Here is a 144,179-nt window from a genome sequence, read left to right as displayed (position 1 = left end):
GTGTCTGCCGCTCCTGGGTTTTCTCCTGTTTTGTTTTCTTGAGCTTCAATCTTCAGGCTCTCATTAAGTAGTTGTTGTTAATATAACACTGCAGTTGGCCTACTAGTGTGGTTGGGGCCTACTAACGGTGTCTGGCCCTCAAAGGTGTTCTCCAGGTTTACTTGCCTGAGCTTCAATCTTCAGGCTCTCATTAAGTAGTTGTTGTTAATATGTGTGGTTGGGGCCTACTAACGGTGTCTGCCGCTCCCTGGTGTTGTCCTCCACTGTACAAAGCTGAGCTTCAATCTTCAGGCTCTCATTAAGTAGTTGTTGTTAATATGTGTGGCTGGGGCCTACTAACGGTGTCTGGCCCTCAAAGGTGTTCTCCAGGTTTACTTGCCTGAGCTTCAATCTTCAGGCTCTCATTAAGTAATTTTTGAAATTATGTGTGGTTGGGGCCTAATAACGGTGTCTGCCGCTCCCTGGTGTTGTCCTCCACTGTACAAAGCTGAGCTTCAATCTTCAGGCTCTCATTAAGTAGTTGTTGTTAATATGTGTGGTTGGGGCCTACTAAAGGTGTCTGGCCCTCAAAGGTGTTCTCCAGGTTTACTTGCCTGAGCTTCAATCTTCAGGCTGTCATTAAGTAGTTGTTGTTAATATGTGTGGTTGGGGCCTACTAACGGTGCCTGCCGCTCCCTGGTGTTGTCCTCCACTGTACAAAGCTGAGCTTCAATCTTCAGGCTCTCATTAAGTAGTTGTTGTTAATATGTGTGGTTGGGGCCTACTGACGGTGTCTGGCGCTCAAAGGTGTTCTCCAGGTTTATCTGCCTGAGCTTCAATCTTCAGGCTCTCATTAAGTAGTTGTTGTTAATATGTGTGGTTGGGGCCTACTAACGGTGTCTGCCGCTCCCTGGTGTTGTCCTTCACTGTACAAAGCTGAGCTTCAGTCTTCAGGCTTTTGGCCTATAGTATCAGATATTTAACTGCATTTGGCCTACTTGTCTGGTTGGGCCCTACTAACGGTGTCTGCCACTCCTGGGTTTTCTCCTGTTTTGTTTTCTTGAGCTTCAATCTTCAGGCTCTCATTAAGTAGTTGTTGTTAATATAACACTGTAGTTGGCCTACTAGTGTGGTTGGGGCCTACTAACGGTGTCTGGCCCTCAAAGGTGTTCTCCAGGTTTACTTGCCTGAGCTTCAATCTTCAGGCTCTCATTAAGTAGTTGTTGGTAGTATGTGTGGTTGGGGCCTACTAACGGTGTATGCCGCTCCTTGGTGTTGTCCTTCACTGTACAAAGCTGAGCTTCAGTCTTCAAGCTTTCGGCCTACAGTATCAGATATTTAACTGCATTTGGCCTACTTGTCTGGTTGGGCCCTACTAACGGTGTCTGCCGCTCCTGGGTTTTCTCCTGTTTTGTTTTCTTGAGCTTCAATCTTCAGGCTCTCATTAAGTAGTTGTTGTTAATATAACACTGCAGTTGGCCTACTAGTGTGGTTGGGGCCTACTAACGGTGTCTGGCCCTCAAAGGTGTTCTCCAGGTTTACTTGCCTGAGCTTCAATCTTCAGGCTCTCATTAAGTAGTTGTTGTTAATATGTGTGGTTGGGGCCTACTAACGGTGTCTGCCGCTCCCTGGTGTTGTCCTCCACTGTACAAAGCTGAGCTTCAATCTTCAGGCTCTCATTAAGTAGTTGTTGTTAATATGTGTGGCTGGGGCCTACTAACGGTGTCTGGCCCTCAAAGGTGTTCTCCAGGTTTACTTGCCTGAGCTTCAATCTTCAGGCTCTCATTAAGTAATTTTTGAAATTATGTGTGGTTGGGGCCTAATAACGGTGTCTGCCGCTCCCTGGTGTTGTCCTCCACTGTACAAAGCTGAGCTTCAATCTTCAGGCTCTCATTAAGTAGTTGTTGTTAATATGTGTGGTTGGGGCCTACTAAAGGTGTCTGGCCCTCAAAGGTGTTCTCCAGGTTTACTTGCCTGAGCTTCAATCTTCAGGCTGTCATTAAGTAGTTGTTGTTAATATGTGTGGTTGGGGCCTACTAACGGTGCCTGCCGCTCCCTGGTGTTGTCCTCCACTGTACAAAGCTGAGCTTCAATCTTCAGGCTCTCATTAAGTAGTTGTTGTTAATATGTGTGGTTGGGGCCTACTGACGGTGTCTGGCGCTCAAAGGTGTTCTCCAGGTTTATCTGCCTGAGCTTCAATCTTCAGGCTCTCATTAAGTAGTTGTTGTTAATATGTGTGGTTGGGGCCTACTAACGGTGTCTGCCGCTCCCTGGTGTTGTCCTTCACTGTACAAAGCTGAGCTTCAGTCTTCAGGCTTTTGGCCTATAGTATCAGATATTTAACTGCATTTGGCCTACTTGTCTGGTTGGGCCCTACTAACGGTGTCTGCCACTCCTGGGTTTTCTCCTGTTTTGTTTTCTTGAGCTTCAATCTTCAGGCTCTCATTAAGTAGTTGTTGTTAATATAACACTGTAGTTGGCCTACTAGTGTGGTTGGGGCCTTCTAACGGTGTCTGGCCCTCAAAGGTGTTCTCCAGGTTTACTTGCCTGAGCTTCAATCTTCAGGCTCTCATTAAGTAGTTGTTGTTAATATGTGTGGTTGGGGCCTACTAACGGTGTCTGCTGCTCCCTGGTGTTGTCCTTCACTGTACAAAGGTGAGCTTCAGTCTTCAGGCTGTCATTAAGTAGTTGTTGTTAATATGTGTGGTTGGGGCCTACTAACGGTGTCTGCCGCTCCCTGGTGTTGTCCTCCACTGTACAAAGCTGAGCTTCAATCCAATCTTCAGGCTCTCATTAAGTTGTTGTTGTTAATATGTGTGGTTGGGGCCTACTAATGGTGTCTGGCCCTCAAAGGTGTTCTCCAGGTTTAATTGCCTGAACTTTAATCTTCAGGCTCTCATTAAGTAGTTGTTGTTAATATGTGTGGTTGGGGCCTACTAACGGTGTCTGCCACTCCCTGGTGTTGTCCTCCACTGTACAAAGCTGAGCTTCAATCTTCAGGCTCTCGCTTAAGTAGTTGTTGTTAATATGTGTGGTTGGGGCCTACTAACGGTGTCTGGCCCTCAAAGGTGTTCTCCAGGTCTATCTGCCTGAGCTTCAATCTTCAGGCTCTCATTAAGTAGTTGTTGGTAATATGTGTGGTTGGGGCCTACTAACGGTGTCTGCCGCTCCATGGTGTTGTCCTTCACTGTACAAAGCTGAGCTTCAGTCTTCAGGCTTTCGGCCTATAGTGTCAGATATTTAACTACATTTGGCCTACTTGTCTGGTTGGGCCCTACTAACGGTGTCTGCCGCTCCTGGGTTTTCTCCTGTTTTGTTTTCTTGAGCTTCAATCTTCAGGCTCTCATTAAGTAGTTGTTGTTAATATAACACTGCAGTTGGCCTACTAGTGTGGTTGGGGCCTACTAACGGTGTCTGGCCCTCAAAGGTGTTCTCCATGTTTACTTGCCTGAGCTTCAATCTTCAGGCTCTCATTAAGTAGTTGTTGGTAATATGTGTGGTTGGGGCCTACTAACGGTGTATGCCGCTCCTTGATGTTGTCCTTCACTGTACAAAGCTGAGCTTCAGTCTTCAAGCTTTTGGCCTATAGTATCAGATATTTAACTGCATTTGGCCTACTTGTCTGGTTGGGCCCTACTAACGGTGTCTGCCGCTCCTGGGTTTTCTCCTGTTTTGTTTTCTTGAGCTTCAATCTTCAGGCTCTCATTAAGTAGTTGTTGTTAATATAAAACTGCAGTTGGCCTACTAGTGTGGTTGGGGCCTACTAACGGTGTCTGGCCCTCAAAGGTGTTCTCCAGGTTTACTTGCCTGAGCTTCAATCTTCAGGCTCTCATTAAGTAGTTGTTGTTAATATGTGTGGCTGGGGCCTACTAACGGTGTCTGCCGCTCCCTGTTGTTGTCCTCCACTGTACAAAGCTGAGCTTCAATCTTCAGGCTCTCATTAAGTAGTTGTTGTTAATATGTGTGGTTGGGGCCTACTAACGGTTTCTGCCGCTCCCTGGTGTTGTCCTCCACTGTACAAAGCTGAGCTTCAATCTTCAGGCTCTCATTAAGTAGTTGTTGTTAATATGTGTGGTTGGGGCCTACTAACGGTGTCTGCCGCTCCCTGTTGTTGTCCTCCACTGCACAAAGCTGAGCTTCAATCTTCAGGCTCTCATTAAGTAGTTGTTGTTAATATGTGTGGTTGGGGTCTACTAACGGTTTCTGCCGCTCCCTGGTGTTGTCCTCCACTGTACAAAGCTGAGCTTCAATCTTCAGGCTCTCATTAAGTAGTTGTTAATATGTGTGGCTGGGGCCTACTAACGGTGTCTGGCCCTCAAAGGTGTTCTCCAGGTTTACTTGCCTGAGCTTCAATCTTCAGGCTCTCATTAAGTAATTGTTGAAATTATGTGTGGTTGGGGCCTACTAACGGTGTCTGCCGCTCCCTGGTGTTGTCCTCCACTGTACAAAGCTGAGCTTCAATCTTCAGGCTCTCATTAAGTAGTTGTTGTTAATATGTGTGGTTGGGGCCTACTGACGGTGTCTGGCCCTCAAAGGTGTTCTCCAGGTTTATCTGCCTGAGCTTCAATCTTCAGGCTCTCATTAAGTAGTTGTTGGTAATATGTGTGGTTGGGGCCTACTAACGGTGTCTGCCGCTCCCTGGTGTTGTCCTTCACTGTACAAAGCTGAGCTTCAGTCTTCAGGCTTTCGGCCTATAGTGTCAGATATTTAACTACATTTGGTCTACTTGTCTGGTTGGGCCCTACTAACGGTGTCTGCCACTCCTGGGTTTTCTCCTGTTTTGTTTTCTTGAGCTTCAATCTTCAGGCTCTCATTAAGTAGTTGTTGTTAATGTAACACTGCAGTTGGCCTACTAGTGTGGTTGGGGCCTACTAACGGTGTCTGGCCCTCAAAGGTGTTCTCCAGGTTTACTTGCCTGAGCTTCAATCTTCAGGCTCTCATTAAGTAGTTGTTGGTAATATGTGTGGTTGGGGCCTACTAACGGTGTATGCCGCTCCTTGGTGTTGTCCTTCACTGTACAAAGCTGAGCTTCAGTCTTCAAGCTTTCGGCCTATAGTATCAGATATTTAACTGCATTTGGCCTACTTGTCTGGTTGGGCCCTACTAACGGTGTCTGCCGCTCCTGGGTTTTCTCCTGTTTTGTTTTCTTGAGCTTCAATCTTCAGGCTCTCATTAAGTAGTTGTTGTTAATATAACACTGCAGTTGGCCTACTAGTGTGGTTGGGGCCTACTAACGGTGTCTGGCCCTCAAAGGTGTTCTCCAGGTTTACTTGCCTGAGCTTCAATCTTCAGGCTCTCATTAAGTAGTTTTTGTTAATATGTGTGGTTGGGGCCTACTAACGGTGTCTGCCGCTCCCTGGTGTTGTCCTCCACTGTACAAAGCTGAGCTTCAATCTTCAGGCTCTCATTAAGTAGTTGTTGTTAATATGTGTGGTTGGGGCCTACTAACGGTGTCTGCCGCTCCCTGGTGTTGTCCTCCACTGTACAAAGCTGAGCTTCAATCTTCAGGCTCTCATTAAGTAGTTGTTGTTAATATGTGTAATTGGGGCCTACTAACGGTTTCTGCCGCTCCCTGGTGTTGTCCTCCACTGTACAAAGCTGAGCTTCAATCTTCAGGCTCTCATTAAGTAGTTGTTGTTAATATGTGTAATTGGGGCCTACTAACGGTTTCTGCCGCTCCCTGGTGTTGTCCTCCACTGTACAAAGCTGAGCTTCAATCTTCAGGCTCTCATTAAGTAGTTGTTGTTAATATAACACTGTAGTTGGCCTACTAGTGTGGTTGGGGCCTTCTAACGGTGTCTGGCCCTCAAAGGTGTTCTCCAGGTTTACTTGCCTGAGCTTCAATCTTCAGGCTCTCATTAAGTAGTTGCTGTTAATATGTGTGGTTGGGGCCTACTAAGGGTGTCTGCCGCTCCCTGGTGTTGTCCTTCACTGTACAAAGGTGAGCTTCAGTCTTCAGGCTTTCGGCCTATAGTATCAGATATTTAACTGCATTTGGCCTACTTGTCTGGTTGGGCCCTACTAACGGTGTCTGCCGCTCCTGGGTTTTCTCCTGTTTTGTTTTCTTGAGCTTCAATCTTCAGGCTCTCATTAAGTAGTTGTTGTTAATATGTGTGGTTGGGGCCTACTAAAGGTGTCTGGTCCTCAAAGGTGTTCTCCAGGTTTACTTGCCTGAGCTTCAATCTTCAGGCTGTCATTAAGTAGTTGTTGTTAAAATGAGTGGTTGGGGCCTACTGACGGTGTCTGCCGCTCCCTGGTGTTGTCCTCCACTGTACAAAGCTGAGCTTCAATCTTCAGGCTGTCATTAAGTAGTTGTTGTTAATATGTGTGGCTGGGGCCTACTGACGGTGTCTGGCCCTCAAAGGTGTTCTCCAGGTTTATCTGCCTGTGCTTCAATCTTCAGGCTCTCATTAAGTAGTTGTTGTTAATATGTGTGGTTGGGGCCTACTAACGGTGTCTGCCGCTCCCTGGTGTTGTCCTCCACTGTACAAAGCTGAGCTTCAATCTTCAGGCTCTCATTAAGTAGTTGTTGTTAATATGTGTGGTTGGGGCCTACTAACGGTGTCTGGCCCTCAAAGGTGTTCTCCAGGTTTACTTGCCTGAGCTTCAATCTTCAGGCTGTCATTAAGTAGTTGTTGTTAATATGTGTGGTTGGGGCCTACTAACGGTGTCTGCCACTCCCTGGTGTTGTCCTCCACTGTACAAAGCTGAGCTTCAATCTTCAGGCTCTCGCTTAAGTAGTTGTTGTTAATATGTGTGGTTGGGGCCTACTAACGGTGTCTGCCACTCCCTGGTGTTGTCCTCCACTGTACAAAGCTGAGCTTCAGTCTTCAGGCTTTTGGCCTATAGTATCAGATATTTAACTGCATTTGGCCTACTTGTCTAGTTGGGCCCTACTAACGGTGTCTGCCGCTCCTGGGTTTTCTCCTGTTTTGTTTTCTTGAGCTTCAATCTTCAGGCTCTCATTAAGTAGTTGTTGTTAATATAACACTGCAGTTGGCCTACTAGTGTGGTTGGGGCCTACTAACGGTGTCTGGCCCTCAAAGGTGTTCTCCAGGTTTACTTGCCTGAGCTTCAATCTTCAGGCTCTCATTAAGTAGTTGTTGGTAGTATGTGTGGTTGGGGCCTACTAACGGTGTATGCCGCTCCTTGGTGTTGTCCTTCACTGTACAAAGCTGAGCTTCAGTCTTCAAGCTTTCGGCCTACAGTATCAGATATTTAACTGCATTTGGCCTACTTGTCTGGTTGGGCCCTACTAACGGTGTCTGCCGCTCCTGGGTTTTCTCCTGTTTTGTTTTCTTGAGCTTCAATCTTCAGGCTCTCATTAAGTAGTTGTTGTTAATATAACACTGCAGTTGGCCTACTAGTGTGGTTGGGGCCTACTAACGGTGTCTGGCCCTCAAAGGTGTTCTCCAGGTTTACTTGCCTGAGCTTCAATCTTCAGGCTCTCATTAAGTAGTTGTTGTTAATATGTGTGGTTGGGGCCTACTAACGGTGTCTGCCGCTCCCTGGTGTTGTCCTCCACTGTACAAAGCTGAGCTTCAATCTTCAGGCTCTCATTAAGTAGTTGTTGTTAATATGTGTGGCTGGGGCCTACTAACGGTGTCTGGCCCTCAAAGGTGTTCTCCAGGTTTACTTGCCTGAGCTTCAATCTTCAGGCTCTCATTAAGTAATTTTTGAAATTATGTGTGGTTGGGGCCTAATAACGGTGTCTGCCGCTCCCTGGTGTTGTCCTCCACTGTACAAAGCTGAGCTTCAATCTTCAGGCTCTCATTAAGTAGTTGTTGTTAATATGTGTGGTTGGGGCCTACTAAAGGTGTCTGGCCCTCAAAGGTGTTCTCCAGGTTTACTTGCCTGAGCTTCAATCTTCAGGCTGTCATTAAGTAGTTGTTGTTAATATGTGTGGTTGGGGCCTACTAACGGTGCCTGCCGCTCCCTGGTGTTGTCCTCCACTGTACAAAGCTGAGCTTCAATCTTCAGGCTCTCATTAAGTAGTTGTTGTTAATATGTGTGGTTGGGGCCTACTGACGGTGTCTGGCGCTCAAAGGTGTTCTCCAGGTTTATCTGCCTGAGCTTCAATCTTCAGGCTCTCATTAAGTAGTTGTTGTTAATATGTGTGGTTGGGGCCTACTAACGGTGTCTGCCGCTCCCTGGTGTTGTCCTTCACTGTACAAAGCTGAGCTTCAGTCTTCAGGCTTTTGGCCTATAGTATCAGATATTTAACTGCATTTGGCCTACTTGTCTGGTTGGGCCCTACTAACGGTGTCTGCCACTCCTGGGTTTTCTCCTGTTTTGTTTTCTTGAGCTTCAATCTTCAGGCTCTCATTAAGTAGTTGTTGTTAATATAACACTGTAGTTGGCCTACTAGTGTGGTTGGGGCCTTCTAACGGTGTCTGGCCCTCAAAGGTGTTCTCCAGGTTTACTTGCCTGAGCTTCAATCTTCAGGCTCTCATTAAGTAGTTGTTGTTAATATGTGTGGTTGGGGCCTACTAACGGTGTCTGCTGCTCCCTGGTGTTGTCCTTCACTGTACAAAGGTGAGCTTCAGTCTTCAGGCTGTCATTAAGTAGTTGTTGTTAATATGTGTGGTTGGGGCCTACTAACGGTGTCTGCCGCTCCCTGGTGTTGTCCTCCACTGTACAAAGCTGAGCTTCAATCCAATCTTCAGGCTCTCATTAAGTTGTTGTTGTTAATATGTGTGGTTGGGGCCTACTAATGGTGTCTGGCCCTCAAAGGTGTTCTCCAGGTTTAATTGCCTGAACTTTAATCTTCAGGCTCTCATTAAGTAGTTGTTGTTAATATGTGTGGTTGGGGCCTACTAACGGTGTCTGCCACTCCCTGGTGTTGTCCTCCACTGTACAAAGCTGAGCTTCAATCTTCAGGCTCTCGCTTAAGTAGTTGTTGTTAATATGTGTGGTTGGGGCCTACTAACGGTGTCTGGCCCTCAAAGGTGTTCTCCAGGTCTATCTGCCTGAGCTTCAATCTTCAGGCTCTCATTAAGTAGTTGTTGGTAATATGTGTGGTTGGGGCCTACTAACGGTGTCTGCCGCTCCATGGTGTTGTCCTTCACTGTACAAAGCTGAGCTTCAGTCTTCAGGCTTTCGGCCTATAGTGTCAGATATTTAACTACATTTGGCCTACTTGTCTGGTTGGGCCCTACTAACGGTGTCTGCCGCTCCTGGGTTTTCTCCTGTTTTGTTTTCTTGAGCTTCAATCTTCAGGCTCTCATTAAGTAGTTGTTGTTAATATAACACTGCAGTTGGCCTACTAGTGTGGTTGGGGCCTACTAACGGTGTCTGGCCCTCAAAGGTGTTCTCCATGTTTACTTGCCTGAGCTTCAATCTTCAGGCTCTCATTAAGTAGTTGTTGGTAATATGTGTGGTTGGGGCCTACTAACGGTGTATGCCGCTCCTTGATGTTGTCCTTCACTGTACAAAGCTGAGCTTCAGTCTTCAAGCTTTTGGCCTATAGTATCAGATATTTAACTGCATTTGGCCTACTTGTCTGGTTGGGCCCTACTAACGGTGTCTGCCGCTCCTGGGTTTTCTCCTGTTTTGTTTTCTTGAGCTTCAATCTTCAGGCTCTCATTAAGTAGTTGTTGTTAATATAAAACTGCAGTTGGCCTACTAGTGTGGTTGGGGCCTACTAACGGTGTCTGGCCCTCAAAGGTGTTCTCCAGGTTTACTTGCCTGAGCTTCAATCTTCAGGCTCTCATTAAGTAGTTGTTGTTAATATGTGTGGCTGGGGCCTACTAACGGTGTCTGCCGCTCCCTGTTGTTGTCCTCCACTGTACAAAGCTGAGCTTCAATCTTCAGGCTCTCATTAAGTAGTTGTTGTTAATATGTGTGGTTGGGGCCTACTAACGGTTTCTGCCGCTCCCTGGTGTTGTCCTCCACTGTACAAAGCTGAGCTTCAATCTTCAGGCTCTCATTAAGTAGTTGTTGTTAATATGTGTGGTTGGGGCCTACTAACGGTGTCTGCCGCTCCCTGTTGTTGTCCTCCACTGCACAAAGCTGAGCTTCAATCTTCAGGCTCTCATTAAGTAGTTGTTGTTAATATGTGTGGTTGGGGTCTACTAACGGTTTCTGCCGCTCCCTGGTGTTGTCCTCCACTGTACAAAGCTGAGCTTCAATCTTCAGGCTCTCATTAAGTAGTTGTTAATATGTGTGGCTGGGGCCTACTAACGGTGTCTGGCCCTCAAAGGTGTTCTCCAGGTTTACTTGCCTGAGCTTCAATCTTCAGGCTCTCATTAAGTAATTGTTGAAATTATGTGTGGTTGGGGCCTACTAACGGTGTCTGCCGCTCCCTGGTGTTGTCCTCCACTGTACAAAGCTGAGCTTCAATCTTCAGGCTCTCATTAAGTAGTTGTTGTTAATATGTGTGGTTGGGGCCTACTGACGGTGTCTGGCCCTCAAAGGTGTTCTCCAGGTTTATCTGCCTGAGCTTCAATCTTCAGGCTCTCATTAAGTAGTTGTTGGTAATATGTGTGGTTGGGGCCTACTAACGGTGTCTGCCGCTCCCTGGTGTTGTCCTTCACTGTACAAAGCTGAGCTTCAGTCTTCAGGCTTTCGGCCTATAGTGTCAGATATTTAACTACATTTGGTCTACTTGTCTGGTTGGGCCCTACTAACGGTGTCTGCCACTCCTGGGTTTTCTCCTGTTTTGTTTTCTTGAGCTTCAATCTTCAGGCTCTCATTAAGTAGTTGTTGTTAATGTAACACTGCAGTTGGCCTACTAGTGTGGTTGGGGCCTACTAACGGTGTCTGGCCCTCAAAGGTGTTCTCCAGGTTTACTTGCCTGAGCTTCAATCTTCAGGCTCTCATTAAGTAGTTGTTGGTAATATGTGTGGTTGGGGCCTACTAACGGTGTATGCCGCTCCTTGGTGTTGTCCTTCACTGTACAAAGCTGAGCTTCAGTCTTCAAGCTTTCGGCCTATAGTATCAGATATTTAACTGCATTTGGCCTACTTGTCTGGTTGGGCCCTACTAACGGTGTCTGCCGCTCCTGGGTTTTCTCCTGTTTTGTTTTCTTGAGCTTCAATCTTCAGGCTCTCATTAAGTAGTTGTTGTTAATATAACACTGCAGTTGGCCTACTAGTGTGGTTGGGGCCTACTAACGGTGTCTGGCCCTCAAAGGTGTTCTCCAGGTTTACTTGCCTGAGCTTCAATCTTCAGGCTCTCATTAAGTAGTTTTTGTTAATATGTGTGGTTGGGGCCTACTAACGGTGTCTGCCGCTCCCTGGTGTTGTCCTCCACTGTACAAAGCTGAGCTTCAATCTTCAGGCTCTCATTAAGTAGTTGTTGTTAATATGTGTGGTTGGGGCCTACTAACGGTGTCTGCCGCTCCCTGGTGTTGTCCTCCACTGTACAAAGCTGAGCTTCAATCTTCAGGCTCTCATTAAGTAGTTGTTGTTAATATGTGTAATTGGGGCCTACTAACGGTTTCTGCCGCTCCCTGGTGTTGTCCTCCACTGTACAAAGCTGAGCTTCAATCTTCAGGCTCTCATTAAGTAGTTGTTGTTAATATGTGTAATTGGGGCCTACTAACGGTTTCTGCCGCTCCCTGGTGTTGTCCTCCACTGTACAAAGCTGAGCTTCAATCTTCAGGCTCTCATTAAGTAGTTGTTGTTAATATAACACTGTAGTTGGCCTACTAGTGTGGTTGGGGCCTTCTAACGGTGTCTGGCCCTCAAAGGTGTTCTCCAGGTTTACTTGCCTGAGCTTCAATCTTCAGGCTCTCATTAAGTAGTTGCTGTTAATATGTGTGGTTGGGGCCTACTAAGGGTGTCTGCCGCTCCCTGGTGTTGTCCTTCACTGTACAAAGGTGAGCTTCAGTCTTCAGGCTTTCGGCCTATAGTATCAGATATTTAACTGCATTTGGCCTACTTGTCTGGTTGGGCCCTACTAACGGTGTCTGCCGCTCCTGGGTTTTCTCCTGTTTTGTTTTCTTGAGCTTCAATCTTCAGGCTCTCATTAAGTAGTTGTTGTTAATATGTGTGGTTGGGGCCTACTAAAGGTGTCTGGTCCTCAAAGGTGTTCTCCAGGTTTACTTGCCTGAGCTTCAATCTTCAGGCTGTCATTAAGTAGTTGTTGTTAAAATGAGTGGTTGGGGCCTACTGACGGTGTCTGCCGCTCCCTGGTGTTGTCCTCCACTGTACAAAGCTGAGCTTCAATCTTCAGGCTGTCATTAAGTAGTTGTTGTTAATATGTGTGGCTGGGGCCTACTGACGGTGTCTGGCCCTCAAAGGTGTTCTCCAGGTTTATCTGCCTGTGCTTCAATCTTCAGGCTCTCATTAAGTAGTTGTTGTTAATATGTGTGGTTGGGGCCTACTAACGGTGTCTGCCGCTCCCTGGTGTTGTCCTCCACTGTACAAAGCTGAGCTTCAATCTTCAGGCTCTCATTAAGTAGTTGTTGTTAATATGTGTGGTTGGGGCCTACTAACGGTGTCTGGCCCTCAAAGGTGTTCTCCAGGTTTACTTGCCTGAGCTTCAATCTTCAGGCTGTCATTAAGTAGTTGTTGTTAATATGTGTGGTTGGGGCCTACTAACGGTGTCTGCCACTCCCTGGTGTTGTCCTCCACTGTACAAAGCTGAGCTTCAATCTTCAGGCTCTCGCTTAAGTAGTTGTTGTTAATATGTGTGGTTGGGGCCTACTAACGGTGTCTGCCACTCCCTGGTGTTGTCCTCCACTGTACAAAGCTGAGCTTCAGTCTTCAGGCTTTTGGCCTATAGTATCAGATATTTAACTGCATTTGGCCTACTTGTCTAGTTGGGCCCTACTAACGGTGTCTGCCGCTCCTGGGTTTTCTCCTGTTTTGTTTTCTTGAGCTTCAATCTTCAGGCTCTCATTAAGTAGTTGTTGTTAATATAACACTGCAGTTGGCCTACTAGTGTGGTTGGGGCCTACTAACGGTGTCTGGCCCTCAAAGGTGTTCTCCAGGTTTACTTGCCTGAGCTTCAATCTTCAGGCTCTCATTAAGTAGTTGTTGGTAGTATGTGTGGTTGGGGCCTACTAACGGTGTATGCCGCTCCTTGGTGTTGTCCTTCACTGTACAAAGCTGAGCTTCAGTCTTCAAGCTTTCGGCCTACAGTATCAGATATTTAACTGCATTTGGCCTACTTGTCTGGTTGGGCCCTACTAACGGTGTCTGCCGCTCCTGAGTTTTCTCCTGTTTTGTTTTCTTGAGCTTCAATCTTCAGGCTCTCATTAAGTAGTTGTTGTTAATATAACACTGCAGTTGGCCTACTAGTGTGGTTGGGGCCTACTAACGGTGTCTGGCCCTCAAAGGTGTTCTCCAGGTTTACTTGCCTGAGCTTCAATCTTCAGGCTCTCATTAAGTAGTTGTTGTTAATATGTGTGGTTGGGGCCTACTAACGGTGTCTGCCGCTCCCTGGTGTTGTCCTCCACTGTACAAAGCTGAGCTTCAATCTTCAGGCTCTCATTAAGTAGTTGTTGTTAATATGTGTGGCTGGGGCCTACTAACGGTGTCTGGCCCTCAAAGGTGTTCTCCAGGTTTACTTGCCTGAGCTTCAATCTTCAGGCTCTCATTAAGTAATTTTTGAAATTATGTGTGGTTGGGGCCTAATAACGGTGTCTGCCGCTCCCTGGTGTTGTCCTCCACTGTACAAAGCTGAGCTTCAATCTTCAGGCTCTCATTAAGTAGTTGTTGTTAATATGTGTGGTTGGGGCCTACTAAAGGTGTCTGGCCCTCAAAGGTGTTCTCCAGGTTTACTTGCCTGAGCTTCAATCTTCAGGCTGTCATTAAGTAGTTGTTGTTAATATGTGTGGTTGGGGCCTACTAACGGTGCCTGCCGCTCCCTGGTGTTGTCCTCCACTGTACAAAGCTGAGCTTCAATCTTCAGGCTCTCATTAAGTAGTTGTTGTTAATATGTGTGGTTGGGGCCTACTGACGGTGTCTGGCGCTCAAAGGTGTTCTCCAGGTTTATCTGCCTGAGCTTCAATCTTCAGGCTCTCATTAAGTAGTTGTTGTTAATATGTGTGGTTGGGGCCTACTAACGGTGTCTGCCGCTCCCTGGTGTTGTCCTTCACTGTACAAAGCTGAGCTTCAGTCTTCAGGCTTTTGGCCTATAGTATCAGATATTTAACTGCATTTGGCCTACTTGTCTGGTTGGGCCCTACTAACGGTGTCTGCCACTCCTGGGTTTTCTCCTGTTTTGTTTTCTTGAGCTTCAATCTTCAGGCTCTCATTAAGTAGTTGTTGTTAATATAACACTGTAGTTGGCCTACTAGTGTGGTTGGGGCCTTCTAACGGTGTCTGGCCCTCAAAGGTGTTCTCCAGGTTTACTTGCCTGAGCTTCAATCTTCAGGCTCTCATTAAGTAGTTGTTGTTAATATGTGTGGTTGGGGCCTACTAACGGTGTCTGCTGCTCCCTGGTGTTGTCCTTCACTGTACAAAGGTGAGCTTCAGTCTTCAGGCTGTCATTAAGTAGTTGTTGTTAATATGTGTGGTTGGGGCCTACTAACGGTGTCTGCCGCTCCCTGGTGTTGTCCTCCACTGTACAAAGCTGAGCTTCAATCCAATCTTCAGGCTCTCATTAAGTAGTTGTTGTTAATATGTGTGGTTGGGGCCTACTAATGGTGTCTGGCCCTCAAAGGTGTTCTCCAGGTTTAATTGCCTGAACTTTAATCTTCAGGCTCTCATTAAGTAGTTGTTGTTAATATGTGTGGTTGGGGCCTACTAACGGTGTCTGCCACTCCCTGGTGTTGTCCTCCACTGTACAAAGCTGAGCTTCAATCTTCAGGCTCTCGCTTAAGTAGTTGTTGTTAATATGTGTGGTTGGGGCCTACTAACGGTGTCTGGCCCTCAAAGGTGTTCTCCAGGTCTATCTGCCTGAGCTTCAATCTTCAGGCTCTCATTAAGTAGTTGTTGGTAATATGTGTGGTTGGGGCCTACTAACGGTGTCTGCCGCTCCATGGTGTTGTCCTTCACTGTACAAAGCTGAGCTTCAGTCTTCAGGCTTTCGGCCTATAGTGTCAGATATTTAACTACATTTGGCCTACTTGTCTGGTTGGGCCCTACTAACGGTGTCTGCCGCTCCTGGGTTTTCTCCTGTTTTGTTTTCTTGAGCTTCAATCTTCAGGCTCTCATTAAGTAGTTGTTGTTAATATAACACTGCAGTTGGCCTACTAGTGTGGTTGGGGCCTACTAACGGTGTCTGGCCCTCAAAGGTGTTCTCCATGTTTACTTGCCTGAGCTTCAATCTTCAGGCTCTCATTAAGTAGTTGTTGGTAATATGTGTGGTTGGGGCCTACTAACGGTGTATGCCGCTCCTTGATGTTGTCCTTCACTGTACAAAGCTGAGCTTCAGTCTTCAAGCTTTTGGCCTATAGTATCAGATATTTAACTGCATTTGGCCTACTTGTCTGGTTGGGCCCTACTAACGGTGTCTGCCGCTCCTGGGTTTTCTCCTGTTTTGTTTTCTTGAGCTTCAATCTTCAGGCTCTCATTAAGTAGTTGTTGTTAATATAAAACTGCAGTTGGCCTACTAGTGTGGTTGGGGCCTACTAACGGTGTCTGGCCCTCAAAGGTGTTCTCCAGGTTTACTTGCCTGAGCTTCAATCTTCAGGCTCTCATTAAGTAGTTGTTGTTAATATGTGTGGCTGGGGCCTACTAACGGTGTCTGCCGCTCCCTGTTGTTGTCCTCCACTGTACAAAGCTGAGCTTCAATCTTCAGGCTCTCATTAAGTAGTTGTTGTTAATATGTGTGGTTGGGGCCTACTAACGGTTTCTGCCGCTCCCTGGTGTTGTCCTCCACTGTACAAAGCTGAGCTTCAATCTTCAGGCTCTCATTAAGTAGTTGTTGTTAATATGTGTGGTTGGGGCCTACTAACGGTGTCTGCCGCTCCCTGTTGTTGTCCTCCACTGCACAAAGCTGAGCTTCAATCTTCAGGCTCTCATTAAGTAGTTGTTGTTAATATGTGTGGTTGGGGTCTACTAACGGTTTCTGCCGCTCCCTGGTGTTGTCCTCCACTGTACAAAGCTGAGCTTCAATCTTCAGGCTCTCATTAAGTAGTTGTTAATATGTGTGGCTGGGGCCTACTAACGGTGTCTGGCCCTCAAAGGTGTTCTCCAGGTTTACTTGCCTGAGCTTCAATCTTCAGGCTCTCATTAAGTAATTGTTGAAATTATGTGTGGTTGGGGCCTACTAACGGTGTCTGCCGCTCCCTGGTGTTGTCCTCCACTGTACAAAGCTGAGCTTCAATCTTCAGGCTCTCATTAAGTAGTTGTTGTTAATATGTGTGGTTGGGGCCTACTGACGGTGTCTGGCCCTCAAAGGTGTTCTCCAGGTTTATCTGCCTGAGCTTCAATCTTCAGGCTCTCATTAAGTAGTTGTTGGTAATATGTGTGGTTGGGGCCTACTAACGGTGTCTGCCGCTCCCTGGTGTTGTCCTTCACTGTACAAAGCTGAGCTTCAGTCTTCAGGCTTTCGGCCTATAGTGTCAGATATTTAACTACATTTGGTCTACTTGTCTGGTTGGGCCCTACTAACGGTGTCTGCCACTCCTGGGTTTTCTCCTGTTTTGTTTTCTTGAGCTTCAATCTTCAGGCTCTCATTAAGTAGTTGTTGTTAATGTAACACTGCAGTTGGCCTACTAGTGTGGTTGGGGCCTACTAACGGTGTCTGGCCCTCAAAGGTGTTCTCCAGGTTTACTTGCCTGAGCTTCAATCTTCAGGCTCTCATTAAGTAGTTGTTGGTAATATGTGTGATTGGGGCCTACTAACGGTGTATGCCGCTCCTTGGTGTTGTCCTTCACTGTACAAAGCTGAGCTTCAGTCTTCAAGCTTTCGGCCTATAGTATCAGATATTTAACTGCATTTGGCCTACTTGTCTGGTTGGGCCCTACTAACGGTGTCTGCCGCTCCTGGGTTTTCTCCTGTTTTGTTTTCTTGAGCTTCAATCTTCAGGCTCTCATTAAGTAGTTGTTGTTAATATAACACTGCAGTTGGCCTACTAGTGTGGTTGGGGCCTACTAACGGTGTCTGGCCCTCAAAGGTGTTCTCCAGGTTTACTTGCCTGAGCTTCAATCTTCAGGCTCTCATTAAGTAGTTTTTGTTAATATGTGTGGTTGGGGCCTACTAACGGTGTCTGCCGCTCCCTGGTGTTGTCCTCCACTGTACAAAGCTGAGCTTCAATCTTCAGGCTCTCATTAAGTAGTTGTTGTTAATATGTGTGGTTGGGGCCTACTAACGGTGTCTGCCGCTCCCTGGTGTTGTCCTCCACTGTACAAAGCTGAGCTTCAATCTTCAGGCTCTCATTAAGTAGTTGTTGTTAATATGTGTAATTGGGGCCTACTAACGGTTTCTGCCGCTCCCTGGTGTTGTCCTCCACTGTACAAAGCTGAGCTTCAATCTTCAGGCTCTCATTAAGTAGTTGTTGTTAATATGTGTAATTGGGGCCTACTAACGGTTTCTGCCGCTCCCTGGTGTTGTCCTCCACTGTACAAAGCTGAGCTTCAATCTTCAGGCTCTCATTAAGTAGTTGTTGTTAATATAACACTGTAGTTGGCCTACTAGTGTGGTTGGGGCCTTCTAACGGTGTCTGGCCCTCAAAGGTGTTCTCCAGGTTTACTTGCCTGAGCTTCAATCTTCAGGCTCTCATTAAGTAGTTGCTGTTAATATGTGTGGTTGGGGCCTACTAAGGGTGTCTGCCGCTCCCTGGTGTTGTCCTTCACTGTACAAAGGTGAGCTTCAGTCTTCAGGCTTTCGGCCTATAGTATCAGATATTGAACTGCATTTGGCCTACTTGTCTGGTTGGGCCCTACTAACGGTGTCTGCCGCTCCTGGGTTTTCTCCTGTTTTGTTTTCTTGAGCTTCAATCTTCAGGCTCTCATTAAGTAGTTGTTGTTAATATGTGTGGTTGGGGCCTACTAAAGGTGTCTGGTCCTCAAAGGTGTTCTCCAGGTTTACTTGCCTGAGCTTCAATCTTCAGGCTGTCATTAAGTAGTTGTTGTTAAAATGAGTGGTTGGGGCCTACTGACGGTGTCTGCCGCTCCCTGGTGTTGTCCTCCACTGTACAAAGCTGAGCTTCAATCTTCAGGCTGTCATTAAGTAGTTGTTGTTAATATGTGTGGCTGGGGCCTACTGACGGTGTCTGGCCCTCAAAGGTGTTCTCCAGGTTTATCTGCCTGTGCTTCAATCTTCAGGCTCTCATTAAGTAGTTGTTGTTAATATGTGTGGTTGGGGCCTACTAACGGTGTCTGCCGCTCCCTGGTGTTGTCCTCCACTGTACAAAGCTGAGCTTCAATCTTCAGGCTCTCATTAAGTAGTTGTTGTTAATATGTGTGGTTGGGGCCTACTAACGGTGTCTGGCCCTCAAAGGTGTTCTCCAGGTTTACTTGCCTGAGCTTCAATCTTCAGGCTGTCATTAAGTAGTTGTTGTTAATATGTGTGGTTGGGGCCTACTAACGGTGTCTGCCACTCCCTGGTGTTGTCCTCCACTGTACAAAGCTGAGCTTCAATCTTCAGGCTCTCGCTTAAGTAGTTGTTGTTAATATGTGTGGTTGGGGCCTACTAACGGTGTCTGCCACTCCCTGGTGTTGTCCTCCACTGTACAAAGCTGAGCTTCAATCTTCAGGCTCTCGCTTAAGTAGTTGTTGTTAATATGTGTGCTTGGGGCCTACTAACGGTTTCTGCCGCTCCCTGGTGTTGTCCTCCACTGTACAAAGCTGAGCTTCAATCTTCAGGCTCTCATTAAGTAGTTGTTGTTAATATGTGTGGCTGGGGCCTACTAACGGTGTCTGGCCCTCAAAGGTGTTCTCCAGGTTTACTTGCCTGAGCTTCAATCTTCAGGCTCTCATTAAGTAATTGTTGAAATTATGTGTGGTTGGGGCCTAATAACGGTGTCTGCCGCCCCCTGGTGTTGTCCTCCACTGTACAAAGCTGAGCTTCAATCTTCAGGCTCTCATTAAGTAGTTGTTGTTAATATGTGTGGTTGGGGCCTACTGACGGTGTCTGACCCTCAAAGGTGTTCTCCAGGTTTATCTGCCTGAGCTTCAATCTTCAGGCTCTCATTAAGTAGTTGTTGTTAATATGTGTGGTTGGGGCCTACTAACGGTGTCTGCCACTCCCTGGTGTTGTCCTCCACTGTACAAAGCTGAGCTTCAATCTTCAGGCTCTCGCTTAAGTAGTTGTTGTTAATATGTGTGGTTGGGGCCTACTAACGGTGTCTGGCCCTCAAAGGTGTTCTCCAGGTCTATCTGCCTGAGCTTCAATCTTCAGGCTCTCATTAAGTAGTTGTTGTTAATATGTGTGGTTGGGGCCTACTAACGGTGTCTGCCGCTCCATGGTGTTGTCCTTCACTGTACAAAGCTGAGCTTCAGTCTTCAGGCTTTCGGCCTATAGTGTCAGATATTTAACTACATTTGGCCTACTTGTCTGGTTGGGCCCTACTAACGGTGTCTGCCGCTCCTGGGTTTTCTCCTGTTTTGTTTTCTTGAGCTTCAATCTTCAGGCTCTCATTAAGTAGTTGTTGTTAATATAACACTGCAGTTGGCCTACTAGTGTGGTTGGGGCCTACTAACGGTGTCTGGCCCTCAAAGGTGTTCTCCATGTTTACTTGCCTGAGCTTCAATCTTCAGGCTCTCATTAAGTAGTTGTTGGTAATATGTGTGGTTGGGGCCTACTAACGGTGTATGCCGCTCCTTGATGTTGTCCTTCACTGTACAAAGCTGAGCTTCAGTCTTCAAGCTTTTGGCCTATAGTATCAGATATTTAACTGCATTTGGCCTACTTGTCTGGTTGGGCCCTACTAACGGTGTCTGCCGCTCCTGGGTTTTCTCCTGTTTTGTTTTCTTGAGCTTCAATCTTCAGGCTCTCATTAAGTAGTTGTTGTTAATATAACACTGCAGTTGGCCTACTAGTGTGGTTGGGGCCTACTAACGGTGTCTGGCCCTCAAAGGTGTTCTCCAGGTTTACTTGCCTGAGCTTCAATCTTCAGGCTCTCATTAAGTAGTTGTTGGTAGTATGTGTGGTTGGGGCCTACTAACGGTGTATGCCGCTCCTTGGTGTTGTCCTTCACTGTACAAAGCTGAGCTTCAGTCTTCAAGCTTTCGGCCTACAGTATCAGATATTTAACTGCATTTGGCCTACTTGTCTGGTTGGGCCCTACTAACGGTGTCTGCCGCTCCTGGGTTTTCTCCTGTTTTGTTTTCTTGAGCTTCAATCTTCAGGCTCTCATTAAGTAGTTGTTGTTAATATAACACTGCAGTTGGCCTACTAGTGTGGTTGGGGCCTACTAACGGTGTCTGGCCCTCAAAGGTGTTCTCCAGGTTTACTTGCCTGAGCTTCAATCTTCAGGCTCTCATTAAGTAGTTGTTGTTAATATGTGTGGTTGGGGCCTACTAACGGTGTCTGCCGCTCCCTGGTGTTGTCCTCCACTGTACAAAGCTGAGCTTCAATCTTCAGGCTCTCATTAAGTAGTTGTTGTTAATATGTGTGGCTGGGGCCTACTAACGGTGTCTGGCCCTCAAAGGTGTTCTCCAGGTTTACTTGCCTGAGCTTCAATCTTCAGGCTCTCATTAAGTAATTTTTGAAATTATGTGTGGTTGGGGCCTAATAACGGTGTCTGCCGCTCCCTGGTGTTGTCCTCCACTGTACAAAGCTGAGCTTCAATCTTCAGGCTCTCATTAAGTAGTTGTTGTTAATATGTGTGGTTGGGGCCTACTAAAGGTGTCTGGCCCTCAAAGGTGTTCTCCAGGTTTACTTGCCTGAGCTTCAATCTTCAGGCTGTCATTAAGTAGTTGTTGTTAATATGTGTGGTTGGGGCCTACTAACGGTGCCTGCCGCTCCCTGGTGTTGTCCTCCACTGTACAAAGCTGAGCTTCAATCTTCAGGCTCTCATTAAGTAGTTGTTGTTAATATGTGTGGTTGGGGCCTACTGACGGTGTCTGGCGCTCAAAGGTGTTCTCCAGGTTTATCTGCCTGAGCTTCAATCTTCAGGCTCTCATTAAGTAGTTGTTGTTAATATGTGTGGTTGGGGCCTACTAACGGTGTCTGCCGCTCCCTGGTGTTGTCCTTCACTGTACAAAGCTGAGCTTCAGTCTTCAGGCTTTTGGCCTATAGTATCAGATATTTAACTGCATTTGGCCTACTTGTCTGGTTGGGCCCTACTAACGGTGTCTGCCACTCCTGGGTTTTCTCCTGTTTTGTTTTCTTGAGCTTCAATCTTCAGGCTCTCATTAAGTAGTTGTTGTTAATATAACACTGTAGTTGGCCTACTAGTGTGGTTGGGGCCTTCTAACGGTGTCTGGCCCTCAAAGGTGTTCTCCAGGTTTACTTGCCTGAGCTTCAATCTTCAGGCTCTCATTAAGTAGTTGTTGTTAATATGTGTGGTTGGGGCCTACTAACGGTGTCTGCCGCTCCCTGGTGTTGTCCTTCACTGTACAAAGGTGAGCTTCAGTCTTCAGGCTGTCATTAAGTAGTTGTTGTTAATATGTGTGGTTGGGGCCTACTGACAGTGTCTGGCCCTCAATGGTGTTCTCCAGGTTTATCTGCCTGTGCTTCAATCTTCAGGCTCTCATTAAGTAGTTGTTGTTAATATGTGTGGTTGGGGCCTACTAACGGTGTCTGCCGCTCCCTGGTGTTGTCCTCCACTGTACAAAGCTGAGCTTCAATCTTCAGGCTCTCATTAAGTAGTTGTTGTTAATATAACACTGTAGTTGGCCTACTAGTGTGGTTGGGGCCTTCTAACGGTGTCTGGCCCTCAAAGGTGTTCTCCAGGTTTACTTGCCTGAGCTTCAATCTTCAGGCTGTCATTAAGTAGTTGTTGTTAAAATGTGTGGTTGGGGCCTACTAACGGTGTCTGCCGCTCCCTGGTGTTGTCCTCCACTGTACAAAGCTGAGCTTCAATCTTCAGGCTGTCATTAAGTAGTTGTTGTTAATATGTGTGGTTGGGGCCTACTGACGGTGTCTGGCCCTCAAAGGTGTTCTCCAGGTTTACTTGCCTGAGCTTCAATCTTCAGGCTGTCATTAAGTAGTTGTTGTTAATATGTGTGGTTGGGGCCTACTAACGGTGCCTGCCGCTCCCTGGTGTTGTCCTCCACTGTACAAAGCTGAGCTTCAATCTTCAGGCTCTCATTAAGTAGCTGTTGTTAATATGTGTGGTTGGGGCCTACTGACGGTGTCTGGCGCTCAAAGGTGTTCTCCAGGTTTATCTGCCTGAGCTTCAATCTTCAGGCTCTCATTAAGTAGTTGTTAATATGTGTGGTTGGGGCCTACTAACGGTGTCTGCCGCTCCCTGGTGTTGTCCTTCACTGTACAAAGCTGAGCTTCAGTCTTCAGGCTTTTGGCCTATAGTATCAGATATTTAACTGCATTTGGCCTACTTGTCTGGTTGGGCCCTACTAACGGTGTCTGCCGCTCCTGGGTTTTCTCCTGTTTTGTTTTCTTGAGCTTCAATCTTCAGGCTCTCATTAAGTAGTTGTTGTTAATATAACACTGTAGTTGGCCTACTAGTGTGGTTGGGGCCTTCTAACGGTGTCTGGCCCTCAAAGGTGTTCTCCAGGTTTACTTGCCTGAGCTTCAATCTTCAGGCTCTCATTAAGTAGTTGTTGTTAATATGTGTGGTTGGGGCCTACTAACGGTGTCTGCCGCTCCCTGGTGTTGTCCTTCACTGTACAAAGGTGAGCTTCAGTCTTCAGGCTGTCATTAAGTAGTTGTTGTTAATATGTGTGGTTGGGGCCTACTGACGGTGTCTGGCCCTCAAAGGTGTTCTCCAGGTTTATCTGCCTGTGCTTCAATCTTCAGGCTCTCATTAAGTAGTTGTTGTTAATATGTGTGGTTGGGGCCTACTAACGGTGTCTGCCGCTCCCTGGTGTTGTCCTCCACTGTACAAAGCTGAGCTTCAATCTTCAGGCTCTCATTAAGTAGTTGTTGTTAATATGTGTGGTTGGGGCCTACTAAAGGTGTCTGGCCCTCAAAGGTGTTCTCCAGGTTTACTTGCCTGAGCTTCAATCTTCAGGCTGTCATTAAGTAGTTGTTGTTAAAATGTGTGGTTGGGGCCTACTAACGGTGTCTGCCGGTCCCTGGTGTTGTCCTCCACTGTACAAAGCTGAGCTTCAATCTTCAGGCTGTCATTAGGTAGTTGTTGTTAATATGTGTGGTTGGGGCCTACTGACGGTGTCTGGCCCTCAAAGGTGTTCTCCAGGTTTATCTGCCTGAGCTTCAATCTTCAGGCTCTCATTAAGTAGTTGTTGTTAATATGTGTGGTTGGGGCCTACTAACGGTGTCTGCCGCTCCCTGGTGTTGTCCTCCACTGTACAAAGCTGAGCTTCAATCTTCAGGCTCTCATTAAGTAATTGTTGTTATTATGTGTGGTTGGGGCCTAATAACGGTGTCTGCCGCTCCCTGGTGTTGTCCTCCAGTGTTCAAAGCTGAGCTTTAATCTTCAGGCTCTCATTATGTAGTTGTTGTTAATATGTGTGGTTGGGGCCTACTAAAGGTGTCTGGCCCTCAAAGGTGTTCTCCAGGTTTACTTGCCTGAGCTTCAATCTTCAGGCTGTCATTAAGTAGTTGTTGTTAATATGTGTGGTTGGGGCCTACTAACGGTGCCTGCCGCTCCCTGGTGTTGTCCTCCACTGTACAAAGCTGAGCTTCAATCTTCAGGCTCTCATTAAGTAGTTGTTGTTAATATGTGTGGTTGGGGCCTACTGACGGTGTCTGGCGCTCAAATGTGTTCTCCAGGTTTATCTGCCTGAGCTTCAATCTTCAGGCTCTCATTAAGTAGTTGTTGTTAATATGTGTGGTTGGGGCCTACTAACGGTGTCTGCCGCTCCCTGGTGTTGTCCTCCACTGTACAAAGCTGAGCTTCAATCTTCAGGCTGTCATTAAGTAGTTGTTGTTAAAATGTGTGGTTGGGGCCTACTAACGGTGTCTGCCGCTCCCTGGTGTTGTCCTCCACTGTTCAAAGCTGAGCTTTAATCTTCAGGCTCTCATTAAGTAGTTGTTGTTAGTATGTGTGGTTGGGGCCTACTAAAGGTGTCTGGCCCTCAAAGGTGTTCTCCAGGTTTGCTTGCCTGAGCTTCAATCTTCAGGCTGTCATTAAGTAGTTGTTGTTAATATGTGTGGTTGGGGCCTACTAACGGTGTCTGCCGCTCCCTGGTGTTGTCCTCCACTGTACAAAGCTGAGCTTCAATCTTCAGGCTCTCATTATGTAGTTGTTGTTAATATGTGTTGTTGGGGCCTACTAATGGTGTCTGCCGCTCCCTGGTGTTGTCCTCCACTGTACAAAGCTGAGCTTCAATCTTCAGGCTCTCATTAAGTAGTTTTTGTTAATATGTGTGGTTGGGGCCTACTAACGGTGTCTGGCCCTCAAAGGTGTTCTCCAGGTTTACTTGCCTGAGCTTCAATCTTCAGGCTCTCATTAAGTAGTTGTTGTTAATATGTGTGGTTGGGGCCTAATAACGGTGTCTGCCGCTCCCTGGTGTTGTCCTCCACTGTACAAAGCTGAGCTTCAATCTTCAGGCTCTCATTAAGTAGTTGTTGTTAATATGTGTGGTTGGGGCCTACTAATGGTGTCTGGCCCTCAAAGGTGTTCTCCAGGTTTACTTGCCTGAGCTTCAATCTTCAGGCTTTCATTAAGTAGTTGTTGTTAATATGTGTGGTTGGGGCCTACTAACGGTGTCTGCCGCTCCCTGGTGTTGTCCTTCACTGTACAAAGCTGAGCTTCAGTCTTCAGGCTTTCGGCCTATAGTATCAGATATTTAACTGCATTTGGCCTACTTGTCTGGTTGGGCCCTACTAACAGTGTCTGCCGCTCCTGGGTTTTCTCCTGTTTTGTTTTCTTGAGCTTCAAACTTCCGGCTCTCATTAAGTAGTTGTTGTTAATATAACACTGCAGTTGGCCTACTAGTGTGGTTGGGGCCTACTAACGGTGTCTGGCCCTCAAAGGTGTTCTCCAGGTTTACTTGCCTGAGTGTTGTGAATTAGACTTTTTGGCTCCCTCTTGTGGTTACTAGTGATATGACTCTGGGATTGTCTTTCCTCAGTTTGGCACCCACCTGGGTCGTTAGTCCAGGGGAGTTGCTATATAAGCTTCCTGGATCCTTAGTCCAGTGCCTGGCATCGTTGTAATCAGATCCTTTCTGTTTGCTCCTGTCTGCTGGTCCGGGTTCGTGCAAAATTAAGCTAAGTCCTGCTTCTTTGTTTTTTGGTTATTTGCTTGCTCTCATTTTTGTCCAGCTTGTACTAAATGTGATTCCTGACCTTGCTGGAAGCTCTAGGGGGCTGGTGTTCTCCCCCCGGGCCGTTAGACGGTTCGGGGGTTCTTGAATAACCAGCGTGGATTTTTTGATAGGGTTTTTGCTGACCATATAAGTCATCTTACTATATTCTGCTATTAGCTAGTGGGCCTCTCTTTGCTAAATACCTAGCTCATTCTTACGTTTGTCTTTTCCTCTTACCTCACCGTTATTATTTGTTGGGGGCTTGTATCCAACTTTTGGGGTCTTTTCTCTGGAGGCAAGAAAGGTCTTTCTTTTCCCTTCTAGGGTTAGTTAGTTCTCCGGCTGGCGCGAGACGTCTAGAACCAACGTAGGCACGTTCCCCGGCTGCTGCTATTTGTGGTGCTAGGATTAGATATATGGTCAGCTCAGTTACCACTGCCCTATGAGCTGGTTTTTTGTGTTTGCAGACTTAGTAATTATTTCTGAGACCCTCTGCCATTGGGGTCATAACAGTATGCCAGGCCCACATTGAATGTTTAATGCATTGCTGAAGTGGGATTATAAGAAAGGAAATTCTGAGTTTTTTTTTTTTTTTTTTTCCCTCTCTTCCTCCCCTTGACCTCTGAGTGGCTTGTGCTTGCTGCAGACATGAATGTCCAGACCTTGATTACAAGTGTAGACCAGCTTGCTGCTCGTGTGCAGGGCATACAAGATTTTGTTACCAGTAGTCCAATGTCTGAACCTAAAATACCTATTCCTGAACTGTTTTCTGGAGACCGATTTAAGTTTAGGAATTTCAGGAATAATTGTAAATTGTTTCTATCGCTGAGACCCCGTTCATCTGGAGATTCAGCTCAGCAAGTTAAAATTGTTATCTCTTTTTTACGGGGCGACCCTCAGGATTGGGCTTTCTTGCTAGCGCCAGGAGATCCGGCATTGGCAAATATTGATGCGTTTTTTCTGGCGCTCGGATTGCTTTACGAGGAACCCAATCTTGAAGTTCAGGCAGAAAAAGCCTTGCTGGCTATTTCTCAGGGCCAGGATGAAGCTGAAGTGTATTGCCAAAAATTTCGGAAATGGTCCGTGCTTACTCAGTGGAATGAGTGTGCTCTGGCCGCAAATTTCAGAAATGGCCTTTCTGAAGCCATTAAGAATGTGATGGTGGGTTTCCCCATTCCTACAAGTCTGAATGATTCCATGACGCTGGCTATTCAAATTGACCGGCGTTTGCGGGAGCGCAAAACCGCTAATCCTCTGGTGGTGTTGTCTGAACAAACACCTGATTTAATGCAATGTGATAGTATTCAGACTAGAAATGAGCGGAAAAATCATAGACGTCAGAATGGGTTGTGTTTTTACTGTGGTGATTCTACACATGTTATATCAGCATGCTCTAAACGCCTTACAAGGGTTGTTAGTCCTGTCGCCATTGGTAATTTGCAACCTAAATTTATTTTGTCTGTGACTTTAATTTGCTCATTGTCTTCTTACCCTGTTATGGCGTTTGTGGATTCAGGTGCTGCCCTGAGTCTTATGGATCTGTCATTTGCCAAGCGCTGTGGTTTTGTTCTTGAACCGTTGGTAAATCCTATTCCTCTTAGAGGTATTGATGCTACGCCATTGGCGAAAAATAAACCGCAGTTTTGGACACAGGTAACCATGTGCATGACTCCTGAACATCGGGAGGTGATTCGTTTTCTTGTTCTGCATAAAATGCATGATTTGGTCGTTTTGGGTCTGCCATGGTTACAGACCCACAATCCAGTCTTGGATTGGAAGGCAATGTCTGTGTCAAGTTGGGGCTGTCAGGGAATTCATGCTGATTCCCCGCCGGTGTCTATTGCTTCCTCTACTCCTTCGGAAGTTCCTGAGTATTTGTCTGATTATCAGGATGTATTCAGCGAGTCCAGGTCCAGTGCTCTGCCTCCTCATAGGGACTGTGACTGCACCATAAATTTGATTCCAGGTAGTAAATTTCCTAAGGGAAGACTATTTAATCTGTCTGTACCTGAGCATGCCGCAATGCGTTCGTATATCAAGGAGTCTCTGGAGAAGGGGCATATCCGTCCATCCTCTTCCCCTCTTGGTGCGGGATTCTTTTTTGTGGCCAAGAAGGATGGATCTTTGAGACCTTGTATTGACTATCGGCTTCTGAATAAAATCACTGTTAAATTTCAGCATCCTTTGCCTCTGTTGTCGGACTTGTTTGCCCGGATTAAAGGTGCCAAGTGGTTCACCAAGATAGATCTTCGTGGTGCGTACAACCTTGTGCGCATTAAGCAAGGAGATGAATGGAAGACAGCATTTAATACGCCCGAAGGTTATTTTGAGTACTTGGTGATGCCTTTTGGGCTCTCTAATGCTCCCTCAGTGTTTCAGTCCTTTATGCATGATATTTTCCGGAAGTATCTGGATAAATTTATGATTGTTTATCTGGATGATATTCTGGTTTTCTCTGAAGATTGGGACTCACATGTGGAGCAGGTCAGGATGGTGTTTCAGGTTTTGCGTGAGAATGCTTTGTTTGTTAAGGGCTCAAAGGGTCTCTTTGGAGTACAGAAGGTTCCCTTTTTGGGGTTTATTTTTTCCCCTTCTGCTGTGGAGATGGACCCAGTCAAGGTCCGAGCTATTCATGATTGGATTCAACCCACGTCAGTTAAGAGTCTTCAGAAGTTCTTGGGTTTTGCTAACTTCTACCGTCGTTTTATCGCAAATTTTTCTAGCGTTGTTAAACCTTTGACGGATATGACCAAGAAAGGTTCTGATGTTGCTAACTGGGCTCCTGCAGCCGTGGAAGCGTTCCAAGAGTTGAAGCGCCGGTTTACTTCGGCGCCTGTTTTGTGCCAGCCTGATGTCTCACTTCCCTTTCAGGTCGAAGTGGATGCTTCTGAGATTGGGGCAGGGGCCGTTTTGTCGCAGAGAGGCCCTGGTTGCTCGGTAATGAGACCATGTGCTTTCTTCTCTAGGAAGTTTTCGCCTGCTGAGCGGAATTATGATGTTGGCAATCGGGAGTTGCTGGCCATGAAGTGGGCATTTGAGGAGTGGCGTCATTGGCTCGAGGGTGCTAAGCATCGTGTGGTGGTCTTGACTGATCACAAAAATTTGATGTATCTCGAGTCTGCTAAATGCCTGAATCCTAGACAGGCCCGCTGGTCATTGTTTTTCTCCCGTTTTGACTTTGTGGTCTCGCATTTACCAGGTTCAAAGAATGTGAAGGCTGATGCTCTTTCAAGGAGCTTTGTGCCTGACTCTCCTGGAGTCGCAGAACCAGTTGGTATTCTTAAAGAGGGAGTTATCTTGTCGGCCATTTCTCCCGATTTGCGACGTGTTGCAGAGATTTCAGGCTGGTAGACCTGACTCTTGTCCACCTGACAGACTGTTTGTTCCTGATAAGTGGACCAGCAGAGTCATTTCCGAGGTTCATTCCTCGGTGTTGGCAGGGCATCCGGGAATTTTTGGCACCAGAGATCTGGTGGCTAGGTCATTTTGGTGGCCTTCCTTGTCACGGGATGTGCGGTCATTTGTGCAGTCCTGTGGGACTTGTGCTCGAGCTAAGCCTTGCTGTTCTCGTGCCAGCGGGTTGCTCTTGCCCTTGCCTGTCCCGAAGAGGCCTTGGACACACATTTCCATGGATTTCATTTCAGATCTCCCGGTGTCTCAGGGCATGTCTGTCATCTGGGTGGTGTGTGATCGCTTTTCTAAAATGGTCCATTTGGTGCCTTTGCCTAAGCTGCCTTCCTCTTCCGATCTGGTTCCTGTGTTCTTTCAGAATGTGTTTCGTTTACATGGCATTCCTGAGAATATTGTGTCTGACAGAGGATCCCAGTTTGTTTCCAGGTTCTGGCGATCCTTTTGTGCTAGGATGGGCATTGATTTGTCGTTTTCGTCTGCTTTTCATCCTCAGACTAATGGACAAACGGAGCGAACTAATCAGACTCTGGAGGCTTATTTGAGGTGTTTTGTTTTGGCAGATCAGGATGATTGGGTGACCTTTTTGCCGTTGGCTGAATTGCCCTTAATAATCGGGCCAGTTCCGCTACTTTGGTTTCGCCATTTTTCTGCAACTCTGGTTTCCACCCTCGTTTTTCCTCGGGACATGTGGAGCCTTCTGACTGTCCTGGGGTAGATTCTGTGGTGGATAGGTTGCAGCAGATCTGGAATCATGTGGTGGACAACTTAAAGTTGTCACAGGAGAAGGCTCAGCGTTTTGCCAACCGCCGCCGCGGTGTGGGTCCCCGACTTCGTGTTGGGGATTTGGTATGGCTGTCTTCTCGATTTGTTCCGATGAAGGTCTCCTCTCCTAAATTTAAGCCTCGCTTCATCGGTCCTTACAAGATATTGGAAATCCTTAATCCTGTGTCCTTTCGCTTGGATCTTCCGGTGTCGTTTGCCATTCACAACGTGTTCCATAGGTCTTTGTTGCGGCGGTACGTTGTACCTGTGGTTCCTTCTGTTGAGCCTCCTGCTCCGGTGTTGGTTGAGGGCGAGTTGGAGTACGTGGTGGAGAAGATCTTGGATTCTCGTCTCTCCAGACGGAGGCTTCAGTATCTGGTCAAGTGGAAGGGCTATGGTCAGGAGGATAATTCCTGGGTGGTTGCCTCTGATGTGCATGCGGCCGATTTAGTTCGTGCCTTTCACGCTGCTCATCCTGATCGCCCTGGTGGTCTTGGTGAGGGTTCGGTGACCCCTCCTTAAGGGGGGGGTACTGTTGTGAATTAGACTTTTTGGCTCCCTCTTGTGGTCACTAGTGATATGACTCTGGGATTGTCTTTCCTCAGTTTGGCACCCACCTGGGTCGTTAGTCCAGGGGAGTTGCTATATAAGCTTCCTGGATCCTTAGTCCAGTGCCTGGCATCGTTGTAATCAGATCCTTTCTGTTTGCTCCTTTCTGCTGGTCCAGGTTCGTGCAAAATTAAGCTAAGTCCTGCTTCTTTGTTTTTTGGTTATTTGCTTGCTCTCATTTTTCTCCAGCTTGTACTAAATGTGATTCCTGACCTTGCTGGAAGCTCTAGGGGGCTGGTGTTCTCCCCCCGGGCCGTTAGACGGTTCGGGGGTTCTTGAATAACCAGCGTGGATTTTTTGATAGGGTTTTTGCTGACCATATAAGTCATCTTACTATATTCTGCTATTAGCTAGTGGGCCTCTCTTTGCTAAATACCTAGCTCATTCTTACGTTTGTCTTTTCCTCTTACCTCACTGTTATTATTTGTTGGGGGCTTGTATCCAACTTTTGGGGTCTTTTCTCTGGAGGCAAGAAAGGTCTTTCTTTTCCCTTCTAGGGTTAGTTAGTTCTCCGGCTGGCGCGAGACGTCTAGAACCAACGTAGGCACGTTCCCCGGCTGCTGCTATTTGTGGTGCTAGGATTAGATATATGGTCAGCTCAGTTACCACTGCCCTATGAGCTGGTTTTTTGTGTTTGCAGACTTAGTAATTATTTCTGAGACCCTCTGCCATTGGGGTCATAACACCTGAGCTTCAATCTTCAGGCTCTCATTAAGTAGTTGTTGTTAATATAACACTGCTGATGGCCTACTAGTGTGGTTGGGGCCTACTAACGGTGTCTGCCGCTGCTTTCTGTTCTCCACTGTACAGAGCTGAGCTTCAGTCTTCAGGCTCTCATTAAGTTGTTGTTTATATAACACTGCAGTTGGCCTAGTATTTTGGTTGGGCCTAGTAACGGTGTCTGCCGCACCTTGGTGTTGTCCTGTGTTATTTTCCAGAGCTTCAATCTTCAGGCTTTCGGGATAGATTATTAATATTAAACTGCATTGGGCCTACTAGTGTGGTTGGGCCCTTAAAATGGTGTGTGCCGCTCCTGGGTTTTCTCCTGTTTTGTTTTCCCGAGCTTCCATCTTCAGGCTTTTGGCCTTTATTTGTAATATTAAACTGCATTGGGCCTACTACTGTGGTTGGGCCCTTAAAACGGTGTCTGCCGCTTCTGGGTTTTCTACTAAACTGAACAAAGCAATGCCGCCTGGTTAGTCCTGTTACCAATTTTGAACTGCATTTAGCCCACTTTATTATTTGGGCCTATATCTGTGTTTCCTCCTCATCCTGCCCATTGCCCAGCCAGTGCTAGATGAGTCTTGTGGTACATTGACCCAGACTACTATATTCCCCTTGCACGCTACACAGCCACAATCTGACCCTGCTGAAAGTCAGGTTCCCCTTCCCGCATACTATACCACCTTACACAGGGACAAAGAGGAAGGTGCAGATGAAAGTGCAGGTTCCTTCATCAGGTGGGGGGCATACTCGTTGGCAACGTCACAGGCACAGGGCCCCTCAGAGTACGCAGAAGTGTCGCTGCCGGTGGGAGGCGCCCCCGCCGTGCAAACACACCGCCGTACTTTTAGGGGCCCTGTGCCAGTGCCAATGCTCAGGATCACAGCACTTGCAAAGTTGAAATACTTACCTCTCACTGCTCCACCGCCGTGACGTAGTCAACGTTTCCTGGGCCCACTAAAAACTTGAACCAGCCCTACCCCCCACAACTTTAGCCACATGACCTCCAATTTCCAATGCACAACTATTATTATAAAGTTAATTAAGATTGACAAGCTTCAGAAACAAGAATGGATGTTTTTGCCATTAAAATGGGCACTGTAGGTGTTTTCCTGGCCCCCACTCACGACCGACTATGCTTCCCCATTGACTTGCATTGGGTTTCGTGTTTCGGTCGATCCCTGACTTTTCACGATAATCGGCCGATTGCACTCTACTCGACTTTTGAGATAGTCGGGTTTCGCAAAACCCGACTCAACCCCCAAAAAGTAAAAGTCGCTCAACCCTACTCACCAGGCATTCTATCCATCACCTGGGAATTTAGCAGAGCCACGTCATCATTCTTGGGACAGAGAATTGCATGAGAAGAGGCCCTCTCAACACGGCTTTGGTCGTTCACATCAATTTCAATGCATTGTCCAAAAACATCAGTTACGATGCAGTCAGTGCACAACATGTCTTCTGGTATTTCAATATCTTCTCCAAGGTTGTATTCATTGCTAAGTTCACCGTTGCCAAGTTTAAGAAGCCAGTTGCTATACTCTGGGTCCGAAGATCGCATATTGTTAATTAGTTGGAGTTTATTGAACTGTTTCCAAAGGTCAGCCATTTTTAAGCTGGACTCGATAACATCTGTTCTTGTTCCATTTGGTATGACTGGAAGGCATTGCCTAAAATCTCCGCCAATGACAAAAACTTTACCTCCAAACGGAATTTTATTTGTTCCTGTCGTACAACAGTTTGTTGTGGTGTCTCCGGTTGGCGACGGTGTCTGTGAGATTCCGCATCCTGGGCTTGTCAAGCAGCAGTTTGTTGTGGTGTCTCCTGTTGGCGACATTGTCTGTGAGATTCCACATCCTGGGCTTGTCTGGCGGCAGTTTGTTGTGGTGTCTCCTGTTCCCAATGTTGTCGTTTTCTTGCTGCTGCTGCTTTTCTGTCATCCTCATTGGTGCATTTTCATTTACGACCCATTCTAAGATGGCGGCACTTGACAGCAGTGGAGGACAATGATGATTCCAGAATTCGCGGCAGACTGTGCCCGTCGCTGATTGGTCGAGGCCGGCTGGCCTCGACCAATCAGCAAGGCGGGATTTCCGAGACAGACAGACAATTAGACCCTTAGACAACACAATGGCAGCACTTGACAGCAGTGGAGGACAATGCCTGTCGCTGATTGGTCGAGGCCGGCTGGCCTCGACCAATCAGAGACTGTGCCCGTTGCTGATTGGTCAAGGCCTGGTGGCCTCGACCAATCAAAGATGTGGGATTTCCAGGACAGACAGACAATTAAACCCTTAGAAAATTATATATATAGATGTGAGGTCATGAATTAATGCACATATATTATTATCTGGTCCCTGATGTACCATTATTCAATATTAATTACAATTGTTGATTTTTGCTCATGAGTGAGGGCACTCTTTTAACACGTAGTGCCATTTTTTACCTTGTTTGTCCAATTAAAACATTTTTACCTTTCAAAGCTAGGTTCATGTACATTCTTGGACCATCTTTTCGATGTTGTTCCCCTTTTGCTCCAGTTGGAGCCCGCAGCATCATCCCACTCCTGCAGCGGCCAGCTTCCTGCAGCAGCGAAACTGCCTCCTTGGATCCCGTTCCACCGCAGCCGACTACCCCCGGTAAGCTAAATTGGGTTATAAGACTCAACCCCATTTTAACACCCTCCCAAAAAAGAGCCTTTATAATCCTAAAAGTATGGTACTTTTTTGTTTTTAGCTCTCTGCAAAATTTAAAAGTTAAAAAAATAAACTACAAATTGCCTTTTCATCACTGATATTTACACCATAGTGGTGCTTTTAAACATACAACACTTCTGTAGAAAAATCAAACCTTCATCTGGCTATATTGATAAACAAATGTAAAATTCATGGCACCAAGAACACATTGATTTAAAAACTGGAAAAAATATATGCATCTTAAATGTCCAAAATACACTGCTCAAAAAAATAAACGGAACACTAAAATCCCACATCCTAAATATCACTGAATGAAATATTCCAGTTGTATATCTTTATTCATCACATAGTGGAATGTGTTGAGAACAATAAAACCTAAAATTTATCAACGTAAATCACAACTAATATCTCACGGAGGTCTGGAGTTGGAATGATGCTCAAAATCTAAGTGGAAAATGAAGTTAAAGGCTGATCCAACTTCAGTGGAAATGCCTCAAGACAAGGAAATGATGCTCAGTAGTGAATGTGTCCTCCACGTGCCTGTATGTTCTCCCTACAATGCCTGGGCATGCTCCTGATGAGGCGGTGGAGGGTCTCCTGAGGGATCTCCCCCAGACCTGGACTAAATCATCCACCAACTGCTGGACAGTCTGTAGTGCAACGTGATGTTAGTGGATGGTACGAGATATGATGTCCCAGATGTGCTCAATCAGATTCTGGTCTGGGGAACAGGCGGGCCAGTCGAGAGCTTCAATGCCTTCATCTTGCAGGAACTGCTGACACACTCCAGCCACATGAGGTCTGGCATTGTCCTGCATTTGGAGGAACCCAGGGCCAACTGCACCAGCATATGGTCTCACAAGTAGTGTTGAGCGATACCGTCCGATACTTGAAAGTATCGGTATCGGAAAGTATCGGCCGATACCGGCAAAGTATCGGATCCAATCCGATACCGATACCCGATACCAATACAAGTCAATGGGACTCAGGTATCGGACGGTATTCCTGATGGTTCCCAGGGTCTGAAGGAGAGGAAACTCTCCTTCAGGCCCTGGGAACCATATTAATGTGTAAAAGAAAGAATTAAAATAAAAAATATTGCTATACTCACCTGTCCGACGCAGCCGGGACCTCAGCGAGGGAACCGGCAGCGTTGTTTGTTTAAAATTCGCGCTTTTACTTGGTTACGTGAGGTCCCGGCTTGTGATTGGTCAGGGCGGCCATGTTGCCGGGACGCGGACCAATCACAGCAAGCCGTGACGAAATTACGTCACGGCTTGCTGTGATTGGTCCGAGTCCCGGCAACATGGCCGCCATTAACCAATCACAAGCCGTGACGTCACGGGAGGCTGGACATGCGCGTATTTTGAAAAGCGCGCGTGTCCAGCCTCCAGTGACGTCCCGGCTTATGATTGGTCACGGCGCCATGTTGCCGGGACGCGGACCAATCACAGCAAGCCGTGACGAAATTACGTCACGGCTTGCTGTGATTGGTCCGCGTCCCGGCAACATGGCCGCCATTAACCAATCACAAGCCGTGACGTCACGGGAGGCTGGACACGCGCGCTTTTCAAAATACGCGCATGTCCAGCCTCCCGTGACGTCCCGGCTTGTGATTGGTTAATGGCGGCCATGTTGCCGGGACGTCACTGGAGGCTGGACACGCGCGCTTTTCAAAATACGCGCATGTCCAGCCTCCCGTGACGTCCCGGCTTGTGATTGGTTAATGGCGGCCATGTTGCTGGGACGTCACTGGAGGCTGGACACGCGCGCTTTTCAAAATACGCGCATGTCCAGCCTCCCGTGACGTCCCGGCTTGTGATTGGTTAATGGCGGCCATGTTGCTGGGACGTCACTGGAGGCTGGACACGCGCGCTTTTCAAAATACGCGCATGTCCAGCCTCCCGTGACGTCACGGCTTGTGATTGGTTAATGGCGGCCATGTTGCCGGGACGCGGACCAATCACAGCAAGCCGTGACGTAATTTCGTCACAGCTTGCTGTGATTGGTCCACGTCCCGGCAACATGGCCGCCCTGACCAATCACAAGCCGGGACTTCACGTAACCAAGTAAAAGCGCGAAATTTAAACAAACAACGCTGCCGGTTCCCTCGCTGAGGTCCCGGCTGCGTCGGACAGGTGAGTATAGCGATATTTTTTATTTTAATTCTCTTTTTTACACATTATTACATTAATGTTGTTGCAATACCCGATACCCGATATCACAAAAATATCGGATCTCGGTAACGGAAATTCCGATACAGCAAGTATCGGCCGATACCCGATACTTGCAGTATCGGAATGCTCAACACTACTCACAAGGGGTCTGAGGATCTCATCTCGGTACCTAATGGCAGTCAGGCTACCTCTGGCAAGCACATGGAGGGCTGTTTGGCCCTCCAAAGAAATGTCACCCCACATCATTAATGACCCACTGCCAAACCGGTCATGCTGAAGGATGTTGCAGGCAGAAGATCGCTCTCCACGTCGTCTCCAGACTCTGTCACATCTGTCACATGTTCTCAGTATGAACTTGCTTTCATCTGTGAAGAGCACAGGGTGCCAGTGGTGAATTTGCCAATCCTGGTGTTCTGTGGCAAATGCCAAGCATCCTGCATGGTGTTGGGCTGTGAGCACTACCTCCATCTGCGGACGTCAGGCACTCAGACCATCCTCATGGAGTAAGTTTCTAACTGTTTGTGCAGACACATGCACATGTGTGGCCTGCTGGAGTTCATTTTGCAGGGCTCTGGCAGTGCTCCTCCTGTTTCTCCTTGCATAAAGGCTGAGGTAGCGGTCCTGCTGCTGGGTTGTTGCCCTCCTACGGCCCCCTCCACATCACCTGGTGTGCTGTCCTGACTCCTGGTAGTGCCTCCAGCCTCTGGACACTACGCTGACAGACACAGCAAACATTCTTGCCACACCTCACATTGATGTGCCATCGTGGATGAGCTGCACTTCCTGAGCCACTTGTGTGGGTTGTTGAGTCCGTCTCATGCTAACACGAGTGTGAAAGCACAACCAACATTCAAAAGTGACCAAAACATCAGCCTGAAAACATTGGTACTGTGGTCCCCACCTGCAGAACCACTCCTTTATTGCGTGTGTCTTGATAATTGCCAATAATTTCCATCGGTTGTCTATTCCATTTGCACAACAACATGTGAAATTGATTGTCAAACAGTGTTGCTTCCTAAGTGGACAGTTTGATTTCACAGAAATTTGATTTACTTGGAGTTATATTCTTTTGTTTAAGTGTTCCCTTTATTTTTTTGAGCAGTGTATATCCATTCAAAGTAATGAATCGGCACAGATGTTAGACCATGATAAAAATAAACGGTGAGAAAGAGTGGATAAACACATTAAAACACAAAATTAACATTTACGATTTCTACTTATTTAATCTCAGATATGACTGTTTTACATGACTGAGCTTCTTCATTATTTCTACATTATTTTAATTGTTTCAAAGCATCATTTGCCATGTAAGAATTCATTTTCGCTTAGATTCTGTGCTATCTGTGAATTAATAAGTATATATTGTAGGGGTTAATCACAGTCTATCCAGAACAAAAATGCACCTTTTTTAAAGCATAGTACCACAAAAAGTGATGATTAAGTCATGAGGATTAAAGTGTTTAGTTCATTAGAAGCCAAGACACAAAGCTGTTAATAATATACAGTACTATATGATAAGGATTAGTATTCAGACATCTTGAAATGTGATTGCAGTTTGAATCAATTTAAAATCATATGTGCTGTCAATTTTTTTTACTGATCTCATTAAAAATTATTTTAAATGATAAATATACTGAAGTTTTTATCTATTGTTGTCTATTTAAAAAAAGAGTTGCGAATCAAAACCAGATCATGGTTTTGACATCAATTAAAATGTGTCCTTTGCTGGCTGAAGACCATCAGCAAGATTAGCTGCAGACAAAGGAGGATCCTATTATTGTCTGTATTTTGTTGCCTGAGTGAAAAAAGGGTTATGCTACTGAATAGTCTATGGTTCGAATTCACCTACTTAGGCTAAGTTCTCACATGTGTATGACACACACATCCTAGTACTGTCCATTTTTTTCTCTACGCTGAACTATAGAGTTTCATTGAGCCATACATACAATGCCTTGAAATAGTATTTATACCCTGTAAACTTTTCCAAATTTTTTCATGTTATATAAACATATTTAAATGTATTTTATTTGGATTTTATCTGATATACCAACACAAAGTAGCAAGTACAGTATTTGTGAAGTGGAAAGGAAGTGACATACAGTTTTCTAATCATTAAAAAAAAAAAAATCTGAAAATTGTAATTTGGATTTGTATTCAGCCCACTGTAGTCTGATTACCCTAAATAAAACTCCCTGACGAAGCAAAACGTGCGTTGGAGTGGTATGTGCGGGGGCAGAGGTGTGTCAGCACTAGTGTTGAGTGATACCGTCCGATACTTGAAAGTATCGGTATCGGATAGTATCGGCCGATACCCGAAAAGTATCGGATATCGCCGATACCGATACCCGATACCAATACAAGTCAATGGGACACCAAGTATCGGAAGGTATCCTGATGGTTCCCAGGGTCTGAAGGAGAGGAAACTCTCCTTCAGGCCCTGGGATCCATATTAATGTGTAAAATAAAGAATTAAAATAAAAAATATTGATATACTCACCTCTCCGGAGGCCCCTGCACCTCACCGCTGTTAACCGACAGCCTGCTTTGCTTAAAATGAGCGCGTTCAGCACCTTCCATGACGTCACGGCTTCTGATTGGTCGCGTGCCGCTCATGTGACCGCCAGGCGACCAATCACAAGCCGTGACGTCATTCTCAGGTCCTAAATTCCTAGAATGTAATTTATTCTCAATATAATTGCAGTTGTTATGTGAAGACCTCTCAGGTTTGTTTGAGAACATTAAAGGTCAAACAGCAGAATGTAAACTAAGGAACATGCAGACAAAACCACTGTTGAAATCAAGTCATAAGAAGTCCCAATTGCAAAAGCCATGTAACGGATACAGATATCATATGGAAGAAGGTGATTTAGTCAGATGAGACAAAAGTAGAACTTTTTGTTATTTTAGCTGTGTGCTTAGGGTCATTGTTTTGTTGGAAAGTAAACCTTCGGCCAAATTTGAGGTCCAGTGCACTCTGGAAGAGGTTTTCATCCAGGATATCTCTGTACTTGGCCGCATTCATGTTTCTTTCAATGACAACCAGTCGTCCTGTCAATGCAGTTGAAAATAAACATAGCATGATGCTGCCACCACTATGCTTCACTGTTGGGATTGTATTGGGCAGGTGATGAGCAGTGCCTGGTGTTCTCAACACATATTGCGTAGAATTATGACCAAATAGGTCTATCTTCTTCTTATCAGACAAGAGAATGTTATTTCTCATAGTCTGGGAGTTCTTCATGTGTTTTTTAGCAAACTCTATGTGTGCTTTCATATGTCTAGCACTGAGCAGAGGCTTCCGTCGGGCCACTCTGCCATAAAGCCAGCTGTGCCCGCCTGCTTGCCAGAGAGCCAGCCATGCCTGCTTGCCTGCCAGAGAGTCACCCGTGCCCGCCTGCCTGCCAGAGTGCCAGCCATGCCCGCCTGCCTGCCAGAGTGCCAGCTGTGCCCGCCAGAGTACCAGTCATGCTCGTTTGTACTTGAACGCACCTGTTATCAGTGTTCTGTCCCTCAGTGGGATGAGCTGCCACAGCCAGACACCGCCCTAGAGTGGTACCTGGTACCTGCCTGCCACACAAGCCTGACCACACCATCAGAGGCTTCAGTGAACACCAAGGTAGCTGCTTAGTCATGCCCCTTTCAGGGTTGTCTGGTTTGTGGCACAGTGGGGTCACAATCTTCTCGCTCGTGCCACCCAGTCAGGGCACAAGTGTAACACACTGTGAGATGTGAGGTCTTATATAGACAGGTGTGTGCCTTTCCAAATCAAGTCCTAGCAGTTTAATTAAACACAACTGGACTCCAATGAAGGAGTAGAACCATCTCAAGGAGGATCACATGGAAATGGACAGCATGCGACTTAAATATGAGTGTCTGAGCAAATGGCTGCAATAAAACAAAAAGTAAAAAATTTAAAGGGGTCTGAATACTTTCTGTACCCACTGTATATTAATTAGCCAGACTTCAATTTTCAGCAAACCAGGAAGAAAGACCGTTTTCTATATGTTGCCTTTTGAAATTAGTTGGTCAAGAAAACAGACTGTTGTTATTTTAAGCCTGTAATATTGACTTGTAAGTTGACAATGTGCTGTGATACAGGGTCATGGAGCAATGATGTTTGCTGATATGTTGATTACACATTGTCCAGGCCATCCAATTTGTTGACTTACAAAATAAAGGAGGAAAAACTATGCATATACACTGCATAATAAATCAATGTGAATTGGTCTTATCTCCATTCTTCCATTTACCTGTGAATACTGGATGAAAGATGGTTGTTAACTATAAAAAGTGGTTATATGCTTATATGCCTCTGTAACATGAGACAGAGATTCTGCCCAGACATCCAGACATCCAAACATCCAAAGAACTAGAGACTCTCTACAGGTCAGCAGCCAAGACATCAAGGTTCCATCATGAGGTACACAGATTTGTGATTCTACAGGATGTCAGATTAGGGTATCATGGCCCGACTGAAATAATACAGATAATACAGATCTGCTCCACTGACCATCGCAAATTCATGGATAAGTTTTGGGTAGTCAGGCTGGTTGCCTGAGCCCCATGGATATGTTTTTGGGGACCAGGAATGGCTCCATGGAGATGTTTGGAGAAGCAAGGTTGTGACCCTCTGGTTACCTGACCTTGTACCTCAATGGACTGTCATGTTCCTAAACTTGTCATTACCTCCTCTCTGTGGGCATGCCACAAGTGGGGTAGTTGGCCCTAGATTGTTGTGGATTCTGTTTGTGGGCTCCCTCTGGTGGTTACTGCTGGTACTGGTTGACTTTGGTGGGTTGCGGCCTTTGGTTTCCACCTGTCCATCAGAGGCTTGGGTGTTTCCTATTTTACCTGGCCTTTCTGTCATTCCCTTGCCGGCTATCAATGTATTCAGATGTGCTCTGTTTTGTTCCTGCCTACCTGCTCCCAGATCTTTCAGGATAAGCTAAGTGCTGATTTTCAGTTGTTTGGTTTTTTGTCCAGCTTGCTTATTATGTCTCTATGCTAGCTGGTAGCTCTAGTGGACTGAGGTTCTCCCCATGTGCCATGAGTTGGCACATGGGTTCTTGTAATCTCAGGATGGTTTTTTGATTAGGGTTTTTTGCTGACCGCTCAGACCCCTTTTGTATCGTTCTGCTTTCTAGTTTACAGCGGGCCTCTATTTGCTAAACCTATATACAGTGGGGCAAAAAAGTATTTAGTCAGTCAGCAATAGTGGAAGTTCCACCACTTAAAAAGATGAGAGGCGTCTGTAATTTACATCATAGGTAGACCTCAACTATGGGAGACAAACTGAGAAAAAAAAATCCAGAAAATCACATTGTCTGTTTTTTTATCATTTTATTTGCATATTATGCTGGAAAATAAGTATTTGGTCAGAAACAAAATTTCATCTCAATACTTTGTAATATATCCTTTGTTGGCAATGACAGAGGTCAAACGTTTTCTGTAAGTCTTCACAAGGTTGCCACACACTGTTGTTGGTATGTTGGCCCATTCCTCCATGCAGATCTCCTCTAGAACAGTGATGTTTTTGGCTTTTCGCTTGGCAACACGGACTTTCAACTCCCTCCAAAGGTTTTCTATAGGGTTGAGATCTGGAGACTGGCTAGGCCACTCCAGGACCTTGAAATGCTTCTTACGAAGCCACTCCTTCGTTGCCCTGGCGGTGTGCTTTGGATCATTGTCATGTTGAAAGACCCAGCCACGTTTCATCTTCAATGCCCTTGCTGATGGAAGGAGGTTTGCACTCAAAATCTCACGATACATGGCCCCATTCATTCTTTCATGTACCCGGATCAGTCGTCCTGGCCCCTTTGCAGAGAAACAGCCCCAAAGCATGATGTTTCCACCACCATGCTTTACAGTAGGTATGGTGTTTGATGGATGCAACTCAGTATTCTTTTTCCTCCAAACACGACAAGTTGTGTTTCTACCAAACAGTTCCAGTTTGGTTTCATCAGACCATAGGACATTCTCCCAAAACTCCTCTGGATCATCCAAATGCTCTCTAGCAAACTTCAGACGGGCCCGGACATGTACTGGCTTAAGCAGTGGGACACGTCTGGCACTGCAGGATCTGAGTCCATGGTGGCGTAGTGTGTTACTGATGGTAGGCCTTGTTACATTGTTCCCAGCTCTCTGCAGTTCATTCACTAGATCCCCCCGCGTGGTTCTGGGATTTTTGCTCACCGTTCTTGTGATCATTCTGACCCCACGGGGTGGGATTTTACGTGGAGCCCCAGATCGAGGGAGATTATCAGTGGTCTTGAATGTCTTCCATTTTCTAATTATTGCTCCCACTGTTGATTTCTTCACTCCAAGCTGGTTGCCTATTGCAGATTCAGTCTTCCCAGCCTGGTGCAGGGCTACAATTTTGTTTCTGGTGTCCTTTGACAGCTCTTTGGTCTTCACCATAGTGGAGTTTGGAGTCAGACTGTTTGAGGGTGTGCACAGGTGTCTTTTTATACTGATAAGAAGTTTAAACAGGTGCCATTACTACAGGTAATGAGGGGAGGAAAGAGGAGACTCTTAAAGAAGAAGTTACAGGTCTGTGAGAGCCAGAAATCTTGATTGTTTGTTTCTGACCAAATACTTATTTTCCACCATAATATGCAAATAAAATGATAAAAAAACAGACAATGTGACTTTCTGGATTTTTTTTTCTCAGTTTGTCTCCCATAGTTGAGGTCTACCTATGATGTAAATTACAGACGCCTCTCATCTTTTTAAGTGGTGGAACTTGCACTATTGCTGACTGACTAAATACTTTTTTGCCCCACTGTATATCATCTCTATGTGTGTGCCTTCCTCTCATTTCACCGTCAATACATGTGGGGGGCAACTAAACCTTTTGGGGTTCATTCCTCTGGAGGCAAGTGAGGTCTTTATTTCTCTGCAGTTCTAGTTAGCTCTTAGGCTGGTGCGTGGCGTCTAGAACCAACGTAGGCACGCTCCCTGGCTATCTCTAGTTGCGTTTGTCAGGCGTAGGGCAGCGGTCAGCCCAGGTTCCATCACCCTAGAGCTCGTCCGTTATATATTTGTACCTTGCTTGTCCTGTGCTATCCCTAGCCATTGGGATTCATGACAGTATAGCCGGCCCACAAAGTGTTAATTGTTGGGGCTGAAGCAGGAGAAAAAGAAGTGTTTAAGGGAAATATTTTTTTTTTTTTCCTTCAGAGTTTTGCTGCCTAGCCCTTAATTGCTGTCTAGCTGCTTCTTACTTCCTCTTAACCCTTGAATGGCTCTGATCTTAGCTGTTTAACATGGATGTCCAGAGTTTGGCTTCCAGCCTGAGTAATCTCGCGGCAAAAGTTCAAAACATACAGGATTTTGTTGTTCACACTCCCATGTCTGAACCTAGAATTCCTATTCCAGAGTTCTTCTCTGGAGATAGATCTACCTTCCTGAATTTCAGGAACAATTGTAAATTGTTTCTTTCTTTAAAATCACGCTCCTCTGGAGACCCTGCTCAACAGGTCAGGATTGTAATATCTTTCCTGCGGGGCGACCCTCAGAATTGGGCATTTGCATTGGCACCAGGGGATCCTGCATTGCTCAGTGTGGATGCGTTTTTTCTGGCATTGGGATTGCTCTATGAGGAACCCAACCTGGAGATTCAGGCTGAAAAGGCTTTGTTAGCCCTCTCTCAGGGGCATGATGAAGCGGAAATATATTGTCAAAAATTTCGGAAATGGTCGGTGCTTACTCAGTGGAATGAGTGCGCCCTGGCTGCAAACTTCAGAAATGGTCTTTCTGAGGCCATTAAGGATATTATGGTGGGGTTCCTGTTGTGAATTTGGATTCTGGGCTCCCCCGGTGGCTACTGGTGGAATTGAACTTGTGACATCATCTTCCCTGTTCACCTGTTCTGATTAGATCTGGGTGTCGCTATATAACCTGGCTTCTCTGTTAGATGCTTGCCGGTCAACAATGTTATCAGAAGCCTCTCTGTGCTTGTTCCTGCTCCCAGACATCTACTAGATAAGTTGGACATTCGTCCATGTTTTGTTTTTGTATTTTGGTTCCAGTTCACAGCTGCAGTTTCGTTACTGTGTCTGGAAAGCTCTTGTTGATCAGGAATTGCCACTCTGGTATTATGAGTTAATGCCAGAGTCTTAAAGTAATTTCTGGATGTGTTTTGTTAGGGTTTTCTACTGACCATGAAAGTATGCTTTCTGTCTTCTGCTATCTAGAAAGCGGACCTCAAATTTGCTAAAACTATTTTCCTGCTGCGTTTGTTATTTCTTCTAAAATCACCGCCAATATATGTGGGGGGCCTCTGTCTCCTTTTTTTGGGCATTTCTCTAGAGGTGAGTCAGGTCTTATATTTCCCTCTGCTAGCATTATTTAGTTCTCCGGCCGGCGCTGGGCATATAGGGAAAAAAAGTAGGACATGCTACCTGGCTACTTCTAGATGATGCGGTAGGTTTAGTTCATGGTCAGTATAGTTACATCTTCCAAGAGCTTGTTCCTGTAGAGGCTTATGCTAGTTCTCTGGCCATGGAGATCATGACAGTTTGACCGGCCCACTAAAGGGTTAAAATCCTTGGCTGAGAAAGGAGAGAAATAAGAAGTCTGCTGAGAGTTTTTTTTTTTTTTTTTTCTCTGTGCTCTTAATTGGATCTCTTGCCAGTCTGTCTATGCTGCAGTCTTTCTTTTTTTTTTTCTCTCCTTATAATCTTTGAATGGCTTTGTGTTCACCTGTTAATAATGGATCTTCAGAGTGTAACTGCAGGTTTGAATAATCTCACCACGAAAGTACAAAATTTGCAAGATTTTATTATTCATGCTCCGGTATCTGAGCCGAGAATTCCTTTGCCGGAATTCTTCTCAGGGAATAGATCTAGCTTTCAGAATTTTAGAAATAATTGTAAGCTATTTTTGTCCCTGAAATCTCGTTCTGCTGGAGACCCTGCACAGCAGGTTGGGATTGTGATTTCCTTGCTCCGGGGCGACCCTCAAGACTGGGCTTTTGCATTGGCACCAGGGGATCCTGCGTTGCGCAATGTGGATGCGTTTTTTTTGGCCTTGGGCTTGCTGTATGAGGAACCTCATTTGGAACTTCAGGCAGAAAAAACTTTGATGTCCCTATCGCAGGGGCAAGATGAAGCTGAAATTTACTGCCAAAGATTCCGTAAATGGTCTGTGCTTACTCAGTGGAATGAGTGTGCCTTGGCGGCTACTTTCAGAGAGGGTCTCTCTGATGCCATTAAGGATGTTATGGTGGGGTTCCCTGTGCCTGCGGGTCTGAATGAGTCCATGACAATGGCCATTCAGATCGATAGGCGTCTGCGGGAGCGCAAACCAGTGCACCATCTGGCGGTGTCCACTGAGAAGACGCCAGAAAGCATGCAGTGTGATAGAATTCTGTCCAGAAGCGAGCGGCAGAATTTTAGACGGAAAAATGGGTTGTGTTTCTATTGTGGGGATTCTACTCATGTTATATCAGCATGCTCTAAGCGTACTAAAAAGCTTGATAAATCCGTTTCCATTGGCACTTTACAGTCTAAATTTATTTTGTCTGTGACCCTGATTTGCTCTTTGTCATCTATTACTACTGACGCCTATATCGACTCTGGCGCCGCTTTGAGTCTTATGGATTGGTCCTTTGCCAATCGTTGTGGGTATGATTTAGAGCCTTTGGAAACTCTTATTCCTCTGAAGGGGATTGACTCCACCCCATTGGCTAATAATAAACCACAATACTGGACACAAGTGACTATGTGTATTAATCCGGATCACCAGGAGACTATTCGTTTTCTGGTGCTGTATAATCTACATGATGATTTGGTGCTGGGATTGCCATGGCTGCAGTCTCACAACCCAGTCCTTGACTGGAGAGCTATGTCTGTGTTGAGCTGGGGATGTAAGGGGACTCATGGGGACGTACCTTTGGTTTCCATTTCATCATCTATTCCCTCTGAAATTCCTGAGTTCCTGTCTGATTATCGTGACGTCTTTGAAGAACCCAAGCTGGGTTCACTACCTCCGCACCGTGAGTGCGATTGTGCTATAGATTTAATTCCGGGTAGTAAATACCCAAAGGGTCGTTTATTTAATCTGTCTGTGCCTGAACATACTGCTATGCGAGAATATATAAAGGAGTCCTTGGAAAAGGGACATATTCGTCCATCGTCATCTCCCTTAGGAGCCGGTTTTTTCTTTGTGTCAAAAAAAGACGGCTCTTTGAGACCATGTATTGATTATCGGCTTTTGAATAAAATCACGGTTAAATATCAATACCCATTGCCGTTGCTGACTGATTTGTTTGCTCGCATAAAGGGGGCCAAGTGGTTCTCTAAGATTGATCTCCGTGGGGCGTATAATTTGGTGCGGATCAGGCAGGGGGATGAGTGGAAAACCGCATTTAATACGCCCGAGGGCCACTTTGAGTATTTGGTGATGCCTTTTGGTCTTTCTAATGCCCCTTCAGTCTTCCAGTCCTTTATGCATGATATTTTCCGCGATTTTTTGGATAAATTTATGATAGTGTATCTGGATGATATTCTGATTTTTTCGGATGACTGGGACTCTCATGTCCGGCAAGTTAAGAGGGTTTTTCAGGTTTTGCGGTCTAATTCTCTGTGTGTCAAGGGTTCTAAGTGCGTTTTTGGGGTTCAGAGAATTTCCTTTTTGGGATATATTTTTTCTCCCTCTTCCATTGAGATGGATCCTGTCAAGGTTCAAGCTATTTGTGATTGGACGCAGCCCTCTTCTCTTAAAAGTCTTCAGAAATTTTTGGGCTTTGCCAACTTTTATCGTCGATTTATTGCTGGTTTTTCGGATGTCGTTAAGCCATTGACCGATTTGACTAGACAGGGTGCTGATGTTGCTAATTGGTCCCCTGATGCTGTGGAGGCCTTTCAGGAGCTTAAGCGCCGTTTTTCTTCTGCCCCTGTGTTGCGTCAGCCTGATGTGGCTCTTCCTTTTCAGGTTGAGGTCGACGCTTCTGAGATCGGAGCTGGGGCAGTGTTGTCGCAGAAAAGTTCTGACTGCGCCGTGATGAGGCCTTGTGCCTTCTTTTCCCGTAAATTTTCGCCCGCTGAGCGGAATTATGATGTTGGGAATCGGGAGCTTTTGGCCATGAAGTGGGCGTTTGAGGAGTGGCGCCATTGGCTCGAGGGGGCCAGACATCAGGTGGTGGTATTGACTGACCACAAAAATTTGATTTATCTTGAGACCGCCAGGCGCCTGAATCCTAGACAGGCGCGCTGGTCATTATTTTTTTCTCGGTTTAATTTTGTGGTATCGTACCTACCAGGTTCTAAGAATGTTAAGGCGGATGCCCTTTCTAGGAGTTTTGAGCCTGATTCACCTGGCAACTCTGACCCCACAGGTATTCTTAAGGAGGGAGTTATCTTGTCAGCCGTTTCTCCAGACCTGCGGCGGGCCTTGCAGGAGTTTCAGGCGGATAGACCGGATCGTTGTCCGCCTGATAGGCTGTTTGTTCCTGATGATTGGACCAGTAAAGTCATCTCTGAGGTGCATTCTTCTGCGTTGGCAGGTCATCCTGGAATTTTTGGTACCAGGGATTTGGTGGCAAGATCCTTCTGGTGGCCTTCCCTGTCACGAGATGTGCGAGGCTTTGTGCAGTCTTGTGACGTTTGTGCTCGGGCCAAGCCTTGTTGTTCTCGGGCTAGTGGATTATTGTTGCCCTTGCCTATTCCTAAGAGGCCTTGGACACACATCTCGATGGATTTTATTTCAGATCTGCCTGTTTCTCAGAAGATGTCTGTCATCTGGGTGGTGTGTGACCGTTTTTCTAAGATGGTTCATTTGGTTCCCCTGCCCAAATTGCCTTCTTCTTCCGAGTTGGTGCCCCTGTTTTTTCAAAATGTTGTTCGTTTGCATGGTATTCCTGAGAATATCGTTTCTGACAGAGGAACCCAATTTGTGTCTAGATTTTGGCGGGCATTTTGTGCTAGGATGGGCATAGATTTGTCTTTTTCGTCTGCTTTTCACCCTCAGACTAATGGCCAGACCGAGCGGACTAATCAGACCCTGGAGACATATCTGAGGTGTTTTGTGTCTGCTGACCAGGATGATTGGGTTGCTTTTTTGCCATTGGCGGAGTTCGCCCTCAATAATCGGGCCAGCTCTGCCACCTTGGTTTCCCCGTTTTTCTGTAATTCGGGGTTCCATCCTCGATTTTCCTCCGGTCAGATGGAATCCTCGGATTGTCCTGGAGTGGATGCGGTGGTGGAGAGATTGCATCATATCTGGGGGCAGGTGATGGACAATTTAAAGTTGTCCCAGGAGAAGACTCAGCTTTTTGCCAACCGTCACCGTCGTGTTGGTCCTCGGCTTTGTGTTGGAGATTTGGTGTGGTTGTCTTCTCGTTTTGTCCCTATGAGGGTCTCATCTCCTAAGTTTAAGCCTCGGTTCATCGGTCCGTATAAAATATTGGAGATTCTTAACCCTGTTTCCTTCCGTTTGGACCTCCCTGCATCCTTTTCTATTCATAACGTTTTTCATCGGTCGTTATTGCGCAGGTATGAGGCACCGGTTGTGCCTTCCGTTGAGCCTCCTGCTCCGGTGTTGGTTGAGGGTGAGTTGGAGTACGTTGTGGAAAAAATCCTAGACTCCCGTGTTTCCAGACGGAGACTCCAGTATCTGGTCAAGTGGAAGGGATATGGCCAGGAGGATAATTCTTGGGTCACTGCATCTGATGTTCATGCCTCTGATCTGGTTCGTGCCTTTCATAGGGCCCATCCTGATCGCCCTGGTGGTTCTGGTGAGGGTTCGGTGCCCCCTCCTTGAGGGGGGGGTACTGTTGTGAATTTGGATTCTGGGCTCCCCCGGTGGCTACTGGTGGAATTGAACTTGTGACATCATCTTCCCTGTTCACCTGTTCTGATTAGATCTGGGTGTCGCTATATAACCTGGCTTCTCTGTTAGATGCTTGCCGGTCAACAATGTTATCAGAAGCCTCTCTGTGCTTGTTCCTGCTCCCAGACATCTACTAGATAAGTTGGACATTCGTCCATGTTTTGTTTTTGTATTTTGGTTCCAGTTCACAGCTGCAGTTTCGTTACTGTGTCTGGAAAGCTCTTGTTGATCAGGAATTGCCACTCTGGTATTATGAGTTAATGCCAGAGTCTTAAAGTAATTTCTGGATGTGTTTTGTTAGGGTTTTCTACTGACCATGAAAGTATGCTTTCTGTCTTCTGCTATCTAGAAAGCGGACCTCAAATTTGCTAAAACTATTTTCCTGCTGCGTTTGTTATTTCTTCTAAAATCACCGCCAATATATGTGGGGGGCCTCTGTCTCCTTTTTTTGGGCATTTCTCTAGAGGTGAGTCAGGTCTTATATTTCCCTCTGCTAGCATTATTTAGTTCTCCGGCCGGCGCTGGGCATATAGGGAAAAAAAGTAGGACATGCTACCTGGCTACTTCTAGATGATGCGGTAGGTTTAGTTCATGGTCAGTATAGTTACATCTTCCAAGAGCTTGTTCCTGTAGAGGCTTATGCTAGTTCTCTGGCCATGGAGATCATGACAGGTTCCCTACGCCTACAGGTCTGAATGAGTCTATGGCTATGGCCATTCAGATTGATCGGCGTTTACGGGAGCGCAAACCCGTGCACCAGTTGGCGGTGTCTTCTGAACAGGCACCTGAGACTATGCAATGTGATAGAATTCAGTCCAGAAGTGAACGACAAAATTATAGGCGGAAAAATGGATTGTGTTTTTATTGTGGTGATTCAGCTCATGTTATATCAGCATGCTCTAAACGCACAAAAAAGCTTGATAAATCTTTTGCCATTGGTACTCTGCAGCCTAAGTTCATTTTGTCTGTGACTCTGATTTTTTCACTGTCTTCCATTTCCGTTGATGCCTATGTGGATTCGGGCACTGCCCTGAGTCTTATGGATTGGTCATTTGCTAAACGCTGCGGTTTTAGTCTGGAGCCTCTGGAAGTTCCTATTCCTCTGAAGGGAATTGACTCTACACCATTGGCTATGAATAAACCGCAGTATTGGACACAAGTGACCATGCGCATGACTCCCGTTCATCAGGAGGTGATTCGCTTCCTTGTACTGTATAATTTACATGATGTACTAGTGCTGGGTCTGCCATGGTTACAAACTCATAATCCTGTCCTGGACTGGAAAACAATGTCTGTGTTAAGCTGGGGATGTCAGGGGGTTCATGATGATGCACCTCCGATTTCAACCGCTTCATCTACTCCTTCTGAGATCCCTGAGTTTTTGTCTGACTATAGGGATGTTTTTGAGGAGCCTAAGCTCAATTCGCTCCCTCCTCATAGAGATTGTGACTGTGCTATAGAATTGATTCCTGGCAGTAAGTTCCCTAAGGGTCGTTTATTTAATCTGTCACTGCCAGAGCATACTGCTATGCGGAATTATATTAAGGAGTCCTTGGAAAAGGGACATATTCGTCCATCTTCGTCCCCTCTGGGAGCAGGTTTTTTTTTCGTGGCAAAAAAAGATGGTTCCCTGAGGGCTTGTATAGATTATCGCCTTCTGAATAAGATTACAGTCAAATATCAGTATCCATTGCCATTATTGACTGATTTGTTTGCTCGCATTAAGGGGGCTAGGTGGTTCACTAAGATAGATCTTCGCGGTGCGTATAATTTGGTGCGGATAAAACAGGGTGATGAGTGGAAAACCGCATTTAATACGCCTGAGGGCCATTTTGAGTATTTGGTAATGCCTTTTGGACTCTCCAATGCTCCGTCAGTCTTTCAGTCCTTATGCACAATATTTTCCGTGAATATCTGGATAAGTTTATGATTGTGTATTTGGATGATATTTTGGTGTTTTCTGATGACTGGGAGTCTCATGTTCTACAGGTCAGGAAGGTGTTTAAGGTTCTGCGGGCCAATTCTCTGTTTGTGAAGGGCTCAAAGTGTCTCTTCGGAGTCCAGAAGATTTCTTTTTTGGGGTACATTTTTTCTCCTTCTACTATTGAGATGGATCCCGTCAAGGTTCAGGCAATTTGTGACTGGACACAACCTACATCTGTTAAGAGCCTACAGAAGTTCTTGGGGTTTGCTAATTTTTATCGTCGGTTCATTGCTAATTTTTCCAGTATTGTTAAACCTTTGACTGATTTGACTAAAAAGGGTGCTGATGTTGCTGATTGGTCTCCTGCGGCCGTGGGGGCCTTTCAGGAACTTAAGCGCCGGTTTTCTTCTGCTCCTGTGTTGTGTCAACCAGATGTTTCACTTCCTTTTCAGGTTGAGGTTGATGCTTCCGAGATTGGAGCGGGGGCGGTTTTGTCACAGAGAAGTTCTAATGGCTCGGTGATGAAGCCATGTGCATTCTTCTCTAGAAAATTCTCGCCCGCCGAGCGCAATTATGATGTGGGTAATCGGGAGCTTTTGGCCATGAAGTGGGCATTTGAGGAGTGGCGTCATTGGCTTGAGGGTGCTAAACATCGTGTGGTGGTCTTGACTGATCACAAGAATCTCATTTACCTTGAGTCTGCCAGGCGTTTGAATCCTAGACAGGCTCGTTGGTCGTTGTTTTTTTCTCGTTTCAATTTCGTGGTTTCATACCTGCCAGGTTCAAAGAATGTGAAGGCAGATGCTCTTTCCAGGAGTTTTGTGCCTGACTCTCCTGGAGACGCTGGGCCTACTGGTATCCTTAGGGATGGGGTAATATTGTCCGCCGTATCCCCAGACTTGCGACGTGCATTGCAGGAGTTTCAGGTGGATAAACCGGATCGTTGTCCACCAGAAAGACTGTTTGTTCCGGATGATTGGACCAGTAGAGTCATCTCCGAGGTCCATTCTTCTGTGTTGGCTGGTCATCCTGGAATATTTGGTACTAGAGACTTGGTGGCCAGGTCTTTTTGGTGGCCTTCCTTGTCTAGGGATGTGCGTACCTTTGTGCAGTCTTGTGAAGTGTGTGCTCGAGCTAAGCCTTGCTGTTCTCGGGCCAGTGGGTTGTTGTTATCCTTGCCCATCCCGAAGAGGCCTTGGACGCACATTTCCATGGATTTTATTTCTGATCTCCCGGTTTCACAGAAAATGTCCGTTATCTGGGTTGTGTGTGACCGCTTTTCTAAGATGGTCCATTTGGTGCCCTTGCCTAAGTTGCCTTCCTCCTTTGGTTGGTCCCTTTATTTTTTCAGAACGTGGTTCATTTGCATGGGATTCCGGAGAATATCGTTTCTGACAGGGGATCCCAGTTTGTGTCTAGATTTTGGCGGACGTTTTGTGCCAAGATGGGCATTGATTTGTCTTTCTCGTCTGCATTCCATCCTCAGACGAATGGCCAGACGGAGCGAACTAATCAGACCTTGGAAACTTATTTGAGGTGTTTTGTTTCTGCTGATCAAGATGACTGGGTTGCTTTTTTGCCACTGGCCGAATTTGCTCTTAATAATCGGGCTAGTTCTGCCACGTTGGTCTCTCCTTTTTTTTGTAATTCGGGGTTTCATCCTCGTTTTTCCTCTGGTCAGTTGGAGTCTTCGGATTGTCCTGGAGTGGACGTGGTGGTGGACAGGCTACATCAGATTTGGAATCAGGTGGTGGACAATTTGAAGTTATCTCAGGAGAAGACTCAGCAGTTTGCTAATCGCCGTCGCCGCGTGGGTCCCCGACTTCTTGTTGGGGATTTGGTGTGGTTGTCTTCTCGTTTTGTCCCTATGAAGGTCTCTTCTCCTAAGTTCAAGCCTCGGTTCATCGGTCCTTATAGGATCTCGGAGATTCTTAACCCTGTATCTTTTCGTTTGGATCTCCCAGCATCGTTTGCTATTCATAATGTGTTCCATCGGTCGTTGTTGCGGAGGTATGAGGTGCCCGTTGTTCCTTCGGTTGAGCCTCCTGCTCCGGTGCTGGTGGAGGGACAATTGGAGTATGTTGTTGAGAAGATCTTGGATTCTCGTGTTTCCAGACGCAAACTCCAGTATTTGGTTAAGTGGAAGGGTTATGGTCAGGAGGATAATTCCTGGGTGGTCGCCTCCGATGTTCATGCGACTGATTTGGTCCGCGCCTTCCATAGAGCTCACCCTGATCGCCCTGGGGGTTCTCGTGAGGGTTCGGTGACCCCTCCTCAAGGGGGGGGTACTGTTGTGGATTCTGTTTGTGGGCTCCCTCTGGTGGTTACTGCTGGTACTGGTTGACTTTGGTGGGTTGCGGCCTTTGGTTTCCACCTGTCCATCAGAGGCTGGGTGTTTCCTATTTTACCTGGCCTTTCTGTCATTCCCTTGCCGGCTATCAATGTATTCAGATGTGCTCTGTTTTGTTCCTGCCTACCTGCTCCCAGATCTTTCAGGATAAGCTAAGTGCTGATTTTCAGTTGTTTGTTTTTTTGTCCAGCTTGCTTATTATGTCTCTATGCTAGCTGGTAGCTCTAGTGGACTGAGGTTCTCCCCATGTGCCATGAGTTGGCACATGGGTTCTTGTAATCTCAGGATGGTTTTTTGATTAGGGTTTTTTGCTGACCGCTCAGACCCCTTTTGTATCGTTCTGCTTTCTAGTTTACAGCGGGCCTCTATTTGCTAAACCTATATATATCATCTCTATGTGTGTGCCTTCCTCTCATTTCACCGTCAATACATGTGGGGGGCAACTAAACCTTTTGGGGTTCATTCCTCTGGAGGCAAGTGAGGTCTTTATTTCTCTGCAGTTCTAGTTAGCTCTCAGGCTGGTGCGTGGCGTCTAGAACCAACGTAGGCACGCTCCCTGGCTATCTCTAGTTGCGTTTGTCAGGCGTAGGGCAGCGGTCAGCCCAGGTTCCATCACCCTAGAGCTCGTCCGTTATATATTTGTACCTTGCTTGTCCTGTGCTATCCCTAGCCATTGGGATTCATGACATAGATGCTCTGAAGTAACAGCTGCTCTTATCCCGGTAACTCAGCGGACGGGTGAGACTGTAATGTGCACCATCTTGCTGGGACTGTTCTACATGTTGTCTGCCTGTTTTTTGGTTCAATAAAATATTGCCACACTTTTTTAACCCTGTGTTGTCTGAGTAGAGTTATGCCCATGGTTAAAGAAGAGTGGGCATTCGATGAGATAATCCCTGGTCAATGCGGTTTTCGCTACTGGACTAGGGCACCTGCTGACCCCCCAGTGTCTCCACAGCTTGTATTTCTGGGGAATTCATGCGAATAAGGAGTAATCAAGTTGAAAGAGTATAAAATATTTAAAGTATTAATATATATAGCTATTGCAAAGTAAAATGATTAAGGTGCATACAGACAGACAAATATACAGGGTCAGACAAAGTCACTGAATAAACACATCAGGGGTAATTTGTAATACATAGTGAGAACAGTTAAGTATACCCCAGTTAAGCATGTCCCTGCATAAACCATAAGATATAATAGTGATAAATCAGACCAAATGGTAACACATGGAAAGCACATACAGATACAGGGGCAAAGCTTAATGAGGAAAAGACTGTGGATGACCCTGAGCCATATGGCGAGACCCTAATGTGCACTTCATGTGTCACAATGCTTTCTCAAGGGGATGTGGTTATGGTAGCAACAAGTACCTTTTTGTAGCCCTAACAAACGGTCATGTGGTTGGTGACATTGTCCATGTGGACCCAGGAACAGTGCTCACATAAACGTGCGCATCGTATTCGGCGACTTCCGGTTACCACAGCATAAGACGTCAAGCATCACCACACACCTATGGGAGGAGGACATAGGTCATAATCCCCGGGTGTGCGCAGGATGTATATCGCATAAATTAAAACAATGTATATGAAATGCTTTTAAAGCTGCTACAAACATGATCCAAAACAGGGGCATACATGTAATATAGAAAAGGTTTGTGATACACAGGGATATGGCAAAATTGTTTCAATAAATGAATCACGAAAGCTCTAAAAATTGTCTATCCACAAAAATATAGAAAACATTTACAATAAGCAAAAAAATTGCTATTTATCCAGAATGTGGTAGGACTATAAATGCTGTGATGAATGTACAGTGGGTACGGAAAGTATTCAGACTACTTTACATTTTTCACTCTTTGCTTCATTTCAGCCATTTGGTAAATTCAAAAAAGTTCATTTTTTAGCCCAATAATGTACACTCTGTCACATGCTGTCCATTTAGTTGAGATAATTATTGAGAAGGTTCTACTCCTTCATTGGAGTCCAGCTGTGTTTAATTAAACTGCTAGGAGTTCATTTGGAAAGGCGCACAGCTGCCTATATAAGCATGGTGCCAGCAGAGGACAGAACTCACAGCATGGCCCCGAGTGGTGAGTAAGAGGGGAGATGGGAAGCCATGGAGCGATGCCAGCAGGGATGTTACACAGTGCATGTTTGGCTAAATGAGAATCATGAGGTCAAAGGAACTGGCCAAGGAGCTCAGAGACAGAGTTGTGGCAAGGCACAGATCTGGCCAAGGTTGCAACAGAATTTCTGCAGTACTCAAGGTTCCTAAGAGCACAGTGGCCTCCATAATCCTTAAATGGAAGAAGTTTGGGACCACCAGAGGTCTTCCTAGACCTGGCCGTCCAGCCAAACTGAGCAATCATGGGAGAAGAGCCTTGGTGAGAGAGGTAAAGAAGAACCCCAAGATCACTGTGGCTGAGCTCCAGAGATGCAGTAGGGAGATGGGAGAAAGTTCCACAAAGTCAACTATCACTGCAGCCCTCCATCAATCGGGCATTTATGGCAGAGTGGCCCGACGAAAGCCTCTCCTCAGTGCAAGATATATGAAAGCCCACATAGAGTTTGCTAAAAAACACATGAAGGACTCCCAGATTATGAGAAATAAGATTCTCTGGTCTGATGAGATGAAGATATACCTTTTTGGTGATAATTCTAAGTGGTATGTATGGAGAAAACCAGGCACTGCTCATCACCTGCCTAATACAATCCCAACAGTGAAACGTGGTGGTAGCATCATGCTATGTTTTTTTTCAGCTGCATTGACAGGACGACTGGTTGTCATTGAAGAGAACATGAATGCGGCCAAGTACAGAGATATCATGGATGAAAACCTCTTCCAGAGTGCTCTGGACCTCAGACTTGGCCGAAAATTCATCTTCCAACAAGACAATAACCCTAAGAACAAAGCTAAAATAACAAAGGAGTGGCTTCAAAACAATGCTGTGACCATTTTTGACTGGCCCAGCATGAGCCCTGACCTAAACCCAATTGAGCATCTTTGGAGAGACCTGAAAATGGCTGTCCTCCAACCACATTCACCATCCAACCTGATGGACCTGGAGAGGATCTGCAAGGTAGAATGGCAGAGTATCCTGAAATCCAGGTGTTAGAAACTTGTTGCATTATTCCCAAGAAGACTCATGGCTGTACTAGATCAAAAGGTTGCTTCTACTTAAAACTGAGCAAATGGTCTGAATACTTATGACCATGTGATATTTCAGTTTTTCTTTTCTAATAAATTTGCAAAAATTGCTACATTTCTGTTTTTTTCAGTCAAGATGGGGTGCAGAGTGTACATTAATGAGAAAAAAATAAACTTTTTTGAATTTACCAAATGGCTGCAATGAAACAGAGTCGGAAATTTAACCCCTTCATGACCGTGGGATTTTTCGTTTTTCCATTTTCGTTTTTCACTCCCCTCCTTCCCAGAGCCATAACTTTTTTATTTTTCCGTCAATTTGGCCATGTGAGGGCTTATTTTTTGCGGGACGAGTTGTACTTTTGAATGACACCATTGGTTTTACCATGGCGTGTACTAGAAAATGGTAAAAAAATTCCAAGTGCGGTGAAATTGCAAAAAAAGTGCTATCCCACACTGGTTTTTTGTTTGTTTTTTTTGCTAGGTTCACTAAATGATAAAACTGACCTGCCATTATGATTCTCCAGGTCAGTACGAGTTCATAGACACCTCACATGTCTAGGTTATGTTTTACCTAAGTGGTGAAAAAAAAATCCAAACTTTGCAAAAAAATAAATAAATAAAATTGCGCCATTTTCCGATACCCGTAGCGTCTCCATTTTTCGTGATCTGGGGTCGGTTGAGGGCTTATTTTTTGCGTGCCGAGCTGGCGTTTTTAATAATAGCATTTCGGTGCAGATACGTTCTTTTGATCGCCCGTTATTGCATTTTAATGCAATGTCGCAGCGACCAAAAAAACGTAATTCTGGCGTTTTGATTTTTTTTCTCGTTACGCCGTTTTGTGATCAGGTTAATGCTTTTTTTTATTGATAGATCGGGCGATTCTGAACACGGCGATACCAAATATGTGTAGATTTGATATTTTTTTATTGATTTATTTTGATTGGGGCGAAAGGGGGGTGATTTAAACTTTTATATATTTTTTATTTTTTTCACATTTTTTTTTACTTTTTTTTTTACTTTTGCCATGCTTCTATAGCCTCCATGGGAGGCTAGAAGCAGGCACAGCCCGATCGGCTCTGCTACATAACAGCGATCATCAGATCGCTGCTATGCAGGAGAAAATCAGGTGTGCTGTGAGCGCCGACCACAGGGGGGCGCTCACAGCCACCGGCGATCAGTAACCATAGAGGTCTCAAGGACCTCTATGGTTACCTTCCTGACTCCTCGCCGACCCCCGATCATGTGACGGGGGTCGGCGATGCGCTCATTTCCGGCCGCCCGGCCGGATGCGGTAGTTAAATGCCGCTGTCTGCGTTTGACAGCGGCATTTAACTAGTTAATAGCGGCGGGTGATCGCGATTTCACCCACCGCTATTGCGCGCACATGTCAGCTGTAAAAAACAGCTGACATGTCGCGACTTTGATGTGCGCTCACCGCCGGAGCGCACATCAAAGCAGGGGACCCGACATCGGACGGTATAGTACGTCCGATGTCGGGAAGGGGTTAAAGGGGTATGAATACTTTCCGTACCCACTGTATATACAGGTGCTTCTCACAAAATTAGAATATCATCTAAAATATAATTTATTTCAGTTATTCCATAGAAATAGTGAAACTCGTATATTATATTCAGTCGTTACAAACAGAGTGATCTATTTCAAGTGTTTATTTCTGTTAATATTGATGATTATGGCTTAAAGCCAATGAAAACCCTAAAGTCATTATCTCAGTAATTTAGAATAATTTACAAAAACACCTGCAAAGGTTTCCTATGTGTTTTAAAAGATCCTTTAGTCTGTTTCAGTAGGCTCCACAATCATGGGGAAGACTGCTGACTTGACAGACATCCAGAAGGCAGTCATGGACACACTCCACAAGGAGGATAAACCACAAAAGGTCATTGCTAAAGAAGCTGACTGTTCACAGAGTGCTGTATCCAAGCATATTAATGGAAAGTTGAGTGTAAAGAAAAAAGTGATTTAGAAAATGGTACACAAGCAACCGGGATAACCGCAGCTTTGAAAGGATTGTTAAGAAAATGCCATTCAAAAATTTGGGGGAGATTTACAAGGATTGGACTGCTGCTGGAGTAATTGCTTCAAGAGCCACCAAACATAGACGTATCTAGGACATGGGCTACAATTAAGTGTCGCATTTCTTGGGTCAAGCCACTCATGACTAATAACAACACCAGAAGCATTTTACCTGGGCCAAGGAGAAAAAGAACTGGACTGTTGCTCAGTGGACCAAGGTGTTGGTTTCAAATGAAAGTAAATTTTGCATTTCATTTGGAAATCAAGGTCCCAGCATCTGGAGGAGGAATGGAGAGGCACATAATCCAAGCTGCTTGAGGTCTAGTGTGAAGTTTCCACAATTAGTGACGGTTTGGTGAGCCATGTCATCTGCTGGTGTAGGTCCACTATGTTTTATCAAGACCAAAGTCAGCCAGCCGTACTCCATTTGATGAAATCTCTATTCTTATATTCCAGATAATTGCTCACATTCCCAAACTGATGCTCTTATCAATGAAATCATGGGACTACATAATCCATATCTAAAGGTCCCAACTATTTGTTTTTTACATCCGTGTACCATTTTCTCCAACAAGCAGTTTATTGCCTTTGGTCTATTGTGGCTGAAATTGTGACTTCTTTGAATAGGTGACAGATTTCAGAGTTATACATCCACTTACATCTGGATTAGTGATGAGCAAATATACTTGTTACTCGAGATTTCTCGAGCATGCTATCCGAGTATTTTTTAGTCCTCGAAGTTTTAGTTTTTCTTGCCGCAGCTGAATAATTTACATCTGATAGCCATCATAAGTACATGTGGGGGTTGCCTGAGTGTTAGGGAATCCCCACATGTACTTATGCTGGCTAACAGATGTAAATCATTCAGCTGCAGCAAGAAAAACAAAAACTCTGAGTACTAAAAAGTACTCGGAGGACCCCCGAGCATGCTCGAGAAATCTCAAGTAACGAGTATATTTGCTCATCATCACTAATCTGGATCCATTCTTAAAACATCCCAGTAGGTCTGGAGTATTCCATTACTTCTATAGACTGATTATCAAAAGTTACTATTAATAGTATACATCCATTGCTTTCCATTATGGTGGAATTGTAAATAATACATTTCAAATCATTTCAGTTAATATTTAGCTATTTAATATCACTCACGTCAGTGATAAATATTGGATGTTATCACTAAATATAAAGGCTACTATTTTTAATTCTGTCCTCATTACAGTCTAGCTATTTTTCGCATTCTTCAGTTTATGGGGCAGATAAAACCTCCTGTTGCTTTCCAGAACAGACAGCATGCTGCTGAAGATCTAGCTGCTACCTATATGGGTTATTGTTCTGTTCTGAATAAACTGTAGGCATTTTTGGATCATTAGTATGTGAAAGCAAATCTTAACAAAGAGAAAGGATGGCTGTATTCAGAAGTTTTATTCTTTGACTGTGTGCTGTATTCTCTTTTGCTATGGAAGATTTTTGTTAAAATGATGTCTAGGTCACTTTGACAGGCAGAATCCTCTGATACCACTTAAAATCCAATGTTTGTTAGTCTGACTATGCTTTCTTAAAATTAGGTTCTTGTAATGGCAAAATTTCTATGTAATTTAAAGGAGTTGTATCATCTCATAAAGTTTTGAATGGAGAGAGCCTTCTATACGGCGGCCACCTCACTTATCATAGCAACACTTGATGGAGTTCTTCAAATTGTTGTGAGTGTCGCTGCAAATCAGACATTTATGAAATATCCTTTAAAAATGCCCTTTTAATATAAATGTAAAATTAAAGGGGTTGTTCAGTCTTAAGCTACAAGTTTTCTCTGTGGGCAATGTGAGGATTCACAAGTCTGCAGTCACATACAATGACTGTGGACTTGTAGCATAGGGCTGGACAGCCCCTTTATTGATTATCTTAAGTGCTCTAATATCTAATTTTACATGGACCATATATGTCTGTGGGGGTGATCTCTTGAAATGAGACCTTTTGCGATTGCCTGTTCCTGACCAAAATATGAAACAAGTGCGCACATAAAAGAGAGACACCAGACAGAGAGTCGGATGTACAGGTCCTTCTCAAAAAATTAGCATATAGTGTTAAATTTCATTATTTACCAAAATGTAATGATTACAATTAAACTTTCATATATTATAGATTCATTATCCACCAACTGAAATTTGTCAGGTCTTTTATTGTTTTAATACTGATGATTTTGGCCTACAACTCCTGATAACCCAAAAAACCTGTCTCAATAAATTAGCATATCAAGAAAAGGTTCTCTAAACGACCTATTACCCTAATCTTCTGAATCAACTAATTAACTCTAAACACATGCAAAAGATACCTGAGGCTTTTAAAAACTCCCTGCCTGGTTCATTACTCAAAACCCCCATCATGGGTAAGACTAGCGACCTGACAGATGTCAAGAAGGCCATCATTGACACCCTCAAGCAAGAGGGTAAGACCCAGAAAGAAATTTCTCAACAAATAGGCTGTTCCCAGAGTGCTGTATCAAGGCACCTCAATGGTAAGTCTGTTGGAAGGAAACAATGTGGCAGAAAACGCTGTACAACGAGAAGAGGTGACCGGACCCTGAGGAAGATTGTGGAGAAGGACCGATTCCAGACCTTGGGGAACCTGAGGAAGCAGTGGACTGAGTCTGGTGTGGAAACATCCAGAGCCACCGTGCACAGGCGTGTGCAGGAAATGGGCTACAGGTGCCGCATTCCCCAGGTAAAGCCACAGAGATGCAGCACTGGACTGTTGCTAAGTGGTCCCAAGTACTTTTTTCTGATGAAAGCAAATTTTGCATGTCATTCGGAAATCAAGGTGCCAGAGTCTGGAGGAAGACTGGGGAGAAGGAAATGCCAAAATGCCTAAAGTCCAGTGTCAAGTACCCACAGTCAGTGATGGTGTGGGGTGCCATGTCAGCTGCTGGTGTTGGTCCACTGTGTTTCATCAAGGGCAGGGTCAATGCAGCTAGCTATCAGGAGATTTTGGAGCACTTCATGCTTCCATCGGCTGAAATGCTTTATGGAGATGAAGATTTCATTTTTCAGCACGACCTGGCACCTGCTCACAGTGCCAAAACCACTGGTAAATGGTTTACTGACCATGGTATTACTGTGCTCAATTGGCCTGCCAACTCTCCTGACCTGAACCCCATAGAGAATCTGTGGGATATTGTGAAGAGAAAGTTGAGAGATGCAAGACCCAACACTCTGGATGAGCTTAAGGCCGCTATTGAAGCATCCTGGGCCTCCATAACATCTCAGCAGTGTCACAGGCTGATTGCCTCCATTGTTATGACCCCAGTGGACAGGGTCTCAGAGGAACGTGTAAGTCTGCGAGATTCAAAAATCAGCTCATAGGGCTGTGGTAACTGGGTTGACCAAATAGCTACTCCTAACGCCAACACTAGAAGTAGCCGGGGATCATGCCTACGGTGATCGCTAGATGACTCGCGCCAGCCGGAGAATCTAACTACCCCTAGGAGAAGAAAACAAAGACCTCTCTTGCCTCCAGAGAAAGGGACCCCAAAGCAAGATACAAGCCCCCCACAAATAATAACGGTGAGGTAAGAGGAAATGACAAACACAGAAATGAACCAGGTTCAGCAAAGAGAGGCCAGCTTACTAATAGCAGAATATAGCAAGATAACTTATCTGGTCAACAAAAACCCTATTAAAAATCCACGCTGGAGATTCAAGAACCCCCGAACCGTCTAACGGTCCGGGGGGAGAACACCAGCCCCCTAGAGCTTCCAGCAAAGGTCAGGATACAGATTGGAACAAGCTGGACAAAAATACCAAACAAAACAAAAGCAAAAAGCAATGAAGCAGACTTAGCTTGAAATACAGGAACCAGGATCATAGGACAAGAGCACAACAGATTAGCTCTGATTTCAACTATGCCAGGCATTGAACTGAAGGTCCAGGGAGCTTATATAGCAACGCCCCTGAACTAACGGCCCAGGTGAGGATATAGGAAAAGACAGAAGCTCCAGAGTCAAATCACTAATGACCACTAGAGGGAGCAAAAAGCAAAATCACAACAGTACCCCCCCCTTAGTGAGGGGTCACCGAACCCTCACCACGACCACCAGGGCGATCAGGACGAGCGGCGTGAAAGGCACGAACTAAATCGGCCGCATGAACATCAGAGGCGACCACCCAGGAATTATCTTCCTGACCATAGCCCTTCCACTTGACCAGGTACTGAAGCCTCCGCCTGGAGAGACGAGAATCCAAGATCTTCTCCACCACGTACTCCAACTCGCCCTCAACCAACACCGGAGCAGGAGGCTCAGCAGAAGGAACCACAGGCACAACGTACCGCCGCAACAAGGACCTATGAAACACGTTGTGGATAGCAAACGACACAGGAAGATCCAGGCGAAAGGATACAGGATTAAGGATTTCCAATATCTTGTAAGGACCAATAAAACGAGGTTTAAATTTGGGAGAGGAAACCTTCATAGGAACAAAGCGGGAAGAAAGCTACAACAAATCCCCAACACGTAGTCGGGGACCCACACCGCGGCGGCGGTTGGCAAAGCGCTGAGCCCTCTCCTGTGACAACTTCAAGTTGTCCACCACAAGATTCCAGATCCGCTGCAACCTATCCACCACAGAATCCACCCCAGGGCAGTCAGAAGGTTCCACATGACCCGAAGAAAAACGAGGGTGGAAACCAGAGTTGCAGAAAAACGGCGAAACCAAGGTGGCGGAACTAGCCCGATTATTAAGGGCAAACTCAGCCAACGGCAAGAAGGTCACCCAATCGTCCTGATCAGCAGAGACAAAACACCTCAAATAAGCCTCCAAAGTCTGATTAGTTCGCTCCGTTTGTCCATTAGTCTGAGGATGGAAAGCAGACGAAAACGACAAGTCAATGCCCATCCTACTACAAAAGGATCGCCAGAATCTGGAAACGAACTGGGATCCTCTGTCTGACACAATATTCTCAGGGATGCCGTGCAAACGAACCACGTTCTGGAAAAACACAGGAACCAGATCGGAAGAGGAAGGCAGCTTAGGCAAAGGAACCAAATGGACCATCTTGGAGAAGCGATCACATATCACCCAGATAACAGACATGCCTTGAGACACCGGAAGATCAGAAATGAAATCCACGGAGATATGTGTCCAAGGTCTCTTAGGGACAGGCAAGGGCAAGAGCAACCCGCTGGCACGAGAACAGCAAGGCTTAGCTCGAGCACAATTCCCACAGGACTGTACAAATGACCGCACATCCCTAGACAAGGAAGGCCACCAAAAGGATCTGGCCACCAGATCTCTGGTGCCAAAAATTCCTGGGTGACCTGCCAACACCGAGGAATGAACCTCGGAAATGACTCTGCTGGTCCACTTATCAGGCACAAACAGTCTGTCAGGTGGACAAGAATCAGGCCTATCAGCCTGAAATCTCTGCAACACACGTCGCAGATCTGGAGAAATAGCTGACAAGATAATACCATCCTTAAGAATACCAACAGGTTCAGCGACTCCAGGAGCATCAGGCACAAAGCTCCTGGAAAGAGCATCGGCCTTCACATTTTTTGAACCTGGTAAATACGAGACAACAAAGTCAAAACGGGAGAAAAACAATGACCAGCGGGCCTGTCTAGGATTCAGGCGTTTAGCAGACTCGAGATACATCAGATTTTTGTGATCAGTCAAGACCACCACACGATGCTTAGCACCCTCGAGCCAATGACGCCACTCCTCAAATGCCCATTTCATGGCCAACAACTCCCGATTGCCCACATCATAATTTCGCTCCGCAGGCGAAAACTTCCTAGAGAAAAAGGCGCAAGGTCTCATAACAGAGCAACCAGGGCCTCTCTGCGACAAAACGGCCCCTGCTCCAATCTCTGAAGCATCCACCTCAACCTGAAAGGGAAGCGAGACATCAGGCTGGCACAAAACAGGTGCCGAAGTAAACCGACGTTTCAACTCCTGGAAAGCCTCCACGGCAGCAGGAGCCCAATTAACCACATCGGAGCCCTTCTTGGTCATATCCGTCAAAGGTTTCACAATGCTAGAAAAGTTAGCGATAAAACGACGGTAGAAGTTAGCGAAACCCAAGAACTTCTGAAGACTCTTAACTGACGAGGGCTGAGTCCAATCAAGAATAGCTCGGACCTTGACTGGGTCCATCTCCACAGCAGAAGGGGAAAAAATGAACCCCAAAAAGGGAACCTTCTGTACACCAAAAAGACACTTTGAGCCCTTGACAAACAAAGAATTTTCACGCAAAATTTTAAAGACCATCCTGACCTGCTCCACATGCGAGTCCCAATTATCAGAAAAAACCAGAATATCATCCAGATAAACGATCAAAAATTTATCCAGATAGTTCCGGAAAATGTCATGCATAAAGGACTGAAAAACTGAAGGGGCATTAGAGAGCCCAAAAGGCATCACCAAGTACTCAAAATGACCTTCGGGCGTATTGAATGCGGTTTTCCATTCATCCCCTTGCTTAATGCGCACAAGGTTGTACGCACCACGAAGGTCTATCTTGGTAAACCACTTGGCACCTTTAATCCGGGCAAACAAGTCAGACAACAGCGGCAAAGGATACTGAAATTTGACAGTGATCTTATTTAAAAGCCGATAGTCAATACAAGGCCTCAAAGATCCGTCCTTTTTAGCCACAAAAAAGAATCCCGCACCAAGAGGGGAAGAAGACGGACGGATGTGTCCTTTCTCCAGAGACTCCTTGATATATGAACGCATAGCGGTATGTTCAGGTATCGACAGATTAAAAAGTCTTCCCTTAGGAAATTTACTGCCTGGAATCAAATCTATTGCACAGTCACATTCCCTATGAGGAGGCAATGCACTGGACCTGGACTCGCTAAAGACATCCTGATAATCAGACAAATACTCCGGAACTTCCGAAGGCGTAGAAGAAGCAATAGACACAGGCAGGGAATCCTCATGAATACCACGACAGCCCCAACTAGACACTGACATAGCCTTCCAGTCAAGGACTGGATTATGGGTCTGTAACCATGGCAGCCCCAAAACAACCAAATCATGCATTTTATGTAGAACGAGAAAACGTATCACCTCGCGGTGTTCAGGAGTCATGCACATGGTAACCTGTGTCCAATACTGCGGTTTATTTTCTGCCAATGGCGTAGCATCAATACCCCTAAGAGGGATAGGATTTTCTAATGGTTCAAGAATAAAACCACAGCGCTTAGCAAATGAGAGATCCATAAGACTCAGGGCAGCACCTGAATCTACAAACGCCATGACAGGATAAGATGACAGTGAGCAAATCAAAGTTACAGACAGAATAAACTTAGGATGCAAATTACCAACGGTGACAGGACTAACAACCTTAGATATACATTTAGAGCATGCTGAGATAACATGTGTAGAATCACCACAGTAGTAGCACAAGCCATTCCGGCGTCTATGAATTTTCCTCTCATTTCTAGTCAAGATTCTATCACATTGCATCAAATCAGGTGTCCGTTCAGACAACACCATGAGGGAATTTGCGGTTTTTCTATCACATTGCATCACATCAGGTGTCTGTTCAGACAACAACATGAGGGAATTTGCGGTTTTGCGCTCCCGTCAATTTGAATAGCCAGGGACATGGTATCATTCAGACCTGTGGGAATGGGAAAACCCACCATAACATTCTTAATGGCCTCAGAAAGGCCATTTCTAAAATTAGCGGCCAGTGCACACTCGTTCCAATGTGTCAGCACGGACCATTTCCGAAATTTTTGGCAATACACCTCAGCCTCGTCCTGGCCCTGAGACATAGCCAGCAAGGCTTTCTCTGCCTGAATCTCAAGATTGGGTTCCTCATAAAGTAAACCGAGCGCCAGAAAAAACGCATCAATATCAGCCAATGCCGGATCTCCTGGCGCCAACGAAAAAGCCCAATCTTGAGGGTCACCCCGTAAGAATGAAATAACAATTTTTACTTGTTGAGCAGAGTCTCCAGACGAACAAGGTTTCAGGGACAAAAACAATTTACAATTATTCCTGAAATTCCTAAACTTAAATCGGTCTCCTGAAAACAGTTCAGGAATCGGAATCTTGGGTTCAGACCTAGGATTTCTGATAACATAATCTTGTATACTCTGCACACGAGCGGCAAGCTGGTCCACACATGTAATCAAGGTCTGGACATTCATGTCTGCAGCAAGCTTAAGCCACTCTGAGGTAAAGGGGAAAAGAAAAAAAAAAAAAAAAAAAAAAAATGAGAGAGGGAAAAAAAAAACCTCAAAATTTTCTTTCTTATAATCCCACTTCTGCAATGCATTAAACATTTATTACTGGCCTGGCATACTGTTATGACCCCAGTGGACAGGGTCTCAGAGGAACGTGTAAGTCTGCGAGATTCAAAAATCAGCTCATAGGGCTGTGGTAACTGGGTTGACCAAATAGCTACTCCTAACGCCAACACTAGAAGTAGCCGGGGATCATGCCTACGGTGATCGCTAGATGACTCGCGCCAGCCGGAGAATCTAACTACCCCTAGGAGAAGAAAACAAAGACCTCTCTTGCCTCCAGAGAAAGGGACCCCAAAGCAAGATACAAGCCCCCCACAAATAATAACGGTGAGGTAAGAGGAAATGACAAACACAGAAATGAACCAGGTTCAGCAAAGAGAGGCCAGCTTACTAATAGCAGAATATAGCAAGATAACTTATCTGGTCAACAAAAACCCTATTAAAAATCCACGCTGGAGATTCAAGAACCCCCGAACCGTCTAACGGTCCGGGGGGAGAACACCAGCCCCCTAGAGCTTCCAGCAAAGGTCAGGATACAGATTGGAACAAGCTGGACAAAAATACCAAACAAAACAAAAGCAAAAAGCAATGAAGCAGACTTAGCTTGAAATACAGGAACCAGGATCATAGGACAAGAGCACAACAGATTAGCTCTGATTTCAACGATGCCAGGCATTGAACTGAAGGTCCAGGGAGCTTATATAGCAACGCCCCTGAACTAACGGCCCAGGTGAGGATATAGGAAAAGACAGAAGCTCCAGAGTCAAATCACTAATGACCACTAGAGGGAGCAAAAAGCAAAATCACAACACTCCATGCCATGCCGCATTGAAGCAGTCATTTCTGCCAAAGGATTCCCGACCAAGTATTGAGTGCATAACTGAACATTATTATTTGATGGTTTTTTTGTTTGTTATTAAAAAACACTTTTATTTGATTGGACGGGTGAAATATGCTAATTTATTGAGACAGGTTTTTTGGGTTATCAGGAGTTGTAGGCCAAAATCATCAGTATTAAAACAATAAACGACCTGACAAATTTCAGTTGGTGGATAATGAATCTATAATATATGAAAGTTTAATTGTAATCATTACATTATGGTAAATAATGAAATTTAACACTATATGCTAATTTTTTGAGAAGGACCTGTATACTCGGCAAAGGCTAGCACACAACTGCACTTTATTCTTAGAACTAAAATAATCTTGAAGCAGGCAGGAAGAGGGTGTTGTACAACTTCTGAACAACTATGGTGTCAGTCTATGATAGGTCGATTCCATCTTCACTCCATATATGGTATTCAGTGTCTTCTTCACTTCTGCATATCAAACATTCCTTCCAGGGTGGTTCCAGGACACAGACGCCATGTTGCTACACCATATCTGAACTAGCTTATGTAAGGTTTAATAATTTATTTCATTAGCCATTCTCTCCTTCACATATCAATGCACATGACTCGGTGAAACTTGTATATTATGATCTACGTTTCTTGATTTATAACCTGCTGTAGTTTTCTTTCTGATACGTTCTAGCTTTTTTGGTGATCATTGATCACTTATCACAGCTTTGATCCTCTCATTCTGTAAATAATGAAGCATGTCTGCAGTCATGAAGGTTACATTCACTTATCTTTAACCCTGCATTACTTAAAAGCCTATTTGTGTTTATCTATTTTCATACTCAGATCCAACTTTTGCTGAGTACATGCAATTCCAACTTGGTGATGGCCTGAACCTTCTGCCATATTGTGATCTCAAATACTCTTCAACCTTCTAAACATAGTGTTGCTTACTATAAAATATGCCTCTTGCAGACAGTGTGCACAGAGTGACAGCTGACTTTTCATTTCAGCCAAGAAAACCCTTGTAAGATAGAAATCTATAAAATAGTATGTCTCTGTTGCCAATGTGAATTTTTATATACGTCACACTGAACTTAATATGTAGAAATATCTTATATCTGTATTTGAGCATTTAGTGATTTATTTTTTCTATCATTGCCTTCCCGTTTTGTTGCTAAGATAAATAAAATCTATGCAAAGCAGGATAAAATCCACCAAAGTCAAAATGCTGTTTAGCAATGGATATAAAACTTTACTTTTACTGTTCTAATAAAAAATGACAAAACAATGTGACACAAAAACTTATACCACCTAAGAGAAGAAAAACTCAAAAATAGACCAACAAGACACGACAGGGAAATAGTAAAAATGAGCTGGTTACATGAAAGTCTTGAAATCAGACCTCAATAGCACGCACACTAGTGTTGAGCGATACCTTCCGATATCGGAAAGTATCGGTATCGGAAAGTATCGGCAGATACCGGCAAAGTATCGGATCTCGCCGATTCCGATACCCGATCCCAATGCAAGTCAATGGGACGAAAATATCGGAATTAAAATAAACCCTTTCTTTCCTTGTAGGTTCATTCTATATGAAGGAAAACAAATAAGAATAATGTAGGATGTATTGGGGGAGGTGGTGGAGACATTAAAGGCATAGAGGTTTAGCCCAATCAAATAGAATAGCAGGAATTTTAATTTTTTTTTAAGCTTTATCCAGGGGCACCACGAGGAGGAACGGACTCACCCCCATACACTGCTTAGTCTTCTTCTGCTTATAATTTAGATAATATCTTTTGCTCTGATATTTAGTGTTATGCTTAATGTTCTTCTGCTCTTTGTTCTGCAGCCTCTTGTTCTTCTGCTTCTCGGTCTCCCATGTCGTCGTCGTCTCCAGGGTCGTCGTCTCCGGGGTCGTCGTCATCGGGGTGGTCTTCAGGGTCATCGTCTCCAGGGTCGTCGTCATCTCAGTGGTTGTCGTCTCTGGTGTCGTCATCATCTTAGGGGTGGTCATCCGGGTCGTCGTCTTTAGGGTCTTGAACTTAGAAATGTAGCAGAAGGTACAAGAAGGCTGAGAAAATGCCGAGAAACAGCTGATGGAACTGGAACTTGGATGGCTACCTGAAGGTCCAAGAGCCAATGGAACTACCGAGGACCAGCTGACGTTACTGGAACCCGGTTACTAAGCAGGAGGTACCCGTGCCTGAAAGCACTACCAAGGACCACCTGACATTGGTGGAACTCGGATACCCAGAGGGAGGCACCTAAGCCAAAGGCTCTGCCCGGAACCAGCTGACGGTACTGGAACCAGGATGGGGAGCAGAAGGTACCAGAGCAAAATACACTGCTAAGAACCAGCTGACGGTACTGGAACCCGGATGGGTAGCCGAAGGTCCAAGAGCCAATGGAACTACCGAGGACCAGCTGACGTTACTGGAACCCGGTTACTAAGCAGGAGGTACCCGTGCCTGAAAGCACTACCAAGGACCACCTGACGTTGGTGGAACTCGGATACCCAGAGGGAGGCACCTAAGCCAAAGGCTCTGCCCAGAACCAGCTGACGGTACTGGAACCAGGATGGGGAGCAGAAGGTACAAGAGCAAAAGACACTGCCGAGAACCAGCTGACGGTACTGGAACCCGGATGGGTAGCCGAAGGTCCAAGAGCCAATGGAACTACCGAGGACCAGCTGACGTTACTGGAACCCGGTTACTAAGCAGGAGGTACACGTGCCTGAAAGCACTACCAAGGACCACCTGAAGTTGGTGGAACTCGGATACCCAGAGGGAGGCACCTAAGCCAAAGGCTCTGCCCGGAACCAGCTGACGGTACTGGAACCAGGATGGGGACCTATTCAAGCTTGTCTTCTTACAGCCCCAACTAGTGGGTTTGGAGCAAAGGGTCAGCAGGGGGAGCAGAGTGTAGGCCGAAGCCTGCACTGGAGGCATTTGGAGGTCTGTTGTGTCTGCGTGGCATTTGCAGGACACGTTGCCAGCTACACAGCAGGGGAACAGCTGGCGGTGCTGAACCCCACTGACAGAGTGGCGGGTGTTTTGCTCTGTGCAGCCAGCACTACCTGGCACCAACTGGCAGTGTTAGAGCCCAGGGACAGCAGGAGGAGAGGGAGCAGAGTGTAGGCCGAAGCCTAATTGAACCAATTTTAAAGGTAACCTTTAACCCCCCCTCAGGTGTTACAAACTAGAAGAGCCACACCTTGGGCAGCAGTAATGCTGCCCAAGTCAAAGGTTGCTCTTTTAATTTTGTTCCTTGCACACGCTGAGTGAAACACGTACCACATTTAGGCTCTTATACAGTCAAAACTGTCTTGGAGGAGGGAGTTCCCTTCTTAATGAGATGCAGCACAGCTGGCAAAAATACCAACTTGGTGCTTGGCGCGGCCTCCTGAGCATCGCAGTTTGATGTACAGGAGTCTGCGCTGATGCGTTATCCCTTGGCCATGCGCTGTCCGTCTTCTGACATAATTTGATGTCGGCCGTTGTGGTTCGCGAAGCCCATGAATCCCAGCCCCGCAGTGTCTTTACATTGTTAAAACACTGCGGGGCTGGGATTCATGGCCTTGCGCAGTGCATATGTTCGCCTCTCACTCGGGTCCTTACACCTGCTTCAGACTGTGCGGCGTCAGCTGATCCCTTATCGCATGCCACGGCCATGAAGCCGTACAGTCTGAAGAAGGCGGAAGGAGATGAGTGACAACAGGTGAAGATATGCACTGCTCATGCCCGTCAATCAAACCTTCGCAGTCAAAATAAATAAGACACCGAGGGGCGTTGTGTCGGGCAGGGCGGCCGCAGAGGCGCAGCCAGCCAAACAATGATGTGAGAAGACGGGCAGCGCTACCAAGGGGGTTGCAGCATGTCATTAAGAAGGAAAGTCACACCTCAGGGACGGTTTCATGGTCTCAGAGGACACATTTTAGACGTGTTTCATTCGGCGTGTGCATGGAGAATAACTTAGTGAGCTACCTTGTACAAATGCAGCATTACTGCTGTACAAGGTGGCTGTTATACATACAAATGCCTGGGGGGGACAGGTTCCCTTCAATTTCAGTTCTTGTGTCTGCGTGGCTTTTGCAGGACACGTTGCCAGCTACACAGCAGGGGAACAGCTGGCGTTGCTGAACCCCACTGACACATTGGCGAGGTGTTTGGCTCTGTGCAGCCAGCACTTCCGGGCCCCAACTGGCGGTGTTAGAGCCCAGGGTCAGCAGGAGCAGAGGGAGCAGAGTGTAGGCCGAAGCCTGCACTGGTGGCAGCTTTGTGTCTGCGTGGCGTTTGCAGGACACGTTGCCAGTTACACAGCAGGGGAACAGCTGGCGGTGCTGAACCCCACTGACACATTGGCGGGTGTTTTGCTCTGTGCAGCCAGCACTTCCGGGCACCAACTGGCGTTGTTAGAGCCCAGGGTCAGCAGGAGCAGAGGGAGCAGAGTGTAGGCCGAAGCCTAATTGAACCAATTTTAAAGGTAACCTTGAACCCCCCCTCAGGTGTTACAAACTAGAAGAGCCACACCTTATGCAGCAGTAGTGCTGCACAAGTCAAAGGTTGCTCATTTAATTTTGTTCCTTGCACAAGCTGAATGTAACACGTACAACATTTTGGCCCTTATACAGTCAATCTGTCTTGTAGGCCGGAGTTCCCTTCGTAATGAGACGCAGCACAGCTGGCAAAAATACCAACTTGGTGCTTGGCGCGGCCTCATGAGCATCGCATTTTGATGTACAGGGGTCTGTGCTGATGCGTTATCCCTTGGCCATGCGCTGTCCGTCTTCTGACATAATTTGATGTCGGCCGTTGTGGTTCGCGATGCCCATGAATCCTAGCCCCGCAGTGTCTTTACATTGTTAAAACACTGCGGGGCTGGGATTCATGGCCTTGCGCAGTGCATATGTTCGCCTCTCACTCGGGTCCTTACACCTGCTTCAGACTGTGCGGCGTCAGCTGATCCCTTATCGCATGCCACGGCTATGAAGCCGCACAGTCTGAAGAAGACGGAAGAAGATGAGTGACAGCCTGGCGAAGATATGCACTGCTCATGCCCGTCAATCACACCCTCGCAGTCAAAATAAATAAGACACCGAGGGGCGTTGTGTCGGGCAGGGCGGCCGCAGAGGCGCAGCCAGCCAAACAATGATGTCAGAAGAAGGGCTGCGCTACCAAGGGGGTCGCTGCGTGTCATTACAAAGGAAAGTTACACCTCAGGGACGTTTTAATGGTCTCGGGGGACACATTTTAGACGTGTTTCGTTCCACGTGTGCAAGGAGAATAACTTAGTGAGCCACCTTGTACAAATGCAGCATTACTGCTGTACAAGGTGTCTGTTATACATACAAACGCCTGGGGGGGGACAGGTTCCCTTCAATTTCAGTTCTTGTGTCTGCGTGGCTTTTGCAGGACACGATGCCGGCTACACAGCAGGGGAACAGCTGGCGTTGCTGAACCCCACTGACACATTGGCGAGGTGTTTGGCTCTGTGCAGCCAGCACTTCTGGGCCCCAACTGGCGGTGTTAGAGCCCAGGGTCAGCAGGAGGAGTAGAGGGAGCAGAGTGTAGGCCGAAGCTTGCACTGGCGGCAGCTTTGTGTCTGCGTGGCTTTTGCAGGACACGTTGCCAGCTACACAGCAGGGGAACAGATGGCGTTGCTGAACCCCACTGACACATTGGCGGGTATTTTGCTCTGTGCAGCTAGCACTTCCGGGCACCAACTGGCAGTGTTAGAGCCCAGGCTCTGCGGGAGGAGCAGAGTGTAGGCCGAAGCCTAATTGAACCAATTTTAAAGGTAACCTTTAACCCCCCCTCAGGGGTTACAAGCTAGAAGAGCCACACCTTGGGCAGCAGTAAGGCTGCACAAGTCAAAGGTTGCTCTTTTAAATTTTGTTCCTTGCACACGCTGAAAGAAACACGTATAACATGTAGCCCCTTATACAGTCAAACTGTCTTGGAGGCGGGAGTTTCCTTCTTAATGAGACGCAGCCCAGCTGTCAAAAATCCCACCTTGGTCCTGGGCGCAGCCTCCTGAGCGTCGTTATTTGCTGTACAGGAGTCTGCGCTGTCGTGTTATCCCTTAGCCTTGCGCTGTTAGCACTGCCCGTCTTCTGACATCATTTAATGTCGGCCGGTGCGGTTCGCGATGCCCATGAATCTCAGCCACGAAGTGTCTTCTCATTTATTCACACTGCGGGGCTGGGATTCATGGCCTTGCGCAGTACATATGTTCGCCTCTCACACTCGGGTCCTTACACCTGCTTCAGACTGTGCGGCGTCAGCTGATCCCTTATCGCATGCCACGGCCATGAAGCTGCACAGTCTGAAGAAGGCGGAAGGAGATGAGTGACAGCCTGTCGAAGATATGCACTGCTCATGCCCGTCAATCACACCCTCGCATTCAAAATAAATAAGAGACTGAGGGAGCAGAGTGTAGGCCGAAGCCTGCACTGGAGGCAGCTTTGTGTCTGCGTGGCTTTTGCAGGACACGTTGCCAGCTACGCAGCAGGGGAACAGCTGGCGGTGCTGAACCCCACTGACACATTGGCTGGTGTTTTGCTCTGTGCAGCTAGCACTTCCGGGCGCCAACTGGCGGTGTTAGAGCCCAGGGTCAGCAGGAAGAGCAGAGTGTAGGCCGAAGCTTGCACTGGAGCAAGTTGAAAGGGAACCTTTAACCCCCCCCAAGGCGTTTGTAGCTGAAGGAGCCATCTTGTACAGCACTAATGCTGAAAAAGGAAAACTTAGCTCTTTTAATTATGGTCCTTGCAAATGCTGAACTTGACACTTATGAAATGTGTCCCCTCACACCGTTAAACCGTCCGGTAGGTGGAACTTTCATTTGTCATGTGAAGCAGCACAGCCGTCATTCTTACCCCCTTGGTGCCGTGCGCCGCCTCCTCAGCGTTGTTTGAATCTGTCCCGGAGCCTGCGCTGTTATGTTAGCCCTTGGCCATGCACACATTTTGCGCTGCCCGTCTTCTGACATCATTTGGTGTCAGGCTGGCTGCGCCTGTGCGTCCGCGCTGCCTGAGATCCCGCCTCGCAGTGTCATCTAATGTAATCCCACCGCGGGCCTGGGATCTGTGGCCATGCGCAGTGCATATCCTCGCCTCTCACTCCCCTCCCTCCGGCTTCTTCAGACTGTGCGGTGTCACGGCCGTGGCATGCTATTAGGGATCAGCTGATGGCGCACAGTCTGAAGAAGGCGAAGGGAGATGAGTGAGAGGTGGAGGTGAAGATATGCACTGCGCATGCCCATGGATCCCAGGCTCGCAGTGTGATTAAATCAGAAGACACTGCGAGGCGGGATCTCGGCCAGCGCGGACGCACAGGCGCAGTCAGGTTGACACCAAATGATGTCAGAAGAGGGGCAGCACTAAGTGTGCCTGGCCAAGGGATAACATAACAGCGCAGGCTTCGGGACAGAATCAAACAACGCTGAGGAGCCGGCGCACGGCGCCAAGGGGGTAGGAATGATGGCTGTGCTGCGTCACATTACGAAGGAAAGTCCCACCTACGGGACGGTTTTACGGTATCAGTGGACACATTTTATAAGTGTTAAGTTCTGCGTGTGCAAGGAGCTATACAAAAATAGCTACCTTTTCCTTGTGCAGCATTACTGCTGCACAAGGTGGCTCTTTCAGTAACAAACGCCTGGGGGGGGGACAGGTTCCCTTACATTTCAGTTGTTGTGTCAGCGTGGCGGTCGCAGGACACATTGCCGGCTACACAGCTGGGGATCAGCTGACGTTACTGACACCCAATTACACTGGGTCGTATGTTTTGACTGTGCAGACGGCACTTCTGAGCCTCAACTGGCGGTGTTGGAGCCCAGGAATTAAAGTTCAGGTGGTAGAAAGATGAACACAACAGGAGACCTAGATACTGTAGACAGTCACCTAATTATTTAATCAGGAAGAGGAGTGGCAAATTCCTGCAAGATCCAGGCCTGGTTCATTTTCAGGAAAGTAAGCCGGTCAACGTTATCGGAGGATAGTCGCATGCGACGGTCAGTTAGTACACCACCTGCAGCACTAAAGACGCGTTCCGATAATACACTAGCCGCAGGGCAAGCCAGCACCTCCAATGCATTCTGGCTTAGCTCTGGCCATGTATCCAGCTTTGAGACCCAAAACTTGAAAGGGGAAGAGCCGTCTGGGAGTACAGCAAGAGGGCAAGACATGTAGTCTGTCACCATCTGACGGAACCATTGCCTCCTGCTGACTGGAGCCGTCTGTGATGGTGTAGACCTTTGTGGCGGGCACACAAAACTGTGCCACAGTTGGGCCATACTGGTCTTGAATTGGGCAGAGGCACTGCTTCTGCTCCCTCTTTGTGCAGAGACTCCTCCACTGCCTGGACGCACTGAGCTGCTTTGTAATGCACTAGCAGCACTTCTCTCAGTTGGACTGGAGAAGATGATGGAATTCACCAGTGTGTCTTGGTACTCCCGCATTTTTCGCTCCCGGTTCAACAGTGTGATGAGGCTTTCTACGTTGTCCCGGTAGCGAGGATCGAGGAGGGTGAACACCCAATAATCAGACATGTTGAGAATGTGGGCGATGCGGCGGTCGTTTCTCAGGCACTGCAGCATGTAATCCACCATGTGCTGCAGACTGCCAACTGGCCAAGAAACGCTGTCCCCTGCTTGAGGCGTGATCTCTGCCCGCTCGTCATCACCCCACCCTCGCTGTACACACTGACTACTGGACAATTGTGTAACTCCCTCCTCTGGACGGATGTCTTCCTCCTCCATTGACTCCTCCTCATCCTCCTCACAAAGTGTCCCCTGCCTACGCGTTTGTGAGGAACCACGTGGCGCTGACTGTCCAGAAGATGATGGAAATGGTGAATCCTCATCCTCCACCTCTTCCACAACATCATCCCTTAGCGCTTGCAGTGATTTTTCAAGCAGGCAGATAAGGGGGACAGTCATGCTGACTAGTGCATCATCTGCACTCGCCATCCGCGTGGAATAATCGAAGGGATGCAAAACCTGGCAGACGTCCTTCACAGTGGCCCACTCTGTGGTTGTGAAGTCTGAACGGCGCGGAGTGCGACTTCTTTGCGCCTGATGCAGCTGGTACTCCATTACTGCTTGCTGCTGCTCACACAACCGCTCCAACATATGTAACGTGGAATTCCACCTGGTAGGTAGGTCACATATGATGCGATGTTCCGGAAGGCGGAATCGGCGCTGCAGAGCCGCAATGCGCGATTTTGCCGTGCTGGAACGCCGCAAGTGAGCACACTCTAGGCGGGCCTTGTGCAGCAGTGCATCAAGATCCGGATAGTCCCTCAAAAAACTCTGCACGACCAAATTGAGCACATGTGCCTGACATGGGATGTGAGTGAGGTTGCCGAGGCCCAGAGCTGCCACCAGATTTCGGCCATTGTCACACACTACCATGCCTGGCTGGAGATTCGCTGCCACAAACCACACATCGCTCTCCTGCTTGATGGCATTCCAGAGCTCCTGCGCTGTGTGGCTTCGATTCCCCAAAGAAATTAATTTCAAGACGGCCTCTTGATGTTTGGCCACGGCTGTGCTCATGTCGGTCGTAACAGGTAAACGTTCACGGGTCCATGTGGAGGTGGACTGTGACGGCTCCTGCAGCGACGATTCTGAGGAACTTGTGTAAGAGGAGGAGTCAATGCCTACAGACTGGATTCCTGCAATCTTTGGAGTGGGCAGGACACGTCCTGCGCCACTCGCACGATCTGTACCCGGCTCAACAACATTAACCCAATGGGCAGTGAGGGAAAGGTATCGCCCCTGTCCATGTTGACTGGTCCACGCATCAGTGGTGAGGTGGACCTTGCTACTGACGGCGTGTTTTTTGTGTCCCTCCACATGCTTGTGCAGGGCAGGGATGGCTTGCCTGCTGAAATAAAAGCGGCTGGGCACATTGTACTGTGGGACTGCCAATGACATCAAGTCACGGAAGCTGTCCGTCTCCACCAGCCTGAATGACAGCATTTCCAGTGACAGAAGTTTGGCAATGCCTGCAGTCAGAGCCTGTGCTCGTGGGTGGTTTGCCGAGAAAGGCCGCCTTTTCTCCCATGCCTGTACTACCGATGGCTGTAGACTGGCCTGGGAGTGTGAGGATAACTGGGAACGTGGTGCTGCGGGTGGAATTACAGTGGGTCTCTGGACAACAGTGCCAGAGGTTCTTCCACGGCGATCCTGGGAGGAAGCCGAACCAGCTGCGTGTGAGCTGGAGGAAGAGGCAACACGAGCTGAAGAGGTGGTAGCTACCGCTGTTGGTTGGCCTAGCTCTTCAGTGTGTTTCTGTAACTCCGCCGCGTGCTTGGTCCGCACATGTTTCCAAATGTTGGAGGTATTGAGGTTGCTGACATTTCTCCCTCTTTTGACTTTGTGATGACACACCTTGCATTTGACATAGCAAATGTCATCTGCAACTGTGTCAAAAAAGGACCAGGCACTGCAAGTCTTGGGAGCGCCCTTTTTGGCTTTTGGAAGAGACATGCTCCTAACGGGTGCCAAAGCGGAGGCTGCAGGATCCGCAGTCTTCCCCCTCCCTCTCCCTCTTTGGGCCGTACAGGGAATCTCTTCCTCAGAGCTGCTCCCACCACCTTCCTGTCCCTCACGCCACGATGGGTCAAGGACCTCATCATCTACACTACCCTCTGCCACCAACTGCTCCTCCTGGGTAGTCTCAGCAGCAGAGCACGCACCAGAAAGTGGCACCTGAGTGTCATCAGTGGATGCGTTCTGCGGTGTGGTGACCAGAGGCACTGGCCCACCCGCCTCTTCAGACTCAGAGAGAAAAAGCTGTTGGGCATCACTGCACACTGCCTCTTCTTCCATTTCTCCAATGCTGCTTGGCTGGCCCCCTGTTTCCAAGCCAAGAGATTCAGAGAACAGAAGTAGAGACGGCTCCTGTCCTGGGCTCTCTGTCTGCCTGGGCAATTTGGCAGGTAGTGAAGAGACAGATGGGTGCTCTCCAGTGCTCTGTGTCTGAGAGGATGTGGCACTAATTGAAGTCGATGTGTTAGCTGCCATCCATCTGACAATGGCTTCAATTTGTTCTTCACGCAGCAGCGGTGTACGGCGCTCTACGACAAAGCTGCGCATGAAGGACTGTTCCCTGGTGAAACTGGGTGCTGATGAGTCACCGGTGCCCGCAGCACGCACAGAATCCCCACGTCCTCTCCCTGCTCCGCGCCCACGCCCACGTGCCTTACTCCCTGCCTTCTTCATCTTGGTTGACTGATAAAGATAAGCAGAAAAGTACTAACGGCTTTGTGTGCTTATTCCTGAACAGCTCCTAACAGGTATAAGAAACAATAATTTTCTAAAGTGTGGACTAGACTTTAATATCAGCTAATGTGGCCTACACAACTGTAAAGTGGTGTGTTTGGTGAACTTTATTATTTATTTATTTTTGGGGGGCTGAACTGACAACAGGGAGAGCTGCAGTCACACGGAGACCGTGCAGACAGCCGTAAACGGTGCTGCAAGGCCCCAAAAACCTCCTCTACGTTATCCTATGTAGTGTTTTTCCACAATTTAGCTGGATACGGGTGGAAAGACACTAATAGGAATTTTTTGAAAAAATGTGCAGCAGCCTGCACTACTTAGAAAAAAGGAAATTGGATTTTACGGTATGACGCAGTGATTTACCCTGAGCTGGATACAACCGGCTATGGCTGCAAACAGATTACAGGGCGAGCTGCAGTCACACGGAGACCATGCAGACAGCCGTAAACGGCGCTGCAAGGCCCCAAAAACCTCCTCTACGTTATCCTATGTAGTGTTTTTCCACAATTTAGCTGGATACCGGTGGAAAGACACTAATAGGAATTTTTTGAAAAAATGTGCAGCAGCCTGCACTACTTAGAAAAAAGGAAATTGGATTTTACGGTATGATGCAGTGATTTACCCTGAGCTGGATACAACCGGCTATGGCTGCACACAGACTACAGGGCGAGCTGCAGTCACACGGAGACCGTGCAGACAGCCGTAAACGGCGCTGCAAGGCCCAAAAACACTCCTCTACGTTATCCTATCTAGTGTTTTTCCACAATTTAGCTGGATACGGGTGGAAAGACACTAATAGGAATTATTAGAAAAAATGTGCAGCAGCCTGCACTACTTGAAAAAGAAAAAAAAAATAGTATGAGGCAGTGAACCACCCTCCCTGAACTGAATACAACCAGCTATGGCCTATGGCTGCACACAGACTAGAGAGTGGGCTGCACACACACACACACACACACACACACACAGACCTTGCAGATCGCTGTGAAAACAGCGCTGCAAGGCAAAAGCAAGGTGATTAGTAGGTGAACACAGCGGTTGCTAAATTAGCCTTGGAAAAGAACAATGAAGCAATTTGCTATCTCAACTGGCCCTCAGTCAGCAAACAGCGTCCTGTCACTAACTGAATTCACAGCAGAGTGAGCGCAAAATGGCGCCAGCGACTTTTAAACTGCAGCATGACATCATTTCAGCAGCCAATCACAGCCTTGCCAGTAGTTTCATGCCCACCATGCTGAACAGGATGTGCCCACACTCAGAATCATTCCTCATTGGCTGAATTTGTGCAATTTGAATCCTGGGAACTTCCGATTCCGGTATCCGATACGCGGCAAGTATCGGATCTCGGTATCGGAATTCCGATACCGCTAAGAATCGGCCGATACCCGATACTTGCGGTATCGGAATGCTCAACACTAACGCACACTATATATTCCTCATTTTGTTATACTGGAATTGAAGTGACATATTCTTGCAAGATATGAGCTCATTGCCAAGTAGGCTTTCCTATACAAGGGGATACTCAAATCATTCTGAAGGTACTTGATCCATTCCAATTATGGATTATCAGAAAACATGTCAAAAAATACACTTGTTAGCATATTAGTTATCTTATAAATAGTGTTGAGCGATACCTTCCGATATTCAAAAGTATCGGTATCGGATTGGATCGGCCGATATCCAAAAAATATCGGATATCGCCGATACCGATACCCGATACCAATACAAGTCAAAGGGACACAAATATCGGAAGCTATCCTGGATGGTTCCCATGGTCTGAAGGAGAGGAAACTCTCCTTCAGGCCCTGGGATCCATATTCATGTAAAAAATAAAGAATAAAAATAAAAAATATGGATATACTCACCCCTCCGACGGACCCTGGCTCTCACCGGTGCAAGCGTCTGCCTCCATTCCTAAGAATTCAGTGAGTGAAGGACCTTCGATGACGTCACAGTCACATGAGCGGTCACGCGTCCAATCACAAGACCGCGACGTCATCCCAGGTCCTACACTCACTGCATTCTTAGGAACGGAGGCTGTCGGTTGCACCGCTGAGGTCCAGGGTCCGTCGGAGGGGTGAGTATATCCATATTTTTTATTTTTATTCTTTATTTTTTACATGAATATGGATCCCAGGGCCTGAAGGAGAGTCTCCTCTCCTCCAGACCCTGGGAACCCTACGCACCGCACACGCCTGGGAACTTATAGGAACTTCCGATTCCGATTTCCGATATCACAAAAATATCGGAACTCGGTATCGGAATTCCGATACAGTGAATATCGGCCGATACCCGATATTTGCAGTATTGGAATGCTCAACACTACTTATAAAATATGATTTAACAAGCAAAGTTCCCAATAACCATTTTATCTATAAGTTGAACTGTTCTCATAAATAATCTGCCCCAATTTAATGCAAATACTTTATGGTTACCAAGACAAGACTATATACCAGCTATAAAGATTGCAGCAAATTGCATCAAAACATATATTAAAAAAAAGGCCCAATAATAGACCAAAATATTATATAGCCAGATTGTGCATAGGAGACCCGAGTATTCCAATTGTTCACCTCTAAATGTCCCACATAAAGACTCTGGCACCTTAATATAAGTAGGTCATTGTGTTATATTCTATACCAATTTTTTCAGTGCTATTAGTAACATCCAAAATGATTAGTTAAGCACTACAAAATGGTTAGATCTCACCCGTATCCTATAAGGAACATGTCACGTTACTCCATATGAAGGAAAGCCGGGTAAGGGGCTTTTACTTTAAGGTGGCGTCACCCGACGCATTTCATCCTTACATGGACTCATCAGGGGAGTGTGATACCTGAGTTGGCTGCATTACACCTTCCCTGCTCGTGTCCTTTAAATCAGATGGGACAGGAAGTGCGTCAGACGCCCATTATACAAGGGCTGCAGCTAATCTCCTGTCACTGGTTTGAGCTCCCGCCATCCTGGAACGCACGTAGAGCGCCTGCGCAGTACGTGGAGCGCCCGGCTCCTAGTAGTGACACACAGACATATTCATTGCACATGCGCAGGGTTGAAACGCGATGCGCCTGTGCAGTGCTTGGAGCGCATAAACCCTTGTAATGACACGTAGACCTTCTTTTTGCGCCTGCACGGGATTGGATCACATATTCCACCGTTCTCATAATGGAGTAATACAAGTCTCATCCACTCCATAAAGTCCCAAGGTTTTGATATGCCGTATGTTGTTTGCCTAAGTATATTAGTTTAGGCCTATTTAGAGAATGTATGAACCAGGAGCTGTTCTTATCTGTCAGTGATCACATATATAGAGAGTCACTCTAATCTTTATAAATATATAAGGGGGATACATACATACTGGCATTACAAATAAGACAGCTCTCATTCCATGAATTAGATGCTGTTTTATTGTCCACTTGATATGATTCAGGCTTTCTCCGATTCTATATGTTTACCAACTTAAGGTGGGGGTACAAGGCCCAAGGGGATAGCTTCGTCGTACTCACAAATGAACGAATGATTCTAGTTTGTGGGAAGACGCATATATAATATATACATGAGTTAATCAAAAAAATCGAAAAAAATAAAAAAATTTAAAACAAATCAAAAAATGTGAGAGATACCACTGTCCCATTAAGACTGCACTGTATACTATAGTTGAGCTGTGCGCCTGAGACCTGCCTAACGCAGAGGTTGGCACTCTAGGGACCTGCACAAGTGGCGCCCCCACTCAACGGCGGCTGTCCCTATGTAACTGTCCATGTAAGGCCCTACCATAGATAGAAAGAAGTGCAAAGATGTAAAGGGCTGTGACAGTATGGGTCATAAGAAACAACCGTAGGATATTTGTTCATTCAGTCCGTCTGGTCGTGTAGTTTTAAGATTGAAGATCCACCTGCATTCCTTCTGGAGTATTAACTTATCCCAGTCTCCTCCCCTTGCGGGTGGTATAACTCTGTCTATCCCCACAAATTTGATCTATTTGGAGTCGCCCTGATGGTAAGTATTCATATGATTGGCCACTGGTGTGTCTCTTTTATTCATTATATCTCGAACATGTTCACAAACCCTTCTGCGGAATTCTCTTTTCGTTTTATTCACGTACTCCATCCCGCAATCACATGTTGCTGTCAGGACTCTGAACATTTTTTATTACCTTTTTGCGCATTACTGCCCTTTTCCAAGATGGCATCTTTGGTCTCATGTGCACTGTGTCTTCCTGCTATAAAACTCCACCCCAGCCTTCATTCTGTGCTAGAGTATTCTGCCTTGCATCCAGCTCCTGACCTCTGGTGACTCCCTGGCTATATACCTGCTCCTGTGAACCTGTGGGGTTATCTTGCTACTCTGCTCTGAGTTCCTGCTGCATACACCAGTTCCAATAATCCTCCTTCATCTGCTGCTCGTGTTTACTCCCATCTGCATTTGCTGGACATGTAAGCTGTTTCTGCTCTGCAAGAACCTGAGACTGTTACCCAGACCTCCCTGGTTGAGCTAAGATATTATTTGAACTGCCTTATAAGCATATCTATCTGTGTTGTGGACTAAGCAAGGACTTATTCGTGTCAAGTGTCCTCAAGAATAATTGTGCTTCATAGACTTTCTGCGTGATTGCATTTTCCTCTGAAGTTTCCTATAGACTGCTGAGCTGCATTTGATATTTGCACCAAGTGTTGTGGACTTGAGTTTCTCTCTGCACCTGTTTGAATCACCGTGTGATAATATAGACTTTACCACTTATAAAACGGTGTCCTGTAGTTGTCTTGTTCCACGCAAAGAGTCTCCTGAGTTATCCCCTATAATTATTACAGGATATTCTAGCTTAAAAAAAAAAGGAGACTACTGGAACAATGACTGCAGAAAGCAGACTAGAGAAGGTGTTTTCCATAATTAGATCACTGCAGAAAGATGTGGATGGTCTGCAAAAGAAGTTTGGAAGCTTTGAACTCAATCAACAAGTGTTTGGACAGACTTTGCAGGACTTAAGCACCCGCATGGCAGCCCAGGAAAACAAACTTGCTGGCATAGAGTTCCAGTATGGACAGGCTTTTCAGGACATAAGCACGCAAATAGCTGCACAAGCGACTTTTCCCTCTGGGCAACCGTCACCAGCTAGCCCACCTAAGTTGCCCCCATTCAGATTTAATGGTGATCGCGACAAATTTCGTGGCTTTGTGAATCAATGTATGCTATATTTTGATGTGCATGCTGACCAATTTCCTAATGATAGATCCAAAGTATTGTGTGTAATAATGCTGCTGACCGCACGAGCGCTCACCTGGGCGAATCCGATGATTGAGTCTCGTGACCCACGGTTAAACAACTTGGATGATTTCTTGGCCGCTATGGCATTAATGTTTGATGATCCTAATCACCGTGCAACCGCTGAATCTACTTTATTGTCTTTACGCCAGGCAAAACGTTCTGTTATTGAGTATGCTACTGAATTCAGGAGATTAGCGGTAGATACCAATTGGGACAGTTATGCACAGTTGCCTATTTTTAAAAGGGGTCTGTCTAGTATTGTAAAAGATGAATTAGCTCGCTCTGAGTCACCACAAGAGCTAGAGACATTTATACAGCATTGTGTGCGCATTGACATTCGCCTTACTGAGCATAGGCAGGAGAAGTTTGCTGCATATAACCGTATTTCTAACTTTTCCCTTCCTTCCAAAGAGCCTGCAGGTAAAACTTGTCGGGAGGTGGAGGAGGTGCCCATGCAAATTGATTCCGTTCAGAGGCGCGAGATCAATGAGCGCCGGGAGCATCGCCTTCATGAAAGTCTATGTTTCTACTGCGGCCAGTCTGACCACTTCTTGATCAATTGTCCTAAGTGTCCTAGATGGCCTAACAAGGTTTCTGCCGCAGCAGGGGAGTATGACAACTGTGATGATGAATCTGACATCTCTGAATGTAGCCTGCCTTTAAACGCTGTATTCCATTCACTTTCTATGACTTCACTCCCCAAGGAGCTTAAGGAAAAGAACTCTCACTGTTCTCTCCCTATTAAGATCCTGTGTTCAGGACAGTGGATTTCCAGGGCAGCTATGATTGACTCTGGTGCAGGTGTCAATTTCATGGATATCGCATTTGCCAAGGAACATGGTATTGAAAGTCAGCAAAGAGCCTCTCCAATTACCATGGAAACAGTAGATGGGTCACCTTTAATCTCTGGGCCTGTGGATCAGGAGACCGTACCCCTTGAAATTTTGTTGGAGCCTAATCATCAGGAGCAACTTTCTTTCTTGCTAATTTCTTCTCCTCATTTTCCTGTGATTTTATGCATTCCTTGGTTGCGTTCTCAGAACCCAATTATCAACTGGGAGACCAAGGAGATTATCTTTCCAACAAGGAGCAACTCAGCATTAACAGAAGCTGTCCCTGAGTCCACGGCTACGGAACCACATGTACAGGTATTTTCTTTACCTCCATCATATAAAGAGTTCTCTGACATCTGTGACAAGAGGAATGCAGATCAGCTTCCTCCACACAGGCATTATGACTGTCCCATTGAGTTGCTTCCTGGGGCAGCTATTCCTTTTGGTAACATATACCCTTTGGTGGCATCTGAGCTTCAAGCCTTAAAGGAGTATATTGATGAAAATCTGGCCAAAGGCTTCAAACGTCCTTCTTCCTCACCAGCAGGGGCACCTATCTTTTTTGTAAAGAAGAAGGATGGGACCCTGTGTTGACTATCGGGAACTCAATAAGGTAACCGTACGAAACCGTTACCCTTTGCCTCTGATTCCCGAATTACTGGAAAGAGTCCGCCATGCTAAGGTGTTCTCTAAACTGGATCTTCGTGGGGCTTATAATTTGGTGCGTATTCATCCAGGGGATGAGTGGAAGATAGCATTCAGATCCCGGTATGGACACTTTGAATCTCTTGTGATGCCCTTCAGGCTTTGTAACGCCCCGCAACGTTTCAACACCTTGCTAATGACATTTTCAGAGATTTGTTGGACCAGTTTGTAGTGATCTATTTGGACGATATACTAATCTTTTCTGACTCTCTACAGGAACATGAAGAACATGTCTAAACTGTTTTAAGACGTCTGAAAGAGAACCATCTGTATATTAAGCCGGAGAAATGCGAGTTCCATCGTTCTGAGATACAGTTCTTAGGTTATATCATCTCTCCCCAGGGGCTGAACATGGAATCTGGTAAGATTCAGGCTATCCTTGACTGGCCGGTACCCAAGAATGTTAAGGAGGTCCAATGTTTTATTGGTTTTGCAAATTTCTACAGACGCTTCATTCGAAATTTTTCTGATATTGTCCGTCCCATTACTTCCTTGACAAAGAAGGAAAAGCCCTTTTAGTGGTCATCACAGGCTCAAGAAGCTTTTGATCGGCTTAAGATCTGTTTCACATCAGCACCGCTGTTGATACACCCAGATCCAACACTTCCTTTCATTGTGGAGGTGGACGCTTCTGATAATGCTTTGGGGGCTATTCTCTCCCAAAGAACTGGAGAGAAGGGTCTGCTATATCCTTGTGCTTTCTTTTCCCGTAGACTAACCTCAGCAGAGAAGAATTACAACGTGGGAGACAAGGAATTGCTGGCTATTATTGCGGCTTTCAAAGAATGGAGGCATCATCTGCAAGGAGCTGCACAACAGATCATAGTGCTAACTGACCATTGCAATTTAGAGTTCCTTAGATCTGCTAGATGTCTTTCTCCTCGTCAGGCTTGTTGGAACTTATTTTTAAATCAATTTAACTTTGTTATCTCGTACCGTCCAGGTTCTCGTAATGGGAAGGCTGATGCTTTATCCCGAATCCATGCTGCGGATTCCGTACCTGGAGCCCTGTCCAAGACCATTCTATCTGATGCCAATTTCATCGGAGTTATCCACGATCAAGATTTGTGGAAGGAGTGCAGGGAGGCCTATGACGGTGATGTATTTCTGGCCAACCCACCTGTGGATATTAATCTTTTCTTTAAGGGTGGCATGTGGTTCAGAGATCGACGTATCTACGTCCCTGAGGTCATCCATCTGCAGATCCTCAAGTTGGTACATGACTCCAAGTTGGCTGGTCACAGGGGGGTACAGAAGACACAAGAGTTCCTGAGCCGATTCTTCTGGTGGCCAACTTGCCTGAAGGATACCAAGGACTATGTTCTCTCTTGCGAGGTATGTGCCCATTACAAGAATCCTCATGTGGCACCTACGGGTCTTCTACAACCATTACCTGTGCCGTCCTGCCCTTGGGGGTCTATATCAATGGACTTTATTGTGGAGCTGCCTACATCGGGGGGCATGAATACAATCATGGTGGTAGTTGATCGCCTGACTAAAGCTGCTCATTTTGTTCCGTGCACCGACCTCCCCTCAGCTAAAAATACAGTGAACTTGGTTATACAGAATGTATTTCGGTTGCATGGGGTTCCAGATGAGATCATCTCTGACCGTGGAGTGCAGTTCACTTCAAGATTCTGGAAGGGGTTTTGCTCTGCATTTAATATTAATGTCTGTCTCTCTTCCGCTTACCATCCCCAGACAAATGGTCAGACTGAGCGTACCAACCAGACGCTGGAACAATATCTAAGATGCTATGTCAGCCATCTCCAGGATGATTGGTTGGATTTGCTGCCGTTAGCCGAATTTTCATATAACAATTCTCAGAGTGCCTCCACTAAATTTACACCTTTCTTTGCCAATCTGGGTTATCATCCGTGTATCTTACCTAGGTCTCCAATTAATTCTCCGGTTCCGGCAGTGGAGGAAAGGCTGACTGCGATGAAGCAAAATCTGGAGGTTCTGAAGGAATCCCTGACCACAGCTCTAGAACGTTATAAGAGATCGGCTGATAGATTCCGTAAACCTGCACCCATGTTCAAGGTAGGAGATTCCGTATGGTTAGCAACTAAGAATCTGAAGTTAAACGTTCCTTCACAAAAACTTGGACAGAAATTCATTGGCCCTTTCAAGATCAATGGTATTGTGAGCTCTGTGGCCTGCCAGCTAAAGCTGCCTAGGACTATGAAGGTACACCCAGTTTTTCATGTATCTTTACTAAAGCCTGTATCTCCTAATACCTTCCAGGGACATGTGGTGCCACCTCCGCGGCCTGTGGTGATTGATGGGGAAGAACAATTTGTGGTGGAGGAAATTGTTGATTCCAGGATTCGCAGGAATCGGCTCCAATATCTGATAAGATGGCAGGGATATCCCCCTGAGGAAGACTCTTGGGAACCTGTGGAAAACATCAATGCCCAACAGAAGATTTCTCGTTTTCATCAGAGATTCCCTGAGAAACCAGGTTCAGGATCGTCCTGAGGCCACTTCTAAGGAGGGAGTAATGTCAGGACTCTGAACATTTTTTATTACCTTTTTGTGCATTACTGCCCTTTTCCAAGATGGCGTCTTTGGTCTCATGTGCACTGTGTCTTCCTGCTATAAAACTCCACCCCAGCCTTCAGTCTGTGCTAGAGTATTCTGCCTTGCATCCAGCTCCTGACCTCTGGTGACTCCCTGGCTATATACCTGCTCCTGTGAACCTGTGGGGTTATCTTGCTACTCTGCTCTGATTTCTTGCTGCATACACCAGTTCCAGTAATCCTCCTTCATCTGCTGCTTGTGTTTACTCCCATCTGCATTTGCTGGACATGTAAGCTGTTTCTGCTCTGCAAGAACCTGAGACTATTACCCAGACCTCCCTGGTTGAGCTAAGATATTATTTGAACTGCCTTATAAGCATATCTATCTGTGTTGTGGACTAAGCAAGGACTTATTCGTGTCAAGTATCCTCAAGAATAATTGTGCTTCATAGACTTTCTGCGTGATTGCATTTTCCTCTGAAGTTTCCTATAGACTGCTGAGCTGCATTTGATATTTGCACCAAGTGTTGTGGACTTGAGTTTCTCTCTGCACCTGTTTGAATCACCGTGTGATAATATAGACTTTACCACTTATAAAACTGTGTCCTGTAGTTGTCTTGTTCCACGCAAAGAGTCTCCTGAGTTATCCCCTATAATTATTACAGTTGCCTTATATACCACCCCTTTTGTGCAGCAATTGATGAATTGTCAGATAGAATACTTGACACCCGTGACGTTGCTGGAAAAAGTCTTATTAGGGATGATTGAATTGCAGGCTTCAGATTTACCACACTTAAAGCAACCCTTAGTCTGATTTGTCAAGAAATTAGTTTTTTGTCCTGACTGGTAATGTCTGTGAACTAACCAATCTCCCAGAGATCTCACCATACTTACAATCAGGTTGACCCCAAAAAGATCAAATTTGTGGGTATTGACAGAGTTATATCACCCGCAAGGGGAGGAGACTGGGATAAGTTAATACTCCAGAAGGAATGCAGGTGGATCTTCAATCTTAAAACTACACTACCAGACGGACTGAATGAACAAATATCCTACAGTTGTTTCTTATGACCCATACTGTCACAGCCCTTTACATTTTTGCACTTCTTTCTATCTATGGTAGGGCCTTACAGGGACAGTTACATAGGGACAGCTGCCATTGAGTGGGGGCACCACTTGCGCAGGTCCCTAGGGTGCCAACCTCCACGTTAGGTAGGTCTCAGGACTCAACTATAGTTTACAGTGTAGTCTTAATGGGACAGTGGTATCTCTCACATTTATTTATTTTTTACATTTTTAAATTTTTTTAATTTTTTTTATTAACTCATGTATATACAGTATTATATATGCGTCTTCCCACAAACTAGAATCATTCGTGAGTTTGACAAAGCTATCCCCTTGGACCTTGTACCCCACACCTTAAGTTGGTAAACATATAGAATCAGAGAAAGCCTGAATCATATCAAGTGGATAATAAGACAGCGTCTAATTCATGGAACGAGAGCTGTCTTATTTGTAATGCCAGTATTATGTATCCCCCTCCTATAATTATAAAGATTAGGGTGACTCTCTATATATGTGATCAGATAAGAACAGCTCCTGGTTCATACATTCTCTAAATAGGCCTAAACTAATATCCTTAGGCAAACATAACATACGGCATATCAAAACCTTGGGACTTTATGGAGTGGATGAGACTTGTATTCCTCCATTGTGAGAATGGTGGAATATGTGATCCAATCCAGTGCATTCACAAAAAGAAGGTCTGCGTGTCATTACAAGGGTTTATGTGCTCCAAGCACTGCACAGGCGCATCGCGTTTCAACCCTGCGCATGCGCAATGAATACGTCTGTGTGTCACTACTAGTGGCCAGGCGCTCCACGTACTGTGCAGGCGCACTACGTGCGTTCCAGGATGGCAGGAGCGCGAACCAGTGACAGGAGATTAGCTGCACGCCTTGTATAATGGGAGTCTGACGCACTTCCTGTCCTGATTTAAAGGACACGAGCAGGGAAGGTGTAATGCAGCCAACTCAGGTATCACACTCCCCTGATGAGTCCATGTAAGGATGAAATGCGTCGGGTGACGCCACTTTAAAGTAAAAGCCCCTTACCCGGCTTTCCTTCATATGGAGTAACGTGACATATTCCTCATAGGATACAGGTGAGATCTAACCATTTTGTAGTGCTTAACTAATCATTTTGGATGTTACTAATAGCACTGAAAAAATTGGTATAGAATATAACACAATGACCTACTTATATTGAGGTGCCAGAGTCTTTATGTGGGACATTTAGAGGTGAACAATTGGAATACTCGGGTCTCCTATGGACAATCTGGCTATATAATATTTTGGTCTATTATTGGGCCTGTTTTTTAATATATGTTTTGATGCAATTTGCTGCAATCTTTATAGCTGGTATATAGTCTTGTCTTGGTAACCATAAAGTATTTGCATTAAATTGGGGCAGATTATTTATGAGAACATTTCAACTTATAGATAAAATGGTTATTGGGAACTTTGCTTGTTAAATCATATTTTATAAGGTAACTAATACGCTAACAAGTGTGTTTTTTGACACGTTTTCTGATAATCCATAATTGGAATGGACCAAGTACCTTCAGAATGATTTGAGTATCCCCTTGTATAGTACAGCCTACTTGGCAATGAGCTCATATCTTGCAAGAATATGTCACTTCAATCCCAGCATAACAAAATGATTAATATATAGTGTGCGTGCTATTGGGGTCTGATTTCAAGACTTTCATGTAACCAGCTCATTTTTAACATTTCCCTATCGGGTCTTGTTGGTCTATTTTTGAGTTTTTCTTCTCTTAGGTGGTATAAGTTTTTGTGTCACATTGTTTTGTCATTTTTTATTAGAACAGTAAAAGTTAAGTTTTATATTCATTGCTAAACAGTAAATAAAATCTAGCAGACTCTTTTGTTTACTGTCTAAATCAATTGTAGTTTCTGCAAAGTACTTTTATTACACAAATTATTCACTTACTAAATGTTTGTAATTATAGAATTCTGAAATTTGCAGAACCGATTCAATATTAAAACCAACTTCTGGCATAATATATTGGAGATAAAGAAGTTAACAAACATCATTGATTTATTTATTAATACATATTTAAGTTAAAATGAAATTAGATCAAAGAGATAGAAAATTATATGGTATTACTACATATTTGTTTATTCATTGTAGTCTGCACATCCAATTGCTATATCTAACTGTATGAATTCTGCACTATTCTTCTTATTATTTCTTTATTTTTCTACAGTAATTTAAAGGGAAACTATCATCAGAAAATGACCTATTCTTTAAATAAGGATTTTGTGTTGCATGTATTTTTAAGAAATATTGTCAGTTTTTTGTTTCATATTACAAACTTAATAAAAAAAAAATCAAAAGTAATAAACCAGTAATATTCGCACTGACCACTGGGGGTTTTTCATAATGTTATCTCCTGTCTCATCAGGAAGAATTTTCAGCAAGGCTCCTTATTATCACAGGAAGGATTACAATGACAAGTAACATTCTTATTCAAAGCCGATAACACAAAATGCACCATTCACAATCTGCAATGGGACAGCTGATACTGATTCCACTTTCTTCACAATAACCTTTGAATGGGCTAATAATATGCTACAATACAAAAGCTAAGTCTGTTGATTGTGGCTATTCACATGCGTTGTTTCCTGCAGCCACAAAATGTTAGAACCTAAAAACGCCTCAATGTACAGTGTAAAAACTACATGATTTATTTTTTTCTACTTTTAGTATGGATTGTGACATGAAAACAAATGTCAAAAATAATATAAAAATACAATTAACACAAAAACTTGATTTAAACATTAGGTTATCTTCAGTCTCTAAAATGTTATCCCATAACTCTTTAACTTGTCGTTTGCAATTGTGCATTTCTTTAAGATGTTACAGTCAAATTAGAGAAAAATTGATCTTAAAATATCAAAAAAATTCTCAAATTCTTTAGGCTATGGTCCCAGGATGAGATTTTGATTGGTTTTTGATGCTGAAATTTTTTTGCACCATTTATGCACCCATTAAGTAAAATAGGTTACTTGCATGTTTTTGAAAATATGCAGCACAAAAAACTCACTAGAACTCATTGTGGGAATATAGCCTTATTGAGATTATCTTATTGAGAATTTGACATCTGTTGGCAATTGACACGTATCCTATTAGTATCTGTTGAAAACTTGCCCAACTTCGTGCATTCCAAAAGGATATCATACACCAGTTCTATTAAATAGAAAATGACAAATGACAAATAGAGAATACCTGCTAGCAACTGACGAAAACACCAAAACACTGACTATTACTTTAGGGAAGTGAATATCTGTTTTAACTTTGCTATCATTTTGATTTATTTAATAAAATATTAATAATTGAATTCCATGTCATGGTTTCATGGTACCAAGATCAAAGATATATTTCTTAAATTGTAAACATACACTGCCTGCATTGTCTCTTAATGGCAGGTTTTAACTACTCAAACAATGAGTTCCCTTCAACATCTTTCAAGGGGCACCAGTTGGCAATTAAATCTGTGTTACACACGTTGTCAAAATTGTAGATACCCCTCATTTAAAGACAGGAAAAACCCACAATGGTCACAGAAATAACTTGAATCTGACAAAAGTAATAATAAATAAAAAATCTATGAAAATGAACAAATGAAAGTCAGACATTGCTTTTCAACCATGCTTCCACCGAATTTTTTAAAAAAATATAACTCATGAAATAGGCCTGGACAGAAATGATGGTACCCCTGAAAATAATGTGACAAAACGGACATGTTAAATCAAGGTGTGTCCACTAACTAGATTCATCACAGTTGTCTATAATCTTGGAAACAGTGAGTGGGCCTCTATATAGGGCTACGAATACTCACTCTGCAGTTTGGTGACATGGTGTGTATCACCATCAACATAGACCAGAGGAAGTGAAGGAAAGAGTTGTCTCAGGAGATTAGAAAGAAATTTATAGACAAAAATGTTAAAGATAAAAGTTATAAGACCATCTCCAAGCAGTTTAATGTTCCTGTGACTGCAGTTGCACATATTATTCAGAAATCTAAGATCCATGGGACTGTAGCCAACTTCCCTGGACATGGCCGCAGGAGGAAAATTGATGACAAATCAAAGAGACGGAAAATACGAATGGTAACAAAAGAGTCCCGAAAAACTTCTAAACAGATTGAAGGTAAACTTCAAGCTCAAGGAACATCAGTTTCAGATCGCACCATCTGTCGTTGTATGAGCCAAAGTGGACATCATGGGAGACGACCAAGGAGGACACCATTGTTGAAAAAAAATCATAAAAAAGCCAAAATGTTGTTTACCAAACTACATGTTGACAAGCCACAAAGCTTCTGGGAGAAGGTCCTATGGACATATGAGACAAAAATGGAACTTTTTGGCAAGGCACATCAGCTCTATGTTCACAGACAGAAAAATGAAGCATATCAAGAAAAGAACACTGTCCTTACTGTGAAACATGGAGGAGGCTCTGTTATGTTCTGGGTCTGATTTCCTGCATCTGGCACAGGGTGTCCAGTATCTGTGCAGGGTACAATGAAATCTGAAGACTATCAAGGAATTCTAGAGAGAACTGTATTGACCAGTGTCAGAAAGCTTGGTATCAGTCGCTGGTCATGGATCTTGCAACAGGACAATGACCCAAAACAGACAGCTAAAAACACTCAAGAAGGGCTAAGAGGAAAACATTGGACTATTCTGAAGTAGCTTTCTATGAACCCTGACCTAAATCCTTTTGAGTTCCTTTGGAAAGAGCTGAAACATGCCATCTGGAAAAGGCAACCTTCAAACACGAGACAGCTTGAGCAGTTTGCTCTTGAGGAGTGGGCCAAAATACCTGTCGAGAGGTGCAGAAGTCTCATTGACAGTTACAGGAATCGTTTGATTGCAGTGATTGCCTCAAAAGGTTGTGCAACAAAATATTAAGCTAAGAGTATCATCATTTCTGTCCAGGCCTATTTCATGAGTTTTTTTATTTTTTAATTCTGTGAAAGCATGGTTGAAAAGCAATATCTGACTTTCATTTGTTCATTTTCATAGATTTTTTATTTATTACTTTTGTCAGATTCAAGTTATTTCTGTGACCATTGTTGGTTTTTTGTCATTAAATGAGGGATACCAACAATTTTGACCACGTGTGTATGTCTCCCCTCTCCAGCTATTCTTTCACAGTCTGGATATACTGGGTGAATAAAGGACTACTACTCCTATCATGACATTTCCTCTCTTGCGTTCACACATCATGGACTCCAAGGACAATGATTCATCAAAACTGGTTCACAATACGTCAGTCACTCAATTCACACTGCACAGTTGCTGGCACAGTGCCCTTATTGGTCACTCAAAAATCATTCAGTCCAACATCCAAGGATCCTCATAGATTACAGAAATATATACAGCACACTCCGAAAGATGTCTGATGCAAAAGAGGGTGTTTTAATACATACAGTATTCACAGTTACAAACGTTTTGGTCAACAAAAGACCTTCATCAGTGTGCTCTATTGTTCACAAGGCGTAAAATTGTACACCCATAAAAATTATAGAGTTTTGCATCAAAATGTTAATTGTAGCAAGGAATGCAGTTTATACATGGAGGGCTGACACTAGCCGGTCCAACACAGGAGATATCTCAGGCTCCTGAAGAGAGGGCTAAAAATAGCCGGTCATAAACACTCAGAATTCAGGGGTAGAGGATGCGGCATCCACCGCAGGTCCACGGCGCCGTGTGTGTTGGACCGGCTAGTGTCAGCCCTCCATGTATAAACTGCATTCCTTGCTACAATTAACATTTTGATGCAAAACTCTATAATTTTTACGGGTGTAGAATTTTACGCCTTGTGAACAATAGAGCACACTGATGAAGGTCTTTTGTTGACCGAAAAGTTTGTAACTGTGAATACTGTATGTATTAAAACACCCTCTTTTGCATCAGACATCTTTCGGAGTGTGCTGAATATATTTCTATATTACGTCTTAAGGTCTGGGCACCTATTTTCATGCACCTCCACCTTGGGCTGTGCTGATCATCTACGCTACTGCCCTCATAGATTACAGCAATATCATTCCAGCCATGACAGCCATATAGACAACAAATTCAACATATAACAATCCTTCGACTCCCAAAATATTATACTCATCACTTCATCTAATTTCATTCAACAGTTGTCAGTTATACATCTAAGGACACATTGAAACATATAATAAACCACAAATCATACATACAAAATTCAAACACCAACAAAGGTTCAACACCAATTGTCTTGTTCGAACCACCAATTGCCCGTCCTGGAGCCCTCTAGGTAACACTGAATTTTAAGTAACACAATGGGCTACTCACCATGGCTTATTCAGTGTTTCTGAGAGAGAGCTTTGCAGTCATATTGAGAGATTGCAGTTGAGTCCAGAGGAGGTCAAGTTCTGACAATTCCGCAATTCGGCACCATCTAATGATGTGGAAACCTGTATGGAAAGCATTAGGAGAAACTCAAAAGGTTTCACACGTTTGCGAGTTTTGATCAAATCAGAGAGTCGATCGATTAGTGACAAGGGTACACAGCTACTGTACGGGCTTGTCTGATCCCAGATGCCCAGTTACAAGGTTTTGTTACAACTTCAAAGATATGAAAAGAGGTATGGCTTTACATGACCTACTTAAGAAGATATTTTACTTGGGAATAAAAAGGTAATAAATTATGGATTTTGCAGAAACCCTTGAGATGCCTGTCCAGTTTCCTATGCCTTCCGTAACATAATACTAATAATAATAATAATAATAATAATAATTGTATTTCTACAGCGCTAACATATTCTGCATTTTAGAAGGGACATGTACAGGCAATAAAATACATTACGACATAACAATAATCACATAAATCAACAGATACCAAGAGGAATGAGGGTTAGATTAATGTGTTGAGGTGGTAGGCCAGTATGAAGAAATGAGTTTTTAGGGCACGCTTAAAACTGTGGGTATTGGAGATTAATCAAATTATCCTGGGTAATGCATTCCAAAAAATTGGAGCAGCACGTGAGAAGTCTTGGAGATGGTAGTGGGAGGTTCTGATTATTGAGGATGTTAACCTCAGGTCACTAGCAGAACGGAGGGCACGGGTAGGGTGGTAGACTGAGACGAGGGATGAGATAAATGGTGGTGCTGAACTGTGGAGTGTTTTGTGGGTAAGAGTGATAAGTTTATATTGAATTCTGGAGTGGATGGGTAACCAGTTCAATGACTGGCACAAGGTAGAGGCATCGTCGTAACGGTTGGTGAGGAATATGATCCTGGCTGCAGCATTCAAGACAGATTGTAGAGGGGAGAGTTTGGTAAGAGGGAGACTGATTAGTAGAGAGTTGCAGTAGTCCAGACGAGAATGAATAAGAGCAATAGTAAGAGTTTTTGCAGAGTCGAAAGTAAGAAAAGGTTGAATTCTAGAAATGTTTTTGAGGTGCAGATAACAAGAGCGAGCCAGTGAACGGATGTGAGGGATGAATGAAACCTCTGAATCAAGTAAAACCTCAAGACAGAGGGCATGTTGCTGGGGAGTAATGGTAGAACCACACACAGAAATGGCAATGTCAGGCATAGCTACAGTAGGTTAGTAGAGGAAGGAAACAGAAGGAGTTCTGTTTTTGACAGGTTCAGTTTCAGATAGAGGGAGGAAATGATGTTGGAGACAGTGGTAAGACAATAACTGGTGTTTTGTAATAATGCAGGTGTGATGTCAGGAGTAGAGGTGTATAATTGGGTGTCATCAGCATAGAGATGGTACTGGAAACTAAATCTACTGATTGCTTGTCCAATAGGGGCAGTATACAAGGAGAAGAGGAGAAGGTCTAGGACTGATCCTTGAGGAACCCCAACAGTAAGGGGAAGATGAGAGGAGTTGGAGTCAGCAAAATATACAGTGAAGGAGCGGTCAGAGAAGTAGGAGGAGAAACAGGAGAGAACGGTGTCCTTGAGGCCGATGGAGCGGAGCATAGTGAGGAGGAGCTGATGATCCACACTGTCAAATGCTTCAGAGAGATCCAGGAGATTTAGTATGGAGTAGTGACCACTATATTTAGCTGTTAGTAGATCATTAGGGACTTTAGTGAGTGTAGTTTCAGTAGAGTGTAAGGGTATGTGCTCACGTCAGGATTTCTTGCAGAAATTTCCTGAAGAAAACCGGAAATTTTCTGCAAGAAATCCGAATTTTTTTTTTGCATTTTTTTCCCGTTTTTTTAGCATTTTGCAAGCGAAATTAGCTTGCAGAATGCTAAAGTTTTCCAAGCGATCTGTAGCATCTCTTGGAAAACTGACTGACAGGTTGGTCACACTTGTCAAACATACTGTTTGACAAGTGTGACCAACTTTTTACTATAGATGCTGCTTATGCAGCATTAATAGTAAAAAGATATCATGTTAAAAATAATAAAAAAATAAAAAAATGGTTATACTCACCCTCTGCAGACAGCTGATCTCCTCAGCGGCGTCCGTTCCTATAGATGGTGTGTGCAGGACCTTCGGTCATGTGACCGCGATGTCATCGCAGGTCCTTCACACACACCATCTATAGGAACGGAAGCAGCAGCATGCACCGCTGAGAGGCGGGAAGACTCCGGGGGCCATCGAAGGTGAGTATATCACTATTTTTTATTTTAATTATTTTTTTTTACCAATTATATGGTGCCTAGTCCGTGGAGGAGAGTCTCCTCTCCTCCACCCTGGGTACCAACCGCACATGATCCGCTTACTTCGCGCATGGTGGGCACAGCCCCGTGCAGGAAGTAAGCAGATCGATGCATTCCTAGGTGTGCGGAATCCCCGCAATTCTGCAAATTTAATGAACATGTTGCTTTTTTTTCCGCGATGCGATTTTTTCACGGAAAAAAATGCAACATTTGCACAAGAAATGCGGAATACACTTAAAATAATGGGAGGCATATGTAAGCATTTTTTTCGCGTTTTTTTCGCGTTTTTATCACGTTTTTATAGCGAAAAAACCGTGAAAAATACTGAACGTGTGCACATGGCCTAAGAGTGGAAACCGGATTGAAGAGGGTCGAGAAGAGAGTTATCTGAGAGATAGCAGATAAGACGGGAGTGGTCCAAGCGTTCCAGGAGCTTAGAGATGAAGGGAAGATTAGAGTCAGGTCTATAGTTAGCAGCACAGTTTTGTTCGAGGGATGGTTTTTTAAGTAATTGATGTATGATGGCATGCTTAAATGAGGAGGGAAAGATACCAGAAGAGAGAGAGGTTGAATATTTTTGTTAGGTGAAAACAACAAAACAAAACTTAACACAAAGCACCGCTATATCAGATACAATACCCTGTGTTACTGCTTTTATGAATAACACTTATAAAGCTAATTTAAAAATATTAAATTATCAGAGATATATAAATTGTCTGAATGATAATCTAAGCAAAGTATAAATATTTATCATAACACACTAATGTTTGAGTATTATGATTTGCTCATTTTAAGAACAAAACCCACCTTAAGAAAGTGTTCACTCTGCTGTCCTGGACCTGAATATATAATGTATGATAAGTTTAGATGAGCAAATAAAAGACTTATGTAAAATATAAATGATTTCACACAGCATGTGAGGAAAAAAGTAATTGTCTGCTACAAAATTGTATTTCTGCAGATGTAATGTAAAAAATAAACTTGCAAAACCATAGCTTGAAGGCATGGACCAGAAAGGAGTGTGTTAAGATAAAATATCACAAGGCTGCCAGCAATAGCTCAATCAGACATTTATGGATTAACAGTCATAAGCACTTTTGCAAAGCTATGAATTTTAAGTCTTAACCAAAGTGGCCAAGAGCAAGGTGTTGAGGGCTCCATATGAGGCTACAATGAATCACTAATGTACAGTATATGTCAAAACAATAGTGGTCTTCATTGTGTTAACTGTTTAGTGGGTGCTCCCTAATTACTTAAAGGGAAGGTACCGTGTTTGTAGATCATTAGTAAATCACTGTAATGTAGCATAATATGCTGTTATAACAAAGTTTTGAATGCATGTGAAACAGATTTCGTGTGTTATATGAGTTTAAAGAAGGCACTGGGGGCTGACATCTTGTGTTCACAGCAGTAGCACGACACTATCAGTGTCATAATACGGCACCCCAAGGTCATAGGAGATAATAGACCACCGCGGACCCTATCTCTAACATTGCACCAGTATTAGCAGTGAGCTGGGCACGCCTCTGGGCTGCACAATTCACTGTTGTAGGTGTGACTGGCCGCAATTTCATTATAGCCCAGTGCTCTCTGCCGAGTTCCACTTACTCTATATCGCAGGACAGACGCACTCACTGGAGCCGGAGGATGGAGAGTGGGGAGTGAGGGTGATTTACCTCCGTGCTCCTCTGTCCTGTTACTCCAGGCACTGCACTGTGCGTCCTGAGCAGACATCCTCTGCTCTCACATGCTGCCCTGTGTCCTCCTGCTCTGTCTCCGCCTCCGCACTCACACACAGTCCCTGTGATCTCCAGTAAGCTGCACTCACAGCCTGCAGAGAGGGAGCTGACACCTGGAGAGAGAGCAGGACAGCGGACAGGACAGGGATTAAGGTGGAGGAAGGGGGATGGCAAGAATGTTCTTCACAAAATGGGAGAAGTAGCATGCCCACAGCAGGGATCATATATCCTTCCCCATATATCTCCTCTGTGATCTCCCATAGGTCAGCACACTGCTCTCCTGAAATACTCTGTGCTGCAGTCACCCTGCTCCTTCCCCCATATATCTCTTTTATGACCCCCCATAAACCAGCACACTGCTCTCCTGAAATACTTTGTGCTGCAGTCACCCTGTTCCTTCTCCCATATATCTCCCTCTGTGACCGTGGAGGTGACTGTCTCTCCCTATGGGTGCTGTCTCTCTCCCCATGTGTGCTCTCCATCCCCCTGTGCCTATTGGCTCTCCCCCTGCATGTCTCTCTCCCCATGGGTCGCTCTCCCTCCTATGCACTCCTCTCCCCCTGCATGTCTCTCTCCCCAATGAGTCACTCTTGCTCCTCTCCCTCCTCTCCCCTCTGCATGTCTCACTCCCCATGGGTCGCTCTCCCTCCTCCCCCTCTGCATGTCTCACTCCCCATGGGTCACTCTCCCTCCTCTCCCCCCTGCATGTCCCACTCCCCATGGGTCGCTCTCCCTCTTATGCACTACTCTCCCCCTGCATGTCTCTCTTTCCCCATGGGTCGCTCTTGCTCTTCTCCCCCTGCATGTCTCACTCCCCATGGCAAGTGGGAAGAGCCGGGCAAAGTGCCAGAAAAGACGCATCTAATAGATGCACCATTTCTGGGGCAACTGAGAGCTGATGGTTTTTAGCCTGGGGGGCAATATCCATGGCCCCTTCCTAGGCTATTAATATCCTGCAGCTGTTTGCATAGCCTTTTCTGGTTATTAATTATAGGGGGACCCCCACGTCATTTTTTTTTGTTTGGGGCCCCCCATTTTAATAGCTAGTAAAGGCTAAGTATACAGTTGTGAGCGTGTGTGTCAGCTCACTCCCCCCATAGACCAGCACACTGCTCTCCTGAAATACTCTGTGCTCCTGTCACCCTGCTCCCTCCACCATATATCTCTGTGACCCCCCATAGGCCAGCACACTGCCATATGGATCACACATAATGCCGCCATATCTATTTATCACATAATACTGCCATAAAGACCACACATATCGCCGTATATATTTATTACATAATACTGCCATATAGATCGCACATGATGCCGCCATATATATTTTTTTACATAATACTGCCATATAGACCACACTTGATGCCGCCAAGTATTATGTGTGATCTGTATTATGGCATTATGTGTGCTGTGATCTATATGACGATATTATTTGTGATCTATATGGTGGTATTATGTTTGATCAGTATGGTGGAATAATGTAAAAAATCTATGACTGTATTATATGATAACTATATTGTGGGATTATGTGTGATCTATGTGGCATTATTATGTGAGAATTATATGATGGTTTTATGTGTGATCTACATGGTGTTGTGTGTGATCTATATGACGTTATGTGTGATCTATATGGCGGTATTATGTGAGAAGTATATGGCAGCATTATATGAGAACACTATGGCGGTATGTGTGATCTATATGACGATATTATGTGAGAACTATATGGCGCCATTATGTGTGATCTATATGACGGTATTATGTGAGAACTATTTGATGTTTATAGCCCAGGAAGGGGTTAATACCATGGATCTTCCCAGGCTATGAATATCAGCCCGCAGCTGTATATTTAGCCTTTACTGGCTATTAAAATAGGGGGACCCCAAAAAACTACATGGGGTTCCCCTATAATTAATAATCAGAAAAGGCTATGCAGACAGCTGCGGGCTGATATTAATAGCCTAAGAAGGGGCCATGGATATTGCCCCCCCTTCCCCAGCTACAAACACCAGATCAAAGCCACCCCTGAAATGACGCATCTCTAAAATGCGCCAATTCCGGCACTTAGCCTCTCTACCCACTGCCTTGTAGCGGTGTCATATGGGTAATATTTGTGGGGTTGATGTCACCTTTGTATTGTAAGGTGACATCAAGCCAGCTTTGTAATGAAGAGGCGTCAATAAGATACCTATCCATTACTAATCCTACAGTTGTTAAGGGGTTATATAAACACACAGCCAGAATAAAGTATTTTAACCCCTTCCCGACCTTTGACGCATACGCTGCGTCATGAAAGTCTGTGCCTTCCCGACCTATGACGCAGCGTATGCGTCATGGAGGGATCGCGTCCCTGCAGATCGGGTGAAGGGGTTAACTCCCATTTTACCCGATCTGCAGAGACAGGGGGAGTGGTGCTTCAGCCCAGGGGGGGTGGCTTCACCCCCCCGTGGCTACGATCGCTCTGATTGGCTGTTGAAAGTGAAACTGCCAATCAGAGCGATTTGTAATATTTCACCTAAAAAACAGGTGAAATATTACAATCCAGCCATGGCCGATGCTACAATATCATCGGCCATGGCTGGAAAACCTGAAGTGACCACCCCCCACCCCACCGATCGCCCCCCCAGTGCTCCGGTGCGTGGTCCGGTCCCCTCCGTCCTGTGCTCCACTGCCCCGTGCTCCTGCCCGCTCCCCCGTCCTGCTGTCTGCTCCCCCCGTCCTCCGATCACCCCCCCTGTCCACCCCCCCACCACCCCTTCATACTTACCGATCCTCCCGGTGTCCGGCCGTCTCCTCGCTGGGCGCCGCCATCTTCCAAAATGGCGGGCGCATGCTCAGTACGCCCGCCGGCCGGCAGATTCCTTACAGGTACATTTTGATCGCTGTGGTAGGTTCTACCACAGCGATCAAAATAAAAAAAATAATAAATAAACCCCCCCCTTTATCACCCCCATAGATAGGGACAATAATAAAATAAAGAAAATATATATATTTTTTTTTTCCACTAGGGTTAGGGTTAGAACTAGGGTTAGGGTTAGAACTAGGGTTAGGGTTACGGGTAGGGTTAGGGTTATGGCATGTGCGGATTTGGCAGCGGATCCGCAGCGGATCGGCAGCGGATCCGCAGCGGATCGGCCGCGGATCCGCAGCGGATCGGCCGCGGCGAATTCGTAGCAGTTTTCCATCAGGTTTACAGTACCGTGTACACCTATGGAAAACCAAATCCGCTGTGCCCATAATGCGGAAAATTCCGTGCAGAAACGCTGCGTTGTATTTTCCACAGCATGTCAATTCTTTGTGCGGATTCCGCAGCGTTTTACACCTGTTCCTCAATAGGAATCCGCAGGTGAAATCCGCACAAAAAAACACTGGAAATCTGCTGTAAATCCGCAGGTAAAACGCAGTGCCTTTTACTTGCAGATTTTTCAAAAGTCGTGCGGAAAAATCTCACACGAATCCGCTACGTGGGCACATACCCTTAGGGTTAGGGTTGGAATTAGGGCTAGGGTTGGAATTAGGGTTACGGGTGTGTTGGGGTTAGGGTTGTGGTTAGGGGTGTGTTGGGGTTAGGGTTGGGATTAGGGTTATGGCTACAGTTGGGATTAGGGTTAGGGGTGTGTTGGGGTTAGTGTTGAAGTTAGAAATGAGGGGTTTCCACTGTTTAGGCACATCAGGGGTCTCCAAACGCAACATGGCGCCACCATTGATTCCAGCCAATCTTGCATTCAAAAAGTCAAATGGTGCTCCCTCCCTTCCAAGCCCCGACGTGTGCCCAAACAGTGGTTTACCCCCACATTTGGGGTACCAGCGTACTCAGGACAAACTGGGCAACAACTGTTGGGGTCCAATTTCTCCTGTTACCCTTGCAAAAATAAAAAATTACTTGCTAAGACATAATTTTTGAGGAAAGAAGAATGATTTTTTATTTTCACGGCTCTGCGTTGTAAACTTCTGTGAAGCACTTGGGGGTTGAACGTGCTCATCACACATCTAGATAAGTTCCTTGGGGGGTCTAGTTTCCAAAATGGGGTCACTTGTGGGGTGTTTCTACTGTTTAGGCACATCAGGGGCTCTGCAAATGCAACGTGACGCCCGCAGACCATTCCATCAAAGTCTGCATTTCAAATGTCACTACTTCCCTTCCGAGCCCTGACGTGCGCCCAAACAGTGGTTTACCCCCACATATGGGGTATCACTGTACTCACAACAAACTGGGCAACAAACATTGGGGCCCAATTTCTCCTGTTACCCTTGTGAAAATAAAAAATTGCTTGCTAAAACATCTTTTTTGAGGAAAGAAAAATGATTTTTTATTTTCACGGCTCTGCGTTGTAAACTTCTGTGAAGCACTTGGGGGTTGAATGTGCTCATCACACATCTAGATAAGTTCCTTGGGGGGTCTAGTTTCCAAAATGGAGTCACTTGTGGGGAGTTCCTACTGTTTAGGCACATCAGGGGCTCTGCAAATGCAACGTGACGCCCGCAGAGCATTCCATCAAAGTCTGCATTCCAAAACGTCACTACTTCCCTTCCGAGCCCCGGCATGTGCCCAAACAGTGGTTTACCCCCACATATGGGGTATCAGCGTACTCAGGAGAAACTGGACAACAACTTTTGGGGTCCAATTTCTCCTGTTACCCTTGCAAAAATAAAAAATTCTGGGCTAAAAAAATATTTTTGAGGAAAGGAAACACATTTATTATTTTCACGGCTCTGCGTTATAAACTTCTGTGAAGCACTTGGGGGTTCAAAGTGCTCACCACACATCTAGATAAGTTCCTTGGGGGGTCTAGTTTCCAAAATGGAGTCACTTGTGGGGTGTTTCTACTGTTTAGGCACATCAGGGGCTCTGCAAATGCAACGTGACGCCCGCAGACCATTCCATCAAAGTCTGCATTTCAAATGTCACTACTTCCCTTCCGAGCCCTGACGTGCGCCCAAACAGTGGTTTTCCCCCACATATGGGGTATCACTGTACTCACAACAAACTGGGCAACAAACATTGGGGCCCAATTTCTCCTGTTACCCTTGTGAAAATAAAAAATTGCTTGCTAAAACATCTTTTTTGAGGAAAGAAAAATGATTTTTTATTTTCACGGCTCTGCGTTGTAAACTTCTGTGAAGCACTTGGGGGTTGAATGTGCTCATCACACATCTAGATAAGTTCCTTGGGGGGTCTAGTTTCCAAAATGGAGTCACTTGTGGGGAGTTCCTACTGTTTAGGCACATCAGGGGCTCTGCAAATGCAACGTGACGCCCGCAGAGCATTCCATCAAAGTCTGCATTCCAAAACATCACTACTTCCCTTCCGAGCCCCGGCATGTGCCCAAACAGTGGTTTACCCCCACATATGGGGTATCAGCGTACTCAGGAGAAACTGGACAACAACTTTTGGGGTCCAATTTCTCCTGTTACCCTTGCAAAAATAAAAAATTCTGGGCTAAAAAAATATTTTTGAGGAAAGGAAACACATTTATTATTTTCACGGCTCTGCGTTATAAACTTCTGTGAAGCACTTGGGGGTTCAAAGTGCTCACCACACATCTAGATAAGTTCCTTGGGGGGTCTAGTTTCCAAAATGGAGTCACTTGTGGGGAGTTCCTACTGTTTAGGCACATCAGGGGCTCTGCAAATGCAATGTGACGCCCGCAGAGCATTCCATCAAAGTCTGCATTCCAAAACGTCACTACTTCCCTTCCGAGCCCCGGCATGTGCCCAAACAGTGGTTTACCCCCACATATGGGGTATCAGCATACTCAGGAGAAACTGGACAACAACTTTTGGGGTCCAATTTCTCCTGTTACCCTTGCAAAAATAAAAAATTCTGGGCTAAAAAAATATTTTTGAGGAAAGGAAACACATTTATTATTTTCACGGCTCTGCGTTATAAACTTCTGTGAAGCACTTGGGGGTTCAAAGTGCTCACCACACATCTAGATTAGTTCCTTGGGGGGTCTAGTTTCCAAAATTGAGTCACTTGTGGGGAGTTCCTACTGTTTAGGCACATCAGGGGCTCTGCAAATGCAACGTGACGCCCGCAGAGCATTCCATCAAAGTCTGCATTCCAAAACGTCACTACTTCCCTTCCGAGCCCCGGCATGTGCCCAAACAGTGGTTTACCCCCACATATGGGGTATCAGCATACTCAGGAGAAACTGGACAACAACTTTTGGGGTCCAATTTCTCCTGTTACCCTTGCAAAAATAAAAAATTCTGGGCTAAAAAAATATTTTTGAGGAAAGGAAACACATTTATTATTTTCACGGCTCTGCGTTATAAACTTCTGTGAAGCACTTGGGGGTTCAAAGTGCTCACCACACATCTAGATAAGTTCCTTGGGGGGTCTAGTTTCCAAAATGGAGTCACTTGTGGGGAGTTCCTACTGTTTAGGCACATCAGGGGCTCTGCAAATGCAACGTGACGCCCGCAGAGCATTCCATCAAAGTCTGCATTCCAAAACGTCACTACTTCCCTTCCGAGCCCCGGCATGTGCCCAAACAGTGGTTTACCCCCACATATGGGGTATCAGCGTACTCAGGAGAAACTTTACAACAACTTTTGGGGTCCAATTTCTCCTATTACCCTTGCAAAAATAAAAAATTCTGGGCTAAAAAAATATTTTTGAGGAAAGGAAACACATTTATTATTTTCACGGCTCTGCGTTATAAACTTCTGCGAAGCACTTGGGGGTTCAAAGTGCTCACCACACATCTAGATTAGTTCCTTGGGAGGTCTAGTTTCCAAAATGGGGTCACTTGTTAGGGAGCTCCAATGTTTAGGCACACAGGGGCTCTCCAAACGTGACATGGTGTCCGCTAATGATTGGAGCTAATTTTCCATTCAAAAAGCCAAATGGCGTGCCTTCCCTTCCGAGCCCTGCCGTGTGCCCAAACAGTGGTTTACCCCCACATATGGGGTATCATCGTACTCAGGACAAACTGGACAACAACATTTGGGGTCCAATTTCTCCTATTACCCTTGGAAAATTAAAAAATCCTGGGCTAAAAATCATTTTTGAGGAAAGAAAAATTATTTTTTATTTTCACGGCTCTGCGTTATAAACTTCTGTGAAGCATCTGGGGGTTATAAGTGCTCACTATGCATCTAGATAAGTTCCTTGGGGGGTCTAGTTTCCAAAATGGGGTCACGTGTAGGGGAGCTCCAATGTTTAGGCACACAGGGGCTCTCCAAACGCGACATGGTGTTCGCTAACGATTGGAGCTAATTTTCCATTCAAAAAGTCAAATGGCACGCCTCCCCTTCCGAGCCTTGCCGTGCACCCAAACAGTGGTTTACCCCCACATATGAGGTATCAACATACTCAGCAGAAATTGCCCAACAAATTTTAGGATCCATTTTATCCTGTTGCCCATGTGAAAATGAAAAAATTGAGGCTAAAAGAAATTTTGTGTGAAAAAAAAGTACTTTTTCATTTTTACGGATCAATTTGTGAAGCACCTGAGAGTTTAAAGTGCTCACTATGCTTCTAGATAAGTTCCTTGGGGGGTCTACTTTCCAAAATGGGGTCACTTGTGGGAGCGCTCCAATGTTTAGGCACACGGGGGCTCTCCAAACGTGACATGGTCTCTGCTAGCGATGGAGATCATTTTTCATTCAAAAAGTCAAATGGCGCTCCTTCCCTTCCGAGCCTTACCATGTGCCCAAACAGTGGTTTACCCCCACATGTGAGGTATCAGTGTACTCAGGAGAAATTGTCCAACAAATTTTAGGATCCATTTTATCCTGTTGCCCATGTGAAAATGAAAAAATTGAGGCTAAAATAATTTTTTTGTGAAAAAAAAGTACTGTTTCATTTTTACGGATCAATTTGTGAAGCACCTGGGGGTTTAAAGTGCTCACTATGCTTCTAGATAAGTTCCTTGGGGGGTCTAGTTTCCAAAATGGGGTCACTTGTGGGGGAGCTCCAATGTTTAGGCACACGGGGGCTCTCCAAACGCGACATGGTGTCCGCTAAAGATTGGAGCCAATTTTTCATTCAAAAAGTCAAATGGCGCTCCTTTCCTTCCAAGCCCTGCCGTATGCCCAAACAGTGGTTTACCCCCACATATGAGGTATCAGCGTACTCAGGACAAATTGGACAACATCGTTCCTGGTCCAGTTTTTCCTTTTACCCTTGGGAAAATAAAAAAATTGTTGCTAAAATATCATTTTTGTGACTAAAAAGTTAAATGTTCATTTTTTCCTTCCATGTTGCTTCTGCTGCTGTGAAACACCTGAAGGGTTAATAAACTTCTTGAATGTGGTTTTGAGCACCTTGAGGGGTGCAGTTTTTAGAATGGTGTCACTTTGGGGTATTTTCAGCCATATAGACCCCTCAAACTGACTTCAAATGTGAGGTGGTCCCTAAAAAAAATGGTTTTGTAAATTTTGTTGTAAAAATGAGAAATCACTGGTCAAATTTTAACCCTTATAACTTCCTAGCAAAAAAAAAATTTGTTTCCAAAATTGTGCTGATGTAAAGTAGACATGTGAGAAATGTTATTTATTAACTGTTTTGTGTCACATAACTCTCTGGTTTAACAGAATAAAAATAAAAAATGTGAAAATTGCGAAATTTTCAAAATTTTCGCCAAATCTCCGTTTTTTTCACAACTAAACTCAGAAATTATCGACCTAAATTTACCACTATCATGAAGCCCAATATGTCACGAAAAAACAATCTCAGAATCGCTAGGATCCGTTGAAGCGTTCCTGAGTTATTACCTCATAAAGGGACACTGGTCAGAATTGCAAAAAACGGAAAGGTCATTAAGGCCAAAATAGGCTGGGTCATGAAGGGGTTAATGAAATAAAACACTACACAGTTTCCCATCTTTATAATTCAGCTAATCCATGCAATGCCCTCATTCTCCTGTAAAAAAATGTAAAATAATAAACCAGCAGTATACTCCCTGTTCCCGAACACACACACACACACACACACACACACACACACACACACACACACACAGATACACACAGACACCCGCACACAGACACGCACATATTCACAGCTCACACAGTCTCCGCCCACACTCTTCCTCCTCCCTATCTGCAGCATTTATTGCACACAACTCCGCAGCAAAACCACAGATTTTTAAACCTGCAGTTTTGCTGCAGATTTACCTAACTCAATGGAAGTCAATGGGTGCAGAAACGCTGCAGATCCGCAAAAAGAATTTACATGCTGTGGAACATAAAACCCTGCAAATCCGCGCGTATTTTTCCACAGCATGTGCACAATTCTCAATTTCCCATTCACTAACATTGGTTGTGCACTACACTGCAGATTTGATGCAATTCCGCGCATCCAAAAACGCTGTGGAAAAGCATCAAAATCCGCAATGTGTGCACATAGCCCAAGTTTCTCACGCCTGCTATTCCACGTGTATCTCTCCATCACACTCCATATGTCTCACATCATACTACATGTCTCACTCATCACACTCCAAGTGTCTCACCCCTGCTGTTCCATGTGTATCTCTCCATCATGCTCCATGTGTCTCAACCCTGCTGTTCCATGTGTATCTCTCTCCGCATCATGCTCCATATGTGTCTCACTCATCATCATGAGTGCTGTTCATCTATTTACGGACTGTTTGGAGTATCCAGGATGGTTCCCTGGACATGGAACGGGCGCCCCATTGAGTGAGTGCTGTCAGCCCCTCTCCTTTTTTTGCTTCATCATTCTACATGTTTCGCTCTCTCCCATCATTCTCTCTCAGCCATACCAATGTATCTCTCCCCTCCCTCCACAATGCCTGGCTATTCACTGCAGACCTGGATCTCCTTATCTTACTGATGGATGAGTCACATACAGCTCCCCTCAGATAATGCTGCTCCATACACACCACATGTCTTCACTCTTCCTCCAGTCCACCATGCACTGAGTGTGCTTCTGATGCAGTAACTGTTGGTGATAGTAGATCACAGGTCAGTCACACACAAAATGGCACTGCCCTGTGATGCTGCTTTTCATTCTGCCCCAGGGATACTAGACCACACAAAGGGGGAAGGAAATGGTGATGTCAGCAGTTACTGCCCCAATTTTCCAGCTAACAGTAAAGCTGGTAAGTCTCACTATAGCTGCTTGAGGTCTAAAACGGAAAATGCTCCCCCTAGTGGTAAATATATATATTTGTCAGAAAATATATAATATTTTTCATATAGAAATGTTTGCAAACAGTGCAAATATTGCATTAATACATTTTATTTACTATTTTAAGCTTAATTTCACAAAAACACTACAAGAAAACTGGTGGTACCTTCCCTTTAAGTTCTAAAAGAAAAATTCCAATAGGAAGTAACTCAGATTTGTTTGGCAAACATGAGAGATAGAGCTAGGAAGATTTATTCAAACTAGGGAAAAGTGATAGGGTTGACAATAGCAGCCAATTAGATATCAACTCTCCGCATCATGCTTCATGTGTCTCACCCCTGCTGTTCCATGTGTATCTCTCTCCGCATCATGCTCCATATGTGTCTCACTCATCATTCTTCATGTCTCGCTCTCTCCCATCAGTCTCTCTCAGCCATACCAATGTATCACTCCCCTTCCTCCACAATGCCTGGCTATTCACTGCAGACCTGGATCTCCTTATCTAACTGATGGATGAGTCACAGACAGCTCCCCTCAGATAATGCTGCTCCATGCACACCACATGTCTTCACTCTTACTCCAGTCCACCATGCTGCTGAGCCCACTGTGTTCTGCTCCTCTGTAAACAAGCTGTGCTTCTGATGCAGTAACTGCTGGTGATAGCAGATCACAGGGCAGTCACACACAAAATGGCTCTGCCCTGTGATGCTGCTATTCATTCTGCCCCAGGGATACTAGACCACCCAAAAGGGGAGGGAAATCGTGATGTCAGCAGTTACTGCCCCAATTTTCCAGCTAACAGTAAAGCTGGTAAGTCTCACTATAGCTGCTTGAGGTCTAAAACGGAAAATGCTCCCCCTAGTGGTAAATATATATATTTGTAAGAAAATATATAATATTTTTCATATGGAAATGTTTTCAAACAGTGCAAATATTGCATTAATATATTTTATTTACTATTTTAAGCTTAATTTCACACAAAAAACTACAAGAAAACTGGTGGCACCTTCCCTTTAAGTTCTAAACAAAAATTTCACTAGTCCAATAGGAAGTAACTCAGATTTGTTTGGCAAACATGAGAGATAGAGCTAGGAAGATTTATTCAAACTAGGGAAAAGTGATAGGGTTGTCAATAGCAGCCAATTAGATATCAACTCTTTTATTTTTTGGATGGGAACTAAAGGTTTATTTCCATATTTTTAAATGTTATTGTTGGATGCCACTTACAAATACCAGCAATTTTGCAATGATCTGCATATTATAATTTTCAGCAATTGTTGAGATACTTTATTATTTATAGTTGGCTGTCTTGGAGAGCAACTTCAACTGCTACAAAGCAGAAAATGTGCAGTGCTCCCAAGCTCTTTTATAATGAACATGTAAGCACTGCTTTTAAGCTGTCCAAGATTGCTGATGTCACGATTCTGTTGTCACGAGTCTCAGAACCTTCAATGTCCCGAATGCTAGGGGCACCCTAGCTCACCCTGTTTCCCAGACCACTTCTAATGGTGAATACGTCGAGGCCACGTACTTTACCTTAGCTCGTGGATCCACCCTCATTCTCAGGGAGTGTACCGTAATACACCAATCAGACTAACAAGGTAATACAAACAGGGTTAAAAGAAAATACCAATCATACAAATATACTCACACAAACAACAGAGGTAAACACTGGTGAGTAGAGGATTGGGTAAAACCAAAGAAGGAAAATGAAGGGAATTAGCACACAACTAAACCTAGCAATAGTCTCAGATAAATCCACCAAATGCCTTCCCAAACCACATCATCAAACCACCATCTCCTAACCATGCAGCATGAATAAGTGCTTGCCAGGGCCCAGAATATATAGGAGAGGGAAGTGACCAACAGTAAAAAGCTGAGGGCCTTAAAGCAGGAAAGCTTACAGGAGCACTCAAATGAGCAGATTAACACCTGCACTGCTAAACTAAACCTTAATATGAAGGTGAAGTACTTCTAAACAGTGCATGAGTAGGAGAAATCAGAGGCTGCGGTCTTCTGACTCCTCTCTGTCGCGGTAAACCAGTGACTTCTGGGGCACATTATTACCTCCTATTTTAAGTCAGCTTTAGTGCAGCGCTTACAAGCTAGTCCACAGCAGTGGTCTGTATCCTAGGCAACTAGCTATAAATAAAAGAAAATTATCATCTCCAGAAAGGTTGCACATTTTATTAAGTAGTAAATTGCAAAAGTGTTTGCTTTTTTACAAGCACTATTAGATAGTATTCTTTAATGAAGATGGAACTAACCCTATAAAAGTTTGTATGTAAAACTGCTAAATGTTTCCTAGTTATACATTTCCCAATTCTATCCCTAGGCACACAATACTTTTTTCACTCATTGCCCCTTTTTGGGTGATCTGGGTGGTCTTTTTCTGCATATTGCAGAAGTATAAATGCTAGTTCTCACACCCTTGAGACGTATGGGCCATGTACAAGCATATTTATTTATTTATTTTACTCACTCATATAGCACCATTAATTCCACAGCACTTTACTGACATTATCGACACTGTCCCCATTGGGGCTCCTAATCCAAGTTCCTTATCAGTATGTCTTTGGAGTGTGGGAGAAAACCCACACAAACATGTGGAGAACATATAAACTCCTTGTCCTTGCTTGGATTTGAACCCAGGACCCCAGCGCTGCAAGGCTGCAGTGATAACCACTGAGCCACCATGCCTCCCTTAAGCATGTGAAAACTTTATTTAGACTTCACTATTTGGCAATCAGGAAACAGATTACCAGAGCCTGATTCTCCATATGATGTCCCAGAATTAGGGTACACATCAGAATGAAAGGTTTTGCACACCTGGCATCTGTAAGAAAAGGTTTTTACATGTATTAGTGCTTACTTCGAGTTAAAGGCTGAAGATTTTCAGGATGTAATCTTCCACTCCTTCATGTATTTTTAGACTTTCTGATATTTAGTTTGCAGCCTAACCAGAGTTTCAGACTTCTGTCAAGTGTACTTATTCTTCTAGTAATACCTTGTGGATGCAAGGTCTATATATTGAGGATGCTACTGTTTTAACTAGCTCTCACATATAAATATAGCTCCATTCCTGTACCGATTTACCTTTCTCTGTCACAAAAATGGTGTAAAAGCAGAAAATAGCACAGTACCTCATGCTGTGAATTGTCTTAATTATGTTAAGGGTAGTGTTGAGCGATACCGTCCGATACTTGAAAGTATCGGTATCGGATAGTATCGGCCGATACCCAAAAAGTATCGGATATCGCCGATACCGATACCCGATACCAATACAAGTCAATGGGACACCAAGTATCGGAAGGTATCCTGATGGTTCCCAGGGTCTGAAGGAGAGGAAACTCCCCTTCAGGCCCTGGGATCCATATTAATGTGTAAAATAAAGAATAAAAATAAAAAATATTGATATACTCACCCTCTGACGCGCCCTGGTTGTAACCGCCAGCCTCCGTTCATAAGAATGAGCGCTTGAAAGTCGCGTTGCGATCACGTGACCGCTCCGCGACCAATCACAGGCCGCGACGTCATCTAAGGACTTTCAAGCGCTCATTCTTATGAACGGAGGCTGGCGGTTACAACCAGGGCGCGTCAGAGGGTGAGTATATCAATATTTTTTATTTTTATTCTTTATTTTACACATTAATATCGATCCCGATACCGATTCCCGATACCACAAAAGTATCGGATCTCAGTATCGGAATTCCGATACAGCAAATATCGGCCGATACCCGATACTTGCGGTATCGGAATGCTCAACACTAGTTAAGGGAATATTTTAGAGAAAGTAATTTAGTCAGTAAAAATGAGTAACTCTATTGTTAGGGCTAGCGGAACGTACCGAGTATAGGTAGGAAGCAACAAGGTGCGTTCACAGCCCGGGGTCCACCGTGCAGAGATATCTGCTGCAAAGTAATGGCGGATAAACTCAGTGCTCAAACGTGGGTTAAGCTTCACCCCGTGTTAACTGAAAGCGATCTCTGTTGGCGCACAGAGTCACGCTGTACACAAAAACTATTGCCCTAACTAGGGTTGTGCTTGCAAGCAAGCCAACTGCTAATTTCCCTGTTATGATCCTTAGTGGCTGAGGATCACAGATAGGACTAGCTAAGTTACTGAACATAGTACAAGCTCTAGGGAGGTGGTAACTGGACTGACCGCAAAACCTGATCCTAACCAAACACACTAAAGGTAGCCGGTGAACGTGCCTAAATTCCTGGACGTCTCGACGCAGCCTGAGAAACTTGCTACCCCTATAGAGAAAGTAAGACCTCACTTGCCTCAGAGAAATGACCCCAAAGATAAAGGAAGCCCCCAACAAATAATAACGGTGAGTTAAGGGGAAAATACAAACGTAGAAATGAAAACAGATTCAGCAAATGAGGCCCACTAATACTAGATAGCAGAAGACAGGCAGGGAACTGTGCGGTCAGTATAAAACCCTATACAAAATATCCACGCTGAGAGTTCAAGAACCCCCACACCAACTAACGGTGTGAGGGGAGAAACTCAGCCCCCTAGAGCTACCAGCAAGCAAGGAAATCACATATTAGCAAGCTGGACAAGGACAAATAAATAACCAAGAAACATATTGAACACTGATGAGCAAAAAATAACCAAACAGAAACTTAGCTTCAATTGGCGAGACTGATAACGAAGGAATTCAGGAGCGATCAAAATAGCACTGAATACATCGACAGCAGGCAACCACTGATAGTCCAGGTGAGCTAAATAGGGAACCAGCTAACAGATAACGAGACAGCTGATCTAGCCTCAGACCTGCAGAATGACACAAAGAGCCACCAGAGGGAGCCCAAAGACAGCACTACACAGTACCACTTGTGACCACAGGAGGGAGCCCAAAAACAGAGTTCACAACATTTCCCCCACTGACGCTAACTGCCTGCCTGAGTGTACAGTCCCAGCGTTACAGTCTCACACCACATATATATAAAAAGTGGTAAAGTATCCACTGGCATAAACCAAATACATTTGATACTAGCGCATGGCCATGCACTAGTATCAAACCTTTTATAGTTTCAGCTCTTTCAGGACCTTCCTGGAGGACCAATTGGAGCTGCTACTCCTGAGCGGCCTGAGCGTGTGACCCCCGACCTCCAATGAGAGGTCCTCCCGTGGGCATGCTCAGTGTGTGCAAAGCAGGACTTTGTCCCAGAAAATATTGCTCGCCGCTGACCAGTGCTGGCTACAAAGGGAGAGCCTGGAAAGGCAGCAGTTACCCTTTGCACAGTATCAGACTAAGCCAGACGCTGGGACCGATGTCTCCGCTGAGCAGGCTCCACTGATGTAGAATGGGAGACCGCAGCAGACATGGTTTGAGATTCTCCCCTCCTTGGGCCTTGCAACTCTCAAAGGCTGCAATGAGCAGCGGAGCACGAATGTGCTCCTGTCATGTTGGACGCTGTTCAGACCAGGTCGTTCAACAGACAGCGGTAATTCCGCTTTTGACCACTATTTGCTCATTGGCGTCGGCTAGATTTTATCTAGCTGTTCCAGGGTTAATTTACCTGATCCTCGGATTGGAAGCTGGGCCATTCCCATTGCCTTTATATAGTTCTCCTGATCATTGGGCGTCGCCGATTATAGCTTCTGTCTTGTGCGTTGTTATCTCGATCTGGAGAGGAGAGCTGGTTGTTGGAGATTCGTTGCTGGTGGTGTATTTTCCTTAGTCTTATTTACTCCTTCCTATATTTGTATTTATTTTGCCCTGCACATTTATAGTGTATTCCTGAGTGACTGTGGCGTGGTGTATATTTTCCTTTATCCTTGTCTGTGCTAACTGTGGGTATTGGTGTATTACCTCTTCACTGGGTGGTGGGCGAAGGTTTCAGCCTAGGGTTGAAACAGGAGACAGGGTGAGGTTTGAGGCCTGGACATGCACACCATCAGTGTAAACTCCAGGTAGAGGGTCAGTCAGGATTTCCCTAGTCTGAGGGAAATTGCAGGGGCTCGGGTTATTAGCTCTCGCTCACCTAGTCTCCCTGTGACATTATAATCGGCCCAACAACAAAAAAGAAAAAAAAAAAAAAGGGGTTTCTTTTTTTTCTTTTGTCATGGATCCCATGATTTCCATAACCCGCCAGTTGGAGGCGCTGTCCCTACAGGTCACTTAGTTGAGGGGGGCAGTTCAGCAACAGGGACTAGCAGTATCTAATGTGCAAGTTGGAGTGACAGGAAGAGTTGCTGAGCCTAAATTCTCTTTGCCTGAAAAATTTGCTGGGGAACGCAGTAAATTTGTTTCTTTTCGTGAAGCTTGCAAACTATATTTCCGTATGCGCCTGATCTGCTCGGGTAATGAGGCTCAGCGTGTGGGCCTGGTGATGTCATTGTTAAGCGGGGATCCCCAAGCATGGGCGTTTTCTTTGCCATCTGATTCTGCTGCATTTGACTCTGTGGAGAGTTTTTTTCCTCTCTTGGAAAAATCTACGATGAACCTGACAGAATGGCTCTAGCAGAATCTAAGATACGCACTATTCGCCAGGGGGAGCGAGTTGCAGAGAATTACTGTTCTGAATTTAGTCGCTGGGCGATCGATACACAATGGAATGATCCAGCATTGCGGAGTCAGTTTATTCATAGGGTTTCTGGAAGGGTTAAAAAAGCCCTTCTGATGTACGAGACTCCTGCTTCTCTAGATTCTGCTATGAGTCTGGTTGTCCGCATTGCTCGCCATTTGCGTCAGGGGGAGCATGAGACACCGCCTATGGGAGAGGGTTTAGGTTCATGTGAGGTTGCTGCAGGTGAGCCCACGGAGCCTATGCAAATCGCAGGGGTGTCACATGTGAAGCGTCGAGCCCCTGAGCTCAGGAAGCAGGGAGCCTGTTTTTACTGTGGTAACACTGGTCATTTCATTAACATCTGTCCTCTGCTGTCTAAGAAAAACGCAACGGCGGAAAACTTCTAAGCTCAGAGGGTGTGGAGGAGACCAATCTGAGCTTATGTATATCCTCCATGGTGGTTTCTCAATGCATGCTCCCTGCTAAGGTTTTTATCGCAGGCAGTGAGCTGCCAATTACTGTTTTTGTGGATAGTGGTTCAGCCACAAATCTCATTGATGAGCAGTTTGCGCGCACAGCAGGTTTTAGGCTTGAAAAACTGTCTCATCCTATCCGCGTGGTCACCATCAATGCTGCTCCTCTCTCTCAGGGGGAGATTACTGAATTTGTAGCTGAGGTGAAACTTCACATTGGGGTTCTACATTCCGAGCGGGTTACATGTAAGGTGCTCAGGAATCTTCTTGCACAGGTGGTTTTGGGTTTTCCTTGGTTGTCCATGCACAACCCGGTAATTGACTGGAAAACTCAGGACATAATCCAGTGGAGCGAGTTCTGCCAGGAGATTTGCCTGGCCACATGTGTGGCTGCGGTGACTTCAAGCATTCCGGAGTCACTTCTGGATTTTGTGGATGTGTTCTCTGAAAAGGCTTGTTCAGAGTTGCCGCCACATCGTCCCTATGACTGTTCTATCAGGTTTAAACCAGGGGCCAAGTTGCCTAAAGCAAGGATGTTTAACATCTCCGGTCCGGAGAGACAAGCGTTAAAAGATTATATTGCTGAAAGCTTGAGCAAAGGGCACATCAGGCCGTCATCCTCGCCGGTGGCAGCAGGGTTCTTCTTCGTGAAGAAGAAAGATGGCGGATTACACCCGTGTTTGGATTTCAGGGAATTGAACCAGATTACGGTTCATGATCCATACCAGATGCCACTGATACCAGATTTGTTCAACCAGGTGGCGGGTGCTAAGTGGTTTACCAAGCTTGACCTCAGATGGGCGTACAACCTCATAAGAGTCCGTCAAGGTGATGAGTGGAAGACGGCTTTTAATACCCCTGAGGGTCATTTTGAAAATTTGGTGATGCCTTTTGGGTTGACTAACGCACCTGCAGTGTTCCAACATTTCATCAATGATGTGTTCTCGCATGCTTTGGGGAAATTCGTTATCGTGTACCTAGATGACATACTCATATATTCTTGCGACCGTGATGCTCATTTAAATCATGTCAGGCAGGTGTTACAGCTTCTCAGAGAGAATAAGCTGTATGCTAAACTTGAGAAATGTGTATTTTCTGTTCAAGAGTTGCCTTTCTTGGGTTATATCGTGTCTACTTCTGGTTTTAAAATGGACGCCGCTAAGGTGCAAGCGGTGCTGCATTGGGAATGTCCTGATAACCTGAAAGCACTTCAGCGGTTCCTTGGGTTTTCAACTACTATAGGAAATTTATCAAGGATTTTTCCATCATTGCTAAACCGCTAACTGACATGACTAAAAAGGGTACCAATTTCTCCGTTTGGCCTGAGGCTGCTGTGCGCGCATTTGAATTTCTTAAGAACAGTTTTGTTTCAGCCCCCATTCTTGTGCAGCCAGACGTATCAAAACCCTTTGTTGTGGAAGTCGATGCGTCTGAGGTTGGTGTGGGGGCGGTACTATCTCAAGGCTCATCTTTGAGTGGTTTGCGTCCGTGCGCCTATTTCTCCAAGAAACTGTCGTCCGCCGAACGTAACTACGATATCGGCAACAGGGAGTTGTTGGCAATAAAGTTGGCCTTTGAGGAATGGCGACACTTCTTGGAGGGGTCGGTACATCAGGTTACTGTTATTACCGATCATAAGAATCTGCTGTATTTGGAGTCAGCTAAGCGTCTGTCCCCCAGGCAGGCTCGCTGGGCATTGTTTTTCACGCAGTTCAATTTTGTTGTCACTTACAGACCAGGGTCTAAAAACACTAAGGCGGATGCTCTGTCCAGGTGTTTTCCGGGGGGTGAACCTCGGGAAGATCCAGTACCCATCCTCCAAAAGGGTGTTGTGGTTTCGGCTCTCACTACCGAGGTTGAGGCTGAGATTGCCGAGGCTCAGGAGGAGGTACCATCTGAGCTTCCCATCAACAAATCTTTTGTACCGCTTCATCTCCGCTTAAAGGTTTTGGCGGAGCATCATGATGCTGTCCTGGCTGGCCACCCAAGGGTTAGAGGTACCTTGGAGTTGGTGTCACGTCGGTTTTGGTGGCCCAAGATCTGACAGGACGTGGTCTCATACGTGTCAGCTTGTACCACGTGCGCTAGGGCTAAGACACCCGCTCCCGTCCTGTTGGCACACTACTTCCTCTTGAAGTACCTAGTAAGCCATGGACGGAAATCTCCATGGATTTCATCACTGATTTGCCCTCATCAGCTGGGAACACGGTCATCTTGGTGATTGTTGATCGGTTTTCTAAAATGTCACACTTTGTGTCTTTGCCTTCGTTGCCTAACGCTAAGACTCTGTCTCAGGTATTTGTGCAGGATGTGGTCAGACTTCATGGGGTTCCATCTGACATCGTATCTGATAGGGTTCTCAGTTTGTGGCAAAATTTTGGAAAGCATTTTGCTCACGGCTGGGGATCAAGTTGTCTCATTCTTCGGCGTTCCATCCTCAGTCAAATGCTCAGACTGAGCGTATGAACCAAAATTTGGAACAGTACCTACGCTGCTTTGTCTCTGATAACCAGGAGGAGTGGTCTACCTTTCTTCCTTTGGCTGAGTTTGCCATCAATAATCACCGCCAGGAGTCGTCTGGGGAGTCTCCGTTTTTTTGTGTTTACGGGCTACATCCTCAATTTTGTACCTTGAGTCAGAGGGGCTCTTCCGGCGTTCCGGAGGAGGGTTAGTTAGGAGCACAATTGTCATCAGTCTTGAGGAGAGTTAAACAGCGACTGTTGAGTGTGGGTGCTAGGTACAAACGTGTGGCTGACAGTAGGCGTCTGCCAGATCCAGACCTGAGTGTGGATGACTGGGTGTGGTTATCCACAAAAAACATAAGACTCAAAATACCGTCCCTTAAATTGGGGGCACGGTTTATTGGTCCATTTAGGGTCACCGCCGTCATTAACCCAGTAGCGTACCGATTGGAGCTCCCTACAGTGTATAAGATACACAACGTGTTCCACAGGTCTCTTCTAAAGAAGGTGGTGGGTTCTGTGGACGCGGCGCCTATGCCACCTCCAGTCTTGGTGGATGGTAATTTGGAGTTTGAAGTCTCCAAGGTGGTTGACTCTCGTGTAGTGCATCGCACTTTACAGTACTTGGTACACTGGCGTGGTTATGGGCCTGAGGAGAGGTCCTGGGTACCAGCCTCGGATATTCATGTGGATCGGCTGGTCAGGTTTTTTCATCGTCGCCATCCAGACAAGCCGGGTCCTATAAGCCGTGAGGGCCCTTGGGTCCCTCGTAGAAGGCGGGGTACTGTCATGTCGGACGCTGTTCAGACCAGGTCGTTCGACAGACAGCGGTAATTCCGCTTTTGACCACTATTTGCTCATTGGCGTCGGCTAGATTTTATCTAGCTGTTCCGGGGTTAATTTACCTGATCCTCGGATTGGAAGCTGGGCCATTCCCATTGCCTTTAAATAGTTCTCCTGATCATTGGCCGTCGCCGATTATAGCTTCTGTCTTGTGCGTTGTTATCTCGGTTTGGAGAGGAGAGCTGGTTGTTGGAGATTCGTTGCTGGTGGTGTATTTTCCTTAGTCTTATTTACTCCTTCCTATATTTGTATTTGTTTTGCCCTGCACATTTACAGTGTATTCCTGAGTGACTGCGGCGTGGTGTATATTTTCCTTTATCCTTGTCTGTGCTAACTGTGGGTATTGGTGTATTACCTCTTCACTGGGTGGTGGGCGGAGGTTTCAGCCTAGGGTTGAAACAGGAGACAGGGTGAGGTTCGAGGCCTGGACATGCACACCATTAGTGTGAACTCCAGGTAGAGTGTCAGTCAGGATTTCCCGAGTCTGAGGGAAATTGCAGGGGCCCGGGTTATTAGCTCTCGCTCACCTAGTCTCCCCCGTGACAGCTCCACAGGTTCCCAGGTTCTGTCCTCTGGGCAGTTACCCTTCCAGTCCACCAGATAGTATTTTTTGCCACATACCACCATGCACCCCAAGATAGAGTTCACCTCGTACTTATCCATGGACAAACCCGATGTCCCGGCAGATGACTCGGAAAACCGGGACATATAAACGCGCTTTAAGAGGGATACATGGAAAGTCTCGGTGATACCTAGGCGCAGAGCAATAGCCAAACGGTAGACCACAGGGTTAACCTGTTCCATAACCTTGAAAGGGCCTATGTAGCGAGGCACAAACTTAGTGGACTCAACTCGCAGCCTGATGTAACGGGCGGAGAGCCACACTAAGTCGCCAGGAGCAAAGGTAGGAGGGGGGCGCTGGTGTGCATCGGCAGAAACCATCATTCTCTCCTTGGAGGCCTGGATGGCATCCTGTGTGCGGTACCAAATGTCACGTGCCTCCACCGTCCAGTCTGCCACCCTAGAATTGGTGGATGACACGGGCATGGGCACAGGGACATGCGGATGCTGGCTGTAATTTAGGAGTAATGGAGTCTGCCCGGTGTAGTCGGCTACGGCGTTGTTCAAAGCAAATTCTGACCAAGGTAGCAAAGATGCCCAGTAATCCTGCCTAGCAGAGACAAAATGAAGCAAATATGTCACCTGAGTCTGGTTGGCCCTCTCTACCAATTCATTCGTCTCGGGATGATATGCAGAAGAGAGATTCAGTTCTATGCTGAGTAAACGACAGAGCTCTCTCCAAAACCGAGATGTGAACTGGGGACCCCAGTTACTGACAATTTTGTCAGGCATACCATGTAGATGGAAAATATGTTTTATGAACAACGCCGCCAATTCCCGTGCAGACTGTAACCGTGGAAGCGGCACCAAGTGCACCATTTTAGAGAAGTGATCGGTGACTACCCAGATGACAGTGCAGCTACGAGACTTGGGTAAGCCCACCACGAAGTCCATCCCAACCATCTCCCAAGGCCTGTCTGCCACTGGCAGGGGGTAAAGTAGCCCAGCAGGCCATTGCCGAGGAGACCAATTCTTGGCGCAGGAGACACAAGACCGAATATAGTCCCCAATGTCACGGGCCATATGCAGCCACCAGAACGTCCTCGGCAAAAGCTCAGATGTCCTCTTGGTCCCAAAATGTCCACCCACACTGGACGAGTAAGCCCAAGAGAGAACCTCTGGTCACAAATTAGATGGAATGAAAGTCTTGCCTGGGGGCACAGACTCTAGCGAAACCTGAGCAACAGTTCTCAGGCTCTCAGAAGGGACAATAAGCAAAGGTTCCTCCTTCTCAGATGACACTACGGAGCGGGAGAGAGCGTTGGCAAGCATGTTCTTCTCCCCAGAGAGAAAATGGAGGGTGAAATGGAACTGGGAGAAGAACAGGGACAATCTTGCCTGGCAAGAATTCAGCCGCTGGGCTGTCTGTAAGTACACCAAATTTTTGTGGTTGGTAAAAACTTGGAAGGGAAAATGAGCCCACTTCAGGAGGTGTCTCCACTCTGAGAAAGCCAACTTCATAGCCAGCAACTCCCTGTCCCCAATTGAATAATTCTTCTCCGCAGGTGAAAAGGTCTTGGAAAAGAAGAAGCAAGGATGCTTCCTACCTTGAGCATCCTTTTGGAAGGGGACTGCTCCAGCACCAATGGATGAGGCATCCACCTCCATTATAAACGGCTTATCTACATTGAGGTGATGATAAGGATGGGAGCACCAGCGAAGTGTGACTTAATGGAGAGAAAGGTCTTGGAGACCTCCTCTGACCACAATTTGGGATTGGCTCCCTTCTTGGTGAGGGCAACCAAGGGAGCTACCAAAGTTGAGGTGTGGAATGAATTGGCAATAGTAATTAATGAACCCCATAAAGCGCTGCACCGCTTTAAGAGAATGGGGTTACTGCCAGTCCATCACAGCCTGTAGTTTGTCAGGATCCATAGCCAATCCCTGGGCAGAGATGATATAGCCAAGGAAAGGTAAGGACTCCTGCTCGAACATGCACTTCTCCAACTTGGCATAGTGGGAGTTTGCCCGTAAGAGGTCAAAGACTCTGCAAACATCTCTCTGGTGGGAGTTAATATCTGGTGAGTAGATGAGAATATCATCCAGATAGACTACGACCGAGGTGGTTAGCATATCCTGGAAAATGTCATTCACAAAGTCTTGGAAAACGGCCGGGGCATTAGTATTCTAAGTGTGGTCGAACTAGTGACTTGTATAGAGGTAAAATTATGTTCTCCTCATGAGCATCTATGCCTCTTTTAATGCATCCCATTATTTTATTTGCCTTTGTAGCAGCTGCCTGACACTGGCCACTGAATATGAGTTTGTCATCCACCCATACACCCAGGTCTTTTTCATTGACGGTTTTGCCCAGAGTTTTAGAATTAAGCACATAGTTATACATCTTATTACTTCTACCCAAGTGCATGACCTTACATTTATCCCCATTAAAGCTCATTTGCCATTTATCAGCCCAAGCTTCCAGTTTACATAAATCATCCTGTAATATAAAATTGTCCTCCTCTGTATTGATTACCCTGCAGTTTAGTGTCATCTGCAAATATTGAAATTCAACTCTGAATGCCCCCTACAAGGTCATTAATAAATATGTTAAAAAGAAGAGGGCCCAATACTGACCCCTGTGGTACCCCACTGCTAACCGCGACCCAGTCCGAGTGTGCTCCATTAATAACCACCCTTTGTTTCCTATCCCTGAGCCAGCTCTCAATCCACTTACACATATTTTCCCCTATCCCCATTATTCTCATTTTATGTAACAACCTTTTGTGTGGCACCGTATCAAAAGCTTTTGAAAAGTCCATATACACTATATCCACTGGGTTCCCTTGGTCCAGTCCGGAACTTACCTCTTCATAGAAGCTGATCAAATTAGTCTGACATGAACGGTCCCTAGTAAACCCGTGCTGATACTGGGTCATGCATTTATTCCTCTTCAGATACTCCAGTATAGCATCTCTTAGAATGCCCTCCAGGATTTTACCCACAGTAGAGCTTAAGCTTACTGGCCTATAATTACCGAGTTCAGTTTTTGTACCCTTTTTGAATATTGGCACCACATTTGCTATACGCCAGTCCTGTGGTACAGACCCTGCTATTATGGACTCTTTAAAGATTAAAAATAATGGTCTGTCAATGACTGTACTTAGTTCCTGCAGTACTCGGGGGTGTATCCCATCCGGGCCCAGAGATTTTTCAACTTTAGTGATTTTTAGACGCCGCCGTACTTCCTGCTGGGTTAAACAGGTGACATTTAATTGGGAATTTTTATCACTAGTCATTTTGTCTGCCATGGGATTTTCTTTTGTAAATACTGATGAAAAAAAGTCATTTAGCATATTGGCTTTTTCCTCGTCCTCATCCACCATTTCACCCAGACTATTTTTAAGGGGGCCAACACTATCATTTTTTAGTTTTTTACTATTTATGTAGTTAAAGAATATTTTGGTATTAATTTTACTCTCTCTGGCAATGAGTCTCTCTGTCTCAATCTTTGCTGCCTTGATTTGCTTTTTACAGAATTTATTTAATTTTTTGTATTTATTTAATGCCTCCTCACTACCTACTTCCTTTAATTCTATAAATGCTTTCTTTTTGTCCCTTATTGCACCCCTTACAGCTCTATTTAGCCATATTGGTTTCCTCCTATTTCTAGTATGTTTATTCCCATATGGTATATACTGTGCACAGGTCCTATTCAGGATGCTAATAAACGTCTCCCATTTTCTTTGTGTATTTTTATGTCTCAGGATATCGTCCCAGTTAATTGCACCAAGATCCTCTCTCATCCGTTGGAAATTTGCCTTCCTGAAGTTTAGTGTCCGTGTAACCCCTCTATTACACATCTTATTAAAGGATACATGAAAACTTATTATTTTGTGATCACCATTCCCCAAGTGACCCCCAACCCTTATATTTGATATGCGGTCTGGCCTGTTGGTTAATATTAGGTCTAGCAGTGCCCCCCTCCTTGTTGGGTCCTGAACCAGTTGTGAAAGGTAATTGTCTCTCATAGTTGTCAAAAACCGATTACCTTTGCTGGAACTGCAGGTTTCTGTTCCCCAATCTATTTCAGGGTAGTTGAAGTCCCCCATAATAATGCCTTCTCCTTGAGTCGCAGCTTCATCTATTTGCTTTACGAGGATATTCTCAATTCATTCCATTATTTTTGGAGATTTATAACAAACCCCTATCAGTAATTTATTATTTTTTCCCCCTCCCCTTATCTCCACCCACAGGTACTCTACATTTTCAATAAATTCACCTATATTATCACGCAGGATGGGTTTTAAGGACGATTTTACATATAGACACACCCCACCCCCTAGCTTATCTGTACGGTCATTTCTGAAAAGGCTATAGCCCTGCAAGTTAACAGCCCAGTCATGGCTCTCATCCAGCCATGTCTCAGATATCCCCACCATGTCATAATTATGCTCCAACATTATTAGTTCTAATTCGTCCATTTTGTTGGCGAGGCTTCTGGCATTAGTATACATGCACTTGATGTTCCTCTCTGTACCTCTATTCTTTCTTAAATTATTAACTGTTCTAACTCCACCCCCCATGCCACCGCCACCCCCAACTTCCTTATTTGTGCCCAGGTCTCTATCTGCACTATCTTCCCCTCCTATAAATTGAATACCCTCCCCCCCAATCCCTAGTTTAAACACTCCTCCAACCTTCTAGCCATTTTCTCACCCAGCACAGCTGCACCTTCCCCATTGAGGTGCAGCCCGTCCCTAGCGTAGAGCCTGTAGCCAACTGATCAGTCGGCCCAGTTCTGCGGGAACCCAAACCCCTCCTTCCTACACCAATTCTTGAGCCACTTATTAACCTCCCTAATCTCCCGTTGCCTCTCTGGCATGGCACGTGGTACAGGCAGTATTTCGGAAAATACCACGTTGGAGGTCCTTGCTTTCAGCTTGCAGCCCAATTCCCTGAAATCATCTTTAAGGACCTTCCACCTACCTCTAACTTTGTCATTTGTGCCAATGTGCACCATGACCGCTGGGTCCTCACCAGCCCCTCCCAGTAATCTGTCCACCCGATCAGCGATGTGTCGGACTCGAGCGCCAGGTAGGCAGCACACCGTTCGACGATCCCTGTCTTTGTGACAGATTGCCCTATCTGTTCCCCTAATAATTGAGTCCCCCACTACCAGCACCTGTCTGGCCTGCCCTGCTCTCCTATTTCTCTCCTTACTGGAGCAGTCACTCCTCCGGCTTTCAGAGGACATGCCTGGCTGCAGCAGTGCTACCCCTGTACTGGCACCCCCCTCATCTGCCAACTTAGCAAATTTATTGGGGTGTGCCAGATCAGGACTAGCCTCCCTGGCACTCTTCCCTCTACCCCGCTTCCTAACTGTCATCCAGCTTGCTACTTCACTGTCCTGCAACTCCATCCTACCATCCCCCCCTCATCTATCCCATTGAGCATCTGCTCAGTGAGCAGAAGACTCCTTTCCATGTTGGCAATGGATCTCAGTGTTGCCAGCTGCACATTTAGATCCAGAATCTGGGCTTCCAAATGCACAACGTGCTCACATCTCGCACAGCAGTATGCACCCTCGTCCGGCTGATCAAGGATTGCATACATGTGGCAAGATGTGCACTGGATGGCATTAACAATAGTGGAGCACATTTCCTAATGGGGATTGCACCACACAGAAATGTTAAATAAAAATAAATACAAAGTATTAATAAAAAACACACTGCAATTCCTCCCTTGGAAACTCCCTTATTCCAAAGTCACTGAATCACAAGTCACACTTACCGCCGTTCACACTTACGCTCAGGTCACACTCAGCTCGCTCACACTCGTTATGCTGAAGATTTAAAGATTTTTTTTTCTCTCTATTTCCCCTCAACAGCAATCCACCTTGCTGTTCAAATGCACTTCCAAAAAGGACTTGAGCCCCAAACAGCTGCCCCTTATAAACCCTTAATTATGATCCCCCACCCTAAATTAACCCCTTGTGAATAGAGCTACTCCCAATTCAGCAACTCACACCAATTCACACAGGTATTTGTTAAAGGCTTTCCAAATACCTCTTCACTGAATCACAAGTCACACTTACTGCCATTCACACTTACGCTCAGGTCACACTCAGCTCACTCACACTCGCTATGCTGAAGATTTAAAGATTTTTTTTTTCTCTCTATTTCCCCTCAACAGCAATCCACCTTGCTGTTCAAATGCACTTCCAAAAAGGAAGTTACGCTCCCACAGCGGCATAGCCCACTCCAACGCCCTGTCCAACAAAAGACAAAGAATGGATCTCACCTTTGCCCGCTCTGTGGGAAAACGTGCAGCCAGGAGCTTGAGGTGAATAGAGCACTGGCTCACGAAACCCCTACATGACTTACTGTCACCGGAGTATTTCTCTGGCAGCGGGAGATGGGATAAGGTCGGAACAGGGATGGCAGGGGTTAAAGTTGCTGCAGCCACACTAGCAGCCTAAACAGCTATTGCAGTAACATCCACCGCTGAGGTTGCATGCTCAAGAGCCGCCAAGTTGCCCTCCAGCAGCTGGATGTACCCCTGCAATTGCTGATTGTTCGCCATTACTTAGCCAGACCCTGGCACTAGTATACTGTTAGGGCTAGCAGAACGCACTGAGTTTAGGTAGGAAGCAACAAGATGCGTTCACAGCCTGGGGTCCACCATGCAGAGATATCTGCTGCAAAATAAAGGCGGATAAACTCAGAGCTCACACGTGGGTTAAGCTTCACCCCCTGTGAACTGAAAGCGATCTCTGTTGCTGCACAGAGTCGCGCTGTACACAAAAACTATTGCCCTAACTAGGGTTGTGCTTTCAAGCAAGCCAATGGCTAATTGCTCCCACTGCCACTAACTGCTTGCCTGAGTGTACAGGCGCAGCACTACAGTCTCACACCACTTATATATAAAGAGTGGTAAAGTATCCACTGGCATAAGCCAAATACATTTGATACTAGCGCATGGCCGTGCTTCCATACAAACCTTTTATAGTTGCAGGTCTTTCAGGACCTTCCTGGAGGACCAATCGGAGCTGCTACAGGGCCTGAGCGTATGACCCCCGACCTCTAATGAGAGGTCCTCCCGTGGACATGCTCAGTGTGTGCAAAGCAGGACTTAGTCCCAGAAAAGCCTGCTTGCCGCTGACCAGTGCTGGCTACAAAGGGAGAGCCTGGAAAGGCAGCAGTAACCCTTTGCGCTGTATCAGACTGAGCCAGACGCTGGGACCGACATCTCCTCTGTGCAGGCTCCACTGCGGCCGATGTAGAATGGGAAACCGCAGCAGATATGGTTCGAGATTCCCCCGTGCAGTGGCGGGAACTCGACATCTAACATCTATACAATGTGAATTGAATTGTTGTAAGCAAATCACTGAACTTGGTAATTGAAACAATTAGCAATTTGCTTTGTACATATCATTTAAAATGGCTGCCATTTTACTTATGAGCCAGAGAATGGTCACATGATCTCAGTTAGGCTTCCCCATAATGCCTTGCAGCTTACATATCAAATGGGATAGCATTGGTTCCCATCGTACTAGCCCATACGAGTTTTCTAGGGTAACCCAGCATTCGCCTCTGACATGATCATTCAAGGCCTTTTATTGCCATCTCACGCAATCTTGTGCTGCTTGATTATTGAAATAACATTGCTTGCAGAAAACATGTGTTTTCTTTGCAGCTGCTTCTCCTTCCACTTGGCTCAAGCCCAAGTCAGTTGCGTGTTTATCTTATCATACACCTGAGTTTCAATCACCTGTGAGCATTTATTTTATTACTTAGTCCAGTTTACCTAAACTAAACTAAAACTACATCGATGCTAACAATGATGTTTCCAGGTTACCTACTTTTTAAATTGCTCTTGGAGCTGTTCAATCCTCAGTATTTACAATCAAAATTATTAATCATCGCAAAAAAGTAACCAGTTTGCCTGTTCATCACTGTATTCCTGTGGTTAACCATCGGTCTGCTGCCGGCATAAGACTTTGCCATTAACCATTTATCCTCTACAATCATATCACTCAGCTATTAACTATCTGTCTGCTGCAAGCATACAATTTTATTATTAACCATTATTGTGTCTCTGATTTCATACGTTTATGAATTAACTATTTATCTGCTGCATATCTTGGATTTTATATTCAGCAAGTTTTCCTGTATGTATCTACACACCTCACTCTACTTTATCTGGTGTTTTCTGCTATTCTTTTGTGTCTACCATCCTGCATATCCTACTAGCCTGTCTTTGCTGATCCATGTGATCACCATCAAGGCCCATTTCATTGCAACATTGCCTCTGTTCTATGCTGCCTATAATACTGCCATATATAATAAAGTGGGTAAGCAGATACCAACTGAATGAACACAGTTGTGTATATGATTATGTATTTTCTGAAGGTGTCCGGCTCTTAGGTCAGGTTCACATTAGCGTATATGTGTGCAGCATATGCCCACATACAGATCCCCATAGATCCGCATGCATCTTTCTAACCTATCTTTAACAATGTGTACACAGGGACATGCGTTTGCATCAGTTTGGGTGCGGATGCATCCGCGCCCGCCAAACGCAATATGTTGCATTTTTTTCATGTCAAATATGCGCAGCCATGCGCATGCAGATGAGAGCATCAAAACAACACATTACTGTATATGAAAATTTTATTGGTACGCAAGGACATGCATTATTATTATTATTATTATTATTATTATTATTATTTATTGTTATAGCGCCATTTATTCCATGGCACTTTACATGTGAGGAGGGGTATACATAATAAAAACAAGTACAATAATCTTAAACAATACAAGTCATAACTGGTACAGGAGGAGTGAGGACCCTGCCCGCGAAGGCTCACAATCTACAAGGGATGGGTGAGAATACAGTAGGTGAGGATAGAGCTGGTCATGCAGCGGTTTGGTTGATCGGTGGTTACTGCAGGTTGTAGGCTTGTCGGAAGAGGTGGGTCTTCAGGTTCTTTTTGAAGATTTCGATGGTAGGCGAGAGTCTGATGTGTTGTGTTAGAGGGTTCCAGAGTAGGGGTGATACGCGAGAGAAATCTAGTATGCGATTGTGGGAAGAGGAGATAAGAGGGGAGTAGAGAAGGAGATCTTGTGAGGATCGGAGGTTGCGTGTAGGTAAGTACCGGGAGACGAGGTCACAGATGTATGGAGGAGACAGGTTGTGGATGGCTTTGTACGTCATGGTTAGGGTTTTGTACTGGAGTCTCTGGGCAATGGGGAGCCAGTGAAGGGATTGACAGAGGGGAGAGGCAGGGGAATAGCGGGGGGACAGGTGGATTAGTCGGGCAGCAGAGTTTAGAATAGATTGGAGGGGTGCGAGAGTGTTCGAGGGGAGGCCACAGAGCAGGAGGTTGCAGTAGTCAGTTGCATTCAATGCGCTTGCATACTTAGTACTGTGTATGTCCAGGAAATGATTTCACCACCTCCAAATTCCCAGCTGTATAAAAGGGGGTGTGGACACTGGAAGTCCAGTACTCTCAAGACTCTGGATGTGCTCTCAAGACTCTGTATGTAAGTATAGAAGCTTTGAAAATGTCTGTCTTTCTCTGCAGTCTGTACTCTGTACTTATGTTTTTCTTTTTTTTCATTGTACTGTAGACTGTGTGGTGCTGCTGTCTTGGATTGCTCCTTTCATGGATTTATCCTGTCCGGTGATGTTCTCCTGTCACAGATTTCTCCTGTTCGGTCGTGTGGTACTGGCCCTTGCAGCTGCTACGTAATGTGAGTATGACTGTCTCTACTTTTCAATTACTATGTCTTGCAGTCTGCCCAGTCTCAGACTCTTCGTCACTTTGTGTCTTAGGTTTTGCTTTCTTTTCCTTGTAGACTGTGCGGTGCTCCTGTCACAGATTTCTCCTGTTTGGGGGTGTGGTCCTTTCACGGATTTCTTCTGTCCGGTCGTGTAGTACTGGCCCTGATTTCTCCTGTCTGGTGGTGTGGTCCTGTAATGGATTTCTCCTGTCCGGTGGTGTGGTACTGGCCCTGATTTCTCCTGTCTACTGGTGTGGCACTGACCCTGATTTCTCCTGTCCAGTGGTGTGGTCCTTTCACGGATTTCTCCTGTCCGGTGGTGTGGTACTGGCCCTGATTTCTCCTGTCCGCTGGTGTGATACTGGCCCTGATTTCTCCTGTCCAGTGGTGTGGTACTGGCCCTTGCAGCTGCTACGTAATGTAAGTATGACTGTCTCTACTTTTCAATTACTATGTCTCGCAGTCTGCCCAGTCTCACACTCTTTGTCAATTTATGTCTTAGGTTTTGCTTTCTTTTCTTTGTAGACTGTGCAGTGATTCTGTCACAGATTTCTCCTGTCTGATGGTGTGGTCCTGTCACGGATTTCTCCTGTCCATTGATGTGGTACTGGCCCTGATTTCTCCTGTCCAGTGGTGTGGTCCTGTCACGGATTTCTCCTGTCTACTGGTGTGGTACTGGCCCTGATTTCTCCTGTCCGCTGGTGTGGTACTGGCCCTGATTTCTCCTGTCTGGTGGGGTGGTACTGGCCCTGAATTCCCCTGTCCGCTGGTGTGGTAATGGCCCTGATTTCTCCTGTCCAGTGGTGTGGTACTGGCCCTGTCAGCTGCTACTTAATGTAAGTATGAGTGTCAGTACTTTTATTTTACTATGTTGCTTGTTATGATCCTTAGTGGTTGAGGATCACAAAATACTCCAGCTAAGTAACAAAACATAGGACAAGCTCTAGAGAGGTGGTAAACTGGACTGACCGCAAATCTGAACCTATCCAACACACTAGAGGTAGCCAGTGAACGTGACTAAAATCCTAGACGTCTCAAGCCAGCCTGAGGAACTAACTACCCCTAGAGAGAAAGAAAGACCTCACTTGCCTCCAGAGAAATAATCCCCAAAGATATAGTAGCCCCCAACAAATAATAACGGTGAGGTAAGAGGAAGGCACATACACAGGGGTGAAAGCAGATTCAGCAAATGAGGCCCACTAATACTAGATAGCAGAAAATAGAAAAGGGGGTCTGTGCGGTCAGTAAAAAACCCTTACAAAATATCCACACTGAGATTTCAAGAACCCCCGCACCAACTAACGGTGTGGGGGGAGAAACTCAGTCCCCTAGAGCAACCAGCAAGCGAGGAAATCACATTTTAGCAAGCTGGACAAGAAACATGATGAATGCTGATAATCAAAAAATAAACAAACAAAAACTTAGCTTGTCTTGGAGAGACTGGGAGCAAGGTAGTCACAAGGAATCTGAAGAGCACTGAATACATTGATAGCAGGCAAGGAACTGAGTATCCAGGTGAGCTAAATAGGAAACCAGCCAAGGATAACGAACCAGCTGATGCTGCCAACCTGCAGAAAGACAACACTACACAGTACCGCTTGTGACCACTAGAGGGAGCCCAAAAATAGAGTTCACAACAGTACCCCCCCTTGAGGAGGGGTCACGGAACCCTCATCAAGACCCCCAGGGCGATCAGGATGAGCCGCGTGGAAGGCACAAACCAAATCGGCCGCATGAACATCAGAGGCGACAACCCAGGAATTATCCTCCTGACCATAGCCCTTCCACTTAACCAAATACTGAAGCCTCCGTCTAGAGATACGAGAATCCAAAATCTTCTCCACCACGTACTCCAATTCGCCCTCGACCAGCACCGGAGCAGGAGGCTCAACAGAAGGAACCACAGGTACCACATACCTCCGCAACAAAGACCTATGGAACACATTATGAATGGCAAACGATGCTGGGAGATCCAAACGAAAAGACACCGGGTTAAGGATTTCCAAGATCTTATAAGGACCGATGAAGCGAGGCTTGAATTTAGGAGAGGAGACCTTCATAGGAACATACCGAGAAGACAACCACACCAAATCCCCAACACGAAGTCGGGGACCCACACCGCGGCGGCGGTTGGCAAAGCGCTGAGCCTTCTCCTGTGACAACCTCAAATTGTCCACCACATGGTTCCAAATCTGCTGCAACCTATCCACCACAGAATCTACCCCAGGACAGTCAGAAGGCTCAACCTGACCCGAAGAAAAACGAGGATGGAAACCAGAATTGCAGAAAAAAGGCGAAACCAAAGTAGCAGAACTAGCCCGATTATTAAGGGCAAACTCGGCCAATGGCAAAAAAGTCACCCAATCATCCTGATCAGCAGAAACAAAACATCTCAAATAAGTTTCCAACGTCTAATTAGTTCGCTCGGTTTGGCCATTAGTCTGAGGATGGAAGGCCGACGAAAAAGACAAATCAATGCCCATCTTAGCACAAAAAGTCCGCCAAAACCTGGACACAAACTGGGATCCTCTATCAGACACAATATTTTCAGGAATGCCATGCAAGCGAACCACATTCTGAAAAAATAGAGGAACCAAATCGGAGGAAGAAGGCAACTTAGGCAAGGGCACCAAATGGACCATCTTGGAAAAACGATCACACACCACCCAGATGACAGACATTTTCTGAGATACTGGAAGATCCGAAATAAAATCCATGGAAATGTGCATCCAAGGCCTTTTCGGAATAGGCAAAGGCAAAAGCAAACCGCTGGCACGAGAACAGCAAGGCTTAGCCCGAGCACAAATCCCACAAGACTGCACAAAGGAACGCACATCCCGCGACAAGGAAGGCCACCAGAAGGACCTAGCCTGTTGTGAATTTGCTTTTTGGCTCCCTCTAGTGGTTACTAGTGATTTGACTCTGGGTATGTCAGTCATCCCTTGTATGCTCACCTGGGCCGTTAGTTCAGGGGTGTTGCTATATAAGCTCCCTGGACCTTCAGTTCAATGCCTGGCAACGTTGTAATCAGAGCTAATCTGCTGTGCTCTTGTCTACTGATCCTGGTTCCTGCTAGATTAAGCTAAGTCTGCTTTCTTGCTTTTTGCTATTTGTTTTTGTTTGCATTTTTGTCCAGCTTGTACATAATCTGTATCCTAACCTTGCTGGAAGCTCTAGGGAGGCTGGAGTTCTCCCCCCGGGCCGTTAGACGGTTCGGGGGTTCTTGAATTTCCAGTGTGGAATTTTGATAGGGTTTTTGTTGACCATATAAGTTATCTTACTACATTCTGCTATTAGTAAGTGGGCCTCTCTTTGCTAAACCTAGTTCATCTCTGTGTTTGTCATTTCCTCTTACCTCACCGTTATTATTTGTGGGGGGCTTGTATCCAACTTTTGGGGTCTATTATCTGGAGGCAAGAGAGGTCTTTGTTTTCCTCTTCTAGGGGTAGTTAGTCCTCCGGCTGGCGCGAGACATCTAGCGACCAACGTAGGCATGTTCCCCGGCTACTTCTAGTGTTGGCGTTAGGAGTAGATATATGGTCAACCCAGTTACCACTGCCCTATGAGCTGGATTTTTGTACTTCGCAGACTTACTTGTTCCTCTGAGACCCTCGCCATTGGGGTCATAACAGTTTGCCAGGCCTAAGAATGTGAAGGCCGATGCTCTGTCTAGGAGCTTTGTGCCTGATGCTCCTGGAGTCGCTGAACCTGTGGGTATTCTTAAGGAAGGAGTTATCTTGTCAGCTATTTCTCCTGATCTGCGGCGTGTGTTGCAGAGATTTCAGGCTGGTAGGCCTGACTCTTGTCCATCTGACAGATTGTTTGTGCCTGCTAAATGGACCAGCAGAGTCATTTCCGAGGTTCATTCCTCAGTGTTGGCAGGGCACCCGGGAATTTTTGGCACCAGAGATCTGGTGGCCAGGTCCTTTTGGTGGTCTTCCTTGTCAAGGGATGTGCGGTCATTTGTGCAGTCCTGTGGAACTTGTGCTCGAGCTAAGCCTTGCTGTTCTCGTGCCAGCGGGTTGCTCTTGCCCTTGCCTGTCCCAAAGAGACCTTGGACACACATCTCTATGGATTTCATTTCTGATCTTCCGGTGTCTCAGGGCATGTCTGTCATCTGGGTGATATGTGATCGTTTCTCCAAGATGGTCCATTTGGTTCCTTTACCTAAGCTGCCCTCCTCTTCTGATCTGGTTCCTGTGTTCTTCCAGAACGTGGTTCGTTTGCACGGCATTCCTGAGAATATTGTGTCGGACAGAGGATCCCAGTTTGTTTCCAGGTTCTGGCGATCCTTTTGTGGTAGGATGGGCATTGATTTGTCGTTTTCGTCCGCTTTTCATCCCCAGACTAACGGACAAACGGAGCGAACTAATCAGACTCTGGAGGCTTATTTGAGGTGTTTTGTCTCTTCTGATCAGGATGATTGGGTGACCTTCTTGCCGTTGGCTGAATTTGCCCTTAATAATCGGGCTAGTTCCGCCACCTTGGTTTCGCCATTTTTCTGCAACTCTGGTTTCCATCCTCGTTTTTCCTCGGGACATGTGGAGCCTTCTGACTGTCCTGGGGTGGATTCTGTGGTGGATAGGTTACAGCGGATCTGGAGTCATGTGGTGGACAACTTGAAGTTGTCACAGGAGAAGGCTCAGCGTTTTGCCAACCGCCGCCGCGGTGTGGGTCCCCGACTTCGCGTTGGGTATTTGGTATGGCTGTCTTCTCGATTTGTTCCTATGAAGGTCTCCTCTCCCAAATTTAAGCCTTGCTTCATTGGTCCTTACAAGATATTGGAAATCCTTAATCCTGTATCCTTTCGCCTGGATCTTCCGGTGTCGTTTGCCATTCACAACGTATTTCATAGGTCCTTGTTGCGGCGGTACGTTGTGCCTGTGGTCCCTTCTGCGGAGCCTCCTGCTCCGGTGTTGGTTGAGGGCGAGTTGGAGTACGTGGTGGAGAAGATCTTAGATTCTCGTCTCTCCAGGCGGAGGCTTCAGTACCTGGTCAAGTGGAAGGGCTATGGTCAGGAGGATAATTCCTGGGTGGTCGCCTCTGATGTGCATGCGGCCGATTTGGTTCGTGCCTTTCACGCCGCTCATCCTGATCGCCCTGGTGGTCTTGGTGAGGGTTCGGTGACCCCTCACTAAGGGGGGGGTACTGTTGTGAATTTGCTTTTTGGCTCCCTCTAGTGGTTACTAGTGATTTGACTCTGGGTATGTCAGTCATCCCTTGTATGCTCACCTGGGCCGTTAGTTCAGGGGTGTTGCTATATAAGCTCCCTGGACCTTCAGTTCAATGCCTGGCAACGTTGTAATCAGAGCTAATCTGCTGTGCTCTTGTCTACTGATCCTGGTTCCTGCTAGATTAAGCTAAGTCTGCTTTCTTGCTTTTTGCTATTTGTTTTTGTTTGCATTTTTGTCCAGCTTGTACATAATCTGTATCCTAACCTTGCTGGAAGCTCTAGGGAGGCTGGAGTTCTCCCCCCGGGCCGTTAGACGGTTCGGGGGTTCTTGAATTTCCAGTGTGGAATTTTGATAGGGTTTTTGTTGACCATATAAGTTATCTTACTACATTCTGCTATTAGTAAGTGGGCCTCTCTTTGCTAAACCTAGTTCATCTCTGTGTTTGTCATTTCCTCTTACCTCACCGTTATTATTTGTGGGGGGCTTGTATCCAACTTTTGGGGTCTATTATCTGGAGGCAAGAGAGGTCTTTGTTTTCCTCTTCTAGGGGTAGTTAGTCCTCCGGCTGGCGCGAGACATCTAGCGACCAACGTAGGCATGTTCCCCGGCTACTTCTAGTGTTGGCGTTAGGAGTAGATATATGGTCAACCCAGTTACCACTGCCCTATGAGCTGGATTTTTGTACTTCGCAGACTTACTTGTTCCTCTGAGACCCTCGCCATTGGGGTCATAACAGTTTGCCAGGCCTAAGAATGTGAAGGCCGATGCTCTGTCTAGGAGCTTTGTGCCTGATGCTCCTGGAGTCGCTGAACCTGTGGGTATTCTTAAGGAAGGAGTTATCTTGTCAGCTATTTCTCCTGATCTGCGGCGTGTGTTGCAGAGATTTCAGGCTGGTAGGCCTGACTCTTGTCCATCTGACAGATTGTTTGTGCCTGCTAAATGGACCAGCAGAGTCATTTCCGAGGTTCATTCCTCAGTGTTGGCAGGGCACCCGGGAATTTTTGGCACCAGAGATCTGGTGGCCAGGTCCTTTTGGTGGTCTTCCTTGTCAAGGGATGTGCGGTCATTTGTGCAGTCCTGTGGAACTTGTGCTCGAGCTAAGCCTTGCTGTTCTCGTGCCAGCGGGTTGCTCTTGCCCTTGCCTGTCCCAAAGAGACCTTGGACACACATCTCTATGGATTTCATTTCTGATCTTCCGGTGTCTCAGGGCATGTCTGTCATCTGGGTGATATGTGATCGTTTCTCCAAGATGGTCCATTTGGTTCCTTTACCTAAGCTGCCCTCCTCTTCTGATCTGGTTCCTGTGTTCTTCCAGAACGTGGTTCGTTTGCACGGCATTCCTGAGAATATTGTGTCGGACAGAGGATCCCAGTTTGTTTCCAGGTTCTGGCGATCCTTTTGTGGTAGGATGGGCATTGATTTGTCGTTTTCGTCCGCTTTTCATCCCCAGACTAACGGACAAACGGAGCGAACTAATCAGACTCTGGAGGCTTATTTGAGGTGTTTTGTCTCTTCTGATCAGGATGATTGGGTGACCTTCTTGCCGTTGGCTGAATTTGCCCTTAATAATCGGGCTAGTTCCGCCACCTTGGTTTCGCCATTTTTCTGCAACTCTGGTTTCCATCCTCGTTTTTCCTCGGGACATGTGGAGCCTTCTGACTGTCCTGGGGTGGATTCTGTGGTGGATAGGTTACAGCGGATCTGGAGTCATGTGGTGGACAACTTGAAGTTGTCACAGGAGAAGGCTCAGCGTTTTGCCAACCGCCGCCGCGGTGTGGGTCCCCGACTTCGCGTTGGGTATTTGGTATGGCTGTCTTCTCGATTTGTTCCTATGAAGGTCTCCTCTCCCAAATTTAAGCCTTGCTTCATTGGTCCTTACAAGATATTGGAAATCCTTAATCCTGTATCCTTTCGCCTGGATCTTCCGGTGTCGTTTGCCATTCACAACGTATTTCATAGGTCCTTGTTGCGGCGGTACGTTGTGCCTGTGGTCCCTTCTGCGGAGCCTCCTGCTCCGGTGTTGGTTGAGGGCGAGTTGGAGTACGTGGTGGAGAAGATCTTAGATTCTCGTCTCTCCAGGCGGAGGCTTCAGTACCTGGTCAAGTGGAAGGGCTATGGTCAGGAGGATAATTCCTGGGTGGTCGCCTCTGATGTGCATGCGGCCGATTTGGTTCGTGCCTTTCACGCCGCTCATCCTGATCGCCCTGGTGGTCTTGGTGAGGGTTCGGTGACCCCTCACTAAGGGGGGGGTACTGTTGTGAATTTGCTTTTTGGCTCCCTCTAGTGGTTACTAGTGATTTGACTCTGGGTATGTCAGTCATCCCTTGTATGCTCACCTGGGCCGTTAGTTCAGGGGTGTTGCTATATAAGCTCCCTGGACCTTCAGTTCAATGCCTGGCAACGTTGTAATCAGAGCTAATCTGCTGTGCTCTTGTCTACTGATCCTGGTTCCTGCTAGATTAAGCTAAGTCTGCTTTCTTGCTTTTTGCTATTTGTTTTTGTTTGCATTTTTGTCCAGCTTGTACATAATCTGTATCCTAACCTTGCTGGAAGCTCTAGGGAGGCTGGAGTTCTCCCCCCGGGCCGTTAGACGGTTCGGGGGTTCTTGAATTTCCAGTGTGGAATTTTGATAGGGTTTTTGTTGACCATATAAGTTATCTTACTACATTCTGCTATTAGTAAGTGGGCCTCTCTTTGCTAAACCTAGTTCATCTCTGTGTTTGTCATTTCCTCTTACCTCACCGTTATTATTTGTGGGGGGCTTGTATCCAACTTTTGGGGTCTATTATCTGGAGGCAAGAGAGGTCTTTGTTTTCCTCTTCTAGGGGTAGTTAGTCCTCCGGCTGGCGCGAGACATCTAGCGACCAACGTAGGCATGTTCCCCGGCTACTTCTAGTGTTGGCGTTAGGAGTAGATATATGGTCAACCCAGTTACCACTGCCCTATGAGCTGGATTTTTGTACTTCGCAGACTTACTTGTTCCTCTGAGACCCTCGCCATTGGGGTCATAACACTAGCCACCAAATCTCTGGTACCAAAAATCCCAGGATGACCCGCCAACACCGAAGAATGAACCTCGGAAATAACTCTGCTGGTCCATCTATCTGGAACAAACAGTCTCTCTGGTGGACAACGGTCAGGTCTATCCGCCTGAAATTTCTGCAGCACTCGTCGCAAATCTGGGGAAATGGCAGACAAAATCACTCCCTCTCTGAGAATACCAGCCGGCTCAGAAACTCCCGGAGAGTCAGGCACAAAACTCCTAGAAAGTGCATCAGCTTTCACGTTCTTCGAACCAGGCAGGTATGAGACCACGAAGTTGAAACGGGAGAAAAACAACGACCAACGAGCCTGTCTAGGATTCAGGCGCTTGGCAGATTCAAGGTAGATCAGATTTTTGTGATCAGTCAAGACCACCACACGATGTTTAGCTCCTTCGAGCCAATGTCGCCACTCCTCAAATGCCCACTTCATAGCCAACAACTCCCGATTACCAACATCATAATTCCGCTCGGCAGGTGAAAAATTTCTTGAAAAGAAAGCACATGGCTTCATCACAGAGCCATCAGAGCTTCTCTGCGACAAAACAGCCCCTGCTCCAATCTCAGAAGCATCAACCTCGACCTGGAAGGGGAGAGAGACATCTGGCTGACATAAGACTGGAGCTGAAGAAAACCGGTGCTTCAGCTCCCGAAAGGCCTCCACGGCCGCAGGAGACCAATTAGTCACATCAGAACCCTTCTTGGTCAAATCCGTCAAAGGTTTAACCACGCTAGAAAAATTAGCGATGAAACGACGGTAAAATTAGCAAAACCCAAGAACTTCTGAAGACTCTTAACAGACGTGGGCTGAGTCCAGTCATGAATAGCCTGGACCTTGACTGGGTCCATCTCCACAGTAGAAGGAGAAAAAATAAAACCCAAAAAGGAGACCTTCTGTACTCCGAAGAGGCATTTTGAGCCCTTCACAAATAAAGCATTAGCATGCAGGACCTGAAACACCATCCTGACCTGCTTCACATGGGACTCCCAATCATCAGAAAAGACCAAAATGTCATCCAGATAAACAATCATAAATTTATCCAGATATTCTCGGAAGATGTCATGCATGAAGGACTGAAACACAGAAGGAGCATTAGAGAGTCCAAAAGGCATCACCAAGTACTCAAAATGGCCTTCAGGCGTATTAAATGCTGTCTTCCATTCATCTCTCTGCTTAATGCGCACAAGGTTATACACACCACGGAGATCTATCTTGGTGAACCAACTGGCACCCTTAATCCGAGCAAACAAATCAGACAATAGTGGTAAAGGATACTGAAATTTGACTGTGATTTTATTCAGAAGACGATAATCTATACAAGGTCTCAAAGAACCGTCCTTCTTGGCCACAAAAAAAAAATCCTGCACCAAGAGGGGAAGAGGATGGGCGAATATGTCCCTTCTCCAAAGACTCCTTTATATAACTCCGCATCGCGGCATGCTCTGGTATAGACAGATTAAAAAGTCGTCCCTTAGGGAATTTACTACCAGGAATTAAATTTATAGCACAGTCACAATCCCTATGAGGGGGCAGAGCACTGGACCTGGGCTCATCAAATACATCCTGGTAGTCAGACAAAAACTCAGGGACCTCAGAAGGAGTGGAAGAAGCAATAGACACCAACGGAGCATCCCCATGAATTCCCTGACAACCCCAACTTGACACAGACATAGCTTTCCAATCTAAAACTGGATTATGAGCCTGTAGCCATGGCAGACCCAATACGACAACATCATGCAAATTATGCAGAACAAGAAAGCGAATCACCTCCTGATGTACGGGAGTCATGCACATGGTCATTTGCATCCAATACTGAGGCTTATTCTCAGCCAATGGCGTAGCATCAATTCCCCTCAGAGGAATAGGAAATTCTAAAGGCTCCAGGACAAAACCACAGCGCCTGGCAAATGACAAATCCATCAGATTCAGGGCAGCACCCGAATCCACAAAAGCCATAACCGGGTAGGACGACAAAGAAAAAATCAAAGTAACAGACAAAATAAATTTAGGCTGCATAGTACCAATGGTGACAGGTTTAGCGATTTTTTTAAGCGTTTAGAGCATGCTGAGATAACATGAGTAGAATCACCACAGTAAAAGCACAACCCATTTTGACGTCTATGACTTTGTCGCTCAATTCTGGTCAGAGTACGGTCACATTGCATAGACTCAGGTCTCTGTTCAGAAAATACCGCCAAAGGATGAGCAGATTTGCGCTCCCGCAAACGCCGATCAACCTGAATGGCTAAAGCCATAGAATCACTCAGACTTGTTGGGGTGGGAAACCCCACCATAACATTCTTAACGGCCTCAGAAAGACCTTCTCTGAAATTTGCAGCCAGGGCACACTCATTCCATTGAGTAAGCACCGACCATTTCCGAAATTTTTGACAATACACCTCTGCTTCATCCTGACCTTGAGAGATAGCCAGCAACGCTTTTTCTGCCTGATTCTCAAGATTAGGCTCCTCATAAAGCAGTCCAAGAGCCAGAAAAAATGCATCTACATTAAGCAATGCAGGATCTCCTGGCGCCAGAGAGAAAGCCCAATCTTGAGGGTCGCCACGCAACAAGGAGATAATAATTTTAACTTGCTGAGCGGAATCACCAGAGGAACGAGGTCTCAGAGATAGAAATAACTTACAATTATTCTTAAAATTTAGAAACCTAGATCTATCTCCAGAAAACAACTCAGGAATGGGTATCTTTGGTTCTGACATAGGGCTATGAATAACAAAATCCTGAATACTTTGCACCCGTGCAGTAAGATGATCCACACTAGAAGTCAGAGTCTGAACATTCATGTCTGCAGCTAAGCTCAAAACCACCCAGAGTTCAAGGGGATGAAAGAAGCTAAACAGACTGCAGCAAAGGAAAAGCGGGAAAAAAAAATGTACTCAGGTCTTCTTTTTATCCCACTTCTGCGATGCATTAAACACTTTTTGGCCTGCTATACTGTTATGATCCTTAGTGGTTGAGGATCACAAAATACTCCAGCTAAGTAACAAAACATAGGACAAGCTCTAGAGAGGTGGTAAACTGGACTGACCGCAAATCTGAACCTATCCAACACACTAGAGGTAGCCGGTGAACGTGACTAAAATCCTAGACGTCTCGAGCCAGCCTGAGGAACTAACTACCCCTAGAGAGAAAGAAAGACTTCACTTGCCTCCAGAGAAATAATCCCCAAAGATATAGTAGCCCCCAACAAATAATAACGGTGAGGTAAGAGGAAGGCACATACACAGGGGTGAAAGCAGATTCAGCAAATGAGGCCTACTAATACTAGATAGCAGAAAATAGAAAAGGGGGTCTGTGCGGTCAGTAAAAAACCCTTACAAAATATCCACACTGAGATTTCAAGAACCCCCGCACCAACTAACGGTGTGGGGGGAGAAACTCAGTCCCCTAGAGCAACCAGCAAGCGAGGAAATCACATTTTAGCAAGCTGGACAAGAAACATGATGAATGCTGATAATCAAAAAATAAACAAACAAAAACTTAGCTTGTCTTGGAGAGACTGGGAGCAAGGTAGTCACAAGGAATCTGAAGAGCACTGAATACATTGATAGCAGGCAAGGAACTGAGTATCCAGGTGAGCTAAATAGGAAACCAGCCAAGGATAACGAACCAGCTGATGCTGCCAACCTGCAGAAAGACAACACTACACAGTACCGCTTGTGACCACTAGAGGGAGCCCAAAAATAGAGTTCACAACAGTTGCTCTGCCCAGTCTCACACTATGCCCAGTTACACACTCTTCGTCACTTTGTGTCTTATGTTTTGCTCTTTTTTCCTTGTAGACTGTGTGATGCTGCTGTCCTGGTGTTGTGCTGCTGTCCTGGTGCTGTGCTGCTGTCCCGGTTCTGTGCTGCCTGACTTTTGTGCTGTCGGACTGCTGCCTCTAATGTAAGTATTTGCATCCATTGTGTTTTTAATTTGGGCTTTATTTTTCTTTGGCTACATTATTTTTGGCTCTTTTACAGCTTACATTTTTCTTATCTGTTCTTTTCTGTAGAGTTTCTCTTGACTGCTGTTTGCTTTTCCAACATGTCCTCCAGTGAAGACTCTGCTTCCGCGAGTGGACATGACACTGATTACGTAATCACATTTGATATACTGATTGGCATGTATTGACTGTCAATACTACACGTGGTAAATCATATTTTTTCTTTACAGGAACCTTCCAGTGCGGAAAAGCAGGAGCAGTTGAGTGGAAATGAATCTTCCCAGGGTCGTCGGGCTCATTTTCCTGAGGAGGAAAGATGGCGTGTGCGTAGTCTTTTCATTATCAGAGTTGTAAATGAATTTGTTTTCAGTTTTGTATCTTTAAAACTATATGACTTATATATATTTTTTTTTTATTTCATCTATAGGTTCCACAATGTGAAGAAGGCAAACCCGAGATTGACAATGACAAACTCATTCGTCTTGTGCAGAATAGCATTAAAGGACACCCGTGATCGTCAGCATTCTGACTCAGGATTGATTTGATGACTCTCGGAAGAAGTGGCTAGATTGCTGTTGGCTGATTGGGACTATACCACCGCACAAGACAGAAAGGATTTTCGTAAGTATTGCAATGTGGTCTGATACATCTGTTTTCCTGTAAATGTAGGTGCCTTTTCTTGCAATTTATTTAAAAAAAAATTCTTCCCCCTTCACAGTGAAGAACGTAAAAGTCAATTGGCGTTTGATGAAGAATCACTTTGACAAGGATATAAGAGAGGAGAATTAAGTGGTGCTGCTCCAAAGCTCAAAAAATCTAAATACCATGGTATGCTGTTTTATTCTGAGGCCTGCTGTTGCTCTTACTATTATATACAGTATTTAATTGTTTTAGTAATGTTTTTCATTTATTTTCCACACAGAACCTGGAGCAGCACAACACAACCTGGATTGTCCTCAGGTGGAGCGGCCCCTCATTGAACAGCCAACGACCAGTCCCAATCATCCACCAGCGATGAAGCAACCAGGCAGACTTCACAGGCTGGAGAACAGGCAGCTGGTTCATCAGGTTTTCCCCTCTCCCAGCCCTCTGCTACTGGCTTTTTTGGGTCTTCTCATCAGTGGCAGAGGGCCTGGGAGAGGTCAATCATGTTTGAGTTTATTCACTTAAGCTCGATCTTCCAGGATGGGCTGAAGTCAGTTGTAGAAAGACTGGATAGTGGGTTCAGTCAGATGAACACACTTTTCAAGGAATTCCACAGACGCCTTGACTGCCTGGAAGCCAACCTTCAGAGACAAGGGGGTGTTGGAAAACCTGCTGCCTGATGTCCTGCTCTATGTAATGAAGGCCCGTCAGTCTGCTTACACCGAGGCCATGCAGCAGTCCCAAATGCAGTCAAGATATCTCCAGCCGCCACACATTTTGTTTCCTACATGGCAACAAGGGCCAGCACAGCATCAGTGGCAGAATACACCAGCCCCAAAAGGACTTGGATACTGACAACTGACTTCAGCACAAGTGAACTTTCCTCCACCACCACTGCTGGACATTACGGCAACAGTTCCTACAGTTCCCAGCTCCCACCACGCAGCCGAGTGCAGCACCCCTGCAGCATGCAGCTCTCACCATGCAGCCGAGTACAGCACCCCTGCAGCATGCATCTCCCACCACACAGCCATGGGCAGCACCACTGCAGTGTGCTGCTTCCACCACGCCACAGAGTGCAGCACCCCCTTAACAAGAAAGAAAATAATGCTGAGGGAAAAGCCAAAAAAAGACGCCCAGTACACACCAAATACAAAAGCTAGGGAGAAGAAAACTTGGCAAAAAAAATTGCCACATGTCTACTTTACATCCCTTCACAAGTGACCCCATTTTGGAAACTAGACCGCCCAAAGAATGTAGTTAGATGTGTGGTGAGCACCTTGAACTCCCAAGTGCTTCACGGAAGTTTTTAGTTTTGAGCCGTGAAAATAAAGAAAATCACATTTTCCCCACAAAAATGTTATTTTTACCCCAAATTTTGCATTTTCATAAGGGTAACAGGAGAAATTGCACCATACCTTTTGTTATGAAATTTCTCCTAAATATGCTGATACCTCATATGTGTGGGCAGGGCTGGTGTTAGGGGCAGGCAGACCAGGCAGCTGCCTGGGGCCCCCACTCCCCCAGGGGACCTCAGCTAGTGGCAAGTCACGCAGCTGCAATGGGGCCCCTGTGAGGCAGGGGGGCCGCCTGCCGCCAGCGCCGACTTCC

Source organism: Ranitomeya variabilis, chromosome 2 (assembly GCF_051348905.1).
Source record: "Ranitomeya variabilis isolate aRanVar5 chromosome 2, aRanVar5.hap1, whole genome shotgun sequence".
Classification (NCBI taxonomy): Eukaryota; Metazoa; Chordata; class Amphibia; order Anura; family Dendrobatidae; genus Ranitomeya; species Ranitomeya variabilis.
The sequence above is the reverse complement of the archived record's forward strand: the minus strand, read 5'-3'. Positions refer to the sequence as shown.